The sequence below is a fragment of the Talpa occidentalis genome, unplaced genomic scaffold, assembly GCF_014898055.3.
Source record: "Talpa occidentalis isolate TD23 unplaced genomic scaffold, MPIMG_talOcc4v2.1 talOcc4.11, whole genome shotgun sequence".
NCBI lineage: Eukaryota > Metazoa > Chordata > Mammalia > Eulipotyphla > Talpidae > Talpa > Talpa occidentalis.
Genome location: NW_023601104.1, coordinates 15,106,334 through 15,250,512, shown reverse-complemented (window position 1 = coordinate 15,250,512; position 144,179 = coordinate 15,106,334). Strand labels below are relative to the sequence as shown.

The following is a 144,179-nucleotide window of genomic DNA, read 5'->3' as shown; positions in this document are numbered from 1 at the left end:
GACTGCATTTTAGTTGGCTTTATATTGATTACATCCCTCGGTTTGAGTTGAATCATTCGTCTGCCCTCCTACTCCCTACTTCCTCTCTCTCTCTCTTCACTTTGGGATTCCCTTTAAAAACACACCCCCCAAAAAAACCTATGTCCTGAATCAACAAAGTAATTAGCCAGCACCTTTGGTTCTGGGGTGGACAAAAAGGTAGATAGCAAGAGGTTGCAAGCAAATTTGATGAATCTTTTGTGAACGACACATCAGCTATTAAATTCATTCTTCTATTGGGATCATATATAAATTTTATCAGTTTTCCTGGGTGACTGAAATGGGTATCCAGGAACAGGTCAAAGAACATAAAAACAAGGAAGAAATGTTGAAATATGGCCTGCCAGTGAGGTCAAAGGATAATGAATTCAAACTTCTTGAAAGTGGTGCTGAAGGTATAGTGCTCTCCAATACATCTTTTTAGTATATTCCATTGGCCTGGGCCCTCATTGAGGAAGTACAAGCAAAGATCCTCTTAGGAGTTATCTGCCACACTGCTTTAAGCTATTGGAATCTCCCATATTCCAGTATTGTTTCAGGCATGAAATAGGTAGCATTGTTTATGTCCTTTAAATTGAGCTGCTACAGCAGTCATGTATCACTCAGTGTGCTAAAAGATATTTTTTCTTGTTTAGATTTCCTGTTCCTGTTAATCAAACTTCTCAGATTAATTGATAAAGAGCAAGTCAAAATGCTTTTACAAACTGTCATGAGAGAAGAGGCACTTTAAAAAAATGAATATTCAAAGGTTTCTGCCCTAAAAGAGACACTTGATAGGAAAGAATTGTTAGATAATTATTGTTAGGATAGATTAAAAATTATGTATCTCTGTTAAAATGCTTTTTGGATTTTTACTCAGTTGGGTGAACAACCTTAGCTTCCCAGAATTTTTAAATCTCATTTAGGCCTATCAAAAAATTACTCATGTGTTTTATCAGAAATCATAATTACTTTCTAGTTAGAGGTCATGAATTAAGTCCAGCAAAAATGTTCTATCACTGGTGAAGTTTGGGAAACATTTCTTTCTTATTATAAAATGGTCCAAAACAAAGTAGATTAAAACTGCTATAGGTTCCTGGTTGACAACTGTGCTCTAGCCAGATCTTTTTCTCCAAGAGATCAGCCTTTGGTTATCTTTGGAATAGAAAGAAAGACATTGAAGATAGATCATGGTCATGTAGAAAGAGATACACAACCCCTTTCAGGGAAGCAGGGAGGCAGAGCAGGGTGTCCAGAGCACCAATATTTATTTCATTTCTCTTTTTTTCTTTTTGTATGTATTCAATATTCAATACATTATGTGTGTGTGTATGATTGAGTGCATATAAATATTTATGGTACTACATAATATATGATTTATCTTCATTCAATTTGGAAATTGCATCTACAATTCATAGGTAAAGGTGAAAATTTTTTTTCTTTCTTGTAATGATCAAAGTTACCACGTTCTTACCCCTGTTGGTCAGTATTGGCCTCTGTGGTGGCTATGATAGCACTCATGTCTGAGTCTCTTGGTGAGACTTCTACAGCAGGTCCCTGAATGATGCTGTCTAGTTGACAACATCATTGTTTTGTTAGGCAGTTGATTTGAAATCTGAATGGATTCTGGCCGAGACCACTGTCTATCTGGAGTTTCCTCCCTTTGCCCATGTCTGTGTGGATTTTCTCTGGTTTCGCACTTTTCTTCCATGTCCAAGATGAGCACATTAGGTTCCTTGGCACATCTAACTCATCCCAGTCTGAGTGAGTGTGGGTATGGGTGAGCACCCTGCAATGGAAAGGTGTCCTGTCCAGAGTTGAGTTTCGTCTTGCACCCTAACCCAGTACTATGCAGACCCTGTGTCCATGATCCTCACCTAGAATTAGCGAATAATAAAATGAATAAATGAATACAAATTACTGATAAATATTAGAAATGTTTGAGGTTTTTATTGAGAAGCTTGGTGCTATTTCTCTGACCAGAAATATGGCACAGCAACCTTGCTATTAGTTTTGTTTTTTTTAAGTTTTCTGAGTACTGCTTTAGCTCTCACACAAAAGTTGGCATGTAATATTTTAATTTTCATTATATCTAAATATTAACTTCTGTTGTATCCTACTAAATGCATAATTGTATGATATTTTAGTCTTCAAATGTAGATTTTTAGTATATGCCATTTTTCAGAAAAACTATCATTTAATTGAACTTTTTATTTTTATTTTAAGATTTATTTATTTTTATACAAGACCTGGGGTACAGACCAGAGGTGCAGGAGGGTGAGAAGATTCACCAGAGACAGGGCAGGGAGCAGAACAGGCAGGCGACTGAAAACACTGCTGAGGGGAGCAGTGGGCGAGAGAGGAGAGGTCTCCTGCGCCATGTGGTTATCTCCCTGACTGGACGGGAATCGAAACCGTGCTGCAGAGGCTGTGGACAGCTTCACGCTGTGCTCAACTTGCTGTGCTCCCGGAGAGGCCTAATTGAACTTTTTAAATGAAGATAGTTTAATATGAAATGGCTTATTTGAAATATACTGAGGTTTCATTAATGGTCCTAATTTGCAGTCTTTTTTTTTTGTATATAATTTTTTTTTTATTTTTATATTCCTCATACAATTGCGACCCCCTTATTTTGACCTCAATCCCTCCCCTCCCCGCCCCTCACCCCCCATAAAGTGTCTCTGGTTCATAGTTGTTTGTTGATTTTGATTTTTACTTTCTTATAGTTATTCTTTTTCCTGGTCCCTTATTTAAGTTTTCTAGATTCCTGAAAAATGTTTTTGTTTATCTCCAAAGAATACATCTATTCTTTTTAGGGGATGTGACTCTCTCTTTCTAACTAACTTTCTGTCTATCACATATATTATGTTTATATTAAATGTCAGTACAGGGCCTCCCTGGTGGCGCAGGCAGTTGAGCACTGCCCTGTGAAGCTGTCCACAGCCTCTGCAGAGCTGGTTCGATCCCAACCGGCCGGCGAGAATCCCACATGGTGCAGCAGACCTCTCCTGTCTCGCCCGCTGCTCCCCTCAGCAGTGTATTTCAGTCAGTCTGCCTGTTCTGTTCCCCACTCTGTCTCTTGTGAATCCTCTCACCCTCCCGCACATCTGGCCTGTACCCTGTTCTTGTATGCATGAGTAAATCTTTAAAAAAAAGTCAATACAATTTTGATATACTTTATATATTTATAAAATTCAACATAATTTATAATAAATTAGTATATATAATGTATATTACTGTATAGCATATACCATTATTAAGAGATCATTTGAGTATCTGTTTTCTGCTTCATTTTGCTAGTATCTTTACATACAATAGTTATCTAATTTCCCCTTCAATTTTGCTAGGTCTTATTATAATTTATAGATATATTATGTATATCTTTATTTCATTTATCATTTGAAAATAACAGTTTGATCTTTCATCTTTCCAATTAAATTAAGAGGTTTAGATATTAAATTCCCACTGACTGTTTCATTTGGTTTATATTTGTTGCCTATAACTTTGCCATCCTTTGGTGAGGTTTTTTTCAGTTATTGCAATATGCTGTTAGACCTTATCTTATTCTTAAATCTATTCTCAGAAGCCATACAATTTAATTATCTGGCTTCATATGTTTATGTCAAAACAGGAATTGTTTACAAGTTTTTTCTAACCTCATATCCTCAATCTTAGAGGGAAAAAAAAAGGATTTAATTCTCTTCCTACCTTTCATTTCCAAAATTTGAGCTAAAAACAGACTCCCGTCCCACCCACCATCAAATCACTTTTGTTCTTTCATCTCTCTTCTTCAGCTCCTAGCAAGAGGTCTTTATATTGATGTAGGGAAACCATATTTGGCATATATAATCACTTAGCTTATATTTTCTCTCTAACATTTGGGTGGTGGCTTATTAATTAAAAAGCTAAGGATATGACATCTCTGCTGTGTGGTTTACTTCTTGAGACAACAGATAGCATAGACTGATCTCTACATTAAGACTTATCTTTTTGGGGGGAGAAAAACAACAAAGAAAAAGTGTGTCAGTTAATGTCTATGAATTTCATATGCCACACTAACAATTGTGTCCACCCTAATTCAGGGAAATAGTAAATGTGGTATGCCTAAGGATCTGTGAACTCCTTGAAACCACGCTATTATTTATTCCACGTTTTGACCTTGACAACCAGCTAAGTGTCAGCATATCATAGCAACAATTAATGTATATGGAATGAATTGCATAGTAACATAGTAACTCATTATCACCAATAATATAACAAATCAGCTTAAAAATAAATGGCATCAAATCTGAAGTGGCATTATTAGTACATTAATGAAATGATAAAAAAAGAGAGAAAGTAAGTGACCTTCTTTCTGACTTTTAGGTGATGAGGAACTTTTAAAGCAAACTTTTATAGTGAAACCATAAGACAATAGCAATAACATTTTATTTCATTAAAATTAAAGATTGCTCCCTAATTTAGAAATATATGGACATTTAATTGATAGATCACAGATTGGGGAAAGATACTTGCAGTTCGTAAGTCAGAAAAGGATTAATTTCTAACATAAACAAGTGAAACAGTAAAGATGGCAGCCTTACAAGGAGAATTGTGAAGCTATTCCCCTCAATTATATCCAGTGTTCAAAACCAATGATACCTCAAAAATGAAGTTAGGAAAAAGATAAATGAATGGGAAAACATAAAATATTCTCGATTAGGACAAGATCACAATACAAATATTATGTGTAGTTTTTTTTTAAAAAAAAAGATACAATGAGAAACTCATTAAGAATGTAATTTAATATCTAAATTAATATGTAATTTAGTATCTAAATTTCTTGTTGAGAAAGTCAGTGAGGAAACCCCCAAAGGCTATAAAGTATAGATAGACATGATCAGAACCATTAATATCAGAAATGTGACTCTTAAAATAACACTGAAATGTTGTTCTAAATATATTGTCTTTTAAGAAATTAACTGGATAACATCAAGTACTAGCTGTACTACAGTGATCCTTTAGTACCTATGGTAGAAACATCCCATAAAACATTTTCTGAGGAAAATGTTGCATTTTTAAATAAAAATATTTGTGCTTATAAAGTATACACACATACACACATGCATACTATGACCAAGAAATTTCACTCTGAAACATTTTTTACATGATTGGAGCTGGGGTTAGACTCAAACATATTTGCTCTTCTTGTTTTTGTTTTTAATAATGGTTGGATATTATAGACAATCTAGCTATCAAGGTGAGTGAAATATTGTAGATGCAAAATGTAGAGAGCAACTCAGCTATAAAGGACTGATCACAAAAATCTACAAAGCGCTGATGAGACTCAACAAAAACAAAGAAAATAATCCGGTCAGAAAGCGGGCAGAAGAGCTAAAAAGAAACTTCTCTGAAGAGGAAATGCAAATGGCCAACAGGCATATGAAAAAATGTTCAACATCTCTTGCAATCAGGGAAATGCAAATCAAAACTACCATGAGATACCATCTCACACCACTGAGAATGGCACATATTAAAAAAAACTAGCAACAACAAATGCTGAGGAGGATGTGGAGAAAAAGGAACTCTCCTGCACTGCTGGTAGGAGTGCAACTTGGTCCAACCACTATGGAAAGCTGTGTGGAGATTCCTCAGCCTACAAAAGATAGAGCTTCCATATGATCCAGCAATTCCACTCCTAGGTATTTACCCAAAGGACACAGAAACATTAATTCCAAAGAGCACCTGCACCCCTATGTTTATAGCAGCACTGTTTACAATAGCTAAGCTTTGGAAACAACCTAAATGCCCAAAAATAGATGACTGGATCAAGAAGATGTGGTCCATATATACAATGGAATATTACTCAGCATTCAAAAAAAAGATAAACACATGCCATTTGCAGCAACATGGATGGCGCTGGAAGGGATCATGCTCAGCGAAATAAGCCAGAAAGAAAAAGAAAAATACCGGATGGTCTCACTCATAGCAGGAATCTAGAAAACCTAAATAAGGGACCAGGAAAAAGAATAACTGTAAGAAAGGAAAAATCAAAATCAACAAATAACTGAACCAGAGACACACTATGAGGGGGGGGGCAGGGAAAGGAGGGATGGGGTCAAAATCAGAGGGTTGCAATTGTATGGGGAATATAAAAATAAAATTAAAAAAAAAAAGAAGAAATTGCAGATGTACACAGAACAAAAGAATGGACCCTGGAAATAGAGCTGAGTAAAGAAAGTAAGTAGAATAAGATAAATGACTTATACACATTTTACAAGGACACATATAAATAAGTAACAGAATTATTAGCATGATATGTACTAGACTATAGGGTCGAAGAATGGGAATGTAAATGTATATGAACACAAATGATTTATTAAAAGGTTCCTGGAGGAATTAATGATAAAAAACATTTTGTTACAACCATAATTCTCTGCATCTTATGTCCAATTAAAAAACTAAATAACGTGACATCAATCAAACTGTCTTTCCATTTTCATTATTCTGTTTTTCCTTCATGTCTACTTTTAAGAAATATTTGTCTGTGGTTTTCTGTAGTTTCACTGTAATGTTATTTTTTTACAATGAAGCTAGTTTAGCTTCCTAAGTCCAAAAACTGGTGTCTTTTCAATGTTCAGTCATATCTCATCAAATATTGCTCATTGCCCATTTTCTCTGTTGTTGTAATTTGAACTTAATATGTTTTAACATGTCAGCCTTTCCTCCAGGTTTCCTATCTGTTTTTTTTATATTTCTGTATTTCATAACTCTGAGTCATGTTGTGAGCAATTTATTCAGCTCTATAGTCTGGCTCATAATTTCTCTGTTTTAAATATCTAATCTGGTGCTGAAACTAGTTTTATATTACTATTACTTTATTGACTTAAAAATTTGTTTGGTTAATTTTGATAGTCCTTTCTGCCTTCATTATTCCTGAAAATCCTTTTTTAAAAAATCTATTTAGAAATATTAAAATGATTTCTTTATATTCTGAGTATAGGATCCTAAGATCTTCAGTACTAGAAACTCTGATTCCTTGTTCATTGTGTTGAATCATGATCGTAGTTCTTATGTCCTTTTATGTCTAATGTTTCGGTTTTGAGTTTATGCATTTGAGACATTATTTTAATTATATGTGGCCCAAGAGAAGATTTGTATTTATTTTTTCCAAGAACCTAAAAGTAAACCAAAACGTAGGACCATTGAAAAATAAATATCTAGCATAAGTTTAATTGGAATTCATAAGTTAAGTGAATTCATTTCCTAAATCCATATATCCCTATAACTTTGACATTGTGGTCAGCATTTCAGGGGAGATGCTTCTTTAAACCTACTTACAGCAAAGGCTGACACAGGTACTGTGTAGTATGATAGATTCACTGTGTGGTTGCTGCCTTCAGGAGCCTTCGCTTTTTTAGAAGAGCTCTCCATTGGACCTTTCATCTTTTTCCAAACTTAGATTTTATCTTCTTATCCATGACACTTAGACATTAAGATTGAGACTATGGGACACAAGTGTGGCAGATGGCATGAGTGCTCTGGTTCCTATTGGCTCCGGCATCCTTACCATTTTTGATTAATTTTTCTGATTTTTGTCAATTGTGACATACTCTATTTCATTCTCCTCCTCTTTCTTTCATTTTGTCCAGGATTGCAACTTTAGGACTTTTTTTTTTTTTTGAGGATATAGTTGACTTTAATGCTAGCAATGGGAATTTTGCAATAAGTTTCATGTATTCTAAAAATATCATGTGGTCATCTTTAAGGAACTATGCCTTCCTCACTTTTTCAGCACCATAACTATCGCTAGCACATATAGTCATCAAATAATTGATGGTTTAATGAATAAACCACTGACAAATGAATAAATGGATAAATAAAATATTTTTCTGTGGCACTTATATAATTTTTGATGTAAGACACTACAAAGAATATTGATGAAGTATTTTTGAGATTCATAATATACTGTTTTGCTTTGATGAAGAATTTGCCTAATAAACTATACTCACATACTTGCTGAGGTTTTCAGGAAATAGGAAGCTATACATCAACTCTATAAATCTAAGTAATAAAAGCTAAATATTCTCAGTGTTTTATCTATGGAAGGAGATAAAAGAACTGACAATTTAGCAATGATGAGTAACTTATTAATTTAAACTTCATGTTTTGTATAGGATAAAGAATAGTAGTAACTACATGAATTACAAATAAATTATTTTATTTTAAAATATGGGATCACACAAAGTGCTGAGTATTTATGAGTTTTCTAATACAATATGAATGTACTATCTTCTTGCCATTAAATATTTCTGACAGAAAGGTCTTTTTCAATAATTCAATTTGCTAGCTTATCACTGGAAGTAAAAGTAGTGCTTTATTCTTAAAATTTTATTATAATGTCACCATTGCTTTTTCTGTGCCTTTATTTTAACTGTGACTGCAACCTTGTATGTAATTTTCTATAATAGAGAGAACTTAAAATCCTTAAAATCAAACTCAGGTTAAGCCTGGTCAGGTAAATATTCATGGACAACAGCAGGCTCTGCTTGGAAGTGTAAGTTTTATTAAAATGCTGTTTTATAACTTTACTGAGAGCTAGAAGTACTTCAAAGATGTCCTTCTGTTCACACATGTAAATTGGCATTAGTGCAAGCATATTCAGTGTATGAGGTACTGTTTGAAAGAATGATTTCTAGGAATAAAAGAAATGCTTTCTTTAGTGGTTTGTAAAGGTTCTTGCATTAGTAAAGAATGCAATGTGCATAGTAGGGCACAATCAGTAGTCAGGGTTGTGGGTTCTCAAACTACTTACCTCCAAGGAAAGGGGCAGTGGCTTTGGCATGACAAATCTGTGCTAATGTCTCGAGTCGCTACAAAGTAATAGTTATATAAATTGGGCATGTTACCATTCCTAAAACTCACTTTTATACTTTTGATATGAGCATAAGTACACCTTCTTTACAGAGTTAGCAGAGGGTATATTGGAAAATGGAGACAAAGTGTTTACCAGTGAGGCTGTCACATAAAGACTCAACTTCACAACATGCAGAGTTGCTGTGAGGATTTTGTGATATAAAACAAGTGAAAGTCTTTTGAAAACACTGAACCACAATAAAATTTATTGGCATTTTAATAAGAATTAATTTAAGATGGTAGCATTACATTTTTTTGCAAATTCCCTTCACACAAACTCAATTTCCAAGAAAAAGCAAAACCATTTTAGCTTTTTCCAAGGAACCCATGTGCTGTCTTCTCATGTATAACAAAGTAGTAGTTAATTGTCATTCTAACCATCAACTTTTGTCAAAAATTTTCAAAGAAAATTACATACATTTAATTTCACAGTAGGAATTCAGAGAAAAAAGACATACCTAAGAGACATTATTTGCCTGAGGAGATAGATATAAGCACAGAAAACTATTCTGAAGAATAAAATGTAAGTTCAAACAGGAATAGAACAACACGATGGAGAACCACAAAGGGAGGCATAATACATTTTGATTCAGATAATAAGAAAGACTTTGGGGAAACTGCTGAATTTGAACCAAGTCTTGAAATTTTAAAAAAAGTGTGTTATACTGCTTGGGCCATAATGAGGACATGAGAGACTGAGTGCTCAACCTAAGCAGGTGCACAGAGGCTTGAATGCAGGCAGAGTGTTGGGAACAGGCCAGCAGTCTGATGGGGCTGAAGACTGTTGATGTTGAAAGACAGGTAGAGCAGTTAAGAGGAGATCCATATACACTTTTGGCCTGGAATTGGCCAGTTTCACCTGGTCTTGGCTGTTTTAAACTGTTGACCGCTCTCCAAGGCACTTCTGGATTGACTCTTCTTGTTTCCAAAATGTTCCATAACTGGACTACAGAATCTATGAAATCCTTCTTCGGTAGTGATGGATTCTATGATTTTACAAATAAAGAGAGTGAATTTTGGAGAGTTTGGGGGCCTAATTCAGTTATTTCCCTCCCCTCCCAACTTCATTATCGCAGCTCCCTCAGAGGGCTGTTCATGTCTCCTGAACAACCATGAAGACCCTAGTCAATCTAGCACACATAGAAATGCCAGTTAATTCTCCAGCTAATTATAACTCAAATACTCTGAGAATGAGATTGGACTTTTGGCAGCATGATGTATAGACAGTGTGGAGGGGACAATTGAATTTAACCTGGGCTTCCTACTCTGGATCAGAATTGGACCCTGCCATTATTATTTTTTTTTTCTGTAGATACTTGAATAATGAATGATTTTACAGAGTTAAAAATGTTAGGACAAATTTGGTTTCAGGACCCAGAATCAGGCAATGCACTCAATAGCAATTACAACACAAGGAAACCAAATGGGGAAGACAAGGCTGCCCTTTGGTGGCACTCCTCAGTTGCTAAGTCATACTTGCTAGCATTTCTAGAGGTAATGGAATGCCTTTTGGAAAAGATGCAAACTACGCATGTATGGAATATATATGTACATGTGTCTTTTTAGTCTTTCAGTGTTGTCTGGGTAGACGACATTTTTTCTAAGTGCATCATTATTTCATGTTTGCACTAATAAATAATAGAACTTCAAAGTTCACAGGATGATTAAATCATTAAATAATGATACATGTATTGTGCTTGCTGAAATAGTATACCATTATTTAATGACAATTGTGAAGGCAATATACCAACAAAGATAAATGTTCTTGATAAAATGCAAAGTGAAGACAATAGAAATTGATATTTGCATTGAGATTATCAGGATGAATGCATACAGAATAATAATACAAAGAAGTTTAGAATATAAAAGTTGATATGCTATTTGATAGGAGATGACATATATCTTTATTTCCATTTTTATTTTATAATCCTACTTTTGTAATCAACATTGAAAAATCAATACATATTTAAATTGCAATGAAAATTTTTGGACGTGATATAAGATAGCTGAAATACTATATAACATTTTTAATTAGACAAAAATTCTCGCTTTCACTTAGAATTCATCTCACTTTCATCTGAAAAAAATAACAAGTATTTGCAACACAATGAAGATATTAAATCTGTAAGGAAAGCTGTGTAGGTGCATTCTGAACAGGGGTGATGGATCTATACATTACAAAAAGCTTTCAGAAAAGTATTTGACAAAGGGTTTCCATTCTCTGTGTCAAAATGTAAAATGTAGTATTTTACATATTCCATACATTGCAGTGGAAATCTGTGGAGTTATTGTTCAAATGCTAGTGTATAAAATGAAGGATGAAAAAAAAAGATGGCATCTACGCTAGAGGCAGAAAAAGGAATATTCCTTTAATCAGATATCTCTGAGATGGTGATAACCAGATATTAAATTGTAAATAAAAGTATGGAGGTTTTTTTTTTTTTCTTTTTAAGGAGAGGCTACTGCAGTATGGTAGGGAGGAATAAAAGTGCAGAGGACAAAGGAGAAGAAATTTTAGTAATAGACACTAGAAAGAATATAGAGGGAAAAACTGAAAAAAAGTTATAAGGGAGGAAATAAGAAGACATGAATTATAGAAAACAAAAACAACAGAATAAAGATGAAGAACTGATTGTGATTCTTGGGTAAGAAAATATCCTACCATAGATTAAAAAGTGAGGATAAACAGGGATTCCAAAGTGCAGAAGCAGCATGTCATTGGATATGGGAAGTGATGACAATATATGAATTTACACTTTTAGTGGAGAATTTTCATGCCAGTTGCCATGCTAGATGTTGTCATAGATATGAAAGTTACTACATCTTCTGCCATCCTGGACAAAAAAAGGAAGGGAGGGTGTGTGTGTGTGTGTGTGTGTTTTTGGGGGATGTTACCCGATAGCAAACATGTTATTAACTTAACCTTTAGCAAAGATACTAGAGCAATATGATTGTTCATAAAAACAATTTACATTTATGGACCTCCCTGGTGGTGCAAGTGGTTGAGGGCAGCGCTGTGAGGCTATCCGCAGCCTCTGCAGTGCCGGTTCAATCCCTGCTGGCCTCAGAGCAACCCATATGGTGCAGCAGACCTCTCCTGTCTCACCCGCTGCTCCCCTCAGCGATGTATTTCAGACATTCTGCCTATTCTGTTCCCCGTTCTGTCTTTGGTGAATCCTCTCACCCTCCCGTGCATCTGGCCTGTACTCCAGTCCTTGTATAAAAAAAAAAGCTGTCAGTTAAAAAAAATTTACATTTTATAGTAGATGTCTGCTGGAATGGGAACAAAATCTATCATAACTGTATGTTAATATACGGGAGGGAAAATACCCTTCCAATTTGTAGGTAAATTTACAATGGGGTAAAACGTATCACAGTGACTCTTAACAAACAGCTGAAAAAAAAGTTACCAATTCCAGTGATAAAACAAGGGTATATAAAGATAAACTAAAAGCTGGGGCTTTTTTTGTTTATTTTTTGACTTTGAAGTTACTTTAATTATATATGAGTTTTTTTTTTTTCCCCCAACTTGACATGGGAACGGATATTTCTGCTCAAAGAAATTATTTTTCTCTTTCAGAAGTCTTAGGAAGTACAAAGTTAAATGACAGAAAGGCAAGTAGCCCTAGTTTCGGAGGTTTCCTTGGACTCATTCCTTAGACCTAGATACTTAGCATAAAATTTCACTGGCATAAAACCCACACTTTAGCTTCTAGAATGAGATAATAAACTGTTGGAATCAGCATCTGGTGCCTTTAGTCTGCTTTTGCTGCTGCTTCTGACTTGTGCCTTGAAGTTGAACTGGTATCTGGGGTAATAGAGAGCCAACATTGATTCTCATCCTTTGCTCCAAAATGTTTCTCTTGTTTGATTACAGGAAGGTTGGCTGTTTTCTTGCTCGCACTGCTACGTGTGAGACAGCTCTTACAAGGTGTCGCAGATGACTTGGGTGCCCCTGCCAAATCCATTTAGTCCACCTAACTCCGGCACAGCTGTAGCAGGCAGCTTCATTGCGCTGCCAGCCTCTCTCAAGCATGCTGTCTTCCACATGTCTCTCAGGCCTTTCTCTGTTCTGTGTGACCTTTAGTACAGCCAGATAGGCCATCATGCCACAACACACTCCAGACTTGCCCTCAGTTATTAGTTGAGCTGTGAAGCAAGGTTTTTAGAGTCACATTCAAAGAGACTTTTCTCCAAAAGATTATAAAAATAATCATTGGGAAATTTGAGCAAACAGGAAATTAGTTCTGACCATAATGTTTTTGCATTATGAGTGAGGGGGAGAAAAATCCATGTATAAGAAATTCATTTTTGGGCCTCCCTGGTGGTGTAAGAGGTTAAGCACAGCACTGTGAAGCTATCCGCAGCCTCTGCAGCACGGGTATGATCCCTGGCCAGCCGGGTTGCTACCCACATGGTGCAGCAGACCTCTCCTGGCTCCTACTGCTCTCCTCAGCAGTGTATTTAAGTAGATCTGCCTGTTCTGTTCCCCACTCTGTCTCTGGTGAATTCTCTCACTCCCTGCACCTCTGGCCTGTACCCCAGTTCTTGAATGCATAAATAAATAAATATTTTTTTAAAAATAAATTCAGTTTTTATAGAAATATAACCCAGGAAAAACTGAAATACTTATTAAAATTACAAGAATTAAAATCAAAATGTTTCCATTCCCAAGTCAGAAGAAGATTCAATATTTAGAAATAAAGAACCTAATTGCCATAAAATGATGCTTATAATGACTGAAATCATAAACTAGTTGATCTGATGCTGAGTAATATTAGAAAAATAGGAGACAGACTACAACATAAGGAAGAAATAATTGATATGATAAAAATATCAAAAGATATAGAAAATATCAGAGTAGAGAGCCTACATGAAATAAAAGTAAACAGAAAAAAGACTATAATCAAAAGAAAACATGCTACTTACTCTAGGATTAAAATTTTTTAAAAATCTGTATATCCGTCACATTGAAATATTAGCAAGCAGTTATTTGTAGCTGGTTTATTCAGCCTGGTGGACCCTAGAGAACTCATGTAAAGGAACTGCTACTGGGCACCAAACAAACTCTGCTGACATTCCTTCTGTACACCTGGATGAAATCACAGTCAAACCGCATTCCAGCAGTGGCTCTCAGACACTAGTTTGATCAAAATCATAGACTGGCTTCTGTAAACCAGATTTCTAGACATACTCTAACATTTTTCATTCATTAGGTCTGTAGTGGCCCAAGAATTTGTATTTTTAAGAAGTTTCCAGATGATTCTAATGCTTTTGCAGAGGGTGGGTAGGGGATCACAATTTGAGAACCATTACATTAGGGTTTTTGTTAACTTTCAAGTAACTTGTCGCATTGTTTGGATACTAAAGAGTAAAGAATGATCCATAATTATAGTTTCACTTCTTCATCTGATTCATAGCCCCTATTCACACCTCCCCAAAACAGGAAAAACAAACAAAGCCTTGTATCCCCTTAGGTAATGGGTGGAGAATCAGAGTGCTCTAGATCATTGCTAAAGAAATCCTTTATCACTTATTGCTGGTCAGGATTGTATCCAGAAAATGACTACAGTTATAGTGTTGCATGATCATTTAAATCTCAGCCTTGCTAAGATTAGAAAATTGTGAGATCCTGTGGCTTGGGTTTGGGAAAAATTTGGTCTTACTCAAATATGGCAAAGAGTTTTAAAACCAAAATTATTGCAACCTTCCTTACTATTGAAAACCACCCTTCTTCCACCTGCTTGCAGAAATCAGACTCCCCTTGCAGAGATTTTTTTTAATGTTTCACATGGGGATCTGACTTCATATGGAGATTCAGATTGTCTTCAGAACCCACATTCACCATCCATTGTTCCTCTAGATCCATGACTAGAGTTATATTCCAGACAATCTCCAGCGAGATACCTGGTCAGTGTGAGGAGATAGGATAGACACAAATAGTGCAGATCTTCCCAGTTTGTATCTGTAAAACCTGAGGGAGCATGTATAAAGATGCCTTCTAAGGGTGTTGGTACAGAAATGGCAAAATGGTATGAGGGTACTCATCTGGAATTGGTGTCTTATAATATTGGCATAAGCATGTGACTATAAGTTGAGCCTTAAAGGTGACCTACAGGGAAGGGAGATGATGGAACTTCCAAGAATAATCCAGAGGAAAGGTGCTGGAAACTCTAGGAGATGGGATGTTACAGTTGAATTGTTATGTTTAATCTATTCAGCCACCTTCTAATTCAAGAAAGGCCTAAGTAACACTCCCTTCATGAAGTCATGAAAAGAGCAAATAAAATAAATAATTATTTAGGACCTGTGTTCTCAAGGCCAGAGATGACCATGGACAATGCCAATGTCTAATTTGAATCTCCAATTATAATGAGAATAAATTGAATTACAGAGTAGTGGAGGATGAGGGATCACAAGGGTGGCCCCAGTTAGCACAAATGATTAGCTGAATGTTTTTTTTTTTTTGACTAGCTGAATGTTTAATGTGTGATATTTTCTCTCTCAGTCTTCTCTGTTGGTTAGTAATCTGTTGATCCAGGGAGGGAAGCCAAGAAATGAGGTACAGTGTGGACTGTTATAAACAGATACGTTCTACATGCAGTGGGAAGAAACCTGACTAAAGTTACCATATTGGTGATTCACAACCCTTATCCAATTTGAGGAACCAGAGGCAATTTCTGGAGGTTGTTAGGTATGACCTCAACTGAAAGCTTATTCCTTACCACTCTGCTTCCCCCATATACCACCATGGTCTCTGATCAATGTGTGGCTGATAGATTCTAGATGATATAAAGTATTTGGCTAAAATCCATCTCAGTGTCGGTCCAATGGGTACTACAGAAATATCTGCAGTTACTTCCTCAGATCTGGCATATTTAGTAAAAATCTAGCATTCTTTAGCTTGTAACTAATAGTCTTTCTACAGAGGTTCCTTGATCCATGAAGTAAGGGTTATTATGCAGGAAAGACCAAATTCACATTACTGTGATGGTAAACTAAAAGGCAACATCATTTATGAAGGTAGTACAGAAATTAATGTCATTGTCAAAGAATTGAAAGCTTATTCTTGCTATACATTTATTTAAATGGCCTTTTGACAAAGAAAATGCCATGTAAATCTTGGGGAGTGACTGGATGATCATAAATGTAATCAGATGAATTATTGGTTTGCATTCTTGCAAAACCTGGTTCTTAAATAAGGAATTGGGTGTAGGAGTTTATAGGAGAGGTGATCTCAGAAGCATAAATACAGAAATGAGGAAAGTGAGTTAGGAAACTTTATCATTTTAGTATACTAATGGGGTGATGCTACTGTATGGGCAACTAAGACTGAATTCTCCTGGGACTCCTTTGAGGATCATAAATATAACTTTAGTTGTCCACTAAGGGGTTGGGAAGCTGGGTGTGTATCACCAATTCTTGCTTTCTTTGGTTGAAACTTGCTCAGCTTCTAGAATGCAGCTATTAACATGGCAAATAAGTTCTTTTCTATTTCAATCAAAAAGGTGGTTGGAACCTGACTAGTTAGCCTCCATGAATCTCTCTTCTTTTCTCTCATTCCTTTCTCCTCACATTGACCTTGAAGACATGTCTGACACTGCCTCTATGCCAACTACATACCTGCACTAATCAGTTTATTTAGGCTTTCATAAACAAAGTATAACCCAATACTACCTTTGACTATAAGCATCTTTTGCCTCACAAAACAAATCAATGAACAATAAAACACAGAAATCTCTGAAGAAAGGAATTACTTAACTGCCATATTGAAAAAGACAAAAACAAAAACAGATTTATTAGGAGAATATATACAGATTAATATCTCCAATGTCATTCTGTTATACATCACCCCTAATGGTCTCTTAAATCTAATTTTTTTTATTGTTTCCTCAGGATTTGGCTGGTCTCCATTTTCCCATGATCAATAATAAATGAATATAAAACCTCTAGTAAGGGCAGGAAAATTTCACCCCGCTGAACTTTGGGAATATGCTTTAAGGGTTTTATATGTATGGAATAAAATAAGATGTACATAATAAAATAAGAGTTCTCACTTGTTTGCTCTCTTCCAGCATTGTGCTAATTACTTTGCATGTAATCAGATAGCTCTTAAATACTCACAAAATTTCTGAGGCAAGTGTTATTGCTGTACACTTTTTAAAACCTGAACTGAGGTTCAGAGGAGTTAACTCAACAAAAACAAAGAAAATAATCCAGTCAAAAAACGGTCAGAAGAACTAAAAAGAAATTTCTCTGAAGAGGAAATGCAAATGGCCAACAGACATTTGAAAAAATTTTCAACATGTCTTGCAATCAGGGAAATGCAAATCAAAACTACAATGAGATACCATCTTATACCAGTGAGAATGGCACATAAAAATGGCACATAAAAAACTAGCAACAACAAATGTTGGCGAGGTTGTGGAGAAAAAGGAACTCTCCTGCACTGTTGGTGGGAGTGCAAACTGGTCCAATCACTATGGAGAGCTGTGTGGAGATTTCTTGACCTACTAAACATAGAGCTTCCATATGATCCAGCAATTCCACTCCTAGGTAATTACCCAAAGGACACAGAAACATTAATTCCAAAGAGCACCTGCACCCCTATGTTTATAGCAGCACTGTTTCCAATAGCTAAGCTTTGGAAACAACCCAAATGCCCAAAAATAGATGACTGGATCAAGAAGATGTGGTACATATACACCATGGAATATTACTCAGCATTCAAAAAAGATAAACACATGCCATTTGCAGTAACATGGATGGAGCTGGAAGGGCTCATGCTCAGTGAAATAAGCCAGAAAGAAAAAGAAAAATACTGGATGGTCTCACTCATAGCAGGAATCTAGAAAACTTAAATAAGGGACCAGGAAAAAGAATAACCGTAAGAAAAAAAATATCAAAATCAACAAACAACTATGAACCAGAGACACTCTATGGGGGTTGGGGGGCGGGGAAAGGAGGGCTTAGGGTCAAAATAAGGGGGTTGTAATTGTAAGGGAAATATAAAAATAAAATTTAAATTAAAAAAAATAAAAAAATAAAATAATTAAAATAAAAATTTGCCTAAGGTCCGATTGTTAGAAAGTGGCAGAATGGGTTCTTGGACCACGTTCTGTGTCTCAGTCATCATGTTTTCTCAAACTGCAAATGCCTAGGAGTTGAAGAAAGTCCTGTTGGCACAAAAATTAAGAGAATCCTCACCATATAGTGGTAGAGGGAGGGGAAGTTTAGAGGATTTTTAAGGCAGTATCAGGATGTTACTAATGTATTATTGGGGTGTTACTAATGTGGGGGGCATAGTCTGGCCAATCAAGCCTATCAAGTAATCTAGGCCAACATTCAATCATGAGATGGTCTCATTCTTGATCTCTGTTCCCCTAACCCTTCACATAGGGTATGCTGGCATTATATAGGCAGAACTGATGCTAGGGGAATTTCTTTCCTCTTTGCCTGTACCTAATAGGGTATTGGGATGGTCTTTGAAAGATCAGGAAAAAAAAAAATGAAATGAACCAAACAGACACTTATTTGGGGCAACAGAGGCCAACATTCCAAAAGGAGTCACCATGAATCTTAGAAATTCACCTCAGCCCAGTGTGTCTCACATGAACCAAAGATGTAGAGTATTTATTATAAATCTTCTTAAAAAAAAAAAAAAAAAAGGTCCAAATAAATGTATTGGGGAATTCTGTCAAAATAAAAGGAAGAGGGCCTCCCCTGGTGGCACAGCAGTTGAACGCTGGGCTGCGAAGCTGCCTGCAGCCTCTGCAGCGCCGGTTCAATCCCTTGACACCGGCGAGGATCCCACATGGCGCAACAGACCTCTCCTGCCACGCCCGCTGCTCCCCTCAGCAGTGTATTTCGTCAGTCTGCCTGTTCTGTTCCCCGCTCTGGCTCTGGTGAATTCTCTCACCCTCCGTTGCTTCTGACTGTAAATAAATTTATTTATAAATAAATAAATAAATAAATAAATAAATCTTTAAAAAAAAGATAAATATAAGGAAGAAATATCATCAGTCCTATGCAAATTTCTTCCAGCTTCTTCATAAACAGAAGAGAAAGGACAGCTTTCTAAAATTTATAGGTCAATATTAATCTAAAAACAAAATCAGCAAAATATCACAAAAAAGAAAGTGACATGTGTCGGATCAACATTGATGTAAACTTTTCAAAAAGCATGAGTATATTAAAATCACATGTAAAAATTATTATTCATCATGACCAAATTTGGTTTATTGAAGGAATGCAAGGATTTTTAAACTTTTGAAAATAAATTAATAAAATATACCATTTTTGTGAGGAAAAAAAAGAAAGTCAAATGATTATAATAAGCATTAGAAAGGATCTGACAAAATCCAGCATTCATTTATGGTAAAATCCAACAAAATATGAAAAGAAGGAAATTGTTGAGAAAAAAATTGTTCATAGGTCTCTGGTATTTCTGCATGCCTTACAAGCAACAGACTGACAGTCCTTTTGTTCTGGACTATCTTTTCAGTGATGTTTGTAGAGCAAATAGGCTTGCAAAATAGAGAAAGTGTCTCCTTCCAGAATAAACTAAGCATATTTTACATGTTTTTAATAAAGACAGTGTCTACCTCCGGAGCATAAGGCATTCATACTTACTATCTACTAAAGAATACTTGGGTCCTCTGAGATTTGTTCTTCAGTAACAAAATACACAACTGTGCTGGTATAATTTGGTCCTCTACTTCATATTGTGGGAATCAGGTCTTAAAGTACTAGTGCAAGAAGATGCCAGTATTTTAGTAGCAACCAAAGTGAGTTTAAATCTTTCAATCAGAAGTCTTATGCCTTCTGCCGGTGTCCATTAAATTGTGGTAGATTTAACTCATTAGTTTAAAAATATGGTAAAATTCCAGCCCCTTCTCAATTCTTTAATTTCCTCAGTCTGTAAAGGACATATATCAATAAATTAACATGAACATTAATAGAGGACATAATTATTTCCCACTAAGATTAGTAACAAACCAAGTATATCTGTTATCATCACTTCTACTCAGTATTGTTCCTGAGGTTGTAGTCAGTACAGTAAGGGGGGAAAGTAGAAGACATAAGGAATAGAAAGAAAAAAGTGAATCTATACTTTGAAATAACATCATTTCCATGTAAAATAGCCTATAGATTGTTAGGGCAAATGGGAAGAAGCTGCAAAAATTAATAAATATATGTAGTAAAGTTGAAAGGGTTAAGATAAAATGTGTTGCATACTAGTAGCAAATTAAAAATATAAAAGCAAGACCTTAGAATAGTTTTTCATTTTTTTGAAATGGAATACATTTGAGGAAAAGTATAGAAGTTACATAAACTAAAATTATGAAACCAAGACTATTTAAATTAAAGAGAACTTAAATAAGTGGAGTGTGATACTTTGTCAACTAATCAGGTATTAGTTGTCAACTATTCAGTACATTGAGAAGTCCAGTTTCCAGACTGATACATAGAATCAATGTAATACCAATCAAAATATCAGCAGACTGTTTAATAAAAATTGACAAGCTGGTTCATAATTTTTTTGAAATTAAAAGGACAAAAATAACTGAGATAATGCTGAAATAAAACCATGAATTTTAAGACTCCTATTAGATCAACTCAAGCTGTTTTATAGAGCTAAAATAAGACAGTATGACATTTGTCTACAAAGAAATAAATCAGTAAGAGAATTCAAAATTAGGATTCAGAATTCTTGGTCTTTCCTTCCTTTCCATGACTTTGACAATTTTTTTCTTGTTTTTTTATACTCACAGCTAAGATTTACTACCCTGAAAAGCAAACTCAAAAAAAAAAAAAGGTGCCTACAGTGAAGTCCAGATGAATCCAGGGACAGGCCTTTCAAGAATCCCATAGCACATGCTCGATACCTCAGGTATTTTGTACAGTTTTGTATTTTTTCTTCCAATTGGGTTTTGTATAGTGTATCCTCGTGGTTAAGACTGTGCTTACGGGTTTTGGTGAATAACCCCACAGAGGTGAGTAGGTCACTTTGCATTGTATCAGCGGTGTATACGATAAGCACATGGTTATGTTTTCTTCAGTGAAGTGTCTGAATTTACATTTTTAAGATATTTACTGTCATAGAATGTGCCAGATCTTTTCAATTACGTTAATATTATTTCATATTGCTCCATAACACTTGGGATGTTTTTGATTTTAAATGTTTTTTCATGAAAGTTAATGGATATTTTAGTATGTTTATTCTTATATAATTTATACTTAAATTGCTTTTTTCATTCCATTTCACTCACTAACAGGTTATTGTTTGCTTAAATGGGAATACTAATTCCTCTGTATTTGTCATTTTTTAGCTATATCACTATTCTCTTATTGTTTACAATGGTTCTTAAATAATTATTTTTAATATTCCTGATTTACTATGTCCAAAAATATCTTTTAAAATTACAACATTGCCATATGGAGTATTATACTGGCTATAAAACAATCCAGAATATTATGTTAATAGAAAAACTGTTATATCTAAGTAAACAGAGTAAAAAATAATGGATTTCATCAGGATTAAATGTATTTGGTGTACTTACTAAGAATATAGACTATAGTCTTCACTATTCCAAGGCCAAAATTCCGCTTTATTAATAAACATGATGGGTGGCTGTGATATATACAATTTACAATAATAAGTTCTGATTGTATAATATATATATATATATATATACACACAAGACATATATTGTAAGTTGTACTTTTTTAGTAGTGAACACAATAATAACTTTCAATGAAGTCTTTTATTCTCTGATCATTACATTTTTCTCTCAGTTCACAGTAACTTGAGATCCCATGAATGGTATAAGGAAATCATCAATTTACTGCTGTGTCAGTATTAACAGAAAATTGAAAACATATTTTAAATCTTTAATTATTTTAAGGATCCACATAGGGGTGTGGTGTTTTGGACTGTTTTTTGAATGGCAGTATTTCTGTTAGCATTGTGAGAAACAGACAAAGACACCTTAGGGAAGAAGAATCATATTGCTGGCTGGGTAATATCAACAATAACTCACTTAAAAAACATGATCCATTAAATAATGCGTGAGGCCAAGTACAAAAGGAAAGCATGCTACTGTCCACACAAATGTTATGAAGAATCGTAAGGTAGCAACAATGGAGCATTGAGTCTAACATAGGCCCTTCTCTGGCTTGCGTGTCATGTGTCCTTAGTGACAACCGTGTGGAAAGCCCAGGAAGCTGGCTCTGCAGTTGGTACTCTAGGAGAAAGTTTCAATTTAAAAAATAATCGTAGTGTCAACTTTTCCTGTACTTACTATCATTTTTTTTAAGCCATTATGCGTAGAGTTCTGAACAAGGCTGCAAATGGTCTTTATAAAAGGCATTCCTTTTTCAAGCACTCCTTCAGGTGACCTAATTACTATATTTCTTTCCAAACATAAAATATTTCTTGCATAGTGACTTAAATCTCTCTCATGGAAATTTATTTCTTTCTCTAAATAACCTTTAAAAATACTTCAGTGTATTTTTCTTTTTATAGTAAATTCCTATAAATAATAAATGCATAGAGAGTAATAACATTATTTTTAGAATGTTCAGAAAGATAAAAACTACTTTGAGTCTGTTGTTATTGCTTTTTTAAAAAAATCTTCAATTTATTAAATACACAATATTTTGATCTCTCAGGGATATTCATCCCAAGAGGTTAAAAGGTTTGAGTTTTAGATCAGTTTTAACTTTCTCAAGTTCCTTTCACTATAGGAGCTTTTCTTGTGGAAAGAGAAATTTTTGTTTACCCTTGTGTTATTCGTGAAGTTTTCTTTTTTCAACTCCTTTGCTACTGGTAGCAATTCATGGTGCTTTTTGAGTAACAGGGGAAAGATTTGTTTTCAATGATAGAGTTAATGTTTTTTGTAGTTTTTTTGAAATTTAGATCTTTAAAATATTAGATACTTTAGATCTTTATTAGATAATATGGCTTGGTTCACTATATGTATATATACACACGCATACATACTATATGTATAAACACTGTGTACTATATATATGTGTATACACACTATACATTATATATATATATGTTTAGGATGAGATTAGTAGAATCTTATTTTCAACTATATTTGGCATTACTGTACTGAGTATTCAAGGAAAATCTCACCTCATGGAAATTTAAAATGAAGTCATTTAAATTAATTCTTAAGGCACATCTTAAATACTTACTGTTAACAAAATCCCTGTTAACAAAATTGAGGCAGTTTGTTAGAGCATGTTCATTTCTTAAATATTTAATTCAGTAATAAGAGTATTCTTAGTGGATTTGCTATTATTTCTGTCTTTGTTTTTCATTGCATTAGTAAAATGAAAAATGAAGACATGCTAAGTAAAGAAGTAAAAATTCTACAAACATTTAATTGTATCTACATAGGCAGCAAATACTAACATTTTATAAAACATTAAATTTTAGTAGCATTAAAACATCCTCACAATCATCCTATTAAATGAATGTAATTCCCATTATACTAACAAAGAAACAAGTTCAAAAAGGAAAATGTGACCTTCCGTGAGACAGGAAAATTCTCTTGACCATCATTCTTCAACCTCCAAATTCTATGATAATTTTCCACATACCATAAAGTCCAGGGTAGAATGATAATGCCTTATCTTCACTCTATTTTCCCCTCATTTTTACTTCAGTCCTAATAAATGCAAATGTCTCATTAGTTCCATCCATTCCTCATCAAATACATTCTCTGCCCTAAGAGAAACTAGATAATTCACCTTAGTTATTTTTGATCTAATAGTATTGTTATTGATTTGTGCCTGTGAACAATCCCTGCCACATTCAAAGTCCTAGCCAAGTTTCACCTCTAGAACTATTCTCTAAGTCCAGACCAAGTGGAGTTCTGTTAACACTTGAAAATATGCTTTATAGTAAGTGCTGAGGTGGTGGGCGATTATATTGGTAATGACTCTATTGGAAAATTCCTTTCCATTCCTTTACAGCTTATCTAATCTTTCCAGTTCATTGGGTCATTGTCCGCTCTGATTAATCACATCACTTCCAAAGCTCTTCCTTCATCTCACTTTGTCTTCCTTCTCTGGAACCCAACAATTTAAGGTTCAGTTCTCTGGGGAGCTCATCTCTGCCCCCATCATAATGCAAAATATCTCCCAGAAGTGGTTAGAAATCATTAACTCTAATTCTCCTTGATAATAGGGAGTTGCCGCTGCCCTTCTCAGAAAGAATGGAGGCAGCATTATAACTTGATGTTTTTATCATGCTCTGTGAAAACAGTTCTTATGTGGAGATCCATTCATGTAGACGGGGTAAATAAGCCAGTTCTTAGACCCATCTGTAAAAATAATTAGTCTTTTAAAATAAAACTGGTACATAGCTGGATAAAAGAGGCTTTTTCATAACATGCTTCACTGGCAGATATATCACTGTAACAATTAGGAGGAAATCCTAACAGGAGGAACGTGTTCTCAGATGTGAGAATGTCTTCACATTACATTTGCCAAAACCTCTGGAGAGAGAGTTTGTGTCTCACTGACTTGGGTGATCGGTAGTATCCATAGGACCTTAGCTTCAGTCCTGCTGGACCTAATCTCAAGCAGCATGCAAGTAAGATGACGTGATTATTTGAAGAAGTCTTCAAAACCATTTATATTAAGCCAGAGCTGAGAGAACCAAGACAGCTTGTCACTTTTATACAAATCAGACCGATTTTTCTTTCTAGGAATTTTTAAATTGTGTAAAAGTTTTCAGAACCATTGTTTTTTCAGAACTGCAGATGAAAGAATAATGAAGTACATATTTCTTTGCCACTACAGGAAAATTTATATTTAGTGGCTAAAGACTATGCAAATAAGTAATTTACTTAGATTTAGCTTCTAATGGATAGAGTATACAACTGGTAAATAGTAACATTACTGAAAAATGCACTTTCTTTTCAGTGCTATTGTATATTGTAATCACCCTGTTACATCACAGTCACCTAACTGCCAAATAATCATCAATCCCCATATTTACTTTCTTTTAGATTGTAAAGTCCAGAAATTAGGTACTTATTCTCCTAGAATGTAAACTTCCCATCTTTATTTTTCTAATGTAGGTCTTTTTATTGATCAGTTGAATGTCTAACTAAGCAACTATGATAAAAACAGATTTTTGGAAAGAAAATACAACTTTGTGCAAACATATGTTTTCTTTCCAAAAATCTGTTTCCTTAACTAGCATTTAACATCAGTGCAAAATTATTTTAATTATTATCCCTGCTTAAGAAATACAAACAGTAGGAATCTTTCCACTTTCTATTGTGAAACACATATCTTACACTATAATCTCAACTCATTAAGATAGATGAGATAGGAAGAAAGAATTCTTTGTCAGCAGTTTAACAAACCTTCATTTGCCAGGACACACTAGGAGCTAGACATCAGAGACTATCAGCCTCAGGACACTGAATTTACTGCTACAGAGAATGTGGATGAGAGTCTAAAAATGAGAAAAATAAGTAAAACTAAGGCTTTCTTACCTTACCCTTTGAAATATTTGTGAATGTATTAAGTAAAAAAAATGAATCTTTTCTTCTAAGAGAAAATAATGAACACAATCTATCATGTTAGTTTTATGGCCCATGGATACAGATAATCTAGTCTAAGTGTGCTCGTTTAAGAGTGTCTTAGAGTTTTTTTTTTTTTAATATAATCTACTATTAACTAGCAAAGAGAAAAAAAAAAAAAAAAAACCTGATTTCAGGATTATTGCAAGTAACTCTGAAATCCAGGTCACAAACCAGAAAACAATGCTTTTCTGACTAAAATGTTTTATGTTGTTCCTTAAGAAATACAAACACTAGGAATCTTTTCTGAACTTTCAAAGCAGCAATGCTAATGGCAATAATCATGTCAGCCCTTAGTGAATAAAATCATATGCTAATCAATTGATATCACAAGTATTCCTCTAATTTGGTACTTTGATATTCACACATTTTTTATCAACTAGATAATCAAAAAGCATCAAAAGTCTTTAGGAGAACTAATACAAGCTTTTGACTAATAGATATTAATACTGTTAATATGGTAAGTTAAAGCTACATGAATTATCTAACCTCTTATTCAGATACTTGCTACTTGGTTCTGTTGAGTACCTTGAAAAGGAAACTGCCAGTGTCAGCAATTAGTCTGTCAGATCCCTTAGAGCCATGAGACACTCTCCAATAAAAGAGAAAATAGTTGTGTCATATTTAAATAAATAAATGCTCTTAATGAGTCTTCAAGTATATTTAACTAGCCTTATATGAGGTAATTAAAATTATATTTTGATTTGAATATATTTGCATAATTATATAACAAGTTATATATAATTATATATGAATTGGAATATATACACAAACATACACACACGTATATTTTAGCTTCTTAATGGCATTTGCTTTATAGTAAAATTCTCACAGAAGTATCTAGGACAACTAAAAAAAACTTATTTTCAGTAGCTGAGATATTCTCCGCTAACAATTACCTGCACTACAAGAACTGAAAGATTCAGATTCACAGGAGAAAACTAGGACCTTAAACAATGGGGATTATGATGACATGCTGCCTGCTGGGAGGTGTATTGCTAACATACCAGTCAAAGAGGGGCTATGCAAATCACGCTTCTGGAGAGCATAGTCATGTCTATATTCCATCACTTCAGAAATAAAAAGTCAGGGAAAGACTCTACCTCAATCAAGAAAAGTTGTACTAGATGAATAGCTGTAAAGTGCTTAAAATTGAGGTAGGAATAAGCTGTACTTACTGACTTGTTCCACAGGCAAAGATGTGGAAAATTCTGATATCATCAAGCGTGGGGTTTTCAGTTGTTAGTATTTTGACATAAAATTTATACAAGGTGTTTGGACTACAAAAACATTTATAATTTGACATATGCATAAACTTTCCTGTTTATTAATTTAAGCTTGTCCACAGCCCATCTCACAGATGGGCAAGATGCATAGAAGAACATGAGCTTATTGATACTATTTGGCAACTGTGCCAAGTAATCTGTGCCCAAGTTAAAGGACCTGTTACTTATAGTCTCTTAGTAAGTCAATGTATCTTCTTATTTTAGAAGCTGTTATGGGTTGAAGTGTATTACCCAAAAAACAGATATGTTCTAGAGGAATGTGAGCATAGTTATGGAGGATTATGGGTGTTTTGGCGGTAGCTTGGTGTGGTAACATACCACTGAAGAGGTATGAACCTGTACCACTAAATCAGACACAGTCTTATGTACCAATCTTAGCTCAATAAAAAGTTATACAATTTGAAAAGAAATAAAAACAATTGGAAAAACTGTCATTATACATGTGAAATAAGGTCAGACTGGAATAAAACCCAATACGACTATGCTCCTGTAAGAAGACAACATGAAAACATCAACAAAGAAACATGAAAAGAATATCATATAATGGCAAAGAAAGAGGCTAGACCGATTTAACTACAAGCCAAAGATTGCCAGCACCCACCAGAACCTGGGAAATGGCAAGGAAGGATTCTGTACTGGCTCAGAGGAAACATGGTTCTGCTGATAATTAGATTTGCCTTCTAATTTCAAGAACACTAAGAAAAGAATTTCTGTATCACCCTGTTAGTGGTACTTGTCATAGTGACTCTATGATGCAAATACAGCAATGGAGAATCAATAATACAAAACACAATGTGATGACATATAAATATTACTTTAATTCAGTTAAAGGAAACATTTCAAAAACTCACAAGGAAAGCATAACTTAGGAATAGTATCTATATTTGAAATGATGAGAATAACTTATTTTTTTCTTTTACCTTTTACACTTCAGTTGAGTTCAAGAAGATTCAGATTCGGAAATACTAGGAATATAATTATAAGTGGAAAATCTAAGTTGAAATCAAAGACACAAAAGAAGAGAGTTGATAATACAATATGGAATTATAGAAAAACCCAACTTCAAAAAAAATTTAAACAATAAAAGACTAATTGATACTTCTAAAATCAAGTCAATGAAATGTTTGGTTATTAAATATTTCCCAAGATTCAATAATTGAATCAGTTAACAGATAAGGAAGATACTAAAGGAGAGCAAAAATTGGGGTTCTTCACAAGAAAAAAAGGTTAAATAATTGAACAATATAAGCATATTTATGAAGAAAATATTATGGCCCTGAATAGATATTGAAATAAATTAGTGCATGCAGAGGAATATAACATATTTTTCAATATTAATTTCAGATAAAGTAGAATTTGAGAGAGCAATACTAAATGGGACTAAAAAAACCCTTTTATATAGATATTAGGTAACAAATCAGAAAACAATTATAGAATTATAAACTACATGCAAAATAATGCTACATTAAAATGTAAATAAAGGAAATTATTTTTTTTAAGATTTATTTATTTAATTTATACAAGATGCTCAGGAGGGTGAGAGGATTCACCAGAGACAGAGCGGAGAACAGAACAGGCAGACTGATGAAATACACTGCTGAGGGGAGCAGTGGGCACGACAGGAGAGGTCTATGCACCATGTCGGACCCTTGCCGGCCACCTGGGATCGAACCAGTGCTGCAGAGGTTGCAGACAGCTTCACAGCGTGGCGCTCAACTGCCTGCACCACCAGGGGAGGCCCAATAAAGGAAATTCTTATTTGCACTATCATTGGTATTGGCTATAACCTCAAGCCATATACTAGTATGAATTACACAAAGTATATTATCTGCTTTTTCAGGTGTTGCATAGCAGAAAGATCAAGACTCATATTCATGGGAGGAAAAAGCCTGAAAGCATTCAACCTTGCTTTCTGTCTGAAGGTGATTTCTAAACCTTAGAATAGAAAGCCTAGGCAGAGGAAGAAGTTGGAAATAGGAGCAGAAAAGCAACTTGAGGGGGTTGGGGACAAAATCATTGTTTAAAAATGAACAACGATGGAGAGAGAGAGACAGAGACAGACAGAGAGAGAGACAGAGAGATTATGTACCAATCTTAGCTCAATAAAAAGGGGTTATACAATTTGAAAAGAAATAAAAACAATTGGAAAAGAGAGACAGAGAGATAGAGAGGAGAGGAGGGGAGGGGAGGAGAAGGGAGGGGAAAGGAAAAGCAAAGCAAAGCAAAGCAACTCGGGTTTGCAGCACAAATGTACCAGAGAGGAAGGAGCTCCTAAAATCTGCAGTGGAATTTTCTTCAGGTCTCTCTCCAAACTATAAAATATACAATTGCAGAGCAAGACTCCCTGTGTTCTAGAAAATGGAAACTTCTGAGAGTTTTAAAATCGAAGTAATCTGAGAGGATGCTCACTGCTAGAAAGATGTTGGAGAGTAAATCCAGCTAGAGACGAAAGAATTTTCTGAACATGCTGCCTTTCAGTTTAGGCTCCAAAAAGACCAGGACTTTGAACAAGGACCACTAAGTAGAGTGAGAGCTATGGTGAAGAACTAAGGGCAGAGCCAACATAGTTCTAACACCAACATCTCAACAAGATCAGTAAGATTCTTATGCCTTTCAGAACAGAAGTGATCAAGCTTTAGAGTGAGATAAGATAATCAAGAAATGGCAGTGGGGCCTCCCTGATGGCTCAGCGGTTAAAGTCTCAGCACTATCAAGTTGTCACCAGCCACTGCTGCCTGAGTTCAATCCCTGGCCAGAGAACTAACCCTTAAGGTGCAGTAGACCTCTCCTGTCTCCCCACTGCTCTCCTCAACAGTATATTTCAGTCAGTCCACCTGTTCTACTCCTCATTCTGTCTCTAGTAAATCTTCTCATCCCCTGCACCTCTGGCCTATACTCCAGTTCTTGTATACATAAATAAATAAATAAAATAAATATTGTTTAAAAAAAGAAACTCAGCAGTGTATCTGTCACACTATTTGACATACAATCAAAATGTAGGCTATGCAAATAAGCAAAAATAAAATGGGATCCTACATCAAGAAAAATAAGACAGACACAATTCCGCAGAATGCTCAGATTTTAGACTTAGAACTTTAAATCACTCATATATATCAATTAAATATAAGTAGAAAAAAACCTGTGCAGAATATAAACAGATAAAGAGTTTAGGAAGGAAATGGAAGCTTTAAAAAATAGATACTGAGAACTGGCATCTAGGAGCAGATCACTTTGCTTCTCCCTAAAAATGAACAGAGACAAGAAATTGAACTTTTATGCCCAAGAAAAACAGATTTTTTCATCCAGTACTTCTCCCAGATTGTCAAGGTGCTGACTGAGGGTGAGCTGGAATGCTCTAAGAGAGAAGATGCTATTGCTCAAGGAGGTCCTCTAGTACAATGCTATGAGAGGCAAGTGCCATCAGCATTTGACTGTGCTGATGGCATTTCAGGAGCTGGAAGCAGGATGCTCAGAGTCTCCTGTGAGCTCTGACTGCAGGCTTATGTGTGGAACCACTCCAAGTTTTCTTCCTGGTGTCAGATGACATGGATTCATCCCTTACCCAACTGGGGTGGTCATGCAGGTACCAAAAGCCAGGCATAGGTTTGGATGCCATCAATGCCATCAATGAGGCTATGCTTCTGGAAGCAAGTATCTATAACTTGCTGAAAGTCTACTGTTGGGAGCAGTCTTATTACCTGAACTTGAAGGAACTCTTCTTGCAATATGCCTATCAGACTGAGATTGGACAGACCCTGCACCTGATCACAGCTACCCAGGGCAATGTAGATCTTGGCAGAGTCACTGAAAAGAGGTAAAAATCTATTGTCAAGCACAAGACTTCCTTCTACTCCTTCTACCTCCCTGTAGCTGCTGTCATTGCATTGATGGAGGGCAGGAGCATGCCAGCAAATCTCTCTGCTAGATTTGGGAGAACACTTTCAGATCCAAGATGATTATCTTGACTTCCTTAGGACCCCAGTGCAACTGGTAAGAATGGTATTAACATCCAAGACAACAAATGCAGCTGACTGGTGGTTCAATGCCTGCAGTGGGCCTCTCTGGAACAGTGCCAAATCCTATGGGAGAATTATGGGCAGAAGAATGCAGAGATGGCATGGGGGAAGGCACTATATGAGGAGCTGTATTTGCCACTGTGTTCATGCAATATGAGGAAGATAGTCACAACTGCTGTATGAATCTCATTGAGCAGCATGCCATGCCCCAGCCCCTGTCCATCTGCCTGGGACTAGCACACAAGATCTATAAGCAGGAAAGTGACCTAGAGAGTGAGGGCTGGAAGGGGAGAGTCTCAATAAATTATTGTCTAACCTCAGAAAGACAGAGAAACAGAAATTCTAGATCTAAAAATTTTCAAATAATTTAATGAGAGCACTTAAGAGCAAACTGGCATAGCAGATAACATATCAACATATCAATAAGCATATATTATACAACCTGAAGCAATTGAGAAAAAGAAATAAAATCAGAAAAAGTATCCAAGATCTTGGAAAAACAATAGTATAATTCAGTTTAATATCCAAGAAAGAGACAAGAAAATGAATGTGGAAAATGTACAAAAACAATAGCAAAAATTTCATAATTGATGAAATACATCAACCAGATGTAAGAAAGACAGTAATCTGCAAGCTATATAAATACAAAGAGGACATTAATGGTGCCCAAGGCAAAACTAAGTGTGATAGAAAATTAACAAAGTCTTTTAATTTAAACTTGTGCGAGAGAACAACACATCTGCCATCATTTCAATGTCAGCAAGAATTCAAAAGCCTTAAAAAGGAGAATAATTTTTATAGAATAAAAGAAATAATGAGATAGTCATGAATTGGTAAGCATGCTATCAATGTAGGAATTTTGGAAGTGTGAAGACTGCCTAACTGACCTGCAGTTTGATTTGTTGGCTCCTGTTGGCTACAAGAGGGAAGTAGGGCAGCTTGGGAACCTTTCAAAAGAGGAAGGATTGTTAAATATTTGGGGTCGAAGATTTTCTGTGGCTTAGCCATGTTCTGGAACAAGTGGAAGTTTGTTAGATGCTCTGTGTGTGTGTGTGTGTGCGTGTGTGTGATCAAACTGTCATTATGGTCCTTTTGCAGGGGTGTCTACCATACCAGACATTTTCTTAATGGAAAACTCATGAAATCTGGAGTTTAGTTACTAGTATATACCAAAATATACTTAGATCCTTAGTTTTGACAAACATACCATAAGGTGTTAACAGTGGGGGAAGGTGGTTGAGGGATATATAAGAACTATATACTATCTTTCCAAATCTTCCCTAAGACTATAATTATTCCAAAAAAGTTTAAATGCTCATCATAACTTATCTGGGAAATGGATATCAAAAGCACAGGGAGATACTGTAGCCATCTGTGAGAATGACCCATATCAGAAGACCAGAAACAAGTGTTCGTGAGGGTGTGAAGGGAAAAGGAAACTTTGCATACAAGTAGACTAGTCTAGACCCTATGAAAAACTCTATGGAGGTTCCACAAAATATTACAAATAGATTTACCATATTATCCAGCAATTCCATTCCTAGGTATCTGTCTGAAGAATGCAAAAACACTAATTCAAAGTGATACATGCACTCCTATGTTCATTGCAGCACTACTTACAATAGCCAAGTTACAGATCCAATTTAGTAACCCAACAACTTATGAGTGAATTAAGCAGATTTGGTATAAATAAACAATGGAACACTACTCAGCTATAAAAAGAGATGAATTCTTGCCATCTGCACCAACATGGATAGAGTTAGAAAGGAGTATGCTAGGCAAATTAAGTCAGAAAGAGTAAAGTATCAGTTGATTTCACTCATATGTGGAATATAGAGAAACAAAACAAAGGAATAAACAAAAATGAAACAAACCCTATACATCTAACTGTGGAACTGAGGCTACCAGCATTGTAACTGTTGTAAATACTTACAGCAGAAATTATTTAATTGAAGAAAAGGGTTTATTTTTAAAAACAACCTTATTCTTTCTTTAGCTGAGACAGTCCATCTACTTACTCATTGCCACCATTTTCCCATTTCCTTATCTCACACAAAAAAAATATTTCTAGGAGTGAGGAGTGTCAACAACAGAGTACACCAGAAAATTAATGAGAATGGATTCATCAAGCTTTTATGATCAGGAGACTATTCAATGCAGAGGAACCTTTCATTGAAAAAGAATGTGGGGTTTTATAGAGATAACCTACACTGAGATCACTGTGTACTAGGTGGATGGAAACTTTAAAAAGTTTTGGTGCTTGTGTTTACCTGAAGTTAGGAGCTGTCATCAGATACCTCCCCTTTAAAAAATTGTATTAATTTTTAATGAGGTAACTTTGGTTTACAATACTATATACAAATTGGAGGTATAGGTCATGCTTCTCCAGATATGTACTCGCTCACCATCAAAGCACCTATAATCCTCCAACACAGTCCATTAGACTCTCTCTCTACTTGCTCCCTGCTCCTCTGGTAACCTCAATTCTGTAGTCTTATTTCTAGGATTTGTTTTGATTTAGTTTTGTCTATTCATTGTTTTGTTTATTTACATTTCATGTATGAATAAAGTCATCTATCATCTGTCTTCTTCCTTCTGACTACCTTCTTAATGAAGTAGCTGCCATCTTTGCAAACATATATAATGAGCAGGAATTTATAGAGCACATCTTTCAGATTGCCTTTCCACTATTGTCCATTTCTGTCTACTCCCTCACTAATCCCACTTTCCTGCTATTGGAGCCATACTCAGTAACACAAATAAATAGGAGGCAATGGTGGCTGCCAATACAGACTTCCTAAATAAAGCTTTATGTTTACCCAACTGTAAAAATAAGCACTTCATAGACAACTTTTCAAGATGATAACTAATGCATAAAGTAAGGTTGAAGCATATCACACTATTATATAGTATTTATTTTATTTCCTTAATATGTTCTAGAGATACCCAATAGCTTTTTATGTGATTTTTTTTTTACTCCGTTTAAAGAGAAGCTATAAAACAGATGGATGTCCTGCTGACAACCACCCAGGAGGCCAGCTTCTGTGAGATCTGTGGGAAAGCTGAAAGCAGCATCAAAGTGATGAGGGGCAGTAACACAATTCCTATTAACAAATAATAGAATCTGTATATCCTGCACCTCCAAAGAGGAACTTACCTGCTGCATGCCTTTTCTTACTATTTGTTTTCACTTAAAAGGCTATTAAAGGCTTCTCTACTCTTAGAATAGAGCACATATTCTCCTTGTGCCCATTATCAGCCACAATAAGTAGATTTGAACTTGGAGACTCAGGCACTTTAATTGCTACTATGCACTTTCTCAGGTTATAAAAAGAAAATATCAACTTTTATGTGTCCCCTTGTTATGGTCTATGTAGTGTAGCAGCTCTTTATTCTCCTAAAGGCTCAGTCTTTACAAAAGAAAAATTGGTCTGATGGTGTTGTTTATATTTCAGGAAAATCAATAGTCAAACTTAAAAGGTGATCTCACTCGAAACATCAGAGAAAGTCTGCATATTAAATAGATACAGAGGGGCAGCAGTTTGCTTCCTGTGGTTATAATGACCTAAAAGGGAAGATACTGAAACAAGACAGAGAATTACCTAATTGTAAGTGTCGAGTGACTTTGTTAACTTGCTCTAGACATAGCCAATCTCAGAATTTGGCCATTGAATAGTGCAAAGTACATATGTAAAATAAGTAGGTATGTATATGTGTGTATGCATATATGTATGTATTTTATTCTTGGTTTTGTCATTTACAAGTTGTATGACATTGAGCAATTTGCATAACCTGTCTGTGCCCCATTTCTTCAGACATTAAATAATAGGATCTATTTCATATTGTTGTTATATTAATAAAAGACATTGTATATATAATGCTTAACCTAGCATATTGTAGGCACACAAAAAAAATGTTTTGTTTTTCCTTTTATGTTCTTCATAATTTTATTCTGATTATACAAGCAAGGACAAAGGCTTTGGGATCTTTCTTGTGTCTTCAAAGAACTAGTTCTTAATTTGTTTTTTGTGTCATGAATTTTGAGAATGGGATGAACACTGAATTCTTCCTACTCTCAAATTTACATGCACATTGCCCCTTATATACTATATATTCAAGTTAGCTTAAAGCCTCTGTGATAGACTCACTTCTGTCCTCCAGAAGTGAATCCTGTAATATTCAATTTTCAGACATGCCCTAAGTGCTGTTATTAAATATTGAGACTTGTGTAAGAGGCAGATGAGGTCAATGGAAGTGATTTTCTATTCTGAGTGAGGGGTTCAATAGTGTTTTCCCCATTTCAAGAGGACAAGGCAATTCAGGGATTTTCCTTGGACATGGTATTGGGAATATGACTTATTATCCAGTATGGTAGATTTTGGAAGCTTATAATTAAAATAAAAAAATGGCAAAATCTCTTGAATTAACAGCCTACCAAGGGGGCTCCCTGATGGCCTATGGGTTAAGTCTTAGCGCTAAGAGCCTGAGTTCAGCCCCCGACCAAGGAGCTAATCCACTTATGATGGCACGGCAGACCTCTCCTGTCTCGCCTGCTGCTCCCCTCAGCAGTGTATTTCAGTGGATCTGCCTGCTCTGCTCCCTACTCTATCTCTGGTGAATCCTCTCACCCCCTATACCTCTAGCCTATACCCCAGTTCTTCTACACAAAAACAAAAAAACCCACAAAAAACAACAACCTACCAAGTGTGACCATTGTTCTGGGAATATGTTATTTTCAGTTGATCACTATCTTTTTGACATTACGGGCAATTTTTTGAAACAATAGCTAATGCTGTGACTAAAGGTGTTATTTGTGTATGGTAATATTCTTTTAGAAAACTTTTACAATAATAAAGATGAAAGCAGTGGATTTATTTGATCCATAAATAAAAGACAGGAATGGACCAATTAATAAGAATGGAATTAAGAAATGTATATAGTGTTTTTGGCTACTGCTGTTTGGATAAAAATATATTCAGTTTTATTTTTTTCTTAACCACAAGGACTAAGGCTGGCCCATACAACTACAGTGAGGCTGGAATTAGTTCTGTCAACTTAAGTCTTTCATTCAATTACCACTCTTCTATTGCATTAGTAAGTTTTATTTATTTTTTTAAAGATTTATTTATTTATTTATTTATACAAGCACTGGGTACAGTCAGAAGCACGGGATGGTGAGAGAATTCACCAGAGCCAGAGTGGGGAGCAGAACAGGCAGACCGATGAAATGCACTGTGGAGGGGAGCAGCGGGCACGATAGGAGAGGTCTGTCGCGCTATCTGGGACCCTCGCTGGCAGCTGGGGATTGAACTGGCGCTGCAGAGGTTCCGGGCAGCTTCACAGCCCAGCGCTCAACTGCTGTACCACGGGGAGTCCTTAGTAAGTTTTAAATATGGGTTTGAATTAAATAAAATCTTGTGTGAGGAGCTGACTTGATCCTAAATGAAAAGTACAATATACTTTTCATCCAATTTTTTTTTCAGTCTTTTTTGTAAAGAAATTTTTATTGAGGTAACAATGGTTTATAACATTACCTAAACTTCAGATGCACTGTGTACATGCATACTCTGTGTAGTGATCACTACCAAAAGTCTAGTTTCTGTGTACTTCTATACAGCTGACACACTTTATGCATTTTGCCCACCTACTAACACCCTTCCCCTCTAGCATCCTCCAGTTTGTATTCTGCATCTAAGATTTTGTTTTGTTGATTCAATTATTTAAAACTTAAGAATTTCTATACTTGCCCTAATTCTTTTCTAGCCAGTCTTCCATCATCTGTATAGATTCAGTATGGAATATATCCTTTGAAAAAATAGGTTTGAGGTAATGATATAAGGAATAGGCCAAAGATATCCACATTTCCTTATATTATTATAATTTTGTTACTCTTTGATTTTGTGTATTGATATACTTACCTGGTTAATGGAAAGAAGTTTCATTGTTTGCTTTTAAAAAGCCCCCAGCTTAGAAGTTCTAGCCATACTATGCCAATAGTATACATATGTGTGAATGTATTTATCATTGTAATAAATTTGTTCAAAGTGGCATAATACTCCAATTTGTTTTTCCCTTTGTTTCCATCCTAACTTCTGAATTCTTTCTAAAATCAAAAGAATATTTTATATCCAAAAAGCATTTCACTTCAAATTATGTTTCCAAGGGGCACCCCCTAGAACAATTGTTTTGTAGCATTTAAAATTTAAAATATATATTTGGATTAAGGAAAGCATTGGTCAGTACGCTTTAGTTAAATATTTGGGCAGTATACCAAAGAAGAGCAATTACTTCCCCTTCATGACCAATTTCTTTCTGGTTCTCTAAAATATAGTTTAACTAGCCTTCTATTATACTCAGTTCAGAGATTTGGATGCTTAATAACTGACTCATTATTGCTGGCTTAAACCTTAGTTTTCCTCATTAGTACCTTGGAGAAACTATAGTTCTCTTCAAAATAGATTACATTTGTAGAATAAACTCCTTTCTGTGTGTCTAACCAGTCATCTATCAGATCTCTGTTTGTCAAATCTGCTACTCCTTCTCTTTCATTAATAAAAACTGACATTTCAAATTTCAGCTGTTATGTACCTAAATAGATATTCATCATATTAAAAAAAAGAACAACTACAGAAATCTCCTGTATCTGTTCGCCATGTGGTGCCTTCTAAAATGATTTTATTTAGACTTTATTTTAGTTAGCTTCCCAGATATGATTGTGTAGAATTTTTTTTCACACCCTCTCAAGAATATTAATAGCAAGAAGGCAGTATTCAACTACAGATTTAAATTCTAGAGAAACATCAGCAGATGCTGTGATCAGTAATGTGTGATCAGTGCTTGACCTTTTGCCTTCCCTGTGGAATTTCATTAATTCTGATATAGATTAGGAAAAGAACTGTTTGCAAAAATTCACACAACTCAGTGGAATTGCATTCTTCTGGGATGTGACTTATTCTGCAGAGGTGATATTAGTGATGGTAGGTTCATTTCACAAATAATGAATTCAAGGTGTGATAAAATAAATGACAAAATGGGTGTGGAAATTGCTACTAAAGTTCAAAGAAAGATGTTATGCAAGTCAAATGTGGGATTAGAAATTATTTAATATTCATTCATATGTTTAGTCATTCCACAAATATGGATTGCCAATAATGTAATCTAATATGGGGGCTCGGTGGAATAGTCAATGATAAAACCATACCTTGTATGGCATAGAGGGACCCAAAAATACACAGAAATACAGTGCACTGAAGGCTATAAGGGGAAAAAATAAGGATTAGGGGAATACAAAAGAATCATATAATTTATAATATATTCAGGGGAACCAAGGAAAGAATTCAGGAGGGAGATACAAACATTTGTCAAGGATAGGAAATGGTAAGAAACTGCAGTAATTGAGAGATGAGAGAGGACAAGGAATGTCCAAAAAATGCAAATTATCCAGGGTGATCAGAGCACATAGTATGAATTGAACAACAGTTCTTGGAAAAGATGAAACTCAAGCTATTTGAAAGCTTTGTATTTTATATTAGAATTTGTATTAAGGATGTTGGAAATAGTAAGAAGTTTTAAGCAGAGAAAAACCATGATCAGATTAACATGTTAGAAGAAGGGGTGATGAGGAATTGTGATACCAGTACCTTTACAGAAAACAGGGCAAAGAACTACGTGGAATATGACTGTGGTAATGGCATGATGAGCGTAATGAGTCAAGAAATAAAGAACATAAAATGATATTAAACTTGTTGCTTATGGAATACACAAGTTCAGGTAGAAGAAAATTGTAAAGCTTATATTTTGGTCAAGTAGTGAGGTAGTTGGTGGGATGATTCAATGTGATAGAAAAAAGAATGTAAGAAAGAAAAGGAAATGATAAATTGCTTTTTTGCTTTCAATGTGATAATCCATAAATGTTGTCCAGTGGTAATTAGGTATCAAGATTAGAGGCTCAGAAAGAAAATGAAGCTAGAAATACAGCGTTTAAGATTCAGAAACATGGAAATGGATATGATTCTGCTAAGACAGAATGTTAAGTGAGGGGACAAAATTCTAAAGAACATCAGTGTTAAAGAGACTCACCTAAGAAGAATGATCCATAAAGGACACTTAGAAGTATGTGTAACTACAAAAGGCAAGGAAATAACAATAACTGGTAATGGTAATAATAATAATGGCCCAGTCTCATTAGAAGGTCTAAAATATTAGGACCAAAATTATTTTCAGTGCTGATTTTTGTGAGTCAGTGCAGAGAACTTAATGGCAAATAGGGGCATAATGACAGAAACCATGAGGGCAACAGTTTCCTGAGTGGGTGATGAAGATAAACCTTGAGGAATGGATAACATATTAGAAGAAGGAGATGTTTGAGAACCCAAGACTGGTGAGTGGTCTGAGCAATCTGGAGAATCACTACAGGGTGTACTAAAAGAATAGTGAGTATTCTAGGACTGGAATAGAATCCATGAATAGAAGGATTCTTTTCTATTCCCATAAAAGCACCTACCTCTGCATGCTCCCCATTTTTGAAGTCACATACAAGTTTCTCTGATTTCCTGAATCTGTACCGCATGACCACAGAGAAGGACATCTGGTTCAGTGGTTTTCTGACTTCTCTCTCCAAAAGAAGGATAATGTATGTATCTTACCAAAAAGTATCTCATAATATAGGTATTTTATCCAACTATAAGAAGATAATTACCAAAACAATAAATATATCCCCTACATATCCTATTATTTGAGACTAAATTTGGAGTATTGTAAGGCAGGCTAGATGTGAAACCTGGATTAGAAACAATGACTAAAGAAGTTCAATGTAGTGTGGGATATGCTGAATATAAGAGTTGAAGTCCAGAAAAAATACACTGTTAAATATAAAATTTACAAATATGATACAGGATTAGGAGACCTCTGGTAAGAAATTATAGTTGACATCAAGAAAAAAGTAGAAAATGACAAGGTAAATATCTTTTTTATTATGTTTTATTTATATATATTTTACATCATTGTTCATTTTTAAAGAATGTTTGCTTTTGCTTTTTTACCTCAGTTGTATTCCCCATAGAATTTCCTCCACTAATTCTCCCATACACCATCACCACAGCCCTTTGTGCTCCTCCCTCCCTCCTTCTGCTCCCTCTCCCTCACCCTCCCCTGCAGGATGTCTCTGGTTTATAATTGTCTGTTTGTTTTTGTTTTGCTGTATTTTGTTTCGTACTGTTATTATTTTTTCCCCTGATGTCTTATTCGGTTCCCCTATATTCCTCATATAAGTGAAACCATCCCATATTTTTCTTTTTCCTTCTGACTTACCTCACTGAGTATAATTCCTTCTAGCTCCATCCATGTTGCTGCGAATGGCATTAATTTGTCTTTTTTGATTGCTGAATAGTATTCCTTTGTGTATATGTACCACATCTTCTTGATCCAGTCATCTATTTTTGGGCATTTGGGTTGTTTCCAAAGCTTAGCTATTGTAAATAGTGCTGCTATAAACATAGGGGTACAGATGTTCTTTTGAATCAATGTTTTGTGTCCTTTGGGTAGATCCCTAAGAGTGGAATTGTCAGGTCCTGTGGTAGCTCCATTTAGTAGACTGAGGAAGCTCCAGACAGCTTTCCGCAGCGGTTGGACCAGTTTGCACTCCCACCAGCAATGCAGGAGAGTTCCTTTTTCTCCACAGCCTCGCCATCATTTGTTGTTGCTAGTTTTTTTGATATGTGCCATTCTTACTGGTATAAGGTGTTATCTCAGTGTGGTTTTAATTTGCATTTGCCTGATTATAAGGGATGTTGAACATTTTTTTATATGCTTGTTGGCCATTTGTATTTTCTCTTTGGAGATGTGTCTTTTAAGTTCTGCCCATTTCTTGACTAGATTGTTTACCTTGTTTTTGTTGAGTCATGTGAGTTCTTTTTGTATCTTAGTGATCAGTCCCTTATCAGTTGTATGGAGTGTAAAGATTTTTTTTTTTAAATCTTCAAGTCTTTTTTTTTTTTAATTTATGCAAGTACTGGGTACAGTCAGAAGCGGGGAGGGTGAGAGAATTCACCAGAGCCAGAGTGGGGAACAGAACAGGCAGAATGAGGAAAAACACTGCTGAGGGGTAAGCGGATGCGGCAGGAGAGGTCTGCGCACCATGTGGGATCCTCGCAGGTGTCTGGGGATTGAACCCGCGTGCTGCAGAGGCTGCGGGCAGCTTTGCAGCCCAGCGCTAAACTGCTGTGCCACCAGGGGGGGCCCAGGAGTGTAAAGATTTTTTTTTTCCAGTCAGTGGGGTGTCTCTTTGTTTTGGTTAATGTCTCCTTTGCTGTGCAGAAGCTTTCAGTTTGATGTAATCCCAGGTGTTTATCTTTTCCTTCACTTTATTTGCTTTGGGAGATGAGTCTATAAAGCTGTTACTGAGATGTATATCTTACAGTGTTTTACCTATGTTTTCTTCTATATATTTTATAGTTTCAGGTCTTATGTCCACATCTTTCATCCATTTTGAGTTGATTTTTGTGCATGGTGTGAGGTAGTGGTCTAGATTCATTCTTTTGCTTATGTTCGTCCATAAAAAACAGTGTATTAGTCTCAATCCTTGAAGGATAACCTCAGACAGGATTAAAGGTGCAAGGATTTTATTTAATTAGTGGACGTGCCTATAAAAGGTAATGGGAATAGAGCAGGAAAAAGCTGAGAAATTCCAGAAACAATGAAGCTAGTCTGACTCCAGTGATGGTGCGAGGGTGAGATTGTGACTAGAAGCTCTCAGACTCTGCAGTTTAAGGAAGGGTCAGAAAGGTCATGAGGGAGTCCTTGAACCAAAGTTGTCTCCCGGGAATGAGACTGCCTTAATAATCCACTTTGCATTCAATCACTGACTGGAAGTAGCTCATAGAAAACAGTTTGAGTCAATGTGACAATAGATTTCATAGCAGAGCAACCAGGGACCTTGATCACTTTGCTCCCAGTAGTTGGAGGACCGCAAGACACATTCTGATGGGCATCACAGATGAACAAAAATATGGAGAGAAGGTGCCAATAAAATATATGTAAAAGTAAAAAAAAGGAGAGAGATAAGAGGGTTGTTTAAGAAGATTGAACAGACAAAATATATTATGTCATATGATATCGTACTGCTGGGGCTCCATAAGAGCCCCATGGAACACACAAAAAGACCACCTGATTCAGACTGGGCTGCTAGGGAAAGCTACGCAAATCATCATTTACTCTGTGAAAGTCATTAAAATGAGAGGATTCTGACTTTTTGATATATACAGCAATAAAATTCTGACTAGAAAACGTGCATCCTACTCTATTATGACTTCTCCTGCCTCCTTGACAAAGTAATAGAATGTTAAAAATGTTAAAATGTTAAAATGTTAAAAATGTTAAAAATGTTTTTTAAACATTTTCTATATTGCATTTTAATTCCTCTCCCTTTTTTTCTTTGTATTTTACCTTATTGATGTGTCATTTTCTAACTTTTTTCACTTTATATGTCCTGTTAAAAGTTGCGTCTAGTGGATTTCTTCCAATTGTTTTCAGGAAGTTTCTTTAGCTACTAACATCCCTCAGAACAGAGAGACTAGCAATTGTTTTCCAAAAGGTCAAATTTCAAGCTTTCCTCTATCCCCATTTTATGTAATCCTGGCCCACATTGAGATCTAGAATTCATTAGAGGTCACTTTGAAATCTCCATTAAGGAATGTCATTAAGAATTAGTAGTGCTCTAAATAAAATCACTGTTGCTGATAATATAATAATAATAATAATAATAATAATAATAGCTTACATGTATAATTGTAGATCTATTTTTTAAAATGTTATCACTTTGATATCTCTGTTGCATAATATCTCAAAAGTTCATGGGTTAAAGAAATGGATATTTGTTATTTCACAGTTCCTAAGAGTCAAGACTTAGAAGGTGCTGAAAGCATGGTCCGGTTCAAGTTCTCTCATGAGTAGCAGACAGATTTCAGCCATGATTTTTGTTGTTCGGTCATGTTAAAGACTGGTTGGAATTAGAGCATTCACTCAGGTTAGTGATGACTGTTGTTAGGACTGTCAGTTTCTTCATCATAGACCTCTCCAACATCAGACTCTGCGCCTGCCCTCACAACAGGCAGTTCACTTCATTGCAGATCTAGTGATGTTTGAAAAAAAATCCTCAAACCAGCAATATATTTTATGACCAAGCTTCAAAAGTTACATACCTTCACTAATGCCACATTATTTGGTCACTCAGATCAACCACAATACAACGTAAAATGGGTCTTCATAAAAGTTTGAATAGCAGCAGATCAGATGAGATTCTTTAGAAGCAATTTTGTAGGCTAGCTACTATATTCCTTTTCAGTCATACATTCCTTTCATTTGCTTCTCATCCAGTAGTGTTATCACTAAAAAAAAAAAATACCAAAACACCTCTTAATAAGAGTCTGTGTAATTTAGTAATTTAATGATTCTCTATTGTAATATAATTAGGGTAGTTTCAATGGTTCAGGAGGGTTTTTGTTAAAATTTTATGTTGTGTGGCAGAAGAACTATAGAAATACCAACTCTTTTTATTACTACTATGAGCTAAGGATATGGCTTGAATCTTTGATAATAAGAGAACAAATCATCAAAGAAAATATTTCTCTCAAAAAAGACATGATAGGGGAATTGAGAAAAAATAGAGAATATGGGAAAAAAAATATATGATCACTGTGTAGCCAAATGCTCAGAGAGAGATTAAAAGTATGCCTGATCCTTTAGAACTAGCGGATCCAGAAACAAATGCAGATATGATGGATTCATACCTTAACTTTTTACCCCAACTAAGCTAAGGGGGACAAGAAACCATGAGCCATGGGAAATATGTTCATCACACTTCTTGTATTGGGAAGAAGTTGTTCAGAACATGACAACTTTCACATACCAACACAAATCTGTATTTTTGAAATTTTAGATCCTGGGGATTTTAATTACATTTGAATTTTTCAAATATTTATAAAATATATATTTAGGGAAGAATCAATGACTCTAGTGAAGAGAGTGTTCCTAACTTCTGTGTTTTAGTTTCTCTGTTTTCTAGGAAACCTGAGTGTTGCTCTGCTGTGGTAATATATTCTAGCTCCTCTTCTCCAAATTGCCTTTATTTGTTGGGAAATGTACCTTAACTGCCAACCTGCCTGAATATCCAGCTATGGAAACACTGTTTTTCTGCTTATTTTCTCCTTCCAGTAGAGAAGCTTGCATAAATGACATGATATGCTTAATCCATGCATAATTATTTGTTGATTTACTTAATGGTTGATTTTTCAAAGTCCATACTCTAAGCAATAAAGGTTGAAAAATGATAGTGAATGTGACTCTCAGGGGAACCACAAAGACTCATGAAAAACAGAATTCAGGAAGCTTTACCCCTCAAGGAACACAATAATTTTGTTACGCAAAATAGAGAGCTTCATATTATAGAGTAGAATTCATACTGACAAACCAAAGTGGCCAGGAAGAAAAGACACTTGGCTGGGCTCCAATGATGTGACCTTAAAATTCTGATGTCATAAACCAAAGATCTATTTCTAATATGAATCAATTGAATATGCCACAGTCTTTAAACAATTCAAACTAATTAAGCTACGCTATGTGATAAATTCCTGGCAAATACTGATAATGATGCCTATTTTATTTCTGATATTCACTGATGTTTTCAGAACATTAATAACAGAATAAAAGAGAAGTAAACCCAGCTGTGTTTTGCTTATTTCTATATCTTTTCCAATTCTACATGAAAATACCTTTTAGGTGTTCATGAACAAGAGCCTAATGTCTAGAAAATAGGTAATAGGATGGAAATACAATTGTAAGGATAGACAATATTGACCTTGAATAATTTTTTTATAAAGTTCTTTTCTTCTGAAGTTCCTTGTGTTTAAACTATCTGTTGTTCATAAAACTTGAAACTCTTCTTCTTTAAGCTCATTATTAGAGATAATATGCACTTCACAAATCTGGAATTTTGTAGAATGCACCTCATGTCATTGTACAGGATTAGCAGGCCTATCAAGATGGCCTTCGCTCCAAAAGAGACATGGCAAATTAGCTGAGAACTTCAAATAGGGCTTTCAAATTTAACTTTGAAAATAGAGATGTAAATAGATGCACAACTCATGGATTCAATAATTTTTCAGTCATATGGATTTAGCTTTGAATCTCTAATGTTGATATCAAAATCAGGAGCAAATTAGGAAAAAAACAAAAGTTTAAAAATAATAGTTGCCATGTGTCTTGATCATTTCTTAGAAAAAATATTTAGTAAATATTTTGTAACATTTTGCAAAATTTTGAAATGCAAAATAATGAAAGCAAGTTTTTTTTTTTTTCCCCCACGAAATTTTTATTTCCAAAATTATGTGATGCTGTTTAATGTTACTAGGAAACCTGGGGTAAGGATGGGAGAGACCCAGGGTTTAACCACTGTAAGTAAGGTGGTGAAATTGCAGCCCACTTTTTTCCTGATTTGCTCTATTTGACCACTTTTTGATCCAACAACTCCAGAAAGAATAAATACCTTTGCTTTTGCTCAGGGATTTAATAGCAGTGTCTGCTTGGGGAAAGGAGGTGGGCTCTGTTTGTTTTAGTGATTTTATTTTTTTAAATTTATTTTGTATTTATGTCCTTATATTGTTGTTCTCCCTTCAGGTGTAGTCCCTGTAGTTCTCCCACCACCATAGCAGCTGTGAACCACCATCGTAGTCCCTTATGCTCTTCCATAAAGAGGTGGACTTTTATTTTGATTTGAATCTCTCTGTAACCTCCTGTGCATTCAGAAACTCAGAAGCTTGAAGCAATGATATTACTAGCTCGGTTGGTATTCTTAGTTATTGCTTGTAGTCATCATGCATTCAGCCAAAATATACTTTTATCAAACCATTTCTGTGGATTTGGTAGCAAATGTGGATACCTGTGAGAAAGAGAGACAGAATGCTTACCTTATAGAAATTTATAGTTCTAATTAGAGAATAAAATCATAGCAATCTATAGTAGCAGGTAAAAAATGGCATGAAAGGATACACCCAAAATTCTTTTTCTGCCCCTTAGGTATATTACCAGTCTTATAACCCAGAATGTCTTTCTCAAGACCAGGAACCAAAATGTAATCATCAGGGCCTCCTGGTGGTGCAAGGGGTTAAACGCAGCACTGTGAAGCTATAAGCAGCCTCTGCAGCAGGAGTTCATTCCCTGGCTGGTCAGGGAGCTACCCACATGGTGCAGCAGACCTCTCTTGTCTCTCCTGCTGCTCCCCTCAGCAGTATATTTCAGTTCTGTTCCCTACTTTGTCTCTAGTGAATCCTCTCACCCCCAACCCCACCTCTGGCCTGTACCCCAGTTCTTGTATGCATAAGTAAATAAATCAGGTAAGATAGAGACTCAGTCTTTGTGGGGTCCTTAGAGCCTAACTTCCTTTATCAGTAGACATTTATTGATAGTAAACATGGATAATCTAATCACATTGACCAACCTCCACCTTACATCTGGCACTTCTCCACCAGCTCACTCCATGATGAAAATCTTTCCTTCCTTTAGTCTGAACAATGTTGAACTCAAACTCTCCTATTATCATATAGCAAGTATTGAACATAGTCTTCCTTAACTATTCAAGTCCAAGTGATGCAGTTTTTCTTTGATAGGTTTCTTTTTATATCAGTTCTTTTTTTGATATTTTAAGTATTATGTGATATCATTTGCAGCAAACAAAAAGTTTCAAAACAGAAAAAAAACCTGTCATTATTAGTGCTATTGCCATTAGAATTCACTCAAAAACTTTTGCCTTTAAGTTTAACATGAGATTTTTCTGTTTAGATTCTTCTCAGGATGTAGCATTAGTGCTCTTAGAGAAAAATGGTTGTTTTTTTGTTTGTTTGTTTTTCTGTCACAGACTCCTCTATTATTTACTCTCCAAACTCCCCCCAGCAATTACTTCTCTGCTCAGCATTCATTTTTTGTATTCTTGTCATGTTTGGGAGTTCAAATTGTCCTGTGACAAACACTGTAAACCTCAGTAGCTTACCAACATGACATTTAATTTGATAAAACAAATTAAAACATTTGTTAGTCCTGTGACACATAAAGGAAGGATGAAGAGTAAGTTTTATGCATTATTTTACTAGAATTCTAGCCTCTATCTATTACTCTAAAATTTCAATTGCTAAATACAGATTCATTTTCCTAAACAGTGAAATCTTCATGTCTCCCATTGGTCCCAAAAACATCTTCCAATTATTGCTTTTCTTCCCTGGTCCATGTTGCTCACTTTGTGGTTGATAATACTGCAAATCAAATAGCAATCAGAATAATGAGCTGCCACCAGTTGGAGTCATAGTCGGTGCTACATATTGTCAAAGATTGTTCACACTAATCAACTAATAATGACATTGCCGCTTCTATCACGCTAAACAAAATTCCCTCAGTTGTGCAACACAATTACTACTAATAACCTCTGAAACCTTTGCGTGCTTAAGGAGACTGTTGCAGAGATCATCTGGAGACCTATCAGAGAATGAACCAGGGAAAACAGAATCTACCAGATGGAGATTAGTCTTTAGTAATTAACTAGACATTGCTCCTCAGGGTCTATAACGTTTTCTAACAGCACAAGGCATTTCCTTTAGCATAATGATGCATCTATATTAATATATTAGATTGGGAGCAGCTAGGAGATAGTGTTAAATATTAAACATTTCATACATGAATTATATTATTAATAGCCTTTCTTTCATTTAAAAAAAGAGGTAGGCTAAAATGACAGTCAATAAACAAATTTAGGGCCATTAATATTAAAGGAGAGCCAATGAATTCAGACTCATGACAAAATGCGTATTTGTTCACTTCTCAGGAGAACCATACCTTCATGATTATTAATGTAGTAGTTAGAGATTTACTTTGAAATGGAAACGCTGAAAATGCCTTGAGTAGAGTTAAAACAATGAGTCACACTTTCAAAGCCTTGGAATTCACTACCTGAGAGAAATATTCTCTTCCTGTGTGGGTATCAGACTGCTCAGAGGTGCAAGGTTAGATAACAAATGAGCCCTGGCATCCTCTGTGACACAGACATTGTACATCTTGTTTCAGGAAACATTTAAGAGGAAGGGGGAAATCTCTCAGAGATGGTGAGAGTTTCATTAGGTTAAAGAAGTCATCCCTCCATTTGTCACTGTTAAAATTTGTGGTGAAAAGCGTAAAAACACATTTAGGTTCAAGCTGAAAGATTTCTGACAGGCTGACAGACAGCTGCATTTGCTGGTTTTGAAATGCAGATTTGGGGATGATACAATGTAGTGTCATTATTTCAGACCTTATAAGGCATTTTGTTTAAGTGACAGCTGGTTGCCTCAAGGTCATTTTACTAATAGCCTAAGTGAAGTCCTTAGTAATTGGTGAAACTCTACAAGGTTAATCCACCCTTTAATACTGGCAGGGAATTTGCCAAATCCTAATTACAATTACTTGGGATATTTTACAAGGATATCTAATTTAACCATCAAAACTATCCCTTAAGGGGAAAATTTACACTTAAGTGGACCACAAGGAAAGCCACAGTAGAGATGGTAGACAGTGTTTCAAAAGAAACCTCTTTCAACAAAGGTATTCGTTGAGAATCTCTGGCACACCAGTGATGATTTAATTCAGTAACCACATTTACTTCATTTCAGCAGCCAGAACAGGAGTTATGATTTCTGTGGACAGGAAACAGCTTTGGCAAACTGATGTGGCAAGCCCATGAGCCCTGTGACTAGAAGCAACACGAGTATCACTGGAGTGCTGTTTAGAAATGTAGACTGTCAGGAAACCCTAACAAACCTACTGAGTCAGAATCTGCATTTTAACATTCCCAAGTGACTGATATACACAATTTGAGAATCACTTTCATAGGACAGATATCAATAGCTTGTAAGTGACAGAGCCTGAAATCCCTTTTCCAGACAATGAATCAGATCTGGTGTGGTTTAGAAACAATGGAGCATTATTCTCTTTTCAGTAAGTCATGCTGTTTGTTGCCACATGTTGGGTTATTCTTGTTCTTTTGTTTTTCCTTTTTATTTTTACGAATCTGTTCCTCAATGAGCATGAATTGGAATTTAAGCATTTCATGAAGAGTCAAGGCTAGTTCAAGTTTAGATCTTTTCAACTACTTTTTTACCTTCTCTACTACCAAATTTTGATGCTACAGGTATCCAAAATCAACGAAAAATTGAGCTGGATGCTCAGATGTTTTACTGAGCTCTATCAATATATTTGCATGGTAAGAAGATTGTATGTACAGGTGTAAATCTGTGTGGGGAACAGACATGTTTATAAACACAGTGAGGCATTAATACTTTAATGCCTTATTGAATGGAATTTAAGAGATACTTGAAACCATCGAAAAACTTTACTCTTCAAGGAAACTTACTGCGTACTTCATATTTGTTAGTCAATCAAGATATCTTCTTTTTCTTTCATATTCCCTCTCTCCCCCCAATTCTGATTTGTTTATAAATTTGAGAAACATTCCTCACATCTATTTATACGGAGATCCTGGGAGTTTAACTGCACAAAGGGCTGTTAAGAATTAGGTTTTCAGATGTTAAGGAGTTTTAAATTGTATTTTTTTACTTTAAAAATTTGTTTGCAAAGCAATGAAATACTTTATGAAACAATATCATATTTAGAAAATCATATTCATTATAAACAACTTGAAAATCTGGACAGCAATTATTATCACTGTTCTAATTATTTGACTTTAAATATATGGGTGTATATATGTGTGTGTGTATATATATATTATTTATTTACATCCTTATTTATTTTTCAATAATATAGATTTTCTCCCCTTGGGTATCGTCACCATAATTTTCCCATCACCAAAGACCCACATCTAGATATATTTTATTTTTATTTTTATTATTTTTTAAAGATTATTCATTTACACAAAACAGGGTTACAGGCCAGATGCGCAGGAGGGTAAGAGGATTCACCAGAGACAGAGCGGGGAACAGAATAGGCAGACTGAGGAAATACACTGCTGAGGGGAGCAGCGGGCGAGACAGATGAGGTCTGCTCTGCCATGTGAGACCCTTGCCAGTCGGCTGGGATTGAACCGGCGCTGCAGAGGCTGCAGACAGCTTCACAGCATGACGCTCAACCATCTGCGCCACCAGGGAAGGCCCTAGATATATTTTAAACATAAAATATACATTTATTGGATGGAGTAAGCACACTGAATTTGTCATTTTGTTATGACTACGTCTGTATTTTTTTTTTTTAAATTCACAATTCTGCTATTGTTTAAAGAAAAGTTTATATATTTTATGGTGCCATGGACTGAGTGGTTATGTCCCTGCCTACTTTCATATATCGAAATCTAAACTCCCAAGTTAGGAGTCATAAGAAGTGAGCCTTTGTTGGTGATTAGGTCATGAAGGTGAAACCATCATAAATGGAATTAGAGCTCTGATTAAGTGACCCAGACAATTCTCACCCTTCCCACCATGTGTGGGCAGAGAAAGAAAATGGCCATCTCTGTACCCAGAAGCATTTCCCTTACCAGACAATGAATCCTCCAGCAGCTTGCCTTGGACTTCCCAGTCTTCATTCTGTGAGAAAGAAATTTCTGTTGTTCATAAGCCATGAAGTCTGGTATTTTTGTTATAGAAGCTCAGACTATAACCGAAATTGTGTTTAATTCTATTATTAACATTCTGAAAAATGATTGTCATTTACAGTTAACCCAATTTGGGTCCTCAATTTAAATAGATTCAAAAGAACAAAACTCAGAGCCATAAAAATTAAAACCAAAGTATATCTGATATATTTTCCATTGCTTTCATCTGAAAAAGCTTCCTACTTTTGATCCAGCTCTCTACAGCCATCCATTTTCCTCTCCTCAAACCCACTTTCTTCTATTACACTTAGTCACTAAAACTCTGCTTTAACCAAGTGCATCTTTACCCTTTATTTCCTCACAGTCACTGCTTCTAACATTAATATTTACATTTGATTATATATTTTTTTTTCCATTTATGTCACATCTTTTCCTAAGATAGAGCTGAATTCCTTATGAGAAGAATCCTTATACCTCCTTTTGGTCACTCAAAGGACTGCATTTGGGACTGGGAACTTAGAAACCACTGATATTTCTGGAAAAAGATTTCTCCAACCAGAAGGGGTGCTTGTAAGATGAAATTAAGTTCTCTCATCCTGTAGTTATCAAAACAAAAAAATAGTTGCAGCTTTCTTATTTTCTTTTATAACTGACGAAACATCCATTAAAGATGGTTGTTCATAACTTGAGATATTAGGAAAATGTCCTAGTCAGGTAATTTAAAGAAAAGGATTAGAATTATGACTTTGCTTCTTACCAGCTCTATGACTTTAACAAGTTTCTTAATGGCTCAAATACATTATATACAGTGGTGCTAATGGTGATAACTTTTTTCAGGGCATTTTTTGAGGTTAAATGAAAAGATATGTGAAAAATTATTAGTGTAATGACTTGTAAAAAGTGAGCGTTCAGCATTTTTTTGTTCAACAGTGTGACTACATTATCTGTTTTCAAGTCAGTAAGCACTGAAAAATACATCCTGGTCATAAATGAGAGGTCTAGTCAATACTATTTATTTAATTTTGATTATGAGCCAGACACAGCATTAGGCTATTTAAGCAATAATGCTTCTTGTAACTTGAAAAAAACTCAATCTTCATAGCTATATTATAAAGTACTAATAGTTAATTTAATTTTACAGATGAGGAATTGAGAATTTAAGTAACTTGCTTAAGGCCATAAACCTAATAGAACTAATCAAGCAAGAATCATGGAATTTAAACATAACAGCAGTTTTACTTCTTTTTCTACTATCCCTTTAAACTGTCTCAGTGGACATAGTCTTTCTATTGCCCCAGGAGAAAAACTTGGACAATAAAAATTTTTCGGTCACTTCTATATAGTAGACCGTCCAGATCAGTTTATTTCACAAACAATTTAAAAGTTCCCATATAGTCATCAAAGCTGGAACTTGGTCTGAGGTAAAGCTTCTTCCACTGTCTGTGGCTTGAGCCAGTTCCCTCAAGGAGGGAGCTGTGATTAGCCTCACCTCTTTTGCTCACTTCCTCTCCTTCCATGTAGCTGCAGTGATCATAAGGAACAGGTCATAAGGAACAGTGATCATAAGGAACAGGATCCTTCAAGATCATAAGGAACAGGTCAAGGGAGAAGAATTAAAGGCAGTTTAGAAGAACTACTTCTTCTAATCGTTAGAAACCACTGATATTTCTGGAAAAAGATTTCTCCAACCAGAAAGGGTGCTTATAAGATGAAATTAAGTTTCAGTAAGTGGTTTCTTACTGATACTATTATAAGTGAGTTTCCACTGTTTGGTCTGGGAGACATTCAAACTTCTTTCTTTTGATCTAACTTTTTTGTGGAGTCTTTGACATTCATCTCCACGTCTCTAGCCTGTCATTGTTGATGTTTTATCACCTACAATTTCCTAATTCTGACCAAGTGCACTTGATTCTGAAGGTCACTTACACCTTTCTCAGACACTAGGACAACAGGATTTTATTCATTACTAGTTGTGTAATCTCTAGATTGTGGAAGTTTAGCCTCGCACATCAAAAACTCTCCTTCATATTGGCATCAGAACCACAAGCTAGTAGTTAATCTTCATGCTGCAAATTTCCTACACAAGAGTAAGATACTACTTTGTGTGCAGTATAGCTACTTGAGATGTGTATCAAATTCTCAGTGGCCTTGTTAAAGACTCTAACTAGGCTTAAAGTGAAAGTCCACACTTACTCCTACCACTTCTGTGTGTCTGGGAAGGGGGTCAAGGAGCTGGGGTGAAGGGCAAGTATAAAGAGCTTATCAGGGCCTCCCCAGTGGCGCAGCGGTTGAGCGCTGGGTTGCGAAGCTGCCCGCAACCTCCTCGACGCCAGTTCAATCTCCGGCTGCTCCCCAGCCACCAGAGGAGGGTCCCACATGGCGCGCAGACCTCTCCTGCCGCCTGCTGCTCCCCTCAGCAGTGTACTTCGGTCCTTCTGCCTGATCTGCTCCCTGCTCTGGCTCTGGTGAATTCTCTCACGCCCCCGCGCTTCTGACTGTACCCAGTGCATGTATAAATAAATAAATAAATCTTTAAAAAAAAAAAAAGAGCTTATCAGCATCTTTATCCAAAATTATTTTCATAGTAATCCCCTATATATACCCCTCACACCATATCCAATATACAGCATTACATATAAATTTACCTTTATAATCTTGTGGTGAACTGTTCAGAAGCTACTAAGTAATTTCAGGCTAATTCTTTGCAGAATTTTTGTGTGGTTGATCATTTCCTTAGAAATGCAAACTTTAATGCTTGGAGTTTAAATTGGCATCTGTCTATGGTCATACTATTTTCACTTTTAGAAGAAATTAGGTCAAAAGATAGTCTGATTTAATTACTCAGATTACCATCAGTGATTTCTGAAATTAAATATCATTTAACCAGTTAGAGAAGGCAGCAATGATTCCTTGTCTCTCCTTTGGTCAAACTCAAATGTGCTTGCTTGTTTCTGGCCTCATTATATAGCAAAAACAATAATATATTTTTCAAAGGGATGAATGATAGGAATTGCAAGAATCTCTCAAAATTTAAGATTTCAGAAGTATAAGAACATCAAAAAAAAAAGACATGAAACTTGTAAATTAGACAATAAAAATGAAAATTGGCTGTATTCTTGAGAAGGTACCATATGGATAAATCCACAGCTGTGGTAGAAAAAAAATAGGGAAGAAAAAAGTGAAAGAAAATATACAATGATGCATTTAGGATAGATATTAAATTGTCGAGAGATATATTTCATCCATTTTTTTTTAAAGATTTATTTATTTATACAAGCACTGGGTACAGTCAGAAGCGCGGGAGGGTGAGAGAATTCACCAGAGCCAGAGCAGGGAGCAGAACAGGCAGAAGGACCAAAGTACACTGCTGAGGAGAGCAGCAGGCGGTAGGAGAGGTCTGCGCGCCATGTGGGACCCTTGCCCGGCAGCCAGGGATTGAACCGGTGCTGCAGAAGCTGCGGGCAGATTATCAACCCAGCGCTCAACCGCTGCACCACCAGGGATGCCCTATTTCATCCATTCTTCTGTAATCTAATATGGAAAATGAGAGAAGAAGTTAAGAATGAGAACAAGAAATGATACAAGAATTCACTAGAACTCTTAGAAGTTGCCAATTTATAAAGACAGGTGAAGGCCTGTATATTGGAAGTGAAGAGAATTAGAAGAAAAAAAATAAGTGATATTTTTGTATACTTGTACACAATTAAGAAGGAGTAATGGCACCATTTAAGCTTCAAATTTCTAAGTGTCGGATCATCATTTTTGTCTAGGACACCATTCCATATGTTTTCCTTTGGCATGCTTAAATCATTCCATATCCGGAACTAAGCAAATGAAAAGATTTCCATTTAGGTATTAATGGTAGTCTGGAATCACTACATTGAATTATGCTACAGACATCAGGACACATTCCTATATATATTTCCACACTAAAGAGAGTTCAATATTTGTTTATAATTGCTTTTCAAAAGATATTGAGGGCCTCTCTGGTGGCACAGAGCACTGTGAAGCCATTCCCAGCCTCTGCAGTGCAGGTTCAATCCCTGCTGGCCTCAGAGCAACCCACATGGCGAGCAGACCTCTCCTGTCTCACCCACTGCTTCCCTCAGCAGTGTATTTCGTCAGTCTGCCTGTTCTGTTCCCTGCTCTGTCTCTGGTGAATCCTCTCACCCTCCTGCACATCTGGCCTGTACCCCAGTTCTTGTATAAATAAAAAATAAATCTTTAAAAAAAAAGGATTCCCTCTGACAGTACACAAGGATTCCTATTTCTCCACATTGTCACCATTTGTGGCTACTTTTGTGATAAAACTCATTCTAACCAAGGTGAAGTGATAGCTCATTGTGATTTTGATTTGTATTTCCCTGATGATTAGTGATGTCAGGCTCCTTTTCAGGTACCTTATTGCCATCTTCATTTGAAAAATGTCTGGAAAAAAAAGAAAAATGCCTATTTAGTTATTCTGTCCCATTTTTTAATAGAATTTTATTTTAACTATTGAGTTATATGAGTTCTTTTTATATTTTGGATATTAATGCCATACTGGGTAAACAATTTGCAAATATTTTCTCTCATTTATTAGGTTGCCTTTTTGTTTTATTGATTAGTTTCTTTTGCTGTGGAGGAGCTTTTTTAGTTTGATGTAGACTCACTTGTTTATTTGCACTTTAGTTGCCTGATGTATGGTATCAAATTCAAAAATTTCATTGCTAAGTAGGCTTAGCATGTAATTCAGTAATTGTTTTCCTAGGTATTTATCCAAATGTGTTTAAAGCTTTTGTCCACAAAATATCTGCATATACTGTTTATAGAATATCTATTCATAATTTTCCAACACTGTAAATAACCAAATGTTCTTTAAAATATGATTGGATAAACAAACTGGGATGAATCTATAGAAAGGACTATAATGCAGAAGTAAGAGGAAATGAACTATCAAGTCATCTAAAGGTATGCTGGAACCTTTAAATGCCTATTACTAAGAATAGGATGCCAGTCAGAAAAGGCTCCATACTTTATAATTTCAACTATATGAAAATATATGAATTTCAAATACATGAAAAAGGCAAAACTAGAGATAGTAAAAAGATCAATGGTTTCTAGGGTCCTAAGTGTAGGAGGAGAGGGATGACTAGGTATGATGAAGGGTACTTCTAGGGCAGTGAATCTATTCTGTATGATTCTGTAATGTAGGCATACAATACTAGGCACTTGTCAAAATCCATCGAACTGTGCAACCCTAAGTGTAAACCCTAATGAAAATGATGGGCTTTCATTAATAATAATATAACGGGGCCTCCCCCATGGCACAGTGGGTTGAGTGCAGCGCTGTGAAGCTGTCTGCAGCCTCTGCAGCACGGTTTCGATTCCTGACCAGCCAGGGAGATACCCACATGGTGCAGCAGACCGCTCCTGCCTCGCCCTCTGCTCCCCTCAGTAGTGTCTTTGGTCCAGCTGCCTGTTCTACTTCCTGCTCTATCTCTGGTGAATTCTCTCACCCTCCTGTGCCTCTGGCCTGTACCCCAGTTCTTGTATAAATAAATAAATCTTTAAAAAAATAATAATATAACCATATTGCTTTCTCAGTTGTAACAGATGTACCATAGTGATGCAAGGTTTTAACCTATGGGGAACTGAGCAGGGAAGTGGAGGTTACATGGAAAATCTCTTTATTATCTGCTCAGTGTTTTGCAAACTTAGAACTTCTCTAAAAGCTATTCATTTTAAAAAGGTAAAAGAGCAAGAGATACTATATAGAAGAAATCTTGTAAAGCTTAAATAAATGCTGTATGTTATCCAAATACTTGTCTATCTATTTTTTCCTGACCATACTGATTAGAAGTCATGATTAGAAATAAAAATTTCAGCGATAGGATTGCATAAATTTGTAGAAAAATTATGTATGTATGTAGAACAGTCTAGAGCAATTTTGTCTAGGGGAAATAACGATATGCTTTTGATAGGTATTAAGAGGCTGTGCCATTCCAGGATACTTTTTTCTGTAACTAAAAGAACATTCAGGGTTCAGTTTGCTTAGAGTTTATGAAAGCTGTTATCTCACATAGTAAGGATTATTAATGTAGTGTTACTGTAAGTTTGACTTAGTCAGTGAAATATCACTTAGGAATACTTTTTTCTCTAATGACAGAAATGCCAAAAGTCATGTCTTCAACTAATAAAGGCTTTATATTTTTCCCCATTATGGGAAGTCTTAGTTCTGGAGTTGGGAAGTTTCTGATATTGCTTCAGGAGCTCAATGATATCAGAGTCTAGGCCTCTATTTTCTCTTGTCCTTTTCTTTGTGGCTGCCTTGTTGCCAAAAGATTTTGTATTTCTAGTATCATATGATTTTTCCAGTTAGGTAAAGGACAATGAGAATAAAAGGTACATTTTGTGTGAATCTAGTTCCCTTTTAAGACTTTCCTGGGATGGGACCTTCCTAGTGGCACAAGGGGTTAAGTCTCAGCACTATGAAACTGTCCAAAACCACTGCAGCACGAGTTCAATCCCTGGCCAGGGAGCTAACCCACTTAGTGCATCAGACCTCTCCTGCTTTGCCTGCTGCTCCCATCATCAGTGTATTTCAGTAGATCTGCGTGTTTTGCTCCCCACTCCTCACTATCACCTCCTCCCACCCCCTGCACCTCTGGCCTTCACCCCAGCTCTTGTGTGCATAAATAAATGATTCTTTTTTTGTTCATTTTTTTTAGATTTATTTATTTATTTTTACAAGCACTGGGTACAGTCAGAAGTGTGGGAGGGTGAGAGAATTCACCAGAGCCAGAGCAGGGAACAGAACAGGCAGACCGATGAAACACACTGCTGAGGGTAGCAGCGGGCGGCAGGAGAGGTCTGCGTGCCATGTGGGACCCTCGCCGGTGATGGAACTGGTGCTGTGGAGAGAGAGAAACACTTGCAAGTGAAAACAGCAGGGTAGAGGAAGAGAAATGTGTCAAAATAGGGGTGGGAAGAGTTTGACCGTGCTGGTTCACAGGTGAAATGGTGATGAGAGTTTTATGGGCACTACACATGAGTGGAGAAATTAACTATTATACAAAAATAAACAATAATGTAAGAAAAAAACAGTTTGGGAACATTTTCCCAGGTTCCCCTATTTTCACAGACTCTGATTCATTAACTAAAACAGGCTGTAAGCACACTCTTAAAATAATCTCCATCAGGGAATATGGGACTGTCATAATTGCTCTAGAATGATGAAGATACAAAAAAATCTATATTCTGATACCAAAGATAAATGAAAAAATATTTGCTGAATAAGTATCCGAAAATTTTCCAGAGCACTATGCAATAAATAATATTCTAAATATCAGCCTGGGGTAATCAAACAAATTGACTTTTCTTGATAGCTTTCTCCTTTATTTAGAAAATTTACCTCTTTGGAAATCTTCATTCCCTGATGAAAAATAAATTTGTCACTCCCATATGCTAGTCATAAAAAACCCTTTCATATTTTCTCACAAGATTGTTATTTAGGGTTATGGCAAATGGGACATTTGGTATCTCCCCCTCATGAGGGCCATCTTCAGAATGAAGCACCATTACTCATGCTGAATGACTGTGGTTATAGATTGCACTGTTCATTCTGTGAGTCTAGGTTAGTGAACCATGGATAATAATTGGTTTGTGCCATTATATAATAAAACCACAATAATATTATATCATTAAACACACTGTAGATGTTACATACATTATCACATTTAATTTGTGTTATAAGCATCTGAAATAAGTAATACATACTTTTTCCTTCCTCAAGAAATTTAGTTTATCTAAAGTCCTATAACTAGAAAATGGCAAATCCAAAATTTGAATGCAGTTTTGGCACCATATGTTTTTTGCATTCTTGACAAGCTCAATATACTCCCTCCTTTAGGAAAGATGTTTATGGTGCTCAGGCACTTTTGGTGCTAGCAAAAGGAGCTAGACTGACCTAGATTTACCCAAGCATAAGAGTTCCCAATTAGAGTTATTACCTAGTACTTAAAATCAAATGAACATTAGGTTTAGATTGATGACAATTTTATAAAAAATTTTGCTTCTTCTCATCTAATCTTCCCTCTTTTTTGCTGATATATACTTAAAAACTCTTTGAAAATAAACTGAAGAGGCAACAAGGTAGGTCCACCAATATTATGACACTGTGACAAATTGCCTCCAATTCTGTAACTTTTGGGAGACATAACAGGGTAAATAACCTTCCTGGCACAATATCAGATTTTGGATGGAACATGGATATCAAGAGCTCATGAATTCCAGAGTGTGGCAAGGAAGGGTTTTGACCACCAAAAGGCAGTATATAGGGCTGGTCTCAGTTCAGGACCATGAAAATGTTGAGAAATCAGTGCCAAGTAGTAGAAAATAGAGCCTGCTTAGAGTTCACATATTGAACTTTAAGGAAAAGCTCAGTCTTAAACACAAACCAAACCCAAATAATCAGAAGCACAAACCAAATAATAACAAAAAAATGATCTAAATGGTAACCATAGAGTAATAGCAACAAACAAGAGATGTTAAATAATTCATTTATAGAATGATAAGTCCCTAACTGCAAATACTTGTCATTTACTTTGAGGTTCAAAATAGTTTTGGGGTATAGATGGATTAAGTCCATCAGCATATATGATGAGAAATGTGGACAATGTAGAGGTAGGCCAGAGAACAGGTGCCCAAGTTTCAGAATGTTTACTTAAAAAATTCCTTTAAATGTTATTTTGGCTATGATGGGATATCTAATTTAATCATTGTCTGTATTAACTTTAGTAGCACATGAATTTTAACATCTTTTAAAATAATACTACTAAGTTCTAGGCAGTCTGCAGAATATAAAAAAAGTCACTGATGGTGTTATAACGTCAAAATGACTTTGACAATCTATTAAAGGATATAACATTCAAACAGGAGTTTTAAGCACTGTAGTAAAAATAATTTTTAAAAAACTTCTTTATTTTACCTTGCATTTTCCTCATCCACGTTCTGAATCAGTATCAGGAAGGGTCTAGCTTAAGTAGGAAGAACATATGGCAAATATGTTTCTGTGCCTTAAGGACAATATTTTTTTGCTATATTTGAGTAGAGTATGAGTATTAATGCCCAGACATTTTAGAGAATCTATTAGAATATGATTCAGTAAAGTGTATATATTTATACCCAAATACAAAATATTCTAAACAAGGCAAAGACTGTAATAATTATTTGAAATATTCTGAACTTGTTTTGTTGAATTAAACCAAACATATAATTTATTTCCTGAGTGTTGTGAAATATACATCATTTCACTTATTCTTTTAATAGAAAATAATGCGAATCTGAAGTTGCATCTGACATAAATACAGGATAAAGTTATAATACTCCTAATTTTGACCAATTAAATGCTGTATATTGGTGGAAAAGAAAGTGAAATTGGAAAAAAAGAGAAAATATACACAGCCTTAAAGAGTTTTAAGAATATAGTAGGTAAAGAAGAGCTTAGTTGATAATAATGACCCTTACTTTTCACAGCAAAGCTTTCAAAAAGTTAAGGATATTTCTTTCATAAAAAATATAGAAACTTGGGCCTCCCTGGTGGCACAGCGGTTGAGCACTGGGCTGCAAAGCTGCCCACAGCCTCTGCAACGCCAGTTCAATCCCCGGCCTCTGGCGAGGGTCCCACATGGCATGCAGACCTCTCCTGCCGCGCCCGCTGCTCCCCTCAGCAGTGTCCTTCATCAGTCTGCCTGTTCTGCCCCACCTCTGGATCTGGTGGATTCTCTCACCATCCCGAGCTTCTGATTGTACCCAGGGCTTGTATAAATAAATAAATAAATAAATAAATCTTTCTAAAAAATGTATAGAAACCTATTTAACAGTTTATTATATTTATTTCTTTGTGAGGAAAGTAAGCTTAGTAAGGCAACTAAGCTGGTTCTAACAGCATTTGAGGAAAATGGGTTTCTCTAGTCTATTATAAATGGTGTGTAACAATAAGAATGTTAGGAAGCAATTGCAAGTTAGATGCAGAATGATTGAAATCATAGGGGGCAATAATACTGTGACTTTTGGAGTTTTCTTTTATATGCAACAGAAATCTACCAATGTAACTTCACAATTTCTTAGCTCCAATCAATTAATATATAGCATAGTTTAATACAGACCCATTCTCTTAGAAAGTTAAGCAATGCTTGAGTAAAGTGATAAACCATGTTCATGCTGTTCACTTTAAAAAATCTTATTTCCTACTTTTAAATAATTATTAGGACATTTAATGAAGTCAAGTTTCTGAAGGTACTTAATTTTTCTACTAACATTGCAATATTTTTGGAAGTTTTTTTCCATTTGTGGTAAGCCTGGAGTTTCATTCGGCAAGGAGCTATATTTTTGGAAGAATGTCTTTATTTTAAAAGTTTATCAGTCTCACTCATAGATATTTTCAAATCCATAATTGTGATTATGTCCAATTCTAAGTCCTGAGGCTGGAAAAAACTAAGCTAAAATTGGATCTGTCCTTGTATGCACCAACTGTGAATAAAAATGGCTTGGATTCTCAGAGATAAAAAATAATCTTAGAGAACTAAAGGACACTTCAAAGGATAAAAATGGACAGACATTCCAAGCTGTAAAATTATTAAAATGTTATTACCCAATATGTGGTCTTTTGAGATTCCTCACAAATTGTGTGTCAGGGAAATGTTAAAGGCATTAGGATGGTAGGTACAAATCCAATAAATGCAATTTTTTTGAAGACAAAGACAGTGTCATATTTATTATCTTAAATTTTTCATTTAAAAAGAATTAAATAGAATTAAAGTAAATGTGAACTTTGAGCTGTTAAGCAAATTATGGACCAATATGAATATTGCTAGACAAATAAATTTACTTATGTTCTCTATATTACTATTACAAGTTTTTTGCAGATCTCACTAAGTGATAATAGTAAATCCTATGGTTATTGATGAGAAGTCAAGGGAAGCAGCATATCTTAAGGAGGAATAATAAAATTACTCAGATGCATACATTTTAATTGCCTAGAGGACTTTGTAGAAGATGGTTCCTCATATTTAGCTCTTAGTTTTATCATTGTCTAAAAGTAGAGGTAACTGTAGAATAGATCTCACCATTTTAAAACTGGAAGGTTTTATAATCTATGTTTAACACAAAATCAAATATGAATTTCCAATTTTAGCTCTGACAGGTAGTTTGTAAATTTTCAGCAGTCTCCTTATGATAAGAAAAACTGAACAAACTGTCAATCACATTTTTGACCCATCAGAGAATGTAGGATGTGGGGCAAAATATAACACTGAGGGCCTCCCTGGTGGTGCAAGGGGTTAAGCACCGCATTATGAAGCAATCCACAGCCTCTGCAGCACAAGTTCAATCCCTGGCCAGCCAGGGAGAAACCCACATTTCGAGGCAGACCTCTCCTAACTTGCCCGCTGCTCTCCTCAGCAGTGTATTTCAGTCAATCTGCCTGTTCTGTTCCCCACTCTGTCACCGGTGGATCCTCTCCACCCACCCCCACCCCCGGCCCCTTGCCCCGCATCTCTGGCCTGTGCCCCAGCTCTTGTATGCATAAATAAATAAATCTTAAAAAAAATCACACTGAAATCTGAAGAGACAGAAGGATACAGAGTCACAGCCATGATCTATTTTCCTGGATCTGAAGTCACTGGAGTCACATACTGTTATGAACACTTACATGGTTCTTTTGACATATTGTTGAAGTCTCAGTGAATTTTGTGATAAGAGATTTCTTTTTTTAAATTTATTGTTATTGAAGTATTTTTTTCCATCCTTGCTCGTGTTTTGACAGTATGGAATTCCCCTCTCAGGTATAGTCACCCTAAGATTTCTGATACTATGTTGGGTAGGCTAGTAGTGGTAATAGTGGTATCCTTGTCTTCTACTAGGTCTTAGAGAAAAAATTTTCAGGCTTTCAACATGGAGATGATGTTTCTGTGGGATTGTCATATATGAACTTTATCATGTTGAGCTGTTTCCATGTATCCCATTTTTTGAGGGTTTTATCTTAAGTGGATATGACATCTTATCAAATGTGTTCCTGCATCTACTTGTAGGTATATGTGATTTTTATATTTCTATTTGTTGATGTCGTATATTACATTGATTGGTTTTGGGATGTTGAACCATCCTGTTTCCCTAGAATAAATCCCATAGTTTTATGTGTTGTTAATTTTGTTTGCTAAGATTTTGTTGAGGAATTTTGCATCTATAGTCATCAGGGAAATTGACCTTTTATTCTCTCTCTCTCTTTCTCTCTCTCTTTTTTGCAATATCATCAACAGGCTTTGGTATAATAGTGATGGCATAATAAAATGATTTATATTCTTAGGATCTATGACCAGTTTAATCAGTTAGCCTCAGTTATAAAAACTTTTCCTATTCCAAAAGTAGACCTTACCACTATTGCATTTATAATTAACTTACAATCATACAAGTGAGATGATTTAATTTTTCTAGTGAAGGACCTATTATAAAAATGGAAGTTATGAAATTTATTCCTGGGTATACACATTCATAGTCATACATGGGTTTATACAAGCTTCAGGTTGAAAGCTTAAGTACAGTGTATCACTGTGATAATCTCTTAAGTTCTTTATTGCATTTGTTTCTCTTTGTCTCACTCAATAAACTCTAAACTCCTTGAGGGTCAGGGATGTGAATTCTTCCTTTCTATCTCCAAAGCCTAATATACTGATATATAATAAGGTTTTGACTGACTGAATAAATGAATAAATATTTTTTTCTGGTACCCTGCTGTAGTTTAAGAATATGAAGACATAAATCAAAACCAATGATTTCAAAGAACTTCTATATAAATACCTTCCATATGTGTTATTGTGTTTTGTAGACTTTGTTCTCTCTCCCTTATATCATGTATAGTAGTGGCTCTTTGTAGTAAAAATAAATTCCACACCTTTTACATTTCTAACAGTTTTACAAGCATCATCAAATTTGCACTTTAGATTCATGCAATAAAGTTTTGACAGACCAAAGACCTTTGTTTCTAAAGTATTTCTTAAAAAGGAATAAGCTGATGTTGCTGTAACAATAACTTATACAGGTAATTTGGTCCTTTGACTCCAAGCTAATTGGAACTTTAGTTTCTAGCCAAAACAACAGCAACAAAACAGTCTAATAAGGAAAATTAAGTTTAACTCATTATAGATGTACATTCACTTAGGACTTGTATTTTCAAATTTGCTGATATTTCAGGGAGGAACTAAAGTAGAAAACATAGCCAGTAAGTATTGCATTTGGGTACTTTTAAAGAACTACTTCACAATGCATTCAGATTTATAATAAACTGCTTAGTATAGTCCAACAACATAGGTAACCCACCCCTCAAAAAGTCATGTACATTAAATTGCAGGCATGGAAATGGATTCTATATCATTAAGGAACTTGTTATATTAAGACCTGATAGATAGACTACAACAGACTACGACAATTATTATTTGGCCCACCATGTAGATAATAGGATTGATTTCTCTTAAATTGGTGAATAAATTTGATTAGGACATTTTTTCCAACATCTAAATGTCAATTGAAAGAACAAAAATTAGATTGATTGAATTACTCTGACTTGGGGAAAAATATAATAACAATACAAAACACAACACAACACAACAAAACAAACACACAATGTAAACCAGAGATATCCTGCAGGGGAGGAGGAGGGAGAGGGATCAGAGGGTGGGAGGGAGGAGCACAGGGGACTATGGTAATGGTACACAGGTGAATTGCTGAAGGAAATTCTATGGGGACTACACCTGAGAGGGGCGGGGAGCAAACATTGTTTAAAAATGAACAATGATGTAAAAGATATATAAATAACAAAAATTAAAAAAATTATTTGGAAGCTATTAGCTTTTCCCCTAGATGCTTTATTTTAAAAGCCCAAAGTCTTGTTATTTAAAAAATAAATCAGACTTTCAGTTTCTGAGACAACATAGAGTCTGGAAATCATACATCCTTTTTTTTAATATTTATTTATGTATTTATTTATACAAGCATTGGGTACAGTCAGAAGCGCGGGAGGGTGAGAAAATTCACCAGAACCAGAGCAGGGAGCAGAACAGGCAGACGGGCAAAGTACACTGCTGAGGGGAGCAGCGGGCGGCAGGAGAGGTCTGCGCGCCATGTGGGACCCTCGCCCTGCGGCCGGGGATCGAACCAGCGCTGCAGAGACTGCGGGCAGCTTTGCAACCCAGCGCTCAACCACTGCACCACCGGGGAGGCCCAATCATACCATCCTTAATGTAATATTGAAGGGAACAAGAAGATACTATATAGCCTCTGGGAACCTTGATGATAAAAATATGCAATGTGGTCAAAATTAAAATGGAAATGAGGATTTTTTAAAGACTAAACAGAAAGAAAAGATTTGTATTATAAAACAAATATTGTAATATACATTTCAAATCTTTCCTGAAAAACAAACAAAAACACAAAACAACTGACTATTCAAACTGAAAGTGAAGGCAGTAAAAAGAGATTTCAGGGAAAATCAACACAGAGCACGAAGAGCAAGACATATCTTGGTAAACTTATTGAACATAAAGGAATAAAAAGAAACCTTTTGGTTCATTAAGCAGGATAGTCATGCCACTTCCTCTCTATGATTAACTTTTTAATTCCTTTTGGTATCCTATCAATTTATATTTTTCTGATCTTCTTGCTTCCTAGCTTATCCCTCAATTGATGTTCTTTGCTATTTGTCATCCTTATTCATAGAGGCAGTTACTTTATAAAACTATTCAAAAAAATTAAAGTGAAATAGTTGCTCATAGTTATCTGCTTCATAGAAATGTTTTTTTCTGCAGTAATCCCTGAAAAGTCTGCTGCTCTTCTCCATTCGTACATTATCTTTGCATTAACGTTATATTTGTTTATTTTTTATTACAAAGTACACATTTCCAATCAATAACATGTAGTAAGTGCCTAATGTAGGGAGACACATTTTGTAGTCTTTTAGGCTTCCCCTCCATAGGGCTTTTTCCTTGTTCTACCACATGGACAATGAGATTACTTCACATTTGGCTTTTTTTTTTTTTTAAATAATAAATTTTATTTTTATATTCCCCCATACAATTGCAAACGCCCCATTCTGACCCCAATCCTTCCCCTCCCACCCCCACCCCCCAAAAAGTGTCTCTGGTTCATAGTTTTTTGTTGATTTTGATTTTCACTTTCTTATATTCATTTTCCTGGTCCCTTATTTAAGTTTTCTAGATTCCTGCTATGAGTGAGACCATCCGGTATTTTTCATTTTCTTTCTGGCTTATTTTGCTGAGCATGATCCCTTCCAGCGCCATCCATGTTGCTGCAAATTGCATGTGTTTATCTTTTTTGAATGCTGAGTAATATTCCATGGTATATATGGACCACATCTTCTTGATCCAGTCATCTATTTTTGGGTATTTGGGCTGTTTCCAAAGCTTAGCTATTGTAAATAGTGCTGCTATAAACACAGGGGTGCAGGTGCTCTTTGGAATTGATGTTTCTGTGTCCTTTGGGTAAATACCTAGGAGTGGAATTGCTGGATCATATGGAAGCTCTATGTTTAGTAGGTCCAGAAATCTCCACACAGCTCTCCACAGTGGTTGGACCAGTTTGCACTCCCACCAGCAGTGCAGGAGAGTTCCTTTTTCTCCACACCCTCGCCAACATTTGTTGTTGCTAGTTTTTTTAATATGTGCCATTCTCACTGGTGTGAGATGGTATCTCATGGTAGTTTTGATTTGCATTTCCCTGATGACAAGTGATGTTGAACATTTTTTCATATGCCTGTTGGCCATTTGCATTTCCTCTTCAGAGAAGTTTCTTTTTAGCTTTTCTGCCCATTTTTTGACTGGATTATTTTCTTTGTTGTTGCTGAGTCTCATCAGCTCTTTGCAGATTTTTGTGATCAGTCCTTTATCATTAGTGTTGGGTGCAAAAATGTTCTCCCACATTTGGCTTTTTAAGAAGCCTACTTGTGTAAACTCTCTTCCTCAGCCTTTCTCAATGAAACTGAATTCCTGATGGGTTTTGTTGTTAGTGCTTCTTTTGATTTCCTTTCCCTATTGTTACAATGAATGAACAAGCTTTTGCAATCCAGAGTAAGTCCCTCACTTTCAAGAAGTGTGGTATTTTTTTCTGGTGTTTTCTGAGGTCTTCTGCTACTTCACTGACCTCGGCTAAACTGTTCGTCATCTCTTTACTTCTTCAAAATGACTTTTTTCCAGTCTTAACTCTTCCATGTGTTTATTGTCTATAGAACAAATATATCTCAGAATTACCCCAAAAGAGTTTTCTGATTCTTTGTTCCTAGGTGAATTTTTATAATTTCTAGAAGAGAAAAACAATACAGATATTTAAGGACAATATCTTTATGACTTATGAAGCAGAATTTATGCCACAATTCCCTGCTACCTTTCTGCTTAACAAGGATTTATTGGCTATTTATTTAAACTTACAGTCCCTGGATTTAATGCATTTGGTTCAGAAAAAGCAAACAATCGCAGATTAATACTATATTTTATGAGAGATAAAAACAAAAATTTGAAGTTCACGTACTATATGTAGAATTCCTAGCTAGCAGCTTAACGTAGCAAAAACATTTATGGCTATTTACTAATAGGCAAAAGAGGTACAAGCCTGTAAGGGTTGTTTAAAATGGCTTATGATTATTTCTTTATTTTATCCAAGTCAGTCTCTTCTAAAAATCCCACCATTAATTTTTATCTAATAATCTTCTAGTTGACTGAGCAGCTCTAAATTGTGTCTTCCCATAGCTCTAATATACTTCCAAAAGCTTTCACTAACAACTGGTAATTAGAGTTTCATGTCTAGGTTCAGTCATGATTTGACTCCCAGAAAGAACTTATAGATTTAGATATTTCAGGCCTGCACTAAAGAATATTTGATTTCAAATTTTACATTAAAGAATTACATTAGGTTTTTTTTTCCCTTCTTGGGATTGAATCTAGTAATGAAAGCTCAATAGTTGTTATTGCTTTTGTTATGTATAACCATCATCATCATTGCTACATTGTAAAGAATCAATATAAGGGCTTTTTTCCCCCAAATAAACATTTTGTACTGGAAACACATAGATTGTTTTTAAAAATTCCTGGCATTATATTCACAGCATTTTTATCAAAAAAAATTATATATGAGTGAGACAGTTTTTTTCACTTCCAAGATTTATTAAAATGGTAGAATTTGATAAAGAGAAAATATTGATTGAATGAGCCAGGATCAATCATTGTGTATGCTTGTCTCTTATTTGTTTCCAGCATATGTACCATAGAATAAAGTAAAACAGCACCACTGACAAGCATAAATCATTTGGAGTACAACTATTTTCTCAGAGAAGCCAAAGCATATAATAAAATAAGATTTGTTTGACTATTTAAGGTAATACAAATTTTGGTAATTTTTCTGCAATACAAATTGGTAAAATATGTCAAAAACCTTTAAAGTGACTGTAACATTTCCAAAACTAATATGACTATAATAAATAAATATAAAAATTTTAGAGAGGATACCAAATAAAGGAATTCTTAAAAATATTTAGCATATTCATATAATAGAAATTGTGTAGCCATTGGCAAAAATAATTTAAGTGTTTTCAATGTGATAGATAATGCTTTACATTATAATTTTAAGTAAAAAATATAGGATATATAATTATTTAAAGTAGGTTATCAATTATGTAATTTATATACTCGTGGAAAATATTAAAGGGAATTCAACAAAATATGAATAATAGTTACTTCTAGATTGTGGGAATAATGATAATATTTGATTTGTTAGTACATAATTTTTCTAAGCTTTCTAAAATCGTATATTTTATAAGTAAAATTTGAAGTATTTCAGATTGAAAGAAAAAAGTTTTATCTCTGGTTAAGCCCTCTTTCTTAATAAATGTCAAGATATTTTAATATCACCAAATGTTTCTAGTTGATATCTTATATGGAATTTGTGTTTTTCAAATGTCTCAATTAACTCTGAGAAGCAAATTTCAAGGTTTTCCATTCTCTGAATTATCAAGCTTTTTTTGCTATGATTAGAGTATGAGCATTAAAAAGCTATTAAAGCTGTGGTATAACTTCCTCTCCTATGACATTTAAACAGATTCCTCCCAGTATTTTTGAGGTATAATCCATGTTGTCAGAAGAACTACTCAGATTCCTACATAAAATGCTTCCATATATTAGTATATTTAGTTACATTTAATAAAAAGAGATTTGACTTTCCTCATGGCCAACTATGCAGCTTTTAAACTGCTTATCAGTGTGTTTAAAATCTTTGCTTATTTTTAAACACTATTTCTCTAATATTTTCAAAAATATTGTAATTTTTTAAAAATAACATTTTTAATGATTCTATACATATAGAATCTTATTTCTGTAAGTAGTTATAATCTCCTGCATGATCACCCCCAAAGTTCAAAAAACTTTCTCTTTAGTTCCTTCTCTTAAAGGGAAATCAGCATTATTAGCCACCTACTGTTAAATATTTTAAAAATTGATTACTTACAATATGTAAGCACTGTTAGATCTGGGGAAGCTACAAAGATAAGTAGGACATGGGAACAGATTTTGAAAAACACCTAGTCAAAGAGAAACATTCAATTAACTCAAATAAGAGGCAAATTCTGAGAACTATTAAAAAAGAACCAAAGAGTTAGAGTATTTCTGAGTAGATGAATACAGTCTTCTTTAATAGCCAAGATATCTTATTAAAAGGGGGAAATTGCTTATACTTTGATGAACATGATAATGATTTAAACACACTGGGAACCAGTTTGTATTAGAATTTAGTCTGTGTATAGACCAGTTCATTTCACTCTGTTGAGTAGCCTGCATCCTAATTGTAGCAACCCCTTGGGCAAAAGGTGACTCATAATAAAAGAGCACAAAGCCACCCCCACTGCTGGAAAATAGCACAAAGATCACCATTTGGAAATTTGGGCCTAAGAACCTCAGCTTCATGTTTGAAGGATGTGACTTTACAGACTGGATTGATGGCTCCATTTATCATGCTCTATCGACACTATTGCATCGACCTAATTACAGTTGTCTATAATTACATGACTCACAGTGTCGCCATGACTTCACTGGAGTTTTTTTAAAAGTTAAAGGAGACAGTGTTCAGTAATCAATATTATAATTTAAGAACAGTATCTAATTAAATTATCCTTGCTGAATAGAGGATGCCTTTGTACTGATTAGGTCATTTCTGAAGTCAGATTCTTCAGTTGACTATCATACTAACATTGAAACCTGAGCCTGCTGATTTTTTTTCTTGCTGTGTTTCTGGAATTCATTGGCTAATGATGAGATCTCAGGTATACATCTTAATTTTTCTTTTATTCTGCCTCACACTTAGCTGAGTACAGGGTGTAGGCATAAGGCTCCTGCTCATGTCTCCAGACATTCCTATAATCAGTTAATATAATTGGGCTAGAGCCAGCTAAATGAAAGTTCAAGAAAAATGGAAAAATGGGTTTCAGAAAAGAGCTGACTCCAGGAAAGCTAAGGTTAAAGGAAAAACATTTATTCTGAAAAGCATCTATTAATCAGGACTCTGTCTATTTCTATTTGATTAAAAGGTCTTTTGGTAAAAAGCAACAGAAATCCATTTAAACTACCTTTTGTATAAAAAGGAATTCATTATAAGAACAAGGAAGTATGCCCTGGACCCAAGGGAAAAAATTGTGTCTGGTGATGCCGGGTCAGGGACCAGGAAATGATAAAAATCAAGCATTGTGATGGGGAATATAAAAATAAAACTTATTATTAAAAAAAAAAATCAAGCATTGTGGCAGATGTCCATAATCTGTATCTTCCTACTTACCATTTTTTTGTCCTGTGTTCTTGTTCATTCTGCTCTCTTTCTGTGCATACAATTTGATGTGCACATGGCGACCACACATTACAGTGTCAGTGGTGGTTATAAATTTGCTTTCAACAAAGTTCAAGTATCATTAGACTCTGACATATGTGACGTGGTCCCAGATTTCTGGGAGGTCCTGATTGGCACTGTGTGAATCAGATATCCATGCCATGTGCTTTCAGATACGGCCAGTTGTACAGGCTCAGATAATAAAAGCACAGCTACACACAGGGACAGTCTCTCTGACCTGAGAATCGAGCCTTAAGTGTTTCCATCATTCTTCTCTAAGGAAGATTTTTCTTGAGGATACTAAGGATGAGGGTTTAAATGTTTTGTTTAACATCATATGGCACATAGTTTGCAAAACTGAGATTGGCCTAAGTCTTACTCCAAAGCCCCTTTCTAGTGCCTTATTTAAAAATGAAATAAATATGCTGAAATCTGTTATCACTTTTGCTAATTTAAAGAGAAAGACATTTCACAAGGGCTCAGATAATAAAGACATTTTAAGAGAGATTTCAGTTAGAGGAAATTTTTTTCTGAACATCTTTGAAGGTGATACAAAGGCTGATCTCATAGTAGACTGTGGAAGATACGTGCCACACAGCCTCTTGCTAAAGGACGTCTAGTGCTCCTCCCTGAATCTGCCTCTGAGTTTTCACAGGGACCAGGCTTTTCCTTTGCTGTTCCAGTGGATGATTAAGCACACAAGGCAGGGAACCAGTGGTGTTCATTCCTGTAGGCTAGCGCGTCTCCACTAACACGCAACATCAACTTGGTTCACTCATCAGCCAGACATCCTTAGCATTGTGTGGCAGTGTGAGACTCCTCTCATCTGATACTCCTTCCTGTCCTCTCCTGCCCAGGTGTCAAACCTGCATCTCAGTCTGGCCGTTCTCCCTCCCTAACCCTACCCTCTCCCCTCCATTTTTCATAGGTATTTCCCTCAGTTTATCTCTTGTGATTTGAACCTTATCTTGGCATATCATTATTATGGGACAAGATGACACAATAATTTTAGAGGAAATAAAAAAGAAAAACAAAGTTATATTTAAATTAAACATAGAAGAAGTTGGAAAAGGAATTAAGATAGATTTCTTTCCATTTTGTATGTGGGAAGTTATAGGACTGGCCATTGATTTCATTTGATTTTTTAAATATAGCATTTATTGTTTTTCCCTCTTGAGGGAAACACAGCTATAGCAAATATAACACATATATTAAAAGAAGAAAAATGCAGAACTTCAAAACTACAAATTATAACTAACACATAAATATCATTAAAAGTAATATATTTTCTAATATTTTGCTTATGATTTTTAATTTTATTTATTTTTTATATTTTTTTTTAAAAAGATTTATTTATTTATATAAGAACTGGGGTATAGGCCAGAGGTGCGGGAGGGTGAGAGGATTCACCAGAGACAGAGAGGGGAACTGAACAGGCAGACTGATGTAAATACACTGCTGAGGGGAGCAGCGGGAGAGTCAGGAGAGGTCTGCCACACCAATTGGATATCTCCCTGGTGGCGGGGAATCCAACCTGCACTGCAGAGGCTGCGGACAGCTTCACAGCACTGTGCTCAACCTGCTGCACTACCGGGGAGGACTGTTTATTTATTTTTTAAGATGTATTTATTTATGCATATAAGAACTGGGGTACAGGCCAGAAGTATGGCCTGTATGAGAGTATGAGAGGATTTACTAGAGACAGAGTGGGGAACAGAACAGGCAGATTGACCAAAGGACACTGCTGAGGGGAGCAGCAGCATAGTCAGGAGAGGTCTGCTGCACCATGTGGGTAGCTCCCTGGCTGGGGATCAAACTTGTGCTGCCATGGCTGTGGATAACTTCAAAGGTTGTGTCTTAACCCTTTGCACCACCAGGGAGGCCTCTGATTTTAATTTCAAAATAAATAAACTATTTGAATATATTTATTTTCATTACTCTTATGTTGTCAGCATTTTTCAATGTCATTAAATAATCTCTCCATATTTTTAAATTGATAACACGGGTGTATATTTAGGGTCATCTAACAAGTTTTCTTAAATAATCTTTTCACGCTTAGTGACCCTTCTGGACAAAAGGCACAAGAATGAGTGCCTGTAAAAAAAATAAATAAAGGCAGGGAGGGGGGAAGGGGAGATAAATCTATTGGAATGGGACATGCCAGTTTTTGATGTGAGAGTGATGACTTGACAAGTGGTCTAAGGACCCCCGGAGATATGAGTGATGGAGAGGCATTTGTCTTTCAGAATTGTCTGAACACCTTCCTCTCCAAAGAAAATGCCTTGGTGAAGCTTTGCCAAGTGCTTCACATATAACAGATTGTTGGGTCTGCTGTTCCACACCACATGGTTCTGATTATTTCCCTTAACTTTACTGAAAAGTAATATAAGGGATGGTCCTAGTTTCTTCACTGTCCACACAAAACAGGCCTAGATGATTTTCCCACTGTCATACACAGTTATTTTGTGAAGTAAATAATTATCATGCTGCTGGAGGGATGAACTAGCAGGGCAGATTAGACTGACTTGTGCAGTCTAAAAATAAGGACTATGGACCTCCCTGGTGGTGCAGGGGTTAAAGACAGTGCTATCAAGCTATCATCAGCCACTGCAGCATAAGTTTGATCCCTGGCTGTCCAGGGAGCAACCCACGTGGCACAGCAGCCTCTCCTGCATTGCCCGCTGCTCCTCTCAGCAGTGTAGATCTGCCTGTTCTGCCTGTTCTGCCTCCTCATTCTCTCTAGTGAATCCTCTCACCCGCCCCCACTACCCTCCCCCACACCTCTGGCTTACACTCCAGTTCTTGTATACATAAATAAATAAATCTTGAAAAAGAAAAAGAAGGACTAGACTCAGTTATTTGAACATTTTGGGGACCCTAAGAACTACCAGCTAGTTCACAGTCCACATTTGAGGCACCATAAATCTGTACACCCCTATGCTGTTATAGAAACTATGAAAGTGGAGTACTCATAATCAACACTTCCTTCCCAGGGGCCCCAAGTGTGCCTGTGGGGTTTTCCTTCTCATGAGGGGAAAAAGCAGTATCTTGCCTCTCTCCACTGAACAGAGTAATTTGTACCTTCCTTGGTCTCTGGAGACATTCAGGTCAGGCTCACTGACTGGGTTTCTAATAGGTGATATAATTGCCCTAGACTTCCTGTTTGCAGGCCAAGATGGACTCTGTGCAATTCTTAATCTCTATCTAGATTAACGCCCCAGGGAATGTCAATATAGAATGTTAAGGAGAAAGCCCTTTGATTTTCTAAGGTAGGCAGTAATATCTTGTGAAATTTGTTCAGCTGAGACACTAAGAGGTTTGGTTAAGTCAAGAATTCTTATTATGAGATGTTATTCTCAAGTATTCAAGTATTTATTTGATGAAAATTTATTTAGAAAGCTTAGACTGTAATAGTTTAAGGATCTTAATCAATAGCTTGAAACTAATATAGTTTGTGAGGTTTTGTTTTACTCCATTGAAAGAAATCAGTGGAACAACCAGATTAATAGATACTCTCAAATGATATAGATCCCCAGCTGTCAAATTGCTTTCCACTCATGAATTATGCTTCTAGTACTCTCTTCTGTAATATGAAGACTTGTAGGTGGGGATTGGACAATATTTTGCTAAACTGATTTTCAGGGTAGATTTTGAAGTCTTCAAACTTTTCTGTATTTTTTTTTTCAATCTCTTGATCATTTATATTGGGTTCTAGACCTCAGAATGGGATTATCAAATTGTCATCAAGTTGCTGTCTTATTTGGAAATTTGATGTTCCCCTAAGAATCACACCATACTTTTGCATATTATAGTGGAAGCGAAAGAAGCAGATGGCATAAAATGTCCAATGAAGTGTATCATGTATGTAAAGACCCTTGCTAGCATAATCACTCCTCACTTAGTCACTTAATACGATTTCAGATCTCTAGTGAACCCCTGTAGTAAGACTTATCAGTGCTGTGGTCAGTTTCAGTGACCCAAAAATGATAACACGTGTTCTGTTGAATGGGGTAGGGCACCTCATGCAGGTGTTAACAATTTTCATAATAGCTACTATTATTGAGTACCTCATCCTTGGCTTTTTCTGTAATTAAAACATATATTATAATTTTTCACTCCCTATAACACCTATGATGATACCTGTTTTTCACATAAGGAGGCAGACTTGTATGTAAGTTTCTAGCCCAAACCATACAGTTTGGAAATGGTAGAATTAAGATTTGAATGAGAAACTTTCTGACTCAAATCCAGTAATTTTTACTGGCTTGTGATAAAATACATCAACTATTAACAACCTAGGCAAAGATTTAAGTTTGACTCATTGTAGCAAGAAACATTGTTAAAATGAGAAAAGATAAAGGTATACAGTAGATGAAGAAAATATGGAGAGGAAAAAAGATCAAATTATTGGATATATATATATATTCATCAATATAGGTATTTGGAAACTGATTATCTGGAGGGCACAAGGTCAGTTTGTTATTTCATAAATGACAAATGATGATAACACTTTTCTGACTCCAATTCATGGAATTTTTAATCAAGGAAAGTTTTGAGTCTATACTAGGTGAGTTTTTTGAATATTTAGAAAAACTAAAGAAAGTAAATTAGGCTTTGCTAAATTTTGTCAAGGGTAGAACTATTAGACTTAGTTGGCATCAGTAAGTTCAGCAAAAAGTCTGGAAAAGTGAGTTGTAGTCTTGAATATTCAGCTAGATACAATTAAATTAATCCATTTTTTTTTAACTTTTTAGGTTTCAGACTCTGATCCTCACTCTATTTGTAGTATTCATGGAAATGTCTGGATGCTTAAGGTCTATGAATATTGATATTCTGAAGTAAAGACAAACTGTTTCATTAATTTTGTATGACAGGTTGAAAAGACCTTATTATCAAGAGTAAACTCCAGCAATTTTTATTTAATTTAAAGATAGTAGAAGCTGGTATATAAAATAATTAATAAGGATCTTTTTTAAAGCAAAGAAAATTAACTTAAATTTCCTAAACTTAGTGATTTAATAAACAGCATGGAAACCAAAGAATCCCTCTAAGATATAAATGAGAAATCTATAACTTTATCTACCAAAACTTTGAATATTGCCAAAAATTCACTAAACAAGAACCAAATATAAGTAACAATTAATAGTTACATCATTTTTAAGTTGTCCCTCACTATGAATTGTCAGTTTTGAATTGGATTTTTAGAGGCTTTTGAGGGGAGAAAGGTGACTTAAGTATATTATTTTGTTATTATAGTAATTACCTAATATAATATTTGGAACACATTTTGAATCTAAGTCAAACGGAAAAACATTATGCTTTCAAACCAATTTTTTAAAGAATAGTCTTCAAAATAATCTGACATAATATTTATTTTCCATTATATAGATGAGGAAACTGTAGTTCAGAAAGTACTAACATGAGGCCTTCGTGGTGGGCATTATGTGGTAACAAACATACATACATATATCCAAGGTGGGATAAACTTGGACCTCTGTATCATATAGTGTTATAAACCAATGTTGCCTCAATAAAATAAAAAGTAGGAATGAAAATGCTTCTTTTAATTCCCTGTCCAAGATTTCTTCCAGCTCATAATACTGCATAACAAATATTTCCCAATCATTGTTCTCATATTTTTATGGGGAAATTTATGATGTGCTTATTATCTGACTTTAAGAGAGGAAAGCAGGAAAACTTGTATCAAGATGGTTTCTGGCCTGCAGGTATGTAGATAAGACCACAAGAGTAATGTTGAATTGGTAAGCCTAACTAGCCTGAGTGTGTCTTAATTTATATTTTGGGTTAAAGCATTACCTATTTAAGAAATAGATTGCAGGGCCTCCCCAGTGGCGCAGCAGGTTGAGTGCAGTGCTGTGAGGCTGTCCACAGCCTCTGCAGCATGGGTTTGAGTCACAGCCTGCCAGAGAGATACCCACATGGTGTGGCAGAACTCTGCTGTCTCGCCTGCTGCTCCCCTCAGCAGTGCTTTCGATCTGTCTGCCTGTTCTGCTTCCCACTCTGACTCTGGTGAATCCTCTTACCCTCCCGCGCCTCTGGCCTGTACCCCAACTATTGTATAAAAAAAATAAATCTTTAAAAAAAAAAGAAATAGATTGCATTGTAACTCTTAGTTCTATCTTAAAAGTAAATGAGTTAATGAGAATTAAAGTCTTGGTTTTGATACATCACCTTAAAAGAAGAGGACAAATCAAGAGTAGTTGGTTTGTAGCTTTCAACCAAAAGAAACAATCTATAAGGATCTTTTTCAATTTGTAGAATACTCTGTCTCTTTATGTCTCTTTCTATATAACAATAACATCTGTATTTATTGTGTGTGTGTGTGTATTATCTCAGAAAGGCCACTATTATGATCAACTTTTTCAGTTACAATTGTGCTACAGTTCCTTCAATGTGAAGCCTAGCATATCAAATACACATCTATGCATGTTGCAATCAGGCTTTGTAGCATTGGGCAAGGAAATTGTGGTCTTTCACTGAATCCCTTTTACTATGCTTTAATAATATAATTTAGTGTCCTATAAAATAATAATACAGAAATTTTTTAAAAGTTTTTTTTTGTGACAGCCAATACTAATCTGGAGTATCATTTATTTAAATAAAGTTTAAATATTTTTATGATAAACTACATGGACCATCTAAATTACTTTGCTGGAAGTCATGGTATATTATTCAATATTACTAGAATGGCTTATGCAGTTTTTACATAGATATAAACATAAATGATCCCAGCAATCTTTCTGAAAAATTCACATTAATAAAAGAATTTTGAATCTCTTCAAAAGGGAGTTTCATTTCCTGATAATAATTTTTTGTCATTCTAATGCATTAAAAGCTTTGTGTTAGTATATAATTATTCATAAGACTATTTATGAATATAACTTCCTAGGGGAGTTCATAATTCTGCTTTAAGTTATCAAGAGAGTGAAAAGACAACCTACCTGATAGGAGAACTTGTGCAAATCCTATGTGTGATCAAGAACTCATGTCTACACATAGAAGTCTTAGTGCTCAACAATAAAAAGACATATAATTCAGATAGTAACTAGGCAAAGAATATGAATAGACATTTTTCCAAAGACAGTAAGCAGTTGACCAGTAAGATGTGAAGTGTTGTTACACATCACTAATTTTTATGGAAATAAAAGCAAAACTATGGTAAGATACTACTTTATACTTCCTAGGGTAGTTTTAACAACAACAAAAAAAAAGATGAATAATAACTTTTGGTGAGGATGTAGAGAAATCCAAGCATTACTGATGGGAATGTGAAATTTTATATCTACTTTTGAAAACAGTTTTGGAATTTCTCAAAATGTTACACATGGAGTTACCATGTAACTCAGCAATTCCATAACTAGGAATATACTGAATGAAGTTTAAAACTTTTATTCAAACTCATAAAAATTGTACATGAATGTTCATAGAATCCTTATTGTATTATTATCAAGAAGTGTCCATAAACTTTAAATAGGTAAGCAAAATGTGTTTCTTCCAGACAGTAGAATATAATTTGACCATAAAATAGAATAGATTATTATTTGATCATTAAATTTGACCATCCTTAAGCAGGCTTAAGGATGCTCTGTGAAAAGAAACCAGGCTTCCAAGGACCTGTATCATTTGATTCTATTTATAGAAAATGTTCAGAACAAGAAATAGGAGCAATGTTAATGGTTGCCATGTTGGGGGTTAAGAGAATAGTTTCCTTTTGGGTGGTGAATAAAATGTTCTGAAATTAGATAGTGTTTATGTTCAACATTGTAAGTATACTATGATCCAATGAATAATACACTTTAAAAGGGTGAGCAGTTTGTAAAATACATGCTTACAATGCTATTTTAAAAATGAATGGTTTAAGGGCCTCCCTGGTGGCGCAGCGGTTGAGCGCTGGGTTGTGAAGCTGCCCACAGCCTCTGCAGTGCCAGTTCAATCCCCAGCTACCGGGCGAGGATCCCACATGGCGCGCAGACCGCTCTTGCCGCCTGCTGCTCCCCTCAGCAGTGTACCCTGTCAGTCTGCCTGTTCTGTTCCCCGCTCTGGCTCTGGTGAATTCTCTCACCCTCCTGCGCTTCTGACTGTACCCCAGTGCTTGTATAAATAAATAAATAAATCTTTTTAAAAAATGAATGGTTTAATCAGAAAGCAGTTTGTTAGTTTATTAAAAGGTAAGAACCGGTTATAGCTTTCCAGCAATACAAGTGGCACATATTAGATACAAAAGATGCAAGTACATTGAAAATAAAGGGATCAAAAAAGTTATACAGGTTAAGTCCTCACTTAACTGGAGATAGGTTCTTGAAAACTGACTTTGAGCAAAATACATATAAAGAAATCAGGTCCTTGAATAACATTATTTTGTTCAACATAGACTGGATTTATTTTTTTCTCATCAGGGTTATAATAGTACAATGTTGAATCAAACAACACTTTTTAAGGACCTACTATGAAATGAGATAGCAATCTACCTCATAGATCTAAATACGAGGACTACTTCATAGGTCTAAAAGTGAGGACTAATTGGAAACACAGAAAATACATTGTGAAATTACAAGTGTGACCAATAGCTTATAGTTGTACAAGTAATGCTAATATACTACCTAGTGAGAATACAAAGCACTTTTTTTAATATTTTATTTTATATAATTTTTACGTCATTTTTCATTTTTGCACAATGTATGCATTTTCATTTTGGTTATTCCCCATATAATTGCACCCCCCCTTATTTTGACCCTAGTCCTTGCTCTACCCACCCCTCCCCCTATGCCCTCTCCCCCCACCACCATAGTGTGTCTCTGGTTTGTAGTTGCTTGTTGATTTTGATTTTCACTTTGTATAACTTAGTCTTTTTCCTGGTCCCTTATTTAGGTTTTCTAGATTCCTGCTATGAGTGAGACCATCCGGTATTTTTCTTTTTCTTTCTGGCTTATTTTGCTGAGCATGATCCCTTCCGGCTCGATCCATGTTGCTGCAAATGGCATGTGTTTATCTTTTTTGATTATTGAGTAATATTCCATTGTATATATGGACCACATCTTCTTTATCCAGTCATCTATTTTTGGGCATTTGGGTTGTTTCCATAGCTTAGCTATTGTAAATAGTGCTGCTATAAATTTAGGGGTGCAGGTGCCCTTTGGAATTGATGTTTCTGTGTCCTTTGGGTAAATACCTAGGAGTGGAATTGCTGGATCATGTGGAAGCTCAATGTTTAGTAGGTCAAGAAATCTCCACACGGCTCTCCACAGTGGTTGGACCAGTTTGCACTCCCACCAACAGTGCAGGAGAGTTCCTTTTCCTCCACACACTCGCCAACATTTGTTGTTGCTAGTTTTTTTAATATGTGCCATTCTCACTGGTGTGAGATGGTATCTCATTGTAGTTTGATTTTCATTTCCCTGATTGCAAGACATGTTGAACATTTTTCATATGCCTGTTGACCATTTGCATTTCCTCTTTGGAGAAGTTTCTTTTTAGCTCTTCTACCCACTTTTTGACTGGATTATTTTCTTTGTTGTTGTTGAGACTCATCAGCGCTTTGTAGATTTTTGTGATCAGTCCTTTATCATTAGTGTTGTGTGCAAAAATGTTCTCCCAGTCAGTGGGGTGTCTCTTTGTTTGGTTATTGTCTCTTTTGCTGTGCAGAAGCTCTTTAATTTGTAGTCCCAGCTGTTTATCTTTGCCTTCACTATCACTGCTTTGGGTGATGTGTCTGTAAAGATGTGTTTACAGTGCATGTCATGTAGTGTTTCGCCTATATTTCCTTCTACATATTTTATGGTTTCAGGTCTTATGTCTAGTTCTTTAATCCATTTTGAGTTGGTTTTTGTGCATGGTGTGAGGTAGTAGTCAAGCTTAATTCTTTTGCATGTAGTGACCCAGTTTTCCCAACACCATTTATTGAACAAACTTTCTTTGCTCCAATGCATATTCTTTGCTCCTTTGTCAAAGCACTTCTTAAATGATTTTAAAAGCACTTGAATATTACTAGCAGTGACATATAAAATATATATTATAATACCCAAAATGTCAAATATGAAAAGCTTGCATATAGATGTTCAGTAAGGGGAAGTCTCATATTCTAGCTCTTCTATTACTCTCAACAACTGGGTTGTCCTTAGATCAATTCGTCACCTGAATTTTCCCACATGAATTTTTCTAGTAAAATCATTTGGGAAGGATTTTAGGAAAGTTAGTAGCTCTGCCCAAGACTGTATCAACAGGAGAAATGTATCTGGAAGTAGCTGAAATAATGACTGCAACCTTTTTTTAAAATACATCTATACTGAATGCTCTATTTGTGCTTATGAAATTCTTCATGGAAACTTTAAGATAAGTTAAATAACCCAATAAAGAAATCACATTTACCCAAATAAATGAGTCAGTTGTAACAATCTAAGTACTATTTACCTGAAAATATTTAGGCAATGCAGAAGAAATATAATATATTGCCTTTTACTTACTAACATGATGGTCTTGACCCATTGTTGGTAGACTTATGGACAGGCAGAGTGAAAAGGAAAAATTGAGTTGTTAGGTTTCAGCTTGTAATCCTACTTCAGAACTCGGGTCATGAATCAAATTTAATTCACCACGGCGAAAGAAAAGATAAAAATCATATGACCGTATTAATAGGTGCAGGAGAAGCATTTGATAAGATTCAACATCCATTTATGATAAAACTTTCAGTGAAATAGAAAGAATATACCTTAACACAATAAAAGCCTTTTATGACAAACCAGAGCTAACGCCATACTCGGTTGTGAAAAATTTGAAAGTTTTTCCAATAAGATTTGGTATAAGACAAGGTTGTTCCATTACTACTCAACAAAATATTGCAAGTCCTGGATAGAACAATTAGACAAGAGAAAGTCATAAAAGGAATCTAAATTGGGAAAAAGAAGTATACTACCACTGTTGCAGATGACATAATCATATACATAGAATACCCTAAAGATAACAATAAAACACTAATTAAACAATAAATCAGAATAGTAAAGTGGCAGGTTCAAAGTCAATTTACAAAAATAGGTTGCATTACTATATGCCCACAATGAGCAGGAAGAGAAAAAAAAATGAAAATAAAATCCAAGAAAGAATTAAATACTTAGGAGTAAACTTAACAAAGGAGGTGAAGTACCTGTACAATGAAAATTATGAGACATTGTTAAAAGACATAGAAGATACAAAGTATTGGAAAGATATTCCCTGTTCAAGGATTGGGAGAATTAACATAGTTAAAATAGCTCTCTTACCCAAAGCAGTACACAGATTCAAGGCAATACCTGCCAGAGTTTCAATTGCATTTTTCAAAGATGTAGAACAAACATTACTGAAATACATGTAGACCCACAAAAAAGATACCAAATAGCTAAAGCAGTAATGAGAAAAAATAAAAAGAAGAATGGTGGAATCACACTCACAAACTTCAAACTATACTACAAAGCTACAGTAATCAAAACAGATATACAGAAACTGCAATAAAACTGAGATCCCAGAAAACACCCATACTTATATGGACAGTTAATCTACAACAAAGACACCAAGAGTATGCACTGGAAAAAGGAGAGTCTCTTCAACAAATGGTGTTGAGAAAATTAAACAGCCACATGCCAAAAATTTAAAATAGATCACCATACCACACCTTTCAAAAAAAAAAAATCAAATTGAAATAAAACATGGATGTGAAGCCTAAAACCATAAAATATATTGATGAAAACATAGGCAAGACTCTCTACAATATTGGCTTCAGTGATGTCTTCTTAGATTCATCTCCAACAGCAAGAGAAACAAAAGAGAATATAAACAAGTGTGACTACATTGAAGGAAAAAGCATCTGCACAGTGAAAGAACCTATCAGTAAAACAAAAACACATTCCATTGAATGGTGGAACATATTTGCACATCATACATCTAAACAAGTGCTGATATCAAAATCTAAAAAGAACTTATACAACTCAACAAAACGAACCCAATCAAAAAATGGACAGAAGAATTAAATAGACACTTCTGTGAAGAAGACATACAGATGGCCATGGATGGAAATGAAGGGGATTATAACTAAGTGAAATAAATCAGAAGAAAGATAAATACTGGTTGTTTCACTTATAGGTGGAATATTGAGAAACAAAACAAATGGGTTGAGGCTACCAGAGAGTGGGTGTGCTGTGGTAACAGACATCTGAAAAGGCGTTATCCTATACTCTGAATCTATACAGTGTTGTAAGACAGTGTAACCTCAATTGAAAAAAGGAAAAACTTCATAGTCTAAATCTGAACATTAAGGAAGTGCCTCATTCTTTAAACCTTATTAGTGCAATAGGAATGATAATAAAACTAAGGTTGTTGAAGAGTTAAAATGATCTAATGTCATATATCACAAGGCCTGCCCAATGGCAAATCCTCTTAAATATTAAATATTGTTGTCTCTGGGTTTGTTGTTATTACTACTTAGTTCTGAAATTCTTAATTTAAATTTCTGGCCAAAAAGCTCAGGAAATCAAATTTTTATTAAAAGTTTGGCACAAACTCAATTTTGATATCAAAGCCTGACCTCAGATGATGTGAGGCTATTTATAAATTTTTAATTCCCATTTGATGTGTATGTCTAATTGTTTAGCTCTAGAAATGTTAGCTGTTCAAAGTTCATCATTTCTCTATTCACAGTGGGGAGAATTAGAGAGGGCACAGTTCTAATGGGAAATGGTGCCACCAGTAAGTGAAAACTGAGCAGCTAACACTGCATTTAGTTACAGTCCTTGCCTAACATTAGCACAAATGTCTAAACAGGGCTAAAGATAAAGTTAAAATCTAAAAAGAGAGGGCTAAAATTAGCAACTCGTAATTTACTACATACTTGTTTTTTTTTAATTTTTAATATATTTATGTTTTCACATTGTTGTTCATTTTTGTGTAATATTTGATTTCTCCCCTCAGGCTTAATCCCTGTAAAATTCCTGCCATCAGTTCACCCATGAATTGTCAACATATTCTCTTGTGCTCTTCCCTATCCTGTTCTGATCCCTCTCTCTCCCACTTCCCTGCTGTATGTCTCTGATTTATAGTTTGCCTGCTAATTTACTGCATACATACATGCAGAGATATAGTCCAATTAGATGTTTATTTGTTTGTTTGGTATCCACATAACGATGGAATATTCTGAGGAGTAGAGTTGAACAGAAAATCAGTATGATAGGTTGGCAATGGAAGGCGAATACCATGAAATATTCTCTGATTGAGAATCACTGCTGAGACTTAAATAAAGTAGCCCAGTCAAAAGCGACTTAAAGATGCAAGGCTGATGACTTCCCTGAGGGAAGACCCAAAGATCTTTCCTGCCTAAGTTCAAGTTTTACAAACTTGATCTCAGTAAAACCATTCTTTTGTTCTGCAGGAAGTATATGACAATGTCTGGGGACGTGTTTGATTGTCAAAACTAGGCAAGGATGCATTATTGGTGAGGAATGTTGTAGACTTTCTACTATGCACAGTAACCCACCCCCACCCCCGCCCCGCTGCTGCAACAAGATAGTACTAGCCAATTTGAGAAACACTGCTGTAAGTGGAGAAGTGATCTTAAACACTTTTCTCCAGCAGAGGTTTAAAAAATTTCTTACTGGTGGAAAAAATAACTCCAAAGTTACAATTTAGTACCCAATATACATTTATAATTTTGGACCCAACACAATATTTTTGTACCCTAAATTTTGTACCCAACACAGTATTTTTATCCCTACAATTCTTCGTTAAATTGCACATACATCTCTAGCTCCTCATGTGTATTTGGAATTGGTTTCTTATTTTTTTCATTAAGTAAAATCTTTGATACATGTTCATTTTGTACTTACATATTGGTAACTCTCTTTTTGCCTTTTAACCTTTATATCTGATTGAGGAACTAGCTAGAAGAATGGACCATTTAGTAAACTTCATATTTTCAGTTAATTCATTCTATGGCTTTCACAGAGAGGTTCAAATGTCAGATAGGACCATAGGCACTGTAGGCACTCCATCAAATGTGCAGAGTTTGATCTCAGTCTTTCTAGGACCTCAGAGATATCACTGCTAATCACATTCTGCAATTCTTTGACCCTGATTGCGCCTTCCTACTCAGATAACCACCCCACACTTTATCCTGAAAAGATTTTTTTTATATTACTTTTCTTCCTAACTCTAAACTGATAATCAACTAAAATTGGATCTATTTCCTATATTCTGCTTTCTCTTCATCCTGGTGTCCTCAGAAAAATAATTTTTGCTAAGATGTGATATTACTTTTGTTGCTAAAAAGATCCAGTTGTCCCATGTAGGGACAGGTTTTGAAGTTGTCTGAGGCTTTATCTGGGCCTCCAGAGAAAGAGTATCAGTACACAATAGGCCTTAATTAGAACCCAATCTGCTGAGCTGAGAGCTTCTGCCACCTGGAAGCTGCAGCATTTTTACATGACAAAATTAACAAAAGAAAACCACATAAATGAATTTGTATATTTAGAGTAGTAAGAACTTGATTTGTACCAAAATTGTTTCAAATCGTGGCTCAAACCTCTAGTAGTTGTTTGATATTCAGCAAAGTACAGATGGCCTCTGAATTTGTTTCTTGCTCATAAAACTTTTCATGACAGCAGGGTTACTGTCATGATAAATGATAAGGTCAAATGTGAACTGTGTCTCATAAAGCTTAATTAATATATGTAGGTATTTTAGACATAGACAATTATATTTTTGTTCACTACATCTTTTATATTCATGAAAATAATAAGCTTGCTGACATGCTGCAAATATGGCTGTAATGCAGAATATAATTTCTGCAAGATAGCATTACAGTAGGTATTTGAAAGAGCCATATTAAATGTAGACATTGAATGTAGAGTGGACAGAGTTTATTATCTCACTAGAAAACTTATTTCCAAGGCTTTTGATTAAAATGTGTGCCTCTGGAAAGTTACAATTCAAATGCAGTAGACCTTCAGTTTTTTATTAAATAGTTATAACTATGAAAGACATATATTTTTATTTATATATTTATTTACATATGTAAAGGATATATACATACATATATGTGTATATATGTATGTATATACATATACAAATATGCTCTTTCATGTCAGATTACAGATTAATATTTTGGTGAAAGCTTGTGATCGAGAGAAGGAAAATGAGAAGTAAGACTTTGGAGGAGACATCTGAATATTCTTTGCTAAAATGTAAACTGGGAGAAAGTGTGGGTATGATATTTAGAACAATATATTCTTACCCCTTTTAAAAAGAAGTTCATTTCCTGATCTCTAGAACCCCTAGAATTTTACTTTACCTAAGATGTAATTACAAAAGTAGAGATCAGAATGATTCATTGTCAAGGGGCCTCCCTGGTGCTGCAAGGGTTAAAGACAGTGCTATCAAGCTATCCCCAGCCACTGCAGCACAAAACCATAGAGGTCAGATGCAGTGGATGACAACATAAAGAGCTGAAAGGGTAAATGATCTACCACAAATGCTATATTCAGCATGACTATCTGACAGAAAATTAGGGGAAATTTAGAGATTCACAGATAAACAGAAGTTGAGGGTCTTATTACTCATTGACCCTGTCAAAATGATAAAAAGAGTTCTCTAGGTAGAAGGAAAGGGAAGCTGGACAGTAACTGAAAGCTGCACAAAAAATTAGGAATAAAGGTAATTACGTAGGGTAATATAAAAGACAGCATGACTGCATTTGGTTTCTAAGTCCACTTTTTATTTCTGACACAATTTAAAAGATAGATGGATAACCCCCTGGTGGCACAGGGGTTAAAGTCTTAGTGCTATCAAGCTATCACCAGCCATTGTGGCATGAGTTCCATCCCCAGCTAGGGAGCTAACCCACATGGTACAACAGACCTCTCTTGTCTTGCCTGCTACTCCCCTCAGAAGTGTATTTCAGTCGATCCACCTGTTCTGCTCCCCACTCTTTCTGGTGAATCCTTTTACCTGCCTCACCTCTGGGTTATACCCCAGTTCTTGTATGCCTAAACAAATCTTAAAAAAAAAAAAAAGAATGATTCACTGTGGTTAAGGTTCAACTTGCCTTTCCTGGCTTGAAGATGGAGGAAGAAGGCCATGAACCCAGGAATAGAGAAAGCCTCCAGAAGCTGAAAAAGGGCAAGGAAATGATTTCTCCCCAAGAAACTCCAGAAGGAATATGGCCCTACCAACATTTCTTTAGGTCTTGGAGATCCATCTGGAACTACTGACTTCCACAACTTCTTATGACAACAATTTTGTGTTATTGGAGAGACAGAGGATAGCCAGGCTAAGCAAATGTAAAAGTCTTACAGAGGGAGGACATAAACTATCCAAAAACCTTGTGTTTGGTAAAAAATGGAACTATGGAGAGAGTATTGGGAAATAAAGTAGAATGTCTAGAATATCTAGCTGATTAGGTAGGCAGAGCAGTGGGAATTTTGAACTTTAATTCTTATACTTGTATTCTTTGATACTCAGATTTTCCCCATTTAAACTTTAGCTTTAAATGAAAAAATAGTAAAATGGCAATGATGAAAGGATCTAGCTCGCATCCACTATACTACTTTAGTTTCAAGTTTAAGAAGTAAGGTTGTGATATTTGATTAATAGAAATACATGCTTAGTCAATAAGATGACCAAAATATATTTCCCATACATGTTTAATCTTCATTCAAAGCTCCAGGCTCAGGGCTGCTCTAGAAATTCCTTAAATGTTGAGAGAGTTAAAAGTGTCTTTTGTTATATAAATGATGTAATTACAAAAACAAAACAAAACATGAGTGTGGAACCCTCAGACCTCCAGGGAGGGGACAGGGGATGGAGTTTGAGTTCAATTGCCAATGACCAATGAGTTTGTAAATATGTTTATATAATGAAGTCTCTATAAAACCCAGCAGGAGTGGCTTCAGAGAGCTGCTAGATTGGTGAATACACAGAGATTTAGGGAGGGTGGCATACCTGGAGACAGTATGGAAACTTCTTGTCTTCCTCCCACCCCGACCCCCATACCTTGCCCTCTGCATCTCTTCAATGTAGCTGTTGATTCATATTCTTACTACCTTTTGTAATAAATTTGTGTGCTAGTAAATAAACAGATTTCCTGAGTTCTGTTTGCTATGCTAGCGTATTAATTGAACCTGAGGAGGGTGTTCTGGGAACTTATGATTTATAGTCAGTCAGTTACCCTGATAATTACTTGGGCTTGTGACAGGCACCTGAGATCTGTGGAAGGATTATAAACTTTCAGTCTGTAGCCAGTTGATCAGAAGCTCAGGTGGCAGCCTGGATTTGTGTCCAATATCTAAACAAGGGGCGGTCTTGAGAAATGGAACACTTAACCTGTGGAACCTGATCTTGCCTTCAAGTAGATAGTATCAGAATTGATTTGAATTTCGGTGTTCAAGAATACTTTGTTATTATGGGAAAATTTATCTTAAGGCAACACAGAGGTATAACAAGTTTAACTCCAGGCTAATGTGACGCCAGACCAGACCACTCTAGGTTTATAACTTGGTTTCCCCATCTCTTCACCATTGTCCTGCTTCACACACAATCCTCCCTACCACTAGGACCCCAGCTCCTGAGGAGGGATTGCTTCCCGAAGGGACCCAGCGGACTGACATAGATTTCATTAGTAGGTCTGTTGTATTCCTCCTGGATCCAGCCTCAGATACCTTAATAGCCAGACTTCTGGATGCAGAACATCTCTATCCTCTAAGAGAAAAAAGATTACTTTTAAGGAGATAATTATCAAGCATATACTTAAAGATGAGAGTGGTTACTCTGGAGCCCCTCACAGTATTTATCTGCACAAGAGAAGATGAATGAATTCTCACATTATTTTTTTATTCCATTCTAAACTTTCTAGCTTTATTAAAGTCTTCTCAAAGTGGCGATTTGACTGCTAAGTGAAATATGAATGGCCGAGAAGTGATTTAATTCTTTCTGGTTGATGAGTAAAAATATTTTATTTCAAAATAAGCTAATTTTTGAATTTTTGTGGATATATAGTTACCCTTATATATTTGCAGTTCACACAGTTCTCCAATTTTGTAAGCTGAAGTTTTTCTGTAAATTGAGTGACTTATTTTTTGGCTGAACATTGATACAAACAATCCTACAAATACATGTTAAGGGAGTTGTTATTGTGTCATTTAGTTGCATTATGTCATTACCTTGTATTATAGAATTCTCTGATGTTCTGTTGTCTAAATGATAAAGCACAGACTCTCAGAGCTGAAAGAGGATTGAGGGAGAGAAAAAGTTTTTCTGCTAAATATCTGTTCTGAATGACACAAAATTTCATTATCTTAAAAGGAGAGCCTGAAGGAACAAACAGTAGAAAAGCATCCAGCCCTAGACCATCCCACCTCCAACACTGCTATAGTCTAGGCCTGGGTGGAATTTACTTGGCTAATCACAGCCTCCTTGTTTGTCTACTATCTTTAAGAACAGCATTTCTCAAAGTGTGCTTTCAAGACCACCAACCTTATACCCAGTGGGGCTTATACCTCAGCCCCATTGCTCTAGAAGCTCCGTATATTAGAACCCATATGCTAAAGATTGAGGACCAATGCTCTAGACCTATTCAGTTTCATGCTTTTTGAAAACAAATGTTATAATGCCATTTTCATAGGTTTCTGCATTAGAATATCACAGCCTAGCTGAATTCTCCATGCTCTTCCTACAGAGACACACCCCATTAAATATTTGAATTTAGACTGTTTTAAAAACAAAGATAAGACTTCACATGCGAGGGACAAATAAGGATAGAGTTGTTGGTCAACCCATTACACAACCCCTGTCCTCAAGGCAGTATTCATTCACAGTCCAGGTTTCCTTCTTTGAAATCCTATGGTTCTTGATGGATGTGAAGATTGTATCTTCTAGACAATGATACCATTGCTATTAATTGGATGTAACAAAAGACTAAACAAAGAACCAAGTATGTCTTTGAAATTAGCATAATGCCCACTTAGATAGCACTAGTCTTATCTCTATGCAGGGTTTAGTCACCCCTCTCAATGGACATCAAATATAGAAATACATTCCTCACTGCCTATTTCTTCAAGGTTTTGTATAAGACGAGAAGGCTGGCTTTTCATTAACACAGTTACTCTGAAGACCTCATTAGGTGTAGGAATTGAATTCTTATAAGCTCAATTGTTAAAATTTTATTTTATCAGATCATAGTCTATTAGTTAATACATTGAAATATTTTATGGTCTTTAGTACAGGGTATGATAAGTGATTGCATTTTTCACTCTTATCACAATAATTGCTATTAATGAACAATCTGGTACTTTATTTCCTTTATAGAATTCCTAAAGACAAGAAACCAGTCAGAAACTAAGACATTTCCTCTCTAATAATTGGCACTAAGTGGTCATTTTTGTTTTATTTTAAAATAATAATTAATTTACCACTATCTGTAGAGGATAACATCAAAATACTTTTGGTAAACTTCATTCCTGCCACCAGAGAGATTAAGTAATTTATACAAGGACAAAGCTAAGAAGTAGGGGAGCTAGGATTTGAACCTATGTGGTCTCAATTCTGGAGTCTTACTCTTAAACATGGTAAGTCTCCTCTAATCAGGATGAATGTGAAATAATCATAGCTAACTATGAAGGGGTTATTTTATTGAAAGCTTTCTATATGACCTCAAGCAAAATTCAAGTGTAGCCTCCAAGATTCCTACCCCCAGTGCCAATGTCCTTTATAGTTTCCTCCATTTGAGTGTGATTGGGGCCAGTAAAGCTGATGGAATATACCTCTCTAGAATTAGATAACTAAATTAGTCCACTTTGAGTAAATCAAAAGGGAGGTTATACTTGGTAGGCCTGACTTAATGAGGTGAACTTTTAAAAAGTGGGTGAAGTATTTGGAAGATGCCTATTAGTTAGACGACACATTGTACATGATATTGTAGCTCCTAAATAAAGAATTCTGCCAACAGCAACATAGGAAGATGGGTAGAAAGATGATTCTGAACCTCCAGGTGGGTATCTGCCAGCTGACACCTTGTGATACTTTAAACAGTGAATGGAGCTAACTTATGCTTAAGTTTGTGGAAATTTATTACATGCAACAGAAAATCAATGCAGACTGTGCATATCACTCTGGCTTTAACCCCATCATCTACACCAAGGTCCTTATTTGCAATCACTCATTACCCCCGAATCATCCAGTAAAGATCCTTTTATCATCTTCATCTGTGTCTGTGGTGAATCTATCTCAACAATTTTTTTTCCCCAATTTCTGTTCATTCTAACTCTTTTATGACATTTGGTTTCCACTGCTCAATATATATGTTGCTACATTAGTACATTTTCTCTGTGCTTTTTTGGTCTCTTTGCACATCTTACTGGTTCTGAGAACAAGGGAGTGTCTCAAATTTGGTTGTTAACCAATTATAGTAGACACTGAGCTTTGTGATCACAGACCTGGTGTATGTCATTTCCCACTGAATCTCTAGCATGTAACACTGTGATTAGCACATGGTAGATACTTAGATAACATTTGTAAAATATATGGATGTATATGGTATCATATAGAGAAAAGCATGCAGCATCTACTTTTCGTAAGCTAGTCTGTTTTTCCTTCAAGCAGCAGATGTTTTGAGCAGCAGAAACATGTCATTCCAAGGTGTTTGTGGTCACCTCTGTCCTCACAGGATCAGATATAGATGAGTCTATATTAGCTATTTAGACAGTGTTGCTGAAGTATGTGGGAGTAGAAATCTTCTAGACAAGAACAGGTTTATTTATATGCAACTTTGAGTTTCAAAACTAGCTGACTTTTGTTTTTAGATATTTGTTCCCTTTTTCTTTTCCAAACACAAATCAGATGGAATGAGTGTGGTGCTCTGAATCGGTACAAATTCAGGTGAAGTGAGGTAGCAATTTTGCACTGAGCAGCATAGTTCTCATCATGCCTGTGTCAGCAATCCAGGCCTTGCTGGGCCTCCAGGGACTCTCAGGGGTCAGCAGAACAGGCTGCACATGGCAGGATTTACTGTTGGTGTTCATCCCTGGCTGGTGTTACCTTCTCTTCCACACAGTCTGCTACACAATTAATACACACAGTATTTTACCTTTAGTCTCCTTTCTCAGTCTGATAAAATGTTTAGTGTGCAAAACACACTCAATGTATAAAAAGGAAAACACCACAAGCTTGAATTAGAAGGAGTAACAATTCCAGGGCACTGATTCTTTTTCAAGTATTGTGCCAGGCTCTTTGCAAATATTAGTTAGATGATGAAAGGGACACCTTGGGAGGGATGAACAGCAAATACTACAAATAGCAGCTATTTAAACATAAGACTGGTTGAATCCCAGGCTATTGTTTTATGTTTCCCAATTTTTCAAAATACATCCAGGGACCAGGATCTGGGTGGCTGAGATGCTGTTTGAGTCTAGGTCAGACCCAAATAAATGCTCTTTCTAAAGTGATGCTTGGGATCTGCCAAGAGCATCTTTGCCAAAGGAATGTACCTGGTTGTGAATAGTGAGAGGTATTTCTGCTTTATTCTCAGCTTACCTAAAATTTACACTTTGTATAAGACTGAGCTTAAATACTCTTTTTTGTGAGAGGACACACTCATCCCTTGATGCTTCTAGAGATTATCATTACACTTCCACTTGTTATTTTTTTATTATTTCCCTTTCATTCAGATAGAATAATTATGATGTACTTTTCTAGACACGGAGATCATAAGGAGGAATTTTAAAAAGAACTCAATCTAGGGGGCAGAGAGCCTTGCCTAGGATTAATTGTGCATTATGTTAAAAGGTCTGCAGTAACTAGCGCTTATCCTGAAATGAGTGTCACACAATTACTAACTCTCTCTGATGTAGAAAAATGGCCTGGGAAGAAACCAGAGTTTATGCAAATAGAAGTGTACAATAGTATATTTTTTGGAGATTACAAATAATACCATATGACTGGTGTACAATATATGTAGACAGAATTAATTTGGAAAAATATGTCAGAACCAGGTGATTTGTAAATAAGTTAAAATATCAGACTTTTTTTTTTCTGAAGAGGAACCAAAGATATTATTTGTTCTCAAGCAGACAAATGACATTGACTTGTATTTTAGTAAAAATCAGGTTGAAAACAGTAGAAAGGAAATATTAAAGCAGAGGGTAGTACTAAGGTAAAGGAGGCAGTTAGTTTGATTATTCCATATTAATTTCCATAAAATCTTTTAAATAACCTAGATCAGAGCCAATAATAACAAACCATCAAGATGAAATTTGAAAAATGTTCAGGTTACTGATACCAGAGTTAGGTATTGATGGAATAAGGGAAAGAGGAGAAGAGAGAAAAATAATGGCTTTAGTCATTCTAATTGGAAACTAAAGTAGGAAACACTTGAGGAGGGTAGATTATGGGGAGAGTGATTCATTTTATTTGTGTACTTTTAGATGTATGGAACTACAAAAGCAGGCCCAAAATCATCTATTGTCATAGAGGTTAGAATATTAGTTGCCCATGTGGGTAGAGTATGGTTGGTGACTGGATTAGAGCATGATGAAGCCCTATAGGGTTGTGGTGACATTGTAGTCCTTGTTCTGGGTGGTGGTTACATGGCTGGGCTTACCTCGTGAAAATTTATGGAGTTATACTTTTAGAATTTGCATGTGTCCATTTCGGTGATTTACTTCAATAATGTTTATTTTAAAATAATTTTAAAATGAGTAATAATTTGAAGAATAGTGTGATTGCAGCTAGAGAGAGACTCAGGTAAGTGGAGGATGAATTTGAAGAAATAATGGTGAATGCAACATAGCTTCTGCCTTGCACTCCCTGGTAATCTTTCTCAGTTCTTCTGTCTTCCCCTTTTCATTCACTTCTTATCACTTAATTCTTGGTATGTTCTAAAGTTATGTCAATGGCCTTCCATCTTTCTTAATCATAAATAATCTGTATCTACTTAATGAAAGTAACATTTTCCTAAGACGTACTTTTATTTGAGGTGTATGAAGTTGGTAAAAATATTAATCAAAAGGTATCTGTTTGGTAGCAGACATATTTGAGATAAATTTCCTTGAAAACCATTTCCTATTAAGGTTTTGTTTTTTGTTTAAGAGATAATTGCTCCCAAAGAAATCTCAAATACATAGATTCTAAAGAGAATATCCAAGAGAAAAACATAGAAAGTCATACAAATTTTGTCATATCAAAAAGAAAAAAAAAAAGTTAAGTGTCTAAGGGTTAATGCAGTGCTTAATGAAATAATTTAGAAGAAAGGGTGCTGCTGCACTATGAAATGTAATTTTAAGAGACATTTTCTCATTTGAAGAACTAAAATATTTTTTTCTATTCTAACAACTTAATCTGTACTATCCTAAAAAACTGATTTTTTTAAAATTTACTTACATTTGTATATTATATACATACAGTTACATTTACATATAAGATGTAAAAACCAGAATATTGACATTGATACAGTCAAGGTACAAAATATTTCTGTCATGACAATGATATTTCATTTAGCCATTTTATTAAGTTATATATACCCATCTTCTTCACCTCTTCTCACCCCGATCCCAACCCCTGGGAACTAAAATATTCTTCATTTCTGAAATTGTATCATTTAAATATTATATAAATGTAGTTGTACATAGTATAATTTTTATGGATTGCTGTTTTTCACTCAGCATGGTTAATTTCCTGGAAATACTTTATTAGGTGCAGCTTCTTATAAAACATCAGGTTTTGAAAGAAAAAAACAACGAAAGTCTAAGGATTGAGCCAGCATAATTCAGGATTCCCAGCTCCATGATAAGAAGTCTGTGTTCAATTAATCATGATTATCCATCACTTCCCCTTCCTGTTCACTTTCTTGATCTTCTGAGAGAAAATCTAACATTATTGATAAGTTTTTTGCTGATATAGGGAGAGATACATGAATGTGAAATGTTGAAATTGATCAGGGCTAATTTATGAGGGATTAGCAACTATGACAAAATGGTGAAATAAGAAAGAGAAAGATGACAATGAAAGGTGTATCCATTTGTGGATTTGAGCTGCTTAAACAATGGCAGTGACTTTCTCTAGACTCTTTGTTATGTGAAAAACAAGCCACTATTTGTTTAAACCAATCCTGGTCTTGTATTTTGTTACTTGCAAGGAATCTTTGAGAGAATTTCCAATTTATTCAGACATTTTGGATCAATGATAGAGAAAGCCACTAACTCATTTTGCTCCATGCATTAGGTGTCCGACCTTTCAAATCTTAACTTAGCTTTTAGAATTAAACACCATTGGGAGTGAACTAGGGCATCACAGGTGACATCATGTTAACGCAAAAGAAGACTTTGTATGTCCTGACATGGGCAATTTGGGGAAGATCCTTTACTCCAATATTTTCCCTACTCTGTTGCCACAAGTGTATATTCATTTTTTGTTTGTATTTATTCCATGTTTTCTTTTTGAAAATTTCAAAGATTGTAGGATAGAAAACATATTAAACATATATACATAAATGTGATCGGGTGATGAGATAATGGTTCTTTTTGAAATGAGAGAATCTTATAGCTTAAAAACTTCTGGGATTCTGGGAATTTTGGAAGATTACAACCTTCCAGCAATATCAAGCACCCAAAAATATATTCTATGCGCAGAATGAACCCTTGGATAGGCTCTGATCATATGATGACAATTTAAAACATTTCAAGAACCCTCTTCCTATTCTTACCTACTAACAACTCAGCTTTGCCTACCCCACTGCTGGGGGTTTCCTGCATGGGCTATTTTCCACCCTTTTTTTCTATTCTTGCTCTGATATGAGGCACAGCCTGTGCATTTTACCAGGGATATAACCAACATTTAGAGAAGTACAAATCACTAAAATCAACATGCTTATCTTAGTAGATATCAGTTTGGGGCAGAATTCATGACAATCTTTGCTGCCTTCTTAATCCTCTACCTAGTAAAATGTTTTTGATCAAGACATGTAACATGCACAACAAACTCTTTTTCTTGTATTTTGAAAGGAGTTATACTTAATTGTGGAAAGGAAATAAAGATCAAAGGTGAAGAGTATTTTGGATGTAGAGATTACTTCTTGGTCTTAATGGAGCATTTATGCAAATCAGAGTTTATCTCCATATGGGAATGATTATGATTACTATTAATCTGCTACTTGTCTGTCTCAGTGTAAATTTCTTACTTTAAGTAAAAGTATAGCTGATTCAGCTCCTTACACTGCCAGTCATTTGGTAACAAATGTATTCCCAAGAAAATAGCAAGCGTCTAGGAAATTACCCTAATCTGCAAATACCTTTACTCCAAACTTCTCACAGTGAGTGCTAGAGTGAATCAGAATCAATTTCTCTGTCCTCAAGCCATAATAGAAGTAGATAACAAACATGAAACACTGAGCTTTTCTGCAGTTAATTTAGAATAAAATGTTATACCTGGAGAAAGCCTGATGGTGCTTAGTTGGTAGAAACAAACACATAGGCTTTTAAGTGTGGAGAATATTAGGGAAGGGTATTTTGAATGTCTGTAAACATCTTTTATCAGATCAAACAGAGATGAAACTCTTGCTTCAGGTTTGGGTAGATAAGGTTTCTTACCACCTTCTCTTTATTTCACATTTTATACCTATGTACCCCATGTTGTTAAAAAAAAAGAAAATGAAATTAGCTCACCAAGGGCTTAATTATATCCTATTCAGTGGGCATCAATATTATTGGCATCCCTCACAGAGATATTCTCTTGACAAATCAAGTTATCATCTGAGGCATGAAGTGTTAGATTATGATCGAACCAGCGTGACGCTATAATTCGTGGCTATTGTATTACAGGGGACTCGGGATTTCTGTTTCATAACAACTTTGAATTTCTGGTGAGACAAGTGAATCCTTTTGTACAACCTCAGGAATTCATCTGCAGTATCTTAGAACAGAATTGTTTTGCAGACTGATACATGTGAAGGCACAGAAGGGTATTAAATAATGATGCCCGAGAGCATCTCCTACAACAAACCCTTTGGAATTCTAAAAAGGGCTAAAATGAGCTGAACATTCCAAAGGAAAAAATGAAAAAGGTTGAATCTTTCCATTGCAGAATTCAGTGTTTCAGTGGATATCACTTTATTTTTCATATCATGGTTACTAGCCCACAGTAACTGATGTGGGTAGTATGCATTTTATTAAAGAAAATTCTCTGTTTAGTAGGTTTTCATGAATTTCTGGTTATGTAATTGCCAATGTTTTACTAATATTCTTCAGGCTATTTAGTTACTTCATATAAAATAATTTTACAAAATATTTGTTATAAAGTTTTTAAATAAGGAAAACAAATTAAATTTAAAAAACATACACTTTCTTATCACCTGGAGGAATATTTTTCCATCATTGCTGTGTATACATTTGCTGTACTTTAATATGTGTAGAATTTTTGTTTTCAAAGCAGCTCTTAACACTACATGTTGTTTGGTGCCTGAATTTCTCATTTAACAATATGGTATGAACATTTTCCCATTAGCAGTCAATCATGTTAATGAAAATTTGAATATTTCTATATAAAAACTGTGGCTTATTATTACCTGTACAAAGTTAAATATTTTCAAATAAATTCAGACATAATTTAAAGATCACTAGTTTATGTTTTCATCATTGTCATAGCAAGTGTTTCCCACCCTCTCTTTGTTTCACACTAGAGGCTACAGGCCCATACATCCTGGCCTGCAGCACCCCTGTTTTCTGAAGAATTTCTCAGTGTGTAGGTTAGCAGACTAAGGAGATGAAAGAAAAGAGGTAAGAACAGGGAGATGCTTTTGTTTGTAAGTGTAGGAGATGGGACAGGTATATTAATAATGAGTATCAGGAAACAGTTCTCTGCAGATTCTTTCCAATCTCAGTTCTTTGCCCTTTCCAAATAACTCTATTAGGAAAAGAGAAATGCAGAGTCTCCCTTTCAACAGAAATAGGAAAAGATAAACTATAACTTGAGATGCCTTATGCAGCTGTCAGCTTGTTCCTGTTGTCTTCAGCTCCATAATTGTAATTTGGACTCAGCATCAGTTACTACTAGGGCTTTTTATTTTTCATGTTCTACATGCATAAAACACCATGAGTACTACCTAGAAAATGTGGGCATTGAAATAGCTCTCATTTATCTTATGTATCTCTTACAAACTATCAGAAATAAAAAAAAAACATAAAACACCCTTAAAAAGACACATAGGCATTAAACACTTTCTTTTTTAACAACATAAGATGCATAAATGCAAAAGATATATGTAAATGTAAAACCTAAATATATAAAAATTCTGGAGGAAATCTCAGTGATGTTTGGTTAGGCAATGATGACTTAGATATAGTACCAAAATATGCCCCCCCCCGCAAAGAAAATATTCCCAAACAGTATTTCATCAAAACTAAAAGTTTTGCTCTTTAAAAATTATTAGGACAATAAAGAGAGCTCTATAGTGTAGGAGAAAAATTTCCAAGGCACATATCTGGTAAAGGGTTTTATCCAGAATCCAAAAATAAGCTTTCAATCTCAATAATAGAAGAATGAGGCAACCGATAAATAAATGGGCAAAAGATTTGAATAGACACTTCATATTTGAATATGTATAGATGGGAAATGAGCAAATAAAAAGATCAGTTTATTTATAACCAAGAATATGCCAATGAAAACCATGATATGATAACATTACATAACTTATAAAATAACAAATTAAAAGACAGAGTATTTCAAATAGTTGTGAGAATAATGGAGAATTAAACACCTCGTATACTGCTGACTGGAAAGTAAAACATTACAGTCACTTTGGAAACACAATTTGACCACTTCTCATATCAAACATGTATCTACTAGCTATTTACCAAAGAGAAATAACATATTTTTATATGTATAACCTTGTTATAGTAGGATTTGGAGATTTTCCTCTCTGGTCTTCCTTTCATTATATTTTCAGAAAGACTACTATGAGCCAGACAATAGGTTTGACACTGAGAAGACAAAGATACTTGGTCTTCAGGATAGTAAGAGTTTGGGATAGTATAATGAGTGAAATGACCAAAGCTGAGATTCTTTGGGAGTTATTTAGTCCTTCTATGGAATTACAGCATCTGATTCTTCCATTTATGTGTTGTGTATCCTATAAATTGATGGGTTAACTAGATGTACTCTATCTTTTCTTCTAAAACTTACATTATATCATCCTAATTATTGTTTTATAACATTGTAATTATGATGTAATATAAATTAGTTGCAACCCTGTTGTCCAAAAGAAATACTTAGTAGACTCTACATGTGAAAGTAAATAAAATAACAGGAACTTGCATTATTTCTCTCTTTCAGTTTCTTATAAATTATGCATGTAATTTTGTTCTGGTATATTCATAAGTTGAAGAACACCAAGGTGTTGGTTCATTTCTCATTCACTAAAATTTCCTTTCAATGATAAAGTGCTTTTACTTATCTAAGACATAGGAAAACCTTATATCACCAAAAAGCATGTCAATGAAGAATACATTCAATAGTATAAACTCTAATACATTGTGAAGATTGAGGTGATTGCATGTTTTGGATACCTTGGCAGCACTTCAAGGAGAGCCACAATCTATGGAGCATGGTGTGACCTTACATGACAGGTCAGTTTAGGGAGACATCATGAAACATTCTACTCCCTTTGAATATTATTCAGGAAACATCATGTAGTATTCTAAAAGCAGTCAGAACAGAGAATGCATGCATCACTAATAGACGTTCCTTGGTTTAGAATGACACTTAGCAGCCCTCTGACCCACCTTTCTACTGCACTACACTCTGAGGCTGACATACTGAGAGCTGGTGTTGCATGATTAGACTTCAGAGACAGAGTTAGCTTTTCTGTTGGAAAAGGAGAATGATGAATCATTTTCAGGGCTATCATTGTTTTTGCTGAGCAAACACATATTTGCTTTCTCTACATTTCAAGGAAATTGGTGGTAATGCTAAGACAGTGGCAGAAGATGCTGATTACTCATTTGGCAGATAGACCCACTGGGTTGGTTTCTCCAACTGTCCAGCAATGGGTTATTTTAAAAGAAATATTAAATACTGCTCTACACAAAACCCAGTGAATGAAACTTTTGACAGAATTATGGTTACATGATTTTCTAGATCAGCTCACACCATAAAAAAATAGTGGCAGAGGGGCCTCCCCCATCCCTGATGGAACAGCTGGTTGAGTGCAGTGCTGTGAAGCTTTCCACAGCCATGTGGTGCCGGTTCAATTCCTGCCGGGCTGGGGAGATTCCCACATGGTGCCACAGACCTCTCCTGTCTTGCCTGCTGCTCCCCTCAGTAGTGTATTCCAGTCCTTCTGACTGTTTTCCTCCCTGCTCTGTCTCTGGTGGATTTTCTCACCCTCCTGCGCCTCTGGCCTGTACCCCAGAGCTTGTATAAAATAAATAAATCTTAAAAGAAAAAAGTAGTGACAGAGAGAAGTTATTCACATAACAGATTATTTCCACCGTTGGCCCCTATTTAATTAGAATTTTTATATTTTTATATGTTTTAATTCTGTTTGGCCTTTGGCTAACAGCATCTCCTCTGAAGACTCTTAAGAGATTTTTCTTACTGATGACAATGAGACTGTGCTCAGACAGAGCTAACCACTGCAGCCTTTCTTGCTGCAGAATATAATCAACGTGTCATGTATAATTCCTGAAGCTGTATACACCAGAAGAATAAGATCTGAAAACTCACTGACACTGAGAACCAAATGATCATTTAAGCAATCATTCTGGGAGTCATGTTGGAGAGTAATAGCTGACTTCATCAGTCTGTTGATAGGGCTTGCTAATACTTTTTTTCCACAGTTACTTTTTATATTTCATATCTGCAGTGAGGAATGATGATTTTTGAAAAGGCACAATCTTTCAATGCTTTTAAATTCACATCAGTGTTGAAAAACAAACAAGAATATTTGAAAATAAAAGCACTTGTGAAGTTTTGTTTGCTTTGCTAAAGAAGGAGTGTCTTCCGTAATCAAAATAACTGTTTTTCCAAGTGTTACTATAGTTCTTTATTCTGTCACTTTGATCTAAGATGCTGGGATTGGCATTCCAGTTCTCCATGTCACTAACACAGGCTTCCAGAACTTAACCCTTTTCATTAACTGTGGATGGGCTTACTTATAGACTCTGTCTACCCTTTGGGGCTGCATATACCTGGTGCTAACCAACTGGATGGGCATGGAGAAACTCTTCTAAGCAATTATTTGACTTTATAATCGGTATCAAACATCTTTGAGACCCTCTCTTTTCAACTGAAAAAAGATTGTAAAATGGTGTCTTACAGAAGCTGCTCTAAAGATACTTTGTCTGACCAGGATAATATTTAAATGGTTTCAATTTAGATGTAAATGTTTTTACAGATAGTGTTCTCTTGCTCCCCATGGCTGCCACAGCCTTTACCAACTCCTATTTGGAACCCATATTTTGGCATATTAAGGTTTATGGTACTGGCCCATTTCAGCATTTGAACTTGTGTTTTCTCTGTATCTGTATTTAATTTCCTTGAGCTCCTTTATTTCATCCCCAAGCATTATTGTTCTTCCTCGTGACTTTCATTAAGCCTTGGAGCTTTTAGTAAGTCTAATACAGGATGGAGGCTGTGCTCTGTTCCATAGTGCTGGACCAAGAATGGGAGCGCCCATCATGGGTAGAAGAATAACAGGTGCATTCTTGTCACTTGAATCTTGGGTGACAGGAGGAAGTTGTAATTCTTTATTTAGGTGTGTGTTTCTTTTATAAAGTGAGCCTATTAAGGGCTTCCCTGGTGGTGCAAGGGAACTTGCACTATGAACTCAACACTATGAAACTATCAGCAACCACTGCAGCATGAGTTCGATCCCTGGCCAGGGAGCTAACCCACATGGCGCAGCAGACCTCTCCTGTCTCTCCCACTGCCCACCTTGGCAAGTATTTCAGTAGATCCACCTGTTATACTCCCCCACTCTGTCTCTGGTGAGTCCTCTCATCCCCCACACCTCTGTCCTATACCCCAGCTCTAGTGTGCATAAATAAATAAAATAAATCTTAAAAAAATATAAAGTGAGCTTGTTGAAAACACAAGCTTCATAAGGTTAGTAGAAAAACAGAAGAACCTGTTTCTAGGAAGTAAAAGATTGCATGCTTAATTTTTTCATAAAATTTTATTTTTTGCTGTTGTAATAATGTTTCAACCTCTTCTGTAAATATCTTAAAATAATCTTTATGAATAGATGGAGACTCTTTATTGTTCAAGATGACGATCCAGGAAACTCTTGCCTGTGAAGATAAAGGTGAAAATGATCTGTTGTTTTTCTAAGGAACTTCTTGAAAGACCTATCAAAGACCTATCAATTTATTTAATAGAATACTTCAAAGGATAGTTTGTGTCCTAACTCTTGGGATGCTCAATCAAAACTGTCATCTTGTTGTGTCTACCAATTTTAAAATATTATTTCATGATTTTTACTCAATTTAAACCAAGTCCCTTCATCAGAACATTCACCTTAAACAAGTTAAAAGCTTTCATATCCTAATTTTGTTCTTTCCTCATGAGACACTATCAGGACTCTGTCAAGATAGTGTTCTCCATGCCTAGCTAAGCAGTAAACTTAGTTTTGTCTTATGAACAGGTTATATGTGTGCAATTTGGAGGAGCCATAATTTGGTAATATCTTTTAATATCTTTACCTCTTGTTCCTTGATAATTTTTTTAAAAAAGTAAAAGAATAGGATAATCTAGATATAATAAAAGTATGAACCTATGACAGAAAGGTAGATACAATGAATGCCAGAGTTGGGAGGGGAGATGAGAAGTAATGTCATTTCCATTCATCATCTCTTCTTTTGATAAGATCCATTGCTCTCCTGTATTATTGTAAAAAATATTTTAAAATACAAATTTCATATGATCCAGTTATCCTGCTTCCAAGCGTTTTCCTGAAAAAAAAAAAAAAAAAAACCTAACAAAACACTAATTCAGAGAAATAGATGTACCTCATGTTTATTGCAGCACTATTTATAGTAACCCAAAACTGGAAAACAATCTAAGTGCCTATCAATTGATAATTGGATAAAGAAGATGTGGCATATATAAATAATAGAATACTACTCAGCTATAAAAAAGAAGAAATCCTGCCATTTGCAACAACATGAATGGACCTAAAAAAATTATATTGAGTTTAAAAGCCAGACAGAGTAGACAAGCACTTATAATTTCACTCCTCTGAAAACAAACTGATTAACTAAATAAAACAAAAATAAACTTTTGGGCTATAGGATCAAGTAGTGCATGCCAGAAGTGAAGGCAAAAGAGGTGGGTAAACAGGGATTTAGATTCTGATTGAGTATTAGGACAATGTATAGTGATGGAGAGAATGGGCCTTTTAGCAGTGAACTTAATGTAGTATATACATATTGATTCTCACAAATGAAACTTATGTAATGTTACAGTGCAGTGTCACCTCAATTAAAAAAAGAAATTTCCTTGTGACCTTGAAACAGAAGTGAACCAGGAGAGGGAGAAGAAAAGAGGAAGGAGGAAATGAAGGAAGAAACAAATGAAGGAAATAAAGGACAGATATGAGAAAATGAAAACATCTGAATGAAGAAGCTAAATGCATCAAAAATGGAAAGGTCAAATGAAGATTAAAAATAATTGTTTTTCAGAAAGATATAGGAGGCTAATTTTCTGAAAGTAAGGTGAAAAGTACTTGGGAGTAGAACTTTACAAGAATCTCACCTAATCAGAAATTAATGTTGTCCAGAAAAGGAACATTAGCTAGCTCCAGGGAGAGATTTTAGAAGTAATTGAAAGTAAAAGCCAATTTGCAAAAGTTTAAGATAGTATATATAGTTAGAAAAGAAAAGGTCTTTGAATACTTGCAATTCTCATTGAGCTTATTTGCATTGTAAAGCAAAAACAAATAAAAAATATATAAAAATAAAAGAGTGAAGTATGGAAGTTTAAAAACTCTGAAAGGAGATTGTGTGCCTGAAGAAATAACTAATTGCTTAAATGGAAACTCACCTATTCCATTCTGCTATGAAGGGGAGTAGAGAGGGTAAAGCGGGGTTGGGGGGTAGGAGTTGCTTCTCATTCTTCCTTATGGTTTTAGTCGCTCATTAGACACTACTGAGGTTACCATCACAGTTCTGCCTTTTTCTTTCTTCTTTGCCATCATCCTTTCTTCAATTCCTCATCCTAGTCCTTTCACAGGGCATGTGACCCTATCTCCTCAGAGACAGAATCCTTTTTTTAATGAACTTCCATAATACCAAAATCATTTTTTCACATAACAGTTTCTTCCTTGAAGCACCAACGTGAAAAACTATAATGAGATTCTTCCTAGGGAAAACTTTTCCCATTTAGTGGACTTTACGTATTGCCTGAAGTTTCTGAGTGGTTAATGATATTTTTTTTCTGATGTCTTAAGAATCGATCTTTTCAGTTTTCTCTGAAAATCTTGTGAAAGCAAACCATTTCCTAAGGATAATCAGAACAAAGCGCCAGTGGATTGTAATTCATAACAAAGGTGTATGATTCCCAGATTTTATATCATTTCTCACAGGGAATTGACTTGTACTTACAGGACTTTCTTTCTGAGTGCTGCTATCAGGCATTCCTCGAGTCAAGTAAAATATCACTTTTTTTTTTTACCTTGTTTAAATGAAAATTAAATGCCCAGAAAAGGGCAGTATGTTTTCATAAATCCAGAAATTGGTGATAGTGTATGTTCTGCTCGTCATGTATAAGTACATCTTCAGATCTTGCTTTTTCTCCTTAAGGTGTGAACTTTGGGTCTTCATTTTCTAGCAACATTTCTCAAAGTATGGCACATGAACCACCTATGTTCAATTCACCTGAGATTATTTTCAGACCATACAAAGTAGGAATCCACATCTTTAATGAACATCCTAAGGTGATGATGAAGCAGTGAAGTTTGAGAAATTCCCTAGAAAATCAATAATGCATACCAGTATTTAATAATATGGTATATTATTTGGCCATCATTATATTTGACTCAAAATCTATATGTGACTGCATTGCAAGAAGCTCATTTGTGGTTTTCAGAATCTTTGATTTATTATTAGAATTTGGGAAAAAATTGTTTTGAGGAGAAATGGTTATAGCAGGCTAGACTGTGAGAGCAGGCAACTGCTAAGATCAGAGAGGAGGCATAGGTCTAATTCCTGTGTGCAAGATCTCCACAGGAATTCCCAGAGCCTCATTGCTTGTCTTTTGACTTTTCCCTCCCTATAATGAAGCACAAGGACTACAGGGTAGAAGGCTGTTTTTCTGGCATTTTGGAAAGAACCTACCTAAATACTCAAATCCTTGTTATGTAGAAAACCTGCAGTGCCATAGATCAGACTTTGCGATAAGGGAATTAGAAGGAGGGAAGGGGCTGAGATGTCAGTGAATTCAAGAACAGAGAATGTGAAATACAGAAGGTGCAAGAATGCAGGAGGTCACAATTGTTGTTGGGGAAAAAATAAGTTAATTATGAAAGTGCCTGGTGAAAACAACAGGAAAATTAGCTAGGGCAAATGTATATGGAAAGGAAGAAAGGAAATATAATTTGCGGCTACAGATTCTCTCAGGTACTGTGAAAAGCACTTCAGAAACATTATTTCATTTAATCACCATAAGCCTTAGCTTGAGGCAAATGTTATTATTTACATTTTGTAGATGTGTACATAAGGCTTAGCAGGATAAATCCTTATCCCGAATTCACACAGCTGTTGGAACTGGGTTTAGAAGACAAATTTAGGACACAGGAATGCTTCATGGAAGAATCACTGTGAACTGAAGTTTAAAAGGTATGAACCCTTTGAAGAGTAGAAAAGAATGCAGTTGGCATGAGGTAAACCAGTACGTCTTTGGAGAAAGACATCAGGTTGCATATCACCTTGAATCTATCCCTATTTGGGCATTTACTTTTATAAATACCTACTAATTTATTCTAATTTATTTATTGACTTGTGCATATTTGCTACTATTTTTTTCCTGGTCTGTACAACAGTATGTACTGGAAGAAACCCCGGGAATAGTAAAATGGCACTATGTCTAAATGTCTAATAGGGTGATGATTTGGTTGACTTATTTTGGCAAAGACCTTTATTTTCAAGTGTGCAGAGAGAATTCTCCATCTTATCACTGTCGGCCATATTCCTTACCATTGCCAAAGCTCTTATTCTGCCTTTTATCTTTATCTTCTGCCTCATAATCACCAAATCTTTACCTCTTACTCACCTTGTACTCTCATTCTGAATGACCCTGTTCATTACAAAGAAAGAAAGGGAACTTAAACAACCATTTCTTTTCTTAACTCATTTTTTTTTGACGTAACATTGACGTATAACTTTATATTATCATTAAAGATCTGGGAATCATTGAAAAGTAACATGTGTATATACTGCATTAAATTCACAAATTCAAGTCCAGTTCTATCCTTCATAGAATTGCCCCCTTGAAACAACCACTTCAAATTGAAAGAATTAAATAGATCCTTTTCTTTACTGTATTTTCCTAGAGTATTATAAATTGTGTGCATATAGTTATATCACAAAATATAATATAAAAACAACATTCCCTCCACGATTCCTACATGAATAAAACAATAAACATATAGTATAATTTTCTTTGAAAAATATTAATGAGAATTTGATCAACAGAGCAAATGTATGGCCCATCTATAGTCTATATATGGTCCATGGAAGTAATTGTAATTAGAAAATAAATAAATAAAATGATAAACACCAGAGCCCTTTATCCATCTTTCTTTGATCTGTTTAATTAGACAAATATATTTCCTGTTTCCTGGCCATTTTCCGCATTCTCCTTTCCTTTTCACTCCATAATATGTCAGCTCAGATTGCTGTAACAAAATCCCATAGACTGAGTGGCTTATTTATTTTTCATAGTGTTACAGGGTAAGGAGAGGGGCAGCCCAAATCCCACAAACCTGCCTGTTCTATATAGGTTCTGCCTTCTGCCGCATCAACACAAAACATGAGACTTTAATGGGAAGGAATGTTAATACAATTAGGAAACAATACAGGAAAGGCAAAGAATCTAGTTTCTAAATCAAGCACCCAAAGTTACCCGTCCCCTCGTGGGTAAAACTCCATCCAAATGGGATTGGCCCAGAGCAAGGCCCCAAAGCCTACCACAAGTCTAAAGCATCTTCCAGTGGGGACCCACAGAAAAGGGTCAGAAACAACCAGACAAGCCCAGAAGGAAAAGAGCAAAATCAAAATCAAGATAAAAGCTGCCATTGTCTCCTCCCCACGGGTCTCACCCACATCTGTGTCACCCCGTCCATGACCAAAAGGCAAGCGCAGTTTCTTCACGTGTCTCTAGGCTCCATGAGACTCCTCCAGGTCTCCTTCCTGCTCCATCCTGCTTCCTTCCTCAGTCTCCTCTGCAGCTTCTTTTCTCCCTGCTCAGCTCCACTCTCCATTTGGGTGGGGCAGGGAACCTGGAACCTCCCCCTTTCCTGGGGACCACCCTGTTATAATAGTTCTAGAGGTTTAAAAGCCTCAGATCAAGGTGCTTACACATAAAGTTCCTGGAAAGGGCCCTTTTCCTGACCCTTCTCTCTGTGTCTCCACATGGTCGAGAGAGTTGTGGTCTCCCTTCGTATTTTTATTAGGACACTAATACCATCATGGGATCCCCATCTTCTGGACCTTATCTAAACAAGATTTCCTCTCAAAGGCCCTACCTCCATATACCACTACATTGAGGACTAGGGTTTCAACCCATGAATTTTTAAGAGACAAGCAGTCTAACATATAACCACCTTATACTCTATACCACCCATCAACACTCAGTCTGGACTCAGACTCAGTATCTGAGACATCAATTCCCTAGCCTGTGAAAGAGAAATGAAGACATAAGCAATCATTTACCATACTCTAGAACACACAGTGGAATTTTCTCAAAACCTTTCAATGTTCATTACTTCTGATTTCTTTTCAAAAAGTTATGCAGAGTAAAACAAAAATCTGTCAGTATTTCTCCATGTATAAGAATGGAGAGATTACTTGTTTCCTGGATTTAAGATTATCTCCAAACTCTCATATATTCACAAGGTTGTGCTATCAATCACCACTATTTAATTCCAGAATATTTTCACCGTCTTAAAAAGAAATCCCATAGCCATTATTACTCCCCATACTCCCTCTCCCTAGTTCCTGGCAACCACTAACCTACTTTCTGTTTCTATGCATTTGCCAGTTCTGTGTATTACATCTAAATGGAATCATACAATAAGTGGCCATTTGGGTTTGGCCCACTTAGCACATTGTTTTCAAGTTATACCCACCCGGCAGCATATATTAGTATTTAATTCCCTTTTATGAATGAATAATATTTCACTATATGTATATACCATATTTTGTTTATACATTCATTAGTTGATGGACATTTGTTTTCCTATTTTGGCTTCTGTGAATAATGTTGCTATAAACATTGTGTGAATATATGTTTTCAATTATTTTGGTCATATAATGAGGATTGGAAATTACTGTGTCATGTAACTCTTTGTTTAACTTTTTGAAGAACTGACATTTCCAGAGCAGTTCTACACTTCCACCAGCCAATTCCTCCACATTTTTGTCAACACTTTGCCTTTTCCAAATTATTGCTATGATTACTAGTGAGTATGAAGAGATGCTTCATTGTGATTTTGATTTGCATGTCCCTAATGACTGAAATCACTGAGCATGTTTTCATGTGCTTATTAGCTATTTCTTTATTTTCTTAGAGGTGTTTGTATAAATCCTTTACCTATTTTTAAGTTAGGCTATTTGTCTTTTTATTGTTGAGTTGTAAGAGTGCTTTATACATCTGGAAACAAGACCCTTGTCAGATACATGATTTCTACTTTTTTTCTCCACTTTGTGGTTTGTCTTTTTACTTTTCTGATAGTGTTATTTGGCATGCAAACATTATTAATTTTGATGGAATCAGATTTATTTGTTCTTTGGTTTATTGTACTTTTTGTATCATTTCCAAGAATGTTTGAAATGTTGCCCAGTTCAAAATCAAAAAGATTTACACCTATTTGTTCTAGGAGTTCTAGTTCTTACACTTAGGTCTTTTATCTATTTTGAGCTATCTTTTTAATTTCATGTGAGATCGGAGAGCCAACTTCATCCTTTTGCATGTGGACTTTCAGTTATTCCCACCAATTTTTTGAAACTCTTATTCAGATGAGGTCAGGGCATCTTTCTTGAAATTCCCTTTGCTGTGATGTATGGATTTATTTCTGAAATCTTAATTCTATTCCATTGATCTGTATTCCTGTAACAGTGTCACATTGTCCTGAATGGTGAAACTTCAAAGTTTTGAAATGGAGAGATGTGAGTCCTCCAATTTTGTTCTTTTAAAGATTAGTTTGGCCATTATGGGTTCTTTATGTTTCCAAATAAATTTTAGAAATTAGCTTTTCCATGTTTACAACAGTGGCAGTTATAATTTTGGTAGATGTTCTGTGGATTCATGTGGATCTGGTTTGTGTATCATTCTGTAGGTCGGAGAATGTGGTAGTAAATAAATAATACCCCCCCACCAAAAAAAAAAAAAAAAGGTGTTCATGTTTTCATATTTCAATCCACAGATCCTATGAAAAAGTTATCTTACACAGTAAAAGGGACTTTGCAGATGTGATTAACTTAAAGATCATAAAACTTTACCTTGGTGATCCCAATGTAATCATAAATGTCCTTGAAAGAGAGAGGCAGGGGATGTCTTGTGTAGAAGACAAGGTGATGATGGAAGTGAGATTTGAGTAATGTGGACACAAACTTAGGGATGCTGTCAGCCTCTGTGAGCTTAAAGAGGCAAGGGAGGGATTCTCCCTAGAAGGATCTATCTCTGCCAACATGTTGAGTTTAACCCATAAAGCCTATGTTCTTCTTGTTTTCTGGAGGATTTCTGGGCTAAACCGTGAGAGAATAAATTCATGATATGTTGAACTACTAAAGTTGTAGCAACTTGTTATAGCAATGACAAGAAAACTAAAAGAGAGAGTATTGTCATGTTACCAATATTGTCTTCCAACCCATGAACATACGATATTTTTACATTTCTTTATAGCATTTTTAATTTCTTTCAACAATGTTCTGTACTTTTCAGTGTGCAAGTCTTATACTTCCTTAGTTTAATCTGTATTCTGTTCCTTTAATGTTATTTTAATGGTATTTTAAAATATAATTTCCCTATAGTTCATTGTTTGTATGTAGAAATATCCTGATTTTTGATTATAGCTTTTATATCACACAGTAGAAATTTCACCATCCTCGTGACTTTTTGCTTCAAAGTTAGTACAGGAAATGAGGTTGTCCATCCCTTTACATACACTAGCATTGTCAGGATTTCATTTTCCTCTGAAGGTCTCATAACAAGCAGGCTTAGTTAGCCACATATACATTATTCTTTTTCCACATCCACAGAGCTATAGGCCTTATTTTGTTCTTATACTTTCACCAAAAGTTTAAAATCACATTTCATTAAACTCTGAATTTTAAAGTATTTTGGATAAAAACTGTGAATGCCACACTTTGAAATCATTTTTAAAAATAGTAATATTTCTATGTAAATAAATTTTAAAAAATTCAAAAACTACTGGTTGGTTACTTCCTACATCTTTGACTTTTAACATTTCCTGTTTATTTATTGACATTCTATAATTTTTCTGGATTCCTTTAAATATGACTTCAAAGGATGTCAGCTGGTGAGCAAAGGAAAGCTCAGAAAAAATCAACCAGGAGAGCAATGAATATTGTCAATCCTTGGATAATCAAGTACTCAAATTATAAGAAGCCCTCAAAGAGCTGGCATTTCCCCTTATACAGCTGGCATTTGAAGAGCATGGACATTACAGCCAGAATAGCTGATGCCACATAACTAGAATTTTCTTATTCCAGGATAGACAGCCTGAAACCTTCAGACAAAAGGAAAAAAAAAAAACTTTGCATATGTTCATTACAGTCATATAAAGCGTAGCATTTCACACCTTGTCAGAGGTATCAGGTACAGAGCTGTCCTTGAATATAATGTTCATTCCAACAGAAAAGTGAGAAGTCAAATCACTGCACAGCAAAAAAGGGAAAAGCTTTCTTCAATGTGTAGTTTGCAGCAATCATGTCTGAGGGAAATTGAGAAAAAAAATCGTATATTAAAAAACATTAGGTTGTATTAGGTTCATTGAAAACTGTTTCACCTGATAATGGCAAATACAAGCTCTAAATTGCCTCTATTTAAAAGCCTTACATTAGCAAATGTCCCAGGAGACATAGATCTAACTTGTTTACTGACTCAGCCTGGTATATTTGTTGATTTTAAAAATATTCAATTGTCTAGATTTTTAATGTGTGAAGAGATTCTAATATATGTTAGAGAAGGATGTAGGAAACCTATGAGGAAGTTGTATGCACATATATTTTGGGAAAACCTATCTTTCTTTACTTTTTTTTTAAAGATTTATTTAGGTACAGGCCAGATGTGCGGAAGGGAGAGAGGAGCCACCAGAGACAGAGTGGGGAACAGAACAGGCAGACTGACAAAATACACTGCTGAGGGGAGCAGCGGGCGAGACAGGAGAGGTCTACCACGCCATGTGGGTTTCTCCCTGGCCAGCCGGGAATGGAACCTGCGCCGCAGAGACTGCGTACAGCTTCACAGCACTGTGCTCAACCCGCTGCGCCACCAGGGAGGCCTCTTTCTTTACTTTTAACTTATGCCCAAAACTCCCAAAAATGAAGGGAATAGAGAAGGTGAATTTCCTTAAAATTCCAGATTTCATATAAAATGCTTCTTTTTATGTGAGTTTTGGAAAGTTGAATTTTCATTTCATCTGCACTGAAAATTTCATTGCTATTGTTTCTTTGAATTTCTAATGTAAAAACATCTGTAACTGTCACCCCTTTAAAATTTTTGCCACTGATTATGCTACATTCCCTTCATAAAGTCATATTTTTCTCTCTTAGTTCTTTTATAATTTGAATTCATTCTTCATTTTTATCTTGCTTCATGCTGCTTCAGGAAGTTCTTGGAACCATACTGAACAAAGAACATTGATCTCAGTAAGATAGTAAAGGCTTCTCTTTCTGTGTAAACTACTACAATCTGAAATACCAGGATCTCAGTAAATAAGACTCGATAATATACACACAATCTAATGCAGATAACTTCCAAGTCCAAAGTTTCTCCACACAAGGAAAAGTAAGGTAAGGAACCAAGGGACAAATTTGGGCAGATGAAAAAGTTTAGGTGTGATATAGTTTCAGTAAATGCCTCAACTAAACTTGTATGTTCCAAAGTTGGAATGACCTTCACATTTTTCCTAGTTTGGTTAGGAAGGCTAGGCCCGTGCAGTACTCTATTATTCTGTCAAAGTCACTTGACATTGTGTGTGAGGCCCTGGTCTATATAAACAATTTGATTTACAAATACTTGGGAATAAACCTAACAAAAGAGGTAAAGGACCTATACAAAGAAAATTATAAAACATTGTTAAAAGAAATAGAAGAAGACACAAAGAAATGGAAAGACATCCCCTTTTCATGCATTGGAAGAATTAACATTATCAAAATGGCCACCCTACTGAAAGCAGTTTACAGATTCAGTGCTATTCCAATAAAAGTTTCCATGACATTCTTCGAAGAGATGGAACAAATATTGATGAAATTCATATGGAACCACAAAAAAACCTCGACTAGCCAAAAATGTCCTGACCAAAAGGTAGGAGAATGGAGGTATCATACTCCCAGACCTCAAACTATATTACAAAGCCATAATAATTAAAACTGTATGGTGCTGGAACAAAAACAGACCCACAGACCTCTGGAATCGAATAGAAAACCTAGAAATAAACCCACATATTTATGGACAACTAATCTTTAACAGAGGGACAAAGAACATGGAATGGAACAAGGACAGTTTGTTCAATAAATGGTGCTGGAAAAACTGGACTGTACATGAAAAAAAAAATGAAGCTAGACTACTACCTCACACCATGCACAAAAAACAACTCAATATGGGTTAAAGAGTTGGACATAAGATCTGAAACCATAAAATATATACAAGAAAATATAGACGAAACACTACATGACATAATCTCAGTAATATCTTTAAAGACACCTCCCTCAAGGCAAAGAAAGTAAAGGAAAAGATGAACAGCTGGACCTACATCAAATTAAAAGAATTCTGTACAGAAAAAGTGACATTAACCAAAACAAAGAGACACCCTATTAATTGGGAAAAAAATATTTTGCACACAATACTACTGATAAGGGACTGATCACAAAGATCTACAGAGAGCTGACATGTAAAAAACAAAAACAAAGTAAACAATCCAGTCCAAAAATGGGTAGAAGAGCTACAAGGACATTTCTCCACAGAGGAAGAAATGCAAATGACCAACAGGTCATTTGTAATCAGGGAAATGCAAATCAAAACCACAATGAAATACCATCTTACAGCAGTGAGAATGGCACACATTAAAAAACAAACAAACAAACAAAAAACAGGAAACAGGGCCTCCCTGGTGGCACAGGGGTTAAAAAACAGCACTATCAAGCTATCACCAGCCACTGCAACATGAGTTCAGTTCCCCCACCAGCCAGGGAGCAACCCACATGGCACAGCAGACCTCTCCTGTCTTGCCCTCAGCAGTGTATTTCAATGGCTTCGACTATTCTACTCCCTATTCTGTCTCTGGTGAATCATCTCACCCCCTGCACCTCTGGTCTACCTCCCAGTTCTTGTAAACATAAATAAATAAATCTAAAAAAGAAAAAAACAACAACCAGGAAACAACAAATGTTGGTGAAGATGTGAAGAAAAAGGAACTCTCCTATACTGCTGGTGGGAATGCAAACTGGTCCAACCGCTATGGAAAGCTGTATGGAGGTTCCTCAGTCTACTAAAAATGGAGCTACCATATTACCCAGCAATTCCACTCCTGGGAATCTACTCAAAGGACACAAAACATTGATTCAAAAGAACACCTGTACACCTATGTTTATTGCAGCTCTATTTATAATAGGTAAAATCTGGAAACAACCCAAATGCTCAAATATAGATGACTGGATCAATACACAATGGAATACTATTTAGTAATCCAAAAAGATAAACTCTGCCACACCAAGGTGGATGGAGCTGGAAGGGATTATGCTCAGTGAAATAAACAAGAAAGAAAAAGAAAAAAATATTCTTCCTTATAGGAGGAATGTAGGGTAACCAAGTAAGGTAGCAGGAAAAAAAATTATAATAAATTAAAAAACAAAATAAACAGGCAACTATTAATCAGAGACATTGTACAAGGGAGGGAAAGTGATCAAAATAGGGGAGGGAATAACACAAGGGACTATGGTGATGGTTCATGGATGAATTGGAGATGGGAATTTTACAGGGACTACACCTGAGAGGAGAAAGCATGCATTGTATAAAAAGGAAGAATGATGTAAAAAAAAAAAAGGGGGGGGGGATATATATAATGAAATAAATGTAAGAAAACAACAATTTGATTTAAAAATAGAAATTCAGAATTCATTGACACACAGTGATTTCTTGATTAAGATTTAAAATAGCATAAACACATTATTTACATGCTTGTACTGTTCAGTTGATGAAGAATCTGTATGGTGTTCAGGTTCCATATCTTTCTGTTCAGGGCCGGGGATCATCTCTTTACCTTCTTTATTGCCAAATATGTCATTCCTGACATCTCTCTTATTCTCCCATCTTCTGTGAGAAAAAAGTATCAACACTATTATTACAGCACCATCACTTTTTGTGAATTTGTACTGAAGCAATAGATATCTTTTCTCTGCAGTTCTGTAATATCATGCATTTACTCTTGCTTATGTCACTATTGCAATGCTGTGTCTTCCATTCTTCTATTAATAAATGCTGGCTTTGGGCCTCCCCTGGTGGTGCAGCGGTTGAGCGCTGGGCTGAGAGGCTGCCCCAGCCTCTGCAGCACCGGTTCGTTCCCAGGCCGCCAGCGAGGGTCCCACCTTAAAAAAAAAAAAAAAAAAAAAAGCTGACTTCCAGTAACTCTCTCAAAGGTTGTTTGTTACTATACTTTACTGATGATGACTATAAATTTAAGTCTTACCCAGGCTACACAGAAAAGCCCAAATAGTAATTCATTCTCTGTTCATGTTAATTTACTACTCCAAATTTTATAATATAAATGTAGAACAGACTAACTTCAAATCTTGTCTTCTTTTGAACTATTTAGAGCATAATCATTCCATTTCTGGAATGTGAACTCTTTGAGAATTACTCTCAGATTTTTTATACAATGGGAAAATAGGTGAAGGACCTGTGGATTAAGCAAAAATTGTGCTCACTTTCCTGCAAGGAATATTCATCCCTTGTCTGGCATAGTTTAAGATTACCATGAAAAGCATGCAGCAAGATTAGGACATTGGTTGGAAACATCCATTGGCTTTGTGGAGTGATGATAATCAAAGTCTTTCAAGAAGATAGGTGTGGCCATATTGGTAGACTGCCCAGCTGGTGGCATAGGCTAAAGCACCTACTGTGGGTAGCAGTAGCAGGACATTCACAGAGCAAAGGATGCCTACTGTTATCTCCATTGCCCTTGGGTATAGGCACTACTGTACAACCAAGAACAAGTAAGAGCCAACAAGTCCGGGAAGGACAATTCAACCCCAAGGATTAATGGTGAACTGTTGGTACCTAGAGTATTAAACTCATCCTACTTCAAATGTGAATGCCACCCCATGGGGGAAAAATTGATAACCACTTTATGGTAACAGAAACTCTACTGTGTGGATTCAGGATAAGCCCATAAATATAAGTCCTGGGTAACTGGTTAATCTGATGCCAACATGTGTTGGGTTGATACAAGATTTAAAAGTGCACAAAATGGGAAAATCAGAGACAAGGCCTACAGGGGGTCCTGTGCAACTCTGGGATCGCAGAGTCCTACCCAGATGGTACCATTGTCCCCTAGCTGGTCCCAGGCTCCGAAGGAGGACTTGTAATGTCTAGAGAAAGGGACCAGAAAGGTTATGAGCCCCAGAGGCATAGAGGAATGGTGCAAGCCTGCTCTCCTGGGACAAAGGACTATCGATCTTCGGAATTTAAGCAGTTGTCCAGTGAAGATGTTCTCTTCATGTGAAGTAACGGGCATAGTATAAAGGATTGACAGCAGAGGGCTTTCCTTTGGCAGCATTCCCAGAAGATGAGATAATAAACTCTTTATTCTAGAAGGTTGATCTGAGTTGTTGCTTCCCTCACAGAACATTATTTCTAAACAAAAGCAATATTCACAGTTGCTTCATGTTTTTATACCTTTTTCCCTCAGGATTGTTTTGGCAATTCTGGGTCTTTTGTAATTCCATATAAATATCAGTAGTGTTTGCTCTATATTTTTAAAGAATACGGTTTCCTGGTCCTTGTAGTTACACTACAGGGCAAGACTCAAGTTTTACTAAGCTTTGGAAAATGTGGCATTTGCTTGCATCAAAGGCTGCTACATAAGGTCATTTCCTGCCCTGGGGGTTCAGGCAGATTGAAAGGACCAAGGTGAATAGGTAGGAGGTGTCAATGAGAAGTTGGAGGGAATGAAGAGAAAAGAAAGCTTAGGAGTGAGCCCTGGAAGCATGCTTTCTGCCAGACCCCCTCCGCAAGTCATCCCATCTTCATTTTAGGGCAGAGTCCCTGAAAGACTGTTCTTTGCCTCTAAAGAAAAAGCTTCCAGCAGTCCACAGAGAGAGAAGCCCTGGAGCTTTGCAGGTGACCAGACAGGCTGAATCTGCCTACAGTCTTGTTGCTCTTGTCATCTGGAGAAAGAAAAAGAGTGTGAGCAAAGGTGGGAGAGAAGGCACAGAGGCCCTGAGACTAGTTCTCACTGTGCTGTTGCTGTTGGTATGGGCCAAAGGCGCACTAATAGCTGCTTATTGGCTCATCCACCTTCATCTCTGGCTGCTGTCTGTTCCAGTGAACAGTACTGTTCATCTTGAGCTTTGGGCTGTTGCTATAGGCTGCTGCTGCATAGTCTCACTGGCCCCATCTGTGAGCACCACTGACTGGAGCAGCGCTGTGACTTGGATACCAGCCACCGCTTGCTACTGCCATGCCTCTAGGTGATCTTCGGCTGGACAGTTTCATCTTGGAGGAGAGGCCTTTTGTTTGGGACTTCTGAACACTGTGGATGCTAGGGTAAGATAGCTGGCCACTTGTGGGCTTCATGCTTAGTAACTCTGTTTCCCCTGTTTGTTAAATAAACCCCATTATTGTGATTCCCTAAACATGAGTGGTCTTACAATTGTGTGTGCAGGTGAAAAACTCAGACAGTGGCCTGTACTCTATTGGACATTGTCCTTGGAGGGCTTTAGTACCCAAAGAGCCCTGCATCAATACACTGAAACTTTGCTAGAGTCGTGTTGGATCTGTATATTGCTTTGGATAGGATGGCCATTTTATCTAATTCATGAACAGGGACTATCTTTCCATTTCTTTGTATTCTGTTTCTTTTAACAATGTGTTATAGTTTTCACTAAACAGATTCTTCACCTCCACTATGAAGTCTATGCCTAGGTATTTAATACTTTTTGATGCTACGGTAAAAGGAACTGTTTTCTTGATAATCTTTCTTCTAGTCATTGTTGCATATAGAAGCACAACTGATTTTTGTAGATTGAACTGGCAACCTGCCACTTTAATGTACAGGTTCATTGTTTCTGAAGCTGTTTTTGGAGTTGTTAGATTCAGAGAGTGGGGTCCTTGCCTTCATTCTGGGAAGTTTCACCAGAGCTCCCTCTTCATGGCACATGCGAGTTTCCTGATGACACAGAGAGGTTAGATATATCGAAAAGGGTGGCTTTATTATAGAAGGGAGAGGAGAATAAAGGGCACTTGCATAGACACAAGTGGGCAGGAATTGCTGCGCTGAAAGGGGCAGGTTTGCTAAGAGAGGCCTGCATGTTCCCAGGCAGGCAGCCATGAGGAGAGCTGCCTCTGTTGAGGGAGGTAAGTGAAGAGAAGGCCTGGCAGGTACAGGTCATGGGCAGGCAGGAGGCTGCTGCCCTGCAGAGGGAGAGAATTGGCAAAAAGTAGCACCTGCATAGTCACAGGTGGCCAGAAGGGCTGCTGTCCCCATATAGTCTTATCTTTGGGAGGGGCTCATTCCTCAGTGGTGTGGTTTGTTGTTGATTCTGGTTCAGTATGTAGAATTTGAAAGGGACCTGAGATTCTACAATGGCCCTCAATCTCCATATCTTTACCACCAGTCAGTGCGCCCTTTGACACTAACAGCAGTCTGACATTTTGCTTGGGTCTATGCTTTGGAGTTTAAGGATTTTTAGTTCCTGTAGGTGATTTAAGGACTATTTTTATCACTTCTACCCCCATCCCTAGCTCCTGGTATTGCTTGAGCCAGGTTTTTTGTCTTGTGGCCCCTCCTTTCTGATTTTTCTATTCTGATCCTCCATCAGTTTCTAATATATATATATATATATATATATATATATATATATATATATATTTAGTGGAGTCCTTAGGGTTTTCTATGGGCATCATTGTATCATCTGCAAATGGTTAGTTTTACTTCTTTCCCAGTGTGCATTCGTTTTATATCTTGCCTGATTGCTCTAGTTAGGACTTCCTACACTATGTTGAATAGTATTGGTAAGAGTGGATATCCTTGTGTTGTATGCGATCATATGGGAAAAACTTTCCCATATTATTATAGCTCTTCCCTGATGTTAAAATTCCCAGGCTAATTAATTTCTTTTCTGAAGTCATATTGGAGCAGAGATGATGCTGTGTACTTCTGGGAAATTTATGATAACCTGGGGGGATTAGTTCACCTTTGAGGGAAAGATGAAGGAATCACTCCATCTCTTTCCAGGAGCATAAACAAGTGTTTCCTAATTCTGCCGACTTCCCTAAATACCAACTTTCTTTCCCTTGCTTATTTCGTGATACTGAGGGCCTCCAGAACCAAACCAGAGATTATTAAGTTTGATTTTCATCTCATATGCTTTGAATTCTCTGAGGTCATAGCAGAATCCCTCAGGAATACTCATCCACCTAGTCTCTACTCAGAGAGTTAGCATACCAAAAGTAGCTCGACTTTTCGAGTAGGGTGATGACAATACTTACTAATTTGCAATGCTGTAAGCTTTAATAGTGGAATTTTAAATACTTGAGCACCTGGATGCTTTTAGTCTTGTTTGTGTGGAGAGGAGCATTTTATGCAGTCTTTCAAATCATACCCCAGAGGCAACCACTTATTCTCAACATAAAGTCAGTTTTGCTTATGATATGAGGGTGGCAATTAAGATCATCAAAGAGAGGTAAAACAAAGATGAGGAAATTTCACTGACCTTATTGTTTATATGAACAGAATGTTTTAAACAAGTAGAAATGTAAGCTTATGACCAAAACACACAACTCACTGCAAATGACTGTACGTCTCTTTCTTCTGCTGTTATTTTTATGTCAAATGAAATATACTCAAATCTTACCTCTCTCATTCATGGCAGTAACAAGTTGAACCCTGCTTTAATTCTAGATATGAGGGGTAAAAATGTAACATGGTGGTCCCCAGGAAAGGGGGAGGTTCCCTGCCCCACCCAAGGGAGGGTGGAGCTGAGCAGGGAGAGGAGAAGCTGCAGAAGAGACTGAGGAAGGAAGCAGGATGGAGCCAGGAGACCTGGAGGAGGCGCGTGGAGCCTAGAGACACGTGAAGAAACTGCGCTTGTCTTTTGGTCGTGGACTGGGTGACACAGATGTGGGTGAGACCCGTGGGGAGGTGACAATGGCAGCTTTTATCTTGATGTTGATTTTGCTCTTTTCCTTCGGGGCTTGTCTGGTTGTTTCTGACCCTTTTCTGTGGGTCCCCACTGGAAGATGCTTTAGACTTGTGGCAGGCTTTGGGGCCTTGTTCTGGGCCAATCCCATATGGATGGACTTTTACCCACGAGGGAATGGGTAACTTTGGGCACTTCATTTAAAAACTAGACTCTTTGCCTTACCTGTATTGTTTCCTAGTTTTATTAAAGTTCCTTCCCATTAAAGTCTCATATGTTTTGTGTTGATGTGGCGGATGGTAGAACCCATTTAGAATAGGCAGGTTTGAGGAGTTTGGGCTGCCCCTCTCCCTGTCCTATAACAAAAAGACTGTCTTTAAGAAACAAATTCTAGGTGGAGATATTCACATTATGTTATATAGTAAAATTTGGTAAATATATATATATAAATACATATATATACATGTATGTATGTATACACACATATGTGTGTATATAAACCCTTAGTCCTCTGCTGTGCCATTTCTTGTTATTATAGTGAGACAGGGCAAGCTAGGGTTATTAGGCAGTTTTAGGGACAGTGCAGGAGGGGACCTCTGAAGAATTGAGGGAGGCTTCAGAGATAAGGACAACCAAAGAAATATAACCAATTCCATTAGGAAAAACAAACATGCCAGGACCAAGGACAACATTGTTAATGCTGGTCCTGGTTTCCTTCAGGTGGTAAAGGGAGGCGGAGATTGGAGAAATAGAGAGTGGTTTAATTTATGGTCACATTAGAAGGGCAGCTGTTTAACTTCAATGCAGGGATGCCCATCCAGAGGACTGGGCCATAAAGATAAAGATGCAACAAATGGGGAAAGACAGACCTACTAGATAAGGAATGTGAAGATCCCCACTCAGTAGCAAATTGAGTGAAACAGCCAAGAACTGACCAATCACAAAGAGACTGGGGCAGCTTTAGAATAATGAGGAAAAAAAGGTATATATTCCCTAAGACATGACTCTACTTTGGCTTCCTTGCCCCTCCCAGGCCTGGTTCCCTGGCCTGGGAGTCCCACTTTATTTCTGTTCTTTTTCTCCTCAATAAACTTTTTCTTTTTCTAAACAAACTGCCTCTGCTCGCTTGCTTGCCTGAGCGTCTGCGAAGTTCCTGCTGTGGCTTCGTGAGACACCAACCCGTGGGGGGGGTCTAGCGGCTGGGACTCAGCGCTGCCCTGCAGCCTGGAATCCGTTCCTGGCTGGGAGACTAGGCCTGACAATTCCGGTATCAATAGCATATATCATCTTTTAATATTATGTATTATTCTCTCTACTTGTCATGTTTACCATTGCTTTTGTATTTTCCCTACTAGAAAATAAGCTTTATGAGAGCAGGGATATTTAGCTGTTTTGATTGAAAATGTTTCCAAACAAACACCTAGGAAAAAAGTACCTTGCATAAAGTAAGTATTGGCTTCATTAGTACATTAGTTTTCCTCTTAGGTCTATAGTGGACACTGGTATATCCTCAAGACCCCATTTTCCTACCCAATGTACCCATACCTAGCTGCTGGGGCTATTAACTACAAATAGGTGCTCATGGTTATGGCCCTCACTGGGTATTGCCCTAGCTGCAAGAAACCAAATTGTCCAAGATTATACATCCTTTAAAGATGTGCCCTGGTTCCAATGAATTTATGATGAAGGGAATAAAACAGCTGGGCCCCTTGGCTTAATTTGGGACAATTTTGAAGCCACATCCAAACTTCACAACTGGAAGGGCAGGGTGAGGCCTTATTTGCAACTGCATAGTGAGTCAGCTTCTTCTGCCTTATTTTAACAGATGTAACTCCGTAGAGCTAGCAATTTTTATCTTTCAGCAATAGTTTCCAGTGTAAACCAAGATTGATAAATCAACCAACATTGATTAATTTTTCCTTGACTTATACAGAGGACTTCAATTAGTAATTATTGTCTATGTAAAAGGGGAAGTAACATTCAAATGAATGATACCATTCATACAAAGGCAGGGGAATACAGAATCATGGCCTCAGTTTTCTCCTCCTGATGAACTAATGGGAAGTTATAAACTTAGATTTATCATTTCAGTTTTTTTAAGATTTATTTTATTTATTTATTCATCCAAGAGCTGGGGTCTAGGCCAGAGGGGCAGGGGTGGGGGAGAGTAGGGAGCAGAACAGGCATATCTACTGAAGTACACTGCTGAGGGGAGCAGCGGGCAAGTCAGGAGAGGTCTGCTGTGCCATCTGGGTAGCTCCCTGGCTGGGGATTGAACTCAGGCCACAGATGCTGGAGGGAGCTTGATAGAGTGGAGACTTTAACCCCTGCACCACAGGGAGTCCCTCATTTCAGTTTTATTGTTAGAAAGTTAAAGAACACAACTAGAACATAAATACTGCAAGTAAGGGAACATGTTTCATTATTCTTCATAATCCCTTTTTCCTTAAGCCATTGCCCTCTCCCACTCCCATATCTTGATATAATTAGACATTATAGATGTATCAACATTATTAGTTGATTCAATAAATGAAATATTGTCCTAAAGTAAAATGGAAGAATGCTGCTTATATTAATTAACAGTATGACTTATACTAAGAAGGTAAGAGTTCTAATTTTATACTTTAATAACTTGAATATAGAAAGATGCCAGAGGGAAAATATATTCACAAATTCTATATAGTGATTTTTTTTTTTAAGATTTATTTATTTTTTAAATTTATTTATTTATACATGCACTGGGTACAGTAAGAAGTGCGGGAGGGTGAGAGAATTCACCAGAGCCAGAGCGGGGAGCAGAACAAGCAGAAGGACCGAAGTACACTGCTGAGGGGAGCAGCGGGCGGCAGGAGGGTCTGCGCGCCATGCGGGACCCTCCTCCAGTGGCCGGGGAGCAGCCGGGGATTGAACTGGCGCTGCAGCGGCTGCTTCGCAACCCAGCGCTCAACCACTGCGCCACCGGGGAGACCCCTATAGTGATATTCTTTGTTATTAATTTTGACTGCCTCTCTTACCATCTGTACATCTACATCTGAAAATAAGCCTCCCAAAATATTTGTGTTTGACTCCTTTTCTTTATGTAAATGTGAGGGTGCTTCATAGAAGTGATCGACTGTAACTCTGGGCAGATGAAAAAGCATGGAAACTTGTTGTGAGCATAATATCCAATGCTGTGAACTCTACACATTTTTCTGATATTTTCCTCTGAAAGGAATTTGAAACATGATGCACCCTGCTCATTTGTATATTTTTAGGACTTTATTTAATCTATGCTTTTTAAGTATAATTTTAAATGTTGGAGAGGTTTATAGTTTCCACCATGTTTTATTATTGAAATTTAAAAATATAAGTGTATCATTCTCTTAAATGTTTCCAAAGGGCTCTAAATATTTTAGTGCTTTAATAGTTACTGGAATCCATTGAAGAAATACATGAAAAAAAACACTGTTTTTGCATTGAGAAATTTAAAAATCAGTACTTTTCTTCATAAATTTAATGTTTCCATTCATTCTTTTACATAATTTCATGCTAATATATTTTTTCATAAAAATCTTTTGATTACACTCATATTCTCTACAACAAAACCTAGTATTTTTCTATCTATGTAGAGCAAGAGGAAATATTTTTTTAAATGCTATAATCATGAGATTTTATATTTTAGGAAATGTCGTCTGCATTCATTATAATTATGAACATTATTGACACAGAATGGTTAAGATAAATATATCAGGAATTGTGATAAATGATTTTAAACACAAGAATTTGCTGGAAAACAATCTGTAACTGATATGGGTAGAACTTTTGAATTCATTACTCATTGCTAGAAGAAGACAGGTTTTTATATTTGTTATTTTCCTGTTTCTTGTTATTACCTGGATAGGCACTGAAAAAATTTATTTGCCTAGATAATTAGGTAAGAATGGATGGAGTTTTCCTATAGTAATGTCACTTCTTACTTGAATGTGCCCCACCTTAAAATAACACAATGATGTAGTATCATAAAGCATTTTATATCTCAATGGTATTCTTCAAAGAAATAGAGCAAATATTACTGAAATTCTTATGGGACAACAGAAGACTCTGAATAACCAAATCTCTCCTGATTAAGAAGGGGGAAAATGGTGATGTTACAAGTCCAGACTGTAAAGCCATAATAATCAAAACAGGATGGTATTGGAATAAACACAAACAGAGACACATAGACCAATGGAATAGAATGGAGAGCCCAGAAGTAAATTCACACATATAGACAAGTAATCTATGACAAAGGAGTAAAAAATATACACTGGGACAAGCAGAGTGTCTTCAATAAAAGGTTCTGGGAAAACTGGACTCCCACGTGCAAAAGAATAGAACTACAAAGAACATTATCTCACACCTTACATAAAAATCCACTCAACATGGATAAAAGATTTGTATGTAAGACTTGAAACCATAGAATACATAGAAGAAAACACAGGCAAGACACTTCATAACGTACGCTTCAGAAATATCTTTGTGGATTCATTCCCAACATCAAGGATAATAAGGGAGAATATAAATAATTGGACTTCTTTGAATTAAAATCTTCTGTTCAGTGAAAGAGACTGTATTCAAAGCACAAAGACATCCTATTGAATGGGAGAAAATATTTGCACACCATATATCTCACAAGGGACTAATATTGAGGATCTACAAAGAACTCATACTATTCAACAGAAAGAAAGCAAATAACCCAAACAAAAAATAGGCAGAGGCACTATATAGGCACTTCTCCAAAGAAGACAAACAGATGGCCAACAGGCATATGAAAAAGCATTTATCATTACTTATCAGGGAAATGCAAATCAATTTTTTTTTGTAGCAACTAAAATATTTTTCTGAAACTTTTTCTGGTGTACTTTTGAAAGGCTATGGCCTCTAACAATATGTGTTTTGTGACGAATAGATAAAATAGCCTTATCCCTGACTTGCATTCACTGAGAATAAAAAAGATAGTGAAAATTGGTAGTCTTTGATATTAGAGCTTTTGTGGAACTGATCTTAATCATGACCAGGTTTACTATAAGAATAGAAGTAACCGCTGCCTAAAATAGGCCACTAACCTAAGACTGGAGTCTCACCATTAGATATTTGGTATTCCTAGGGCAGGACTTTTGGAAATCAATCCAACAAAGCTTTCTATATACATATAAGCAGGTGTGACCCACATGATAGGTGTTGAACTACCTTGAAGGACCTAATTTTTCTTTTTAATCAGATGCTTTTCCTAGGTAAGAAAAAAGAGTCAGTCTAATACCTGTGAGAGCCTGATGTTTGAGTCAAAAGTATGGAGGGAACCCTCCAGTAAAACAGTAAAGGTTGCAGAGAAGGAATGTGTAATACATTAAAGATAAGATTGCCATTTTCCCTGAGGCTGGTCATGTGCTTTCACAGCCACTTATATATCTTATCAGTATAATCTAAGTGATTTTCTTTGTGTTAGGACCACAAATGGGAACAGAGAGTAGATGTCTTGGCACATAGACTGTTTCTTTTTTTTTTTATAAATTTTATTGTTATATTCCCCATACAATTGCAGCCCCCCCATTCTGACCCCAATCCCTCCCCTCCCGCCCCCGCCCCCCTAAAAGTGTCTCTGGTTCATAGTTTTTTGTTGATTTTGATTTTCACTTTCTTATAGTTATTCATTTTCCTGGTCCCTTATTTAAGTTTTCTAGATTCCTGCTATGAGTGAGACCATCCGGTATTTTTCTTTTTCTTTTTGGCTTATTTCGCTGAGCATGATCCCTTCCAGCGCCATCCATGTTGCTGCAAATTGCATGTGTTTATCTTTTTTGAATGCTGAGTAATATTCCATGGTATATATGTACCACATCTTCTTGATCCAGTCATCTATTTTTGGGCATTTGGATTGTTTCCAAAGCTTAGCTATTGTAAACAGTGCTGCTATAAACATAGGGGTGCAGGTGTTCTTTGGAATTGATGTTTCTGTGTCCTTTGGGTAAATACCTAGGTTCTGGACCTACTAAACATAGAGCTTCCATAGACTGTTTCTTAATGTGAAAGACCACAAACAGAAATTCCTAGGAGCTTTGGGAGGTTCTCCATTCAAAATGTAGCGGTTAGACTAGAGACTAGATTTCTAATCACGCTTCCTTCATTTCCAGTTGCACCTTCTTGTCATCCTGACTGTAGGCAACCATCACCATTTAAAAATCTGTACTCTTGCTTCCAGCCCATTGAACATATTTTCAAGAGTTTTCTTTGGCTCCACAAGTCCTATTTCCCAGCATTAACAGGGGCATCATATGTGCTCTCCCATACATAATTCATTCTGTATTTCATTCTCATGCTCACCTTTTTTACTTTATCCAGTCCAACACTCATACCACAGTCCTAAATGGTGATGAGTTTCCTCACCTTTTTTCTCTGAGGTCAGTATCATTTGACATGTGTCACTTCAGACCTTTAATCATTTTACACTATCCCATCCATTTTACAATTAAAGAAACTGGCAATAAACATGACTGGTAGTCCAAAGTCACATAACTAGCAAGAGGCATAACTAGACTTAGAAGTCAGGTTTTCTAAATCCAAATCCCTGCTCTTTCTACTTCATCAAATAACTCTCTTATCAAGTAACTTAAAGCAATTTTCCATAATGAAAACAAACCCAGAATGTCAAGGTACAAGGAGAATCTTCAGAAAACGTGGACTGATTACCCAGCAGTTTAGAACCAGCATTGCTACTTTTTATCCTTTTTCTTCACTCTTTTCTTTGCTACATTAAATTAAACCACCATCATATTGATTCACAAAGATGAACTCCTTCAATGGTTAAAAATATTTTCTCAGGTTGAATTGAAATATCTAGTCAGAAGGGGACTTCTCAAACATTTCATAAGCTACAATTTCTTGTTTGTTTTCATGCTTGTGTTATTTACAGTCAACTCTTGATAATTTTTCATTGGTATTTGGGGAAGTGTAATATAGGTAAACTCTCACTTGCAAGGGCTGAATTAGATCACCTCTAAAATGTATCTCAAAATGACTTTCTTCAAGTAGTCACACCTTTGTCTCTTTCCCCACCAGTATGGGCTAGGCTAATTCACAATTAGAGTATTGTAGTAGTGGTAGGCTGTTGCTTGCAATATGAAGTTATTAAAAGATGTTGGCTATCATTTTGGGAGCCCTCTCTGCTCTTTGCTCTTGTGACCTTCTCTCTCTCTGTTATAAGGCAGCCCCGATAACCTAGTATGCTTTATGGTGACCAATGCAAGAAAAATTACTTTGGGCTGGTCAACCACGGGTGAAGCTTGGAAACCACGTTGGGCGCCAGCTGTTATAGGGCAGCCCCGATATTGAACGGGTTGCCTGACTGTGGGTCCTCACCGTGTGCTTAAAAGGGACTTATTAATACTCTACTACAGGCATACACAAAGGGTTGATAAAAGGTTTATTTACAAGGGAAAAGGAAATAAGGAAAATGTACAACTCAGGGAGAAAATAGGGAAATAAAGTCTTTAATGAGTCCTACCCGATTCGCCGACCTGGAAACCCAAACAGCACTCTCCGAGCTGGCTGGACACTGCGAGCTGGCGGAGAGCCAAAATGGGGGGACCCCTCCAAAGCCCACGTGTCTGGCTTTATACCAACCTGGCTGCTTAACCCCACCCTCAGGTCCCAGCCACCTTCCCTTTGGTGGTGATGGGATTTGGAGTTCCCAGTGTCTTTGGCTTTGGCCTGGGGTGGGGGTGGAGTTCACAAAGCCTGTATGGAATTAGCTTTAGGACATCCTTTTCCCCCTAACATCTCTATCTCTCTTCTCAACCTCTTCCCACCCCCTTTTCTCTCCCTGAACCTTGCCATGAGTCACATGAATCAAGTTCTGAGGCCAGTCCTTCCCTTGAAATTTGCTTTCCCATTATAGTCCTTTCCTCAAATAAATAGTGATTTTCTTCAGGGCGTAAATCATGTTATATTTACCTCTTTTTTTTTCCCCACACTGCTTAATGTTTTATCTTGGCATATACTAGGTATTATATGATGACATTTTGAATCAATGTTAAATTTTATAGTCTTCAATCAGGATATCTTTATTGAATGAAGTGACATTTAAGGTTGTTTCTTATAAAAATCAATTAGAGTATTTTTAAGTCACCACTTACAAATCAGCATCTTTCAGGGATAAAATAATGAAATGACTCACAAATGCACAGGTTGTTTTTTCTCTAAATATTTCATTTGTGGAATTTCCCTGAGACTAAACTTAAAAACAAAACCCAAACCACTACTGTAACCTATCATTAAGCCTGTGTAGACATGTATTTTGGTACTAATATCATTAAAAAGCAAGATCAAATGGTTTATAAAACCCCCAGGTAGCGTTATTAAAAATCTAATACAAAGGCTCCATAAAAAAACCTGTTTGTTTAACTTAACAAAAATAATCTCTGACTCAATTTCTTTTGTGTTGTATATTTTCAATTTTAGCAATTAATGTGGCACAGGGAATTCTTTATGCTAATGTTATAGCTCCTTGGTTGAGCCCTAACACCATTATCTGCTTTAATGAATAATTCATTCCCTGTTGAAAACTTAACTATATCATTTTTACTGGATATGAATGAAACTTTGAAGTGCAATTTAAGTTGAAAGAATTTAAGATTGTAGAGAATTCCCATAAACCATCAAAAAGTGCTGTGTTGGCAGTATTACCTAGCACTCAAGTATAATCACTTTACGGAAAACTCATGTGAGACTCTAGGTCTTGTTTCTTTTGTAAAAAAATATTGATGGGAGTCATTTTTTCATGCATCTTCACACTCTGCAGTGACTGTTTCTGCCTCTAACTATCTACACAATAAGCTCTTAATTTCTAGTTCAAGATCAGGAGCCTAGATAGTCATTGTAAAGTAAGCTGACATAGATTTTTCCAATGAGATATTTGCCATGGAGAGAAGTGTTTTCTAATAAGGAATCCCAACACTGAAAATGGCTTCAAAATATCAGCAAGTGTTTATAAGAGGAATTAATGGATCCTCAGTTTATTGTATCCTAAATGTTCAATCACTAAAATGGTCTATAAGAAATAAGCTAAACTGTCTCAAAGTCCAATCAAAATATATGCTTTACTTGACCCTGTTATCAGCAATGATCCAAGGCACATATGGGCATGAAGATTTTCTTTTCCTGTAAACTAGAAGAAGCTAGTCACCTTGGCAGACATGGAAAAACATCTTAAAACTGGGGAAGCATTATGTTTATACTATGTCATAAGAGCAAACAGGAAAATTTTATAATATACTGAAATCAAATGAGCCATAACAAGTAACAGAAAAAATACATCTGTTCCGATAAGTGACATGGTATTTCTTTATGTTCAGTATGAATCTTGTAATCACTTATTTCCCTTTATAGCTTTAGTCAAGAGGATGTTCCTGTTAAAATTTATAGTACAATATGAATATACCTGTGTAAAATTATTTTCTCTAAACTGCATATTTATTTGTAGATATATTTCACCCTTCTATTTTCTGTGTCTTCTGGAGTTTCCTTAACTTTGTTTTCAAATGTCAATTTAAAATTGTGATTATAGTTTGTGTTTTTTCAAAGAAGTCAAAATATTTTGTTAAACTAGATATTGGAGACAAAGAAAGAGAGAGAGAGGAATATAGATATTGGAGGAAGAAAGAAAATTAGGGTTGAATTGAGGAAAATGACAGAACAAAAGACAGGCAGTCAGGAAGGGGGCGTAGAGGGAGAATAAGATGTTAAGATGTGAGTCTGGCTCCCCACCCTTGAAGATGTATTTAAACTTTGACCAAACTCTGCCCTATTGATGTTTGAAAAACCAAAGCCCTCCACAAATGTCCATACTTTAAAAGCTTAGTGTTGAATACTTTTGTCTGACTCCTTGCTCTAAGTCCTCTTGTTTGCTGCCCCCATGGGACAGAACTCTGGATCCTTCATCAACTTGCAGTTTGCTTTGATGTTTTTTTTTTAAAGATTTATTTATTTATGCATACAATAACTGGGGTACAGGCCAGAGGCATGGGAGGTGGGAAGATCCACCGGCTCAGCCCTTCCAACTCCCTTTTAACTCTCTCATCTTCCCTTCTTTCTTAATATCAAATAATTCAGGGCCATTAAAGATTCCTTTTTTTGCCTAAAGAAAAACAGTTCTCATTTTTAGGTATTACACAGACCTACAGTTATTAATATATTAACACACATAAATATGTATGCATTTATGGAAGGAAGAAGTAAAAGAAGGAAGGAGGGAGGTAGGCAGAATAGAAGGAAGGAAAGAAAAAAAAAAGAGACAAATGCTTATCAGAGAACACTGAAGATATAGATGTGGTATACTGAAGTACTGAGGATAATATAGTAGTTAAAACCATGGCTGGATTCAAGTATTGACTTCATCTGCTTAACTAGCTTTGCAACCTGAGTAAGTAAGTCATTGAGTTGTCCATACTTCAATTTCCTTTCCTTTGAAATTGGAATACTACTACTGCACTAGTATGGGTCTTAAGTGAAATAATGTGTGACATATTTAAAACAATACTTAACACTCAGTGATAGATCATTTTTAACTATCATTATTATCAAAGTATGATAATTACATAACTTATACTATGGTGAAAAACACCTGATCAGACAGGGATGCATATGTCATGCAGTGAAACACTGATTCTACTAAATGTAATATATATTTATTTGATAACTGTATAAAAGAGCATCTTCATCAGCATTTCTCTCTACAAAAGACACACACACAAACACCCAAAACACCAATTCTTAGCTCAACCTCAACCTAACTGGATATCTTCTTTCCCCAAAAGTCTCAATCATAGAGGACTCTGGTGAAAGCATTTTCATGGCAGAATTGTGACCAAATTAAAGGAAAAGTAAAGGATAGCAGAATCTTCTCTTCATCCAAAGATTTAAACATTCAGGTTTACAGACAATGTCTAAGTGTAGAGAAAACACACTTGGGAGCAAATTGATCCCTTCAATACTGAATATTTTCAAAGACCCTAGATATCGACAAAAGACTGAGACATTGCAGAAGACTAGTGGGTGTACTTTCTCTCCTTGAGGAAGAGAGTATATCTTGTTTTTAGTGAGCTATTTGTGTTCTAGTCAAATGGTATGTCTTTACATATTATAGTAAAAAACCTAAAATTATTAGACTGTGATGAAAAAGAAAGATGGTATAAAATGAGATCTAATTCTCCAGAGTGTAGTGATACTGATGTCAGTTACTACTGACTGGGTTCCCTCCTCCAGTGAGTATTATGGGTTTTATGTGGATTAGACTTCCCTTCAGATTTCCATTTCCATTATTTTATGAATACGCATCAGAGTAGCTTAAAATCATGACCTGTCCATTGGGCTCTCATACTTTCATTTTTTCTTATTCTTAGTCACACATTTAAAGTATGTGTGGGGGTGGAGGGACAGAGGAGGGACTCTTTAATTAAAGCCCATGGCAATATCACCAAGAGGACAAAAAGTAATAATCTTTTGAATTTGCTTTTGTGCAGATAAAAAAAAGTGCAGCCTTTCCATTTCTTTTAGATGTTATTTTCAAGATAAAAGCACTGAATTTCCAAACACTTCTTCTGTTGTCAGCTTTCTGGCATGTAACTCTTTCTCTTGAAAAATAAGAAAGGCAGAAGTGTGCATAGGTGCTCCTTAGCTTGAATCTGTGGACAAGGCTCTGCACCTTTTCTTACAAATATCATTTTATAAAACCAGGTTTTGCCTCATTTATATTCTCTACACATCTTTCCCTTTTTGTCTATCTTAGGTCTTTTAAATTTGGCTTCAAGAAAAGTGCTGTATTATAGAATCAAGTCCCCTTATCTTTTCTCCCAAAAGAATTGTGTGCAATATTTATTTTCCTTATGTTGCAATTTAATACACACAGAAAACTGTGTTGAATATCATCACTCTCTCATCTATCAAGATATACATACTTTATATAGTATATAATGAAATAAATCTATATATTTCTTCATTTTTTGTATACCCCTCTAGAATTTAGACTTCTAAAACTAAGGAAGTACTTACTTTCAATATTCTGCAAGTTAAATATTTTTCATGCTTGACAGCAGTAAATAATAAATAGAAGTCCATATTAAAAATAAGTATTGTTCTTACCAAATATACTTCTGTAAACTGTAACTCCAATGGTTAAAAATTATGTACATATTTATGATGTTTTGTCCCCATTAGAATAATCATTTAATGTATGAGAGGTGAATGAATGAGAAAATTATGAATCTAAAATGTCCTTATATAGTCAAAGTATCACTTCCATTACACTATTTAAAATACATGTGTTGTTTTATTTTTCTCATTTTTTTTCTCCATGAGTGAACATTTGAAAAGTTATTATCTTTTTCTTAGGAAAACTTGGTATTTTTCATATTTTTATGATGATTAAATTTCATAAGCCATCTTTTTTCTGCAAAGATTTACTAGTCACTCCCTGGTGACACAAGGGGTTAAGATGCAACCTACGAAGCTATCCACAGCCACTGCAGCACGAGTTCATTCCCCACCTAGGGAGCTACCCACATGGCGCAGCAGACCTCTTCTTTCTCATCCGCTGCTCCCCTCAGTAGTGTATTTCGGTCAGTCTGCCTGTTCTGCTCCCCACTCTGTCTCTGGTGAATCTTCTCACCCCCTACACCTCTGGTTTGTACCCTGGTTCTTGCATGCATAAATAAATCTTTTAAAAAAGATTTACTAGTCCTACAAATGAAGAAAACAAATGATTAAAACAATCTTTTTCAGGAAAAATAACTTACATTAAATATATGTTTATTGATTTGTTTTATAGTCAAATTTATATACTCAATGGAATTTATGGTCAAATTTATACACTAAGTTTCAAAAATCCTATTCAAGAATTAAATATTTATTTTCAGTTACCTGAAGAATTTAAACCTGAAAAATTTTCTCAGTACTTCTGTGATATGCCTTGAAATTATGTTTGATAATTGATTATGGAGGAGGAACTAGAGAAAAGCAAATATTAACTACATTAATTTGAAGACACATAATAAATTAGAATCACAAGTTAAAAATAAATCTTCTATTTTTCAGCTCCAGTTACCTTTAGCAATATTTTGGTACTCAAAAGTATCAGTGACTATATGAAACACATAGATCATTCAGGAATTAAAAATTGGTAGAAAAATATAAAGACTCTCTAGAAGTATTTTGTGATATTTTATCAATTGGAACAAGTATGAAATTTTCTAGAATCCTTCTACAAAAAACATTAACATATAAATTTTATATATTTCACACAAGGAATTTTAAAAAGGGAAAAGTGAAATAGTTTCCTTTATTTAAAGGAAATTAGTTTAAATAATGGTGGCATACAATTTATAAATTGTCTGTAATTCTCTGAAAAAATTTTTTAAAGCTTTCTGCCTATGAGTGCTGGAATATTTTAAGGGATTACTGACTGAATTCATCAATTTCAACTAATGCTTATTTATAGTAATTAAAAAAAAACCTAGAGGCATTTAAAGAAATACATACATTTATGGTCAACTGATCTTTAACACGGTTGCCAAAAACAAAGTGGGGAAAAGAAATTCTTCAAAATAAATATGCTGGATAACTAGGTATCCATGTGCTAAATAATGAAATTGGGCCTTTCTTGCCCACCATATAAAAAAATCAACTCAGAATGAATTAGATTAAATGTAAGTCCTGAAACTTTAAAATTGCTAGAAGAAAACATTGATGGAAAGCCTCTTGATGTTGGTCTTGCCAATGATTTCTTGTGTATGACACCGAAAGCTCAAGTAAAAAGATTAATGATAGACAAGTGGGATCACAAAAAACTAAAAACTTCTGCACATCACAGGAAATCATCAACAGAGTGAAAAGTAACCTAGGGAATGGTGGAAAACATTTGCAAACCATGCATTTATACTAATTAATATCCAAAATATATAGGAACTCATGACAACAAATAATTACATTTAAAAATGGGCAAAGGAATTAAAATAGAGAAGTCATAGAAATGGCCAACTACATGAAGTCCTTCTCTTTACTATAAAAATGTGAATCAAAACCACAATGAGGGCCTCCCCTGGTGGCGCAACGGTTGAGCGCTGGGTTGCAAAGCTGCCCGTGGCCTCTGCGGCGCCGGTTTGATCCCCGGCTGCTCCCCGGCCACTAGAGGAGGGTCCCACATGGCGCGCAGACCTCTCCTGCCGCCCGCTGCTCCCCTCAGCAGTGTACTTCGGTCCTTCTGCCTGCTCTGCTCCCCGCTCTGGCTCTGGTGAATTCTCTCACCCTCCAGTGCTTCTGACTGTACCCAGTGCATGTATAAATGAAACAAACAAATAAATAAATAAAAAGCATGCCTCTATTAAAAAAAAAAAAAACACAATGAGATATCACTTCATGTATGTCAGAACGTCTATTAGCAAAAAGATAAGATATAACAAGTGTTGGTGAGGATGTGATGGAAAGAAATATTTGTGCCCTGTTGATGGATATCACATTGGTACAGTCATTATGGAAAAGAGTATGAAGGGTCCTCAAAATTTTAAAATAGGATTATTAATCATAGAGTTGTCCTATTGTCATATGTCTGAAGGAAATGAAATCACTATCTCAAAAGAGAAATCTCCATCCTCATGTTCATTGTAATACTATTCATAATAGCCAAGATATGGTAACAGTCTCACTGTCAATTGATGGATGAAAATATAAAGAAAATGTGGAATGTAAGTATGGGGTGAACACCCTTGCGCCACACACACACACACTTACGCAATGGAATATTATTCAGTTATTTAAAAAATGGAGGGCCTCCCAGGTGGTGCAGGGGTTAAATAAAGCTATTGCCAGCCACTACTGCATGAGTTAGATCCCTGGCCAGTGAGCTACCCACATGGTGCAGCAGATCTCTCCTGTCTCGCCCACTGCTCCCCACAGCAGTGTATTTCGATAGATTTTCCTGTTCTCCCTGCTTTGTCTCTGGTGAATCCTCTCACCCCCACACCTCTGGCCTATACCCCACTTCTTGTATGCATAAATAAACAAAAATAAATCTTTAATGAAAAGGAAATCCTGACATTTGTGATGACATGGATGGCTCCTGAGGGCGTTATGCTAAGTGAAATAAGGCAGATGCAGAAAGACAAATACTTCATGATCTCACATATATGTGGAATCTAAAATAGACTCATAGAAACGGAGCAGAATGGTGGCTCTCAGGTTTTGGGGGTGGAATATTGGTCAGAGGATACAAAGTTTCAGTTATATAAGATGAAGGAGGAGGCTGGACAATTGCAGCATAGTGGGCATAGAGTTAGCAATACAGTATTATGTGCTTGAAAGGCTAAGAGGGTAAATCATAAGTGTTCTCAAGAAGGGAAGAACAGGGAAGAAAGAACGGAAGGGAGGAAGGAGAGGAGGGAGGAGGGAAGGCAATGATATCTTATTTTTCTTGATTGTGGTCCTTTTATAATGCGTAGGTCATACAAATATCAAAACTTAAAGTGCTGGGTGCTCTGTGGTACTAACACTTGAAGGTAGTAGCCTAAACTCGCAAAATACAGCCCATGATGTAAACCAACATTATCTTTAAAAAATAAAAGGAAAAATAGGGCCTCCCCTGGTGGCACAGCTGTTGAGCGCTGCGCTGTGAAGATGCCTGCAGTCTCTGCAGCACCGGTTCGATCCCCGGCCACCAGTGAGGGTCCCACATGGCACGTGGACCTCTCCTGCCACGCCTGCTGTTTCCCTCAGCAGTGTATTTTGTCAGTCTGCCTGTTCTGTTCCCTGCTCTGGCTCTGGTGAATTCTCTCACACACCCCCCGCCCTCCACACTTCTGACTGTACCTAGTGCTTGTATAAATAAATAAATAAATCTTTAAAATAAAATGGAAAAATATGACTAACACCCTGAATGAATGAATTATATTCTGCCTAAATTAAATATTATTGTTAAAATGTAAGTAGTTAGACTACAAAGTTGTACATTTTGAGTTTGAAGTTGAACTCCAGTTCCTCATCTACAAATACTGAATAATTGTTTAGCTAAGAGTAGTCCCTACCCTGGTTTTGTTTTGACTCTCTGCTTCCTTGTTGCCATAGATCTTTATCTTCTGTGGTTACTCCTTTATCCCACACCAATCTCCCAAAATGGTCACTTCCTCATAATGTAGTTTGGGCTTCTTAGAACCATTTTCAATTTTTCTATAATTGTTTACAGTCTTTATTTGCTGTTCTTAAAACATTGTGTAGTTTCAGAAAATGAGGTAAATTCCTAAGATTTATTTCTTCTACATGCTCTTAGCTGCCTGTAACTACCCTAGAGGCTTCCTGTCATTGTACCATGAAGCAGTGAGTGGGGTAGAGGTGTTTCTGTGGACTATTCTAGATGTTCTCCTGTCAATTTCAACTTTGGTTCCTTCATTATCTCTATCAGTATGTTTATCAGTTTTTGGTCTGTTTGGGAATGGCTTATCTGAACTTCTGATTATTTTCAGTTCTCTTTGGGAAAAGAGAAGAATGCCACTTAGCATCTCTTTCATCCTCAAAGTACAGGGGACATCATTGCTTTCATATTATTTTAAAAAATCATTTGAAATAACACTAGTTCATAGATTTACAATAAAAAGAACACATTTTCATAATGCAGTATCTAGTATGCCAATTTCCTTTCCTACATTTTTTTGTTATTGAATCTCCCCTTTAAGATTAGTTATAACTCAAAACTCCTTCAGCGTATCTGCTATGATTTCTGCATGAAATATTAGTCTCCTGTCGCCTAATGTATATATCATTTGCTTACACTATGCAATCTAGTATGTGTTTATTCAATTTGTTTATTTTTCTCTGATTCTCTGATTCATTTCTTGTTTTTTTTTTTTTCAAGTTTGAACAATCAGTTTCTCTTTTTTAGAAAACATGTTTCCAAGTACCTTGAAGAATAGAATCATAGCTTTAGCTTGTTTATATATTTAAATTACATCCTGCAGGCTGTAAATCAAGCAAAATTTCTAAACATTTTTTTTAGTTTAACTGAGAGATCTAGTAAAAGCAAATTCAATCTTTGGCTGATACTCAAAGAGACAAAGTAGAGGCATGTTTTTTTTTTTTTTTTTTTTTATTTATTTATTTGTTTGTTTTGTTTTGTTTGTTTGTTTATACATGCACTGGGTACAGTCAGAAGCGCGGGAGGGTGAGAGAATTCACCAGAGCCAGAGCAGGGAGCAGAGCAGGCAGAAGGACCGAAGTACACTGCTGAGGGGAGCAGCGGGCGGCAGGAGAGGTCTGCGCGCCATGTGGGACCCTCCTCTGGTGGCCGGGGAGCAGCCGGGGATCAAACCGGCGCGGCAGAGGCCGCGGGCAGCTTCACAACCCAGCGCTCAACCGCTGCGCCACCGGGGAGGCCCTCAAAGAGACAAAGTAAAGAGGATTCCCTCACTTATCTTTTGCTAACCACAGAGGTAGAATCCAGACCAGGATCACAGATGGAAAACTGTGACTTTCCAGACTTTCTATATGTCCTATACATGTATCTTCCCATTGCTGAATTTATGCTTACCTTGAAAAAATAATCTTTAACAAAAATCCTTTCTAATTTTTATTTTGTTATTGTATATTGTTAAGGACCTGTTATCTCTGTAGACAATATACTGGGTAGTTACTAGGGAGAATTAGATTACATACTGTGGGTAATAAGTCAATGTTAAATTTGAACTTGGTCCTGAATTAGTTGTTAGAATATTTGTGTGAAAAGGAAGAGTTGTAAAAGTGGCAAGGAATACTAAATCCTGGGCTATTTTAATACCCAGGAATAGCAGGCTAACTAGAGACATTTTAGGAGAGACAAATAAGAATCATCGGGTTGGATTTATTTCAGGAATACATCAAAGTTCAGAAAATATCTAAAATGATAGAAAAGAGTTAAGTATGGCAAGAAAAATTTAATTAGCAAAGTAGAATGTGTAGTATTCATGAGGCAATATTTAGAAATATTTTTGAATACTAGAGAAAATTGTATTAACATTTATATTGACTAGAGAAGCTTTTCTTTAATACAAATTTTTAGACTGGTTTTCCCCAGACAGAGGATGAATCCTTATCCTAATTACAGTTGAATCAAAGTCTATGGACCAAGATTTGTATAGATCTAGAAATGATTACAGAAAACACCATATTGGGCAGCAAAGAAAACAGAATTTTGAGTTTATTTTACTCTGAGGGACTCAGTAGTCTTCCTGTGGCAAATAAGTCATTCCTTAATCTAAGAATGACATTTTAATGTTTTTAAAAACTATATCCTGGGCCTCCCCGGTGGCGCAGTGGTTGAGCGCTGGGTTGCAAAGCTGTCCGCGGCCTCTGAGGCGCCGGTTCCATCCCCGGCTGCTCCCCGGCCACCAGAGGAGGGTCCCACATGGCACGCAGACCTCGCCTGTCGCCTGCTGCTCCCCTCAGCAGTGTACTTCGGTCCTTCTGCCTGCTCTGCTCCCTGCTCTGGCTCTGGTGAATTCTCTCACCCTCCCGCGCTTCTGACTGTACCCAGTGCATGTATAAACAAAAAACAAACAAATAAATAAATAAAATAAAAAAATAAAAACATGCCTCTCTAAAAAAAAAAAAAATGTATATTTAAAAAAAATAAAAACTATATCCTGCTTTATATATATATATGTATATTTATTTGTGTGAGTAGAGATGTGAATTCAGCACAGTTCAACAAATATCATTGAACTCTCACTGTATACAAAGTGTGTTTTATGTAGAAAAATAGTACACACCCATGTATATGTTATTTTAGAGTATTTTTAAAAAAATTTTGTATGAACCCAAAGCAAGAAAACATCTGTATGTTAATACATGTGTATGCTTACCCTTTAATTGGTTTGATTTGATTGCACCCTTATGGGGATGAATTCAAACTGAAAAAATAATGAATGTCTATTTCTTAATAGTGCATTGGTCAATTGAGAACCATAAACTATTTTTTTAAAATATTTATTTATTTTTATACAAGAACTGGGGTTCAGATGTGCGGGAGGGTGAGAGGATTCACCAGAGACAGAGCGAGGAGCAAAACAGGCAGATGGACTGAAATACACTACTGAGGGGAGCAGTGGGCAAGACAGGAGAGATCTGCCATGCCATGTGGGTATCTCCCTGGTTGGCTGGGAATCGAACCCATGCTGCAGAGGCTGTGGACAGCTTTGCAGCACTGCGTTCAACCTGCTGTGCCACTGGGGAGGCCCAAACCATAAACTTTAAAAATTAATTTCAAAGTTAAAAACTAAATATTTGGTTCCAAATAATGTTAATGTTCAGGGAAATAATGAAATTTAATAGAAAAATAAGGTAAGTTGGAAAAATAGGCATATATTTGGAATGTTTTATTTGGAAAGGTACTATTTTTTTAGTAGTTGAGAGATAATTTAGATTGGCACAACACCCTTAATTTTGAACAAAATGAGTGACATAGTATTCCATTGATACATATAAGTGTAACGTTTGAAGCATTTTGTTGATTAAAAAACACTTATACAAAATATTTTGACACAGAATGTGTCAAATAATAAGTGATCTGAAAGTTATTTGAAGTGGACAAATGGGTTTAATCTTACCTAATTTATATATTAATAATTGAATTTTTTGTCGTTCAGATCTAATTAGTACGTGGGTAGAGATAGTCTTTCAGTAAATAAAATTTGGTTGAACTTAAATTTTTATAAGGAAACAATGTAAATAAGACTAAAGAAATAAAGAAATTCTTACTGGAAATTTCATTGTTCTCAAATTCATTTTTTCATAATGTCAGTTACAAGAACAGAAATTATCATGAACTGGACTATTTGATCATATTTCATTCTAATTAATGAGAAATAATTACACACCTTTTTAAAGGTAATGAGCCTGAAATAATACACTCCTCTCCTGTGGTATTTAATGCCTTCATTGTGGATTATACATTTGGAAGGAAATACCTGAGGCATAGCCCATGAGAGGAAAGCAAAGACATTTGTTCCTTGAAAACAGTTATATTTATGGGAAAGTGTTTATATCCAGACATTATGTGAGTTTGACTACTTTGCTTACATCAAAAAATAAATGGAGCTTTTTTACCAATGACTGAAAAGTAACTTTAACAAGAGTGAGGATCCAGTGATTCCACACCTAGGAATCGACCCAAAGAACACAAAAACACCAATCCGAAAGGAAAACCTACACTCCTATGTTTATTGCAGCATATTTACAATAGCTAAGATATGGAAACAGCCTAAATGTGCCAAAAGAGATGAATGGATCAAAAGTTATGGTACATATACACAATGGAATACTACTCAGCAATCAAAAAAAGAAACACATGTCATTTGAAGCAACATGCATGGAGCTGGAAGGGATTATGCTAGCTAAAATGAGTCAGGAGGAAAAAGAAGAAGTATAGCATGGTTTCGCTTACATGTGGAATATAGTGAAACCAAACAGAAGATCAAGAAAAAGATAAATGTGCAAGCTCACCATAGATCTGAGGCACACAGCAAGGGAGAGGGAGGGGCCAAAATAGGGCAGAGAAGAGCACCAGGCTCTGTGGTGATAGATCACGGGTGATGTGGCGGTGGTTGAACTACGGGGACTACACCTGGAAAGGACTTTTTGCCTCAGTGTTACAGGAAAATCAATTATGCTAGGACTTGAGCCTCAAAAAATACTTTTCACTTAAAGTTCTCTTTTCATTTTGGGATTTCAAGGACCTAATTTGAAAGTCATAAGATGAATGCTGACTACTTTTGGTATTCAAGCTTATAATCAAAATCTTTCTTGAGACAACACATACTTCCATCAAAATAAGGAGAATGTTAGATACAAAAGTACAAGGATGAAAGATAAAATTTCACAGTTTTGTACTGTTATTTCTCTTTCATCAAGTTCATTCATTCACAGATATATGTGTGAGTATTTGTTATGTTCCAAACTCTTTTCAGGTACTAGAGGTAAAGCTCAACTAGATATGATTTCTTCTTTCATGTTGCTAACAATTTTGGGGGTAAATAGCTGACTAGATTATAGAGCAGTAGCTATTGATTTTTCCTCTACTACAAATGAGAACTCAGGTTAGTGAATATGCTGATTATTACTGATCTGCTACTTAATGGGGCATTATTTTTAAAAGAAAGAGCTGTAGAATCAGACAGGCTAAGTATAAATATCAACTTTGATAATAACTGTGTGGCAGAGGTGATGTTACACTTTCAGGTATCTGAGTTCTCATCTCTATAAGGAAATAATGGTACATCCCTCCAAGGGTAATTAGGAGAATCAAATGAGTTAATATACATGAAATATCTGACATATAAAATTTCTTAATAAATACAGGCATGTTTTGCCTTTATGCAAGTCAAAAAGTCATGTCTCGCCGATAGCCCTGACTCACATCTGTATGTATTTCTTTTTTTAAGATTTATTTATTTAGTTAGTTAGTTTAAAAGATTTATTTATTTATACAAGAACTGGGGTACAAGTAAGAGGTGCAGGAGGGTGAAAGTATTCACCAGAGACAAAGCGAGGAGCAGAACAGGCAGACAGATGGAAAGCACTGCTGAGGGGAGCAGCAAGAGAGACAGGGGAGGTCTGCTGCGCCATGTGGGTTTCTCCCTGGCCAGTTGGGAATCAAACCTGTGCTGCAGAGGCTGTGGATAGACCCACTGAGCTGAGCTCAACCCACTGCACCACCGGGGAGGCTCCATATGTTATTTCTTTCTTTGAAAATGTACATATCACTTTTAAGAAGCTGCTGTCCTACCTATGCATGGCAAGGAAATGGGCATTTGTTCTTATAGTCATTGCTGCACAGAGGGTAACTAAACCCTAACACAAGGGACTAGCGTAACTAAGTTATACATGAGTTACCCATGCATTCCAGATTTCAGCCTCAAATAAATAATATGTGATATATAAAATTCACATTTCAAAATGGATGGCGTATGGTGACACAATTATTTTTAGCATTGACCTCATCCACTTCTCTGCCCCCTCCTCCTTTTACTCCCTTCAACATCAGTTTTGTGTTGTTTTTGATGAGTTCAAAATTTAGAAGATAGAATGTTTACTCAACAGATATTCCCTTTGTTTTGAATGTTATGAATGGACATGAATCAACGGACCACTTCTCAGAAAGTAGGAGTAGCAATTGCCAAATATGAGAAAAATGGAGAAATCTTGATTGGCAGCTGAAACCATTGACATATTCGGGGTCTGTGCTGAGACTGGTGAAGCTCAAATTTCACAGAAGTGGATACGTAATGTAAGGTGTCACATCTGATGTTGCTGTGCATAATTTTATTCATGATTTGCTAATTATGGTTTTCCTGGGGTGAGTCTTTACCATGTCACACTTTCATTGCTTTAGGTCCCTGATATTAGGTCACAGTATTTTTTTTAATTTGAATTAATGTATTAACAAGATTTAATGAAAAATAGAAGTACAACTAATGTAAGGACCAAAACTGAAAGGACATTGCATATTTTAAGTATGCTCTATGCAACCAAAAGGAAAATATAAATACATATTGTCAGCAAAAATTGACTAAGGGTAATTAAGGTTAAGTGTTGCAACCATTATTTTTTATGGAGGGGAAGGGAGAAGGAACAGCTGAGGGGATTAAGTGGTGTAAGATAATATCACATAGGGTAGGAAAAACATAGATGTTATATCTGCAGCCTAGAAAACTGAATTGTTATTATGTATAGACTTGTAAATAGGAAAATTACCATGGACAATTGGAAGACACTGGAATAAACACTCCTCTGACTGATTTTGCCTGGCTAGGACACATTGGGTCTGCCTTTCATGATAGGGTCTGGCACCAGCCAGAGTTGTGATTTTATTATTTGTTTTTGTTTTGTTTTCCATTTATTTGTTTGGTTTGCTATTTATTCACAGAATTATGTTATTTCTATTCACCTTCAAAGCTCAAATAAGTTCTTTATTCAGTGCATTGACCCGAGGAAAAATATATATGTTTCTATCTAGGCCTCAGGATATGGTTGAGCTTCAAATTGAAATATGCATCCTTATAGTTTCTTACATACTAATGAGCTAGTTGCTATGACTTGCCCCAGAATCTAATCAGGGCTATCAAATCGAATCTAATCAAAACTATTTTATATGTATTTTGGAGGCCTGTCATGATGATGACGCTCAACTAAACTCACTCATTCTATCTTTTGATGCTTTTAAAAAGTGTTGGTACCTCAGATTAGCTTCCCTGGAAGCAGAGACTAAGACGAGCTCTGTATTCAACAGCGAGCTTATTTGGAATAAACTTAAGAGCAGTACCTCTACAGGGGTAGTGGAAACAGGAATGGATAGATGCAGTATGAACGGAAATTAGGATGTGGCCAAGCCCTCAGCAATTCTTCAGCGAGCTCTGGAGTTGTGGTGTCCCTTATGATTTTCCCAGCTAAGCTCAAATTAGCCAGACAGTTGATTCACTGTATTGACCCTCAGAGGAGGCATGATTTTGAGTGAGGTAGTTATCTTCAGCTCAGAGTAAGAATATCCCTGCACCCTGCACCTGGGTAGTGAGCAGTTAAGCTGGAGGTAGTTAAGTTCATAACTTATTACAACCATTTAATCCCAAAGTATTCTGCTTCTTCTATCTAATCTCTTCTACTGTAAGAGTTCCTACCTCCTTTCTAATTTTCTTCCCTGTGACCCAGCCTAGAATATTCTGATCTCCTCTGTGAGGTCTTCTCATTTCCATGGGTCATTGCCTTTTAAAATATTTAAGCCCAGAATGTTAGAAGAAGTCATTGACACTTCCTCACTGCTGGCTTTAGGGGTTTCAATAGCTTAAGGAAATGTATAAATTTGGGGGAGGATTAGTATTTAAACTTATATTTCCTGCTTTTTCATTTATAATTTAACTTAAGGAAGAATATTTTTTCTCACTTCTTCCCAAGTCTGAAAATTGGAAAGATTCGCTTTTGTAGCCATAACCTCTGGGATTCAGCTGTAAGGAAGGAAAAGTACTAGTTATATTAAGTCAGGAATATATCTTTTTCTATATGTTCAAATGCTTTATTCTTTTTCTGTTCTTCTAACAACACTCACTGTAAATTTTATACAATGACCTATAAATTTTCTGTGATAAGATTCAATAGTCACATGTTTAGCTGTGAGGAAACTTACATCTATTTGTTCATTATAAGGCATTTCCATTCATATATGTCATTTCACTTTATCTTTATAACATCTTTGCAATATAAAAACAACTTTATCTGATTTTCTAGGTAAAGAAACTAAGGCCCGGTGGGATAAATTGGACCATCCAAAGAATATGGTATTCAAATATAAGTTCTTACAACATGAGGACTCTTTTATGGTCTGAAGTCTGTTTTTTCCCCCCTTACACTTTTTTTTTTTTTTAAGAGGCATGTTTATTTATTTATTTGTTTGTTTGTTTGTTTGTTTGTACATGCACTGGGTACAGTCAGAAGCGCGGGAGGGTGAGAGAATTCACCAGAGCCAGAGCGGGGAGCAGAGCAGGCAGAAGGACCGAAGTACACTGCTGAGGGGAGCAGCGGGCAGCAGGAGAGGTCTGCGTGCCGTGTGGGACCCTCCTCTGGTGGCCGGGGAGCAGCCGGGGATCGAACCGGCACCTCAGAGGCTGCGGGTAGCTTCGCAACCCAGCGCTCAATCACTGCGCCACCGGGGAGGCCTTCCCCCCTTACACTTTTAATATACTTTTTTTTTTTTAGCACAGTTTTAGGTTTACAGGAAAAATGAGCAGCAGTTACAGAGTTTCCTTATACCCCTGTCCATACGGTATTACTTCCCCCATTATCAACATCTCCAGCAAAATGATATGTTTTTTTTATATTTGATGGCTTAACAAATCATAATCACCCAAAGTTCATTGTTTACATTACACTTCACATTTGGTGTGTACATTCTATGAGTTCGGATAAATTTATAATGA

At 35.9% G+C, this 144,179-nt stretch overlaps 1 pseudogene; it reads left to right on the top strand.

Moving 5' to 3' along the window:
• Positions 1–30,029: 30,029 nt before the first annotated feature.
• Positions 30,030–116,521, top strand: LOC119239556 (farnesyl pyrophosphate synthase-like; annotated as a pseudogene).
• Positions 116,522–144,179: the final 27,658 nt, after the last annotated feature.